The following is a 123,780-nucleotide window of genomic DNA, read 5'->3' on the forward strand; positions in this document are numbered from 1 at the left end:
TCCTTTCTGGAGGGTGGGCTATTGGTAAAACTCTATAGGACCCGGAGATATGGGACATAAACAGGCGAGTGGGATGGTGGATCATAGTGTAGACTTTTATTGTATGTTGGCAGTCTGGCTCCAGCAGGTTTATTGTTGTAACACATGCAATAAAATCTTTGCAGAATTTTTTAAATTTATTATGCATTTGTTTATTTTCTCAGTAATTCAAGTCCATCTAAACCCACATTTTATTTCCGTTCGGGAATTATCTTAGCAACAAAATTGGCCATAAGTGATTATCGTCTATTTTTCTTTCCCAATGTTAGTTTAACGCTGGCAGATTAGTGTAATGCACTTTTCTTGACCAATGTTGACTTATTTATAATCCTGAATATGGAGTCGGGTAATTGCAGTATTTAGGCAACCAAACACAAAAAAAGACAATTACCCCCTTCAAGAGTAAATCACAGAAGGGAGCATTGATAACAATAACAGGTTGAAGTTTAGTGGTGCGTTTTATAAATCGAGATCGTCCGTATTGTATTTCACGAGTGTGTACAGTATTCCATTTTAAGTGCAGCCCTGCACATTCATCACACCCACTTCACAGCCCAAACTTTACAGCCTGACATTACTCAAGCTGTAATTTACCGAGTTTCACTTGCACTAAATATAGTCCCGGTACTTTTGTAAGGCTTATCGCTCGGCAATAATTGCGTCCGCATTTTCCACGAAGTTCAAGGGTTATCATTTATTTTGCTCTCGCCGCAAATTACGGGCCTGTTACGTCAAACATAAGGGCAATATTTATTCTCCGAGTTATTGTTTTTTACGAAGCTTATGTTTTATTGCCGATCGGCATTCTTACACTGTGCAGAAATACACGATTAGTGTGTATAAAGAAAAGATCCCACTATAATAAATCAACAAATGATGTTCTTTGTATTCCCTTAATTATTTTATGTTTACAATTCCACAATGCATGAAATGAGTATTTCCTTGAGGTAAGGAGACGAGAGCCACTGATGAATACAGTCATAATAATAATTACATGCTTAATTCTATGCCAATTTAACTCTCTATCCACCCTGATGTTTCAGTGGATGGAAAAAGTGGCTCACAGTCTGAAAGTTTTCCGTTCAAATCCTGGTTGGAGTTGACTGAGCACATCATCCCTCCCAAAACAATATGGTTGACGTATTCACCGAACTCGCCCCCGCCATAGGAATGTGGAATTTCCACCACTGCCTCTCAGGGCTGTAAACTGTAAATGAGCAGCACCACCTCAGTGCTCATTCGAGCCATACATCACTTTGACACCTGACTTATAGAATGAGGTTTCCTATACGCTCCGATGAACAACGCAATTACATTATTTTTAACATATCAATACTTTGTCATAGGGAGCGACGTTTTGGCTGGTAAAGGGTTAACAGAGGGAGACCAGAATTAAAATCAGCAGCAGCAGCACCACCAGCATCACGGCGAGCTTCTGCTGCTGCTTCAGCTGCATGTGGATGGGCGAGGCGGTGCGTGTCGGCATTACATCACCGTGCTGCTGCTGCTGATGCTGCTGCTGCCTTCCTCTACCTGGGCGTATCGTGAATTTCCTGTTTCAGAGCTCGCTCCGTGTGGCCCCTCTGCGTTCAGAGCGAACGAGCTCGCGAGCTCGCTTGCTGCTTTTCCCCTCCACTCCCTCCCTCCCTCTCTCTCGTCCCACCGCCTCCGCTCCCGCGTTGCCTGCCAGCGTTAAAGCCCTCCTAATTGTCTCGCGATGAGCCCCGCTGCCCAGCCACCGTTGACAGCGTGACCATCCGCCGGGTGGATGATCCGGCCGTCTGGGATATACACGAGCAAGCGAGCGGGCCCACACGTACATTAAAACAGGCTGACCAAGGTAGGAAGGCGAGGGGAAGGGAGGGGAAGGGAGGGGGGATATGGATGCTCAAGGAGCTTGTGTTTGCCAATGCCTCCGTGTGGATTTTCGCCGGGCGTGCCGATTCTGCGGGTTGTGTCCTAAGCCGCTGGGTGGGCAGAGATTGGGATGATGGTTGTGTGTGTTGTGTGTGTCGTGCAAGCGTTTGTGGCGGTAGTGCATCGTGTTTTATACGGGCTGCATATCCCTGGGAGCTTGCCTCCATGCTTAGGAAAGCATGATTATCGATGCCAATATAATTTGTCCCACATATGCATTCATTCCCTGATGGTCTTTGCCTCGCGAGTTGTTGTGTGTCTTGCATGGTACCTAAATGGAGAGCAAAATGACAGGAATTGAAATATACAGATATGACAGCTATTTAGTGCGTATTTTTTTTATCATAGCTAATTAACTGTTTTTTCTTCATATTTTTGCTCAACGTCTTTTGTATGCATTGTTGTGTTCCACGCCTTTAATCCGATAAGTAATTATATTGAGTAGCATCTGTATCAAATTTGATATAATGTAAACCAACGAAAATGCACTAATCGTAAGAACATATCCCGCAGATAATGATGATGATTTAAAATGTCAAACCATGTATATAGAGTAACTGCTTCAAAAACTGTACCGTATTGAATTAAAACTATTTTGTTATCATCTTCATCTGTCATATTTTGGCACCTATGGTTTTCTTTTCAACGTAACGAGACCTGTTGATCAAACAATTGTAATCTTTGACACTCGTTTAACACGCAGCATGAAAATGGCCTGCTTTATGGTCGGATGTGACGATCATTTCCTATCGAATGGCCTAGTTCACAAATCCAATTGACCAAGAAAGCGACACTGTTGTGAAGGCCGTTATATAAGCAATTGCTGTGTACCGTACTGTACTTCAATGTCTAATATGTGTAGCGTGTACATTCATCTCTGAGCTTGCTTCTGTAAATAGCATCGCAATATGTGCAGCCATTGGACAAGGCATGGCACATCCATAATTGTTTGTTCCTCTGGCTTGATATCTAGCAGACAAGCTGTGCCTAAAATACAACAATATATATAACCACTACTTGTTTGCCTGCGTGTGTGTGTGTGTATGTTCTTGGAAGTCATATTTAAATTCATATCCCTTCCCTTATATACACGGGAGAAATGGCTATCCCCAATTATGCACACAGTTGTCGAAAAAATGACAATCAGCCCAAGTCATCGAATCTAATTTACATTTGTGGTAATTTATGCACCGTTTGTTTGGCTGAATCGAAAGCAGCGGTGCATGTTCAGAGCACTATTCCCTGATGCACACACACACACGTGCCAAGGCCATATACAACATATTGAATGTTACGTTTCTCTCCAGATGACAATCCCCTGGAGCCATCATCGTGGTAGATATTTTAAAGCTCGCATTACCCCACGCGTAGTACGCGTGTCAACACTCTACGACTGGGTGTTGTGTGTTTCAGGTTATTATTATTATCTAAATGTTTGAAGAATGCAATTGAATACAATAATTTTCTATAATACCCAAAAAGGCATGTTTTAAAAATATATATATGGTTTTAGAGTTAACCCAACACGTTCTTAGTAGCTGTCCATACAAAAAAGTTATTGTTCCAAAGAGTGTTTGTCTGAAATGAAATATATATATTTTGCACTGGACAGGGGCCTATTGTGAAAAGAGAGTAAGTATTGTTGCCAATAACATCTGGCAAGCAAAACAGTTGTTTTAATAAGTCTCGCTTTGTTGATGAGACCAAACAGGTCAAAACCTGCCCCAAGAGCTTGTATGCTTGAACAACTATTTCGAAATACCATGAGCCCAGAAAGACAATGGGCCAATGCATTAAAACAAAATACATAATTTTTTTTATATGGAGTAATGAATGGCAGTGCATATGTTCGTTTAACAATGCGTCTATTGATATAAATTTCTACTTAAAAAATTATGAAGTGGTGGTGGTGCGATTGTTAATGCACTGCACTCGGGCAATCTGAGTTGTATTCCCATCCATGGCCAACACCAGTGGGAAGTCACGTGATAATTGGTCCTGAGTCTCTTTCAACCACCAACCCACGCTGGCCAGCATGGTGAAGTATGCGAAAAAAAACACCCTTGAACATCTGTGACATGGTGTGTGTGGGTAGGTCTTCATCCAGCAGTCGTTTCTTGGAACCAAAGATAAAACACATTTCCTACCCTTAACATAAAAAGTCGTGTGTGGGTGAGTCACGTGTGAGTATCTAATGCATTCGAGTGGTACAACAAACCACGTGTTCGCGTGTCTTTTATTTACACTACAAAAGATGGAGCAAAATGTTTTTCCCATTCTGTTTTTTTTTCCAAGATTGAATTGAAAAAAAGTCAACTGCCGGGTTGCATCATGTGTTTTTTAATTCCATAAACAAAAATCAAAGTCGTTTGGTTCGCCTTACTTTAATAACTAAAACAAAACCATGTGGTATGCAGCATTGTGAAACCAGTAATGATAGAACAATGCACTCATGGGTTAACTATTCCCACTGGAATGTTGTGCAATGTGCATGGATAACAGTCTCATGACAAAAGGAAAGGAAATGCTGCCTGTATTTTTTGTATTATATGGAACAAGGAGCTCTTTCCTTTCAATGCTTAGGACAGGGCCAACAAGAATACTGTACGACAAGATGATGAAGCTGCTTTTCGAATGGAAACTTACGTGAACGGATTTAATTTCCAGTTAAATACTTTCACATTTACATGTTTTTTTCTCTCAATATGTTGGTAATGATTGCTTTAATAAAAAAAAACCACATCGATCTGGTGGACCTGTAGGCCAAAAGATGAAATGTTCATGTACATCCCTCTTGTCAGTCTACCACTGAATGACGGACTCATCACAGCGTGTGTTTGACCATACTTCACCATTCTGGTCAATGCGGAGTGTTAAAGGTGGAGTCGGGGGTGAGGGGGATAGAATTATCCACTGATATTAGCCTCGGCCGGTGATTAAAATCCAAAGGATTATAATGTATTTGGACAATCGAGGGATTTTTTTTGCAGCAATGGGGGGAAAAAAACCCAACAGCCTTTTATAGCAACTGGTGGTAAATGTCCAGGGAATGGTATGGAATGGGTTCACCTTTGAGCACCTTGTCTGGCACAGCGAGGGTAAAACATGCGGATTGTTAGATTGTTACCCTTCACAAAAGCTGTTCACTAGTGTGAATCAACCCATTGCTCCAGGGCTGTATGGATATTTTACAGTTAGTGCATGACCTACCGTTGTTGAGAAGACACTTGCTCCTCAGCAAAGTGGCTTTGTTTCAGTGTGTTAAACTAAACTATACACTTTTTATTTTACCATGTAAGGCCCACTGAGCAATATCTATTTTTTTCCGAAGTAAACAGGCTACAAATGACAGCTCAACGAAGTGGCATATCGCGTGGAAATTTATAGCAGCCAAATACTCTAAAACGCATGTTTCTAAATGTGGAGGGAAAAACTAGAGGACCCGGAGCATTGTGTAGGTGTCTTGCAGGCTTCGGAAGGATTATAACGGGTTACTTCCCAGTGTATTACAGAGCTACAGCAAAGTTATATTGGTGATTATTTGCTGGGCCCATGTATTACTAAAAGATTCAAATTCCAAGTGGGAATTAATCGAGAATTACAAATACCTATGCATTTGCAATTGTGCTGTATGGTGCTCAGGTTGTACCACAGTAACACCCCAAAACAAATCCAAAACTACTTGAAAACAGTTGTCTGTTAAAACAATGATAGCGTATTGTAAAAGGTTGTAAACCATAGTATGGAACATTAATTAAGGGAAAACAAACCACTGATACAATGAAAAGTAAATGAATTAAATGTAGCTGATGAAAAAAGGTTTTTCCTTAAAAGATTTAACTTGAGATGAATACATGTAGGTTATTTAGATTTTATTTATTATAGTTTAACTTGCAGTTATTCCAAGATATAATGTTTAGCACACTTCACTTTCAATCCAGAGGTCGCAGGTTCAATCTCCCAACACAGGACTTGAAACGGTGAGCAATTTCATCTTACTATGTATACTGTAAATGGGTGCACAAAAGTTGATTGACAGGTCGCGTCTGGTGGGGTAAAGTGTGGGTACTCCAACCTCCCCCAAGACGTCTGGCCAGCATGGAAGAGTAGGCCAAGTTCCCTCTAAAGAGGGCTCTCTTTAGCTCCCTCGAGTGGAGGCCCTTCCGCCAGCAGTGGCATGAACACACCGATATTAAAGAACCAATGCGTTCATGTTCCTTCTTATTGGTTCTTTCGGTAAAGTCACGTAGAAGGGAAGTAATAAAATAATAAAAATAAAACATAATAAAATAATTCTCACGACGTTTCGGCCACAACGCAAGCAGCCGTCCTCAGGTGAAGAACAGGTCTATTATGTTTTATTTTAATTATTTTATTACTTCCCTTCTACGTGACTTTACCGAAAGAACCAAGAAGATGAATCCCTGCAGTCACGAAAGCTTTAAATCGAAATTCATGTTCCTTGTTAATAACTTAATGGGGCCACTTTACAGGATGCAGCACAGTTCAGAGAAAGGTATTTTTAAATCCTTTATATTAAGTTCACTTGCTTGCTTGCTTGCGCGCTTACGACCGCGCAAATCTTTCGGTCGTTTTTTAACCCACTGACATTTTGCACACAGACTCGTTGTGCGTGACAATTTGTTTTCGTGAAATTTTTTTTCCATAACTTTACACTTTTTAGGAATTAAATTTTTATATTTAATTACCAATTGCTTAATGGTGGTAGGCAATCATCTGACCCATAGGTGGCAGCCATCTCAAGCCAGAGGACGAGAGGACTCTAGCCGCCACGCATATAAAAGATTTATAGTGAAAAACTTTGTTTTTACGGGTTAATTTTTAATGAATGCATATTTGACCTGGGTCACATTTCTGAAGACGTATATATTGACATTGCCTCTCTGCTACTGGCTGAAGCTAGTCTTGTTTGCATCTTCTTTAATAAATGCAGAGATCTAATTATTAATTTCACATGTGGAGCAAATATCAGCCAGCCAGCCAGGCATGCTTTTCCAGACTACCCGTATTATTCTGTGTGCTGAATGCAAGTTAATGTAATGATTGATAGTTTTCCATGAAACGCATAATAAATCTATTGGCCACACCTGAATCTGCTGCTCTGGAAAATTCTGAGCTGGCTCGTTTTTACTCCACATGTGGACTCATAATTGAACTCGACGATGTGAATAAAAAACACAACGTATAGACCAATGGGATGTCAGGATTCCAGGTTGCATGTGCTGTCTGTTACAACCTTTGCTGCGCAGAGCCACTGATCGGGCAGATTTCTGAGACGGTGCCAAGGCACGTTTGCATTTGTGCTTCTGAGAAGCAGAAAATTCTTTTTTTTTGTCCTCGGAGGACGTTAACCCGAGTTTAAAAATGCAACCATAATCATGGTGTCGGCCATGATACACGCTAGTAATGTTAAATAAATTACTAAATATAGATGCAGCCCTCCAAATGCTTTGCTCACGCAACTGTTGGTGGAATGGCCTCCACCAGAGGGAGCTTTATAAATCCCCTCTGGACAGAGTGTTGGCATACTCTTGCATGCCTGCTATACATCTTGGTAAGCCATCTTGGGGTGCCGTGGTGGTGAGATGCCAACTCATTTGCCTAGTATACAGGACGTCGTGGGTAAAATCTCAACTCTGACGCTTGCATATTTGGAGTTTGCATGTTCTGCCCGTAGTCGTGAGGATTTTTTCTCCGGGTCCTCCGTTGTTTTCCCTCCGCGTTTAGAAACATGCGATTAGAGTATTTGGCTGCTATCAATCTCCACGTGATGAGCCAATTCGTTGAGCTATCATTTCTGGCCAGGTCACTTCTGAAAAAGAGCTATAGAACTTATTTGCCCTTACCTGGTAAAAATTTTTTTTACATCTTCTTGGTTCCTTCCCGGTAAAGTCATGTAGAATGGAAATAATAAAATAATGAAAAGAAAACATAATAAAATAATTATCTTATTATATTATTTTAATTTATTATTATGTTTTATTTTTATTATTTTATTATTTCCATTCTACGTGACTTTACCGAAAGAACCAAGAAGATGAATCCCTGCAGTCACGAAAGCTTTTAATCGAATTTTTTTTTACAGTTTAAAAGAGGGAGTATTCATAATTGACCACACGTCACCTGACTATCGTCTAATTGTCGTGCACCAATTTATACTTCTGGATGAACGAAGGTGGGGGGGGCGGAATTTAAGACATTTGAACTTTTCAACTGCTCGGGATTGCAAGCCCAGTAACCGTGTCACTCGAGCAATATATTGCACTCAAATTAAACTCGTTAATATCCTCTACACAATCTTGATTTGAAGCTTTCGTGACTGCAGGAATCCATACTCATGCTTTCCCACCTGATGACGGACGCTTGTGTTGCGCCCGAAACGTCGTGATTTATTTTATTTTATACCTACGTGACTTTACCGAAAGAACCAAAGAGTATCCTCTACAAAGTCTAAATCTTAGATAATGATTAACAATCAGCAGCGGATGCATTTACGAATAATCATTGGTACGGTTAAGTGTATTGACATTTTTCTTTTATTTCATGACTTGCAATGTGAGCTGGCCTTGATAGACTTTTACAACCATTCTTTGTGAGCTCACACCGTTTTTCACTGGAGAGATATGTTTTATAATGAGAACTGTGAAATCTGTTTTTTTTTAAAGAGATGTTTATGCCTTGTCAGCGCACACATCTTCCTTTTATTCCACATTTCTTCCCCATCCCCAACTTGCATTCACCTTCCCACCACCTCTCATCCACCGTTAGTCCATTGTTATATCGCTAATGAATTCATTTTCGTGACTTTCACACAATCGTAGGGCACGCCTTATTAGTTTACATTGACATAAGCACGTTAATGTAGTTGTAATGATTGTTGCATTTTAACGTCATATTTTAAATGAACATTAAGGCATGGCTCTACACTATTGCCTGACATATACATTTTTTTGTTTTATAATTTAATTTTGCAAGTGATGTGTAAGGCTGATCTTATTGGCAGCTACCATGTCGTCCTCCCATTGCACTTAAGGAAACACTACCTCTCTTCTCACCTCTCCGTGTGACAGGCATTGATAGATCTTTGCGGCTCCTGTTCCCTAGACACGTTCTTTTACTTTCTGTAATCCTCACTGTCCTCTCACTCGCTTTTAAAATACAGGCTCAAACAAAGTGTATTCGTGATTTTATATTCTAGACAAATGTGGCCTCTCTTTCACTCTGCCTGCTTATTTTGTCGCATTTCATTTGCATCTTTTGAATTCTTACCTCGTTCTTATTGAGCATCATCCTTCCATGACTGTAACCGCGTGTGGAAGCTGGCTTTGAATTATGCATTATGTGTTTGTGCCTTTGTATTTGAACTGTATGGAGCTAATGTTATTGTATTCCGCTGGATCTGTATGACGAGTGAAGTTCATTTGAAGCCAACCACTCTCCCCTCATCAGCTCAACAGAAATATATAAATTTAAAGCTTTCGTGACTGCAGGGATTCATCTTCTTGGTTCTTTCGGTAAAGTCACGAAGAAGGGAAATAATAAAATAATAAAAATAAAACAATAAAATAATTCTCACGACGTTCGGCCACTCTTCAGGTGAAGAACATGTCTGTCGGAAAGACAGCATCTGAATGCTGTCTTTCCGACAGACCTGTTCTTCACCTGAAGACGGCTGCTTGCGTTGTGGCCGAAATGTCGTGAGAATTGTATTTTATTTTTATTATTTTATTATTTCCCTTCTATGTGACTTTACCGAAAGAACCAAGAAGAAGAAATATATCACTGAACCCAGCCACACATCCTCTGCTTGCCTTCATTGAGCTATGGTTAGTTCTCTTGTGGATGTCTTCACGACTTCTGTATTGTGCTGGTCACTTGGGTGGCACAAATAGTAATACTTGTGCATCACAGCAGGAAAGGGCCTGGGTTCTCTTCCCGACTTTCTGTGTGGAGCGTGAATGTTCCTCCCCCCTGTTCTTCTGTTCTGCATGGGTTTCCTCCAAGCTTTCTGGTTTCCTCCCAAATCGAACAAAACTCCGTCGTGTTGTTGGTGTTGGCCACACATCCCAATTAAAACATGTGCCTTCAAATGTCTCAATTGAGATTAACACGTAGCAATATTTCCCCTACACCAAAAACTTGACAGCACCCGCCTCAATACGATTATTGAGATTGAGTGAGTATTTCTGGAGAAAACACACTCAATAACACGTAATATTAATGAACGTGCAATTAAAGATGTGCACCTCAATTATTTGAGAACAAATTACTAGTTACTTTCCAGTTTAAGGCACTGCATGAATGTTGTCGTCTTGTTAATACCGATGCATTATTCATACGCAGTTAAAAAATGTCAAACTGTTATTCCTTTGTACAGAAGGTACTGCCTTACATCACTTATTTACGTGGTTACTTTGAGGGAGTTTATCTTGCGTTTATGGAGGTGAAGTATACAGTACAGTACTGCAGTGTGTTTTGTGGAAAGCATCTACATATACGGCAATTAAACATAAACATTTGGTGATGCTGCATTGGCAGTGGTGCAAGGCACAAATTCGAAACAAAATCAACACATTCATCAATACAATTGTGGCCTTAAAATGCTAAATATATAAGGCGATGTTTCAGGCAATTGCCCCTTCATAGCACATAAATAGATACCAAAGACATCGAGTTGGAGACTGCACTTTACACCAAGGGAGAATGAAATTTTAAACATGTTTTCTGATCACCAGTTTTTAAGGGATGCCACGGTGGCGAGATGTTATCTGCCTTGTCTGGTATACGGGAGGTCGTTGGATGGATCCTGACCCTGACGCCTGTATATTTGGAGTTTGCATGTTATCTCCGTGGTCGCGTGGATTTTTCTCCGGGTCCTCTGGTTTTTCCCTCCACATTTAGAAGCATGCGTTTAAAGTATTTGGCTGCTAGAAATGTCAACATGATAAGCCACTTCCTTGAACTATCATTTGTGGCCAGGTCGCTTCTGAAAAAGAGCTACTGTATATAGCTCAGTGATCAAATAAAAAAAATAGTGAAATTATGTTATATATTTGATTTAGTAAGTAGTAGTGTAAAGCTAATATTTAATTAATATATACAGAAAGGCATCACTGCATCTCAAGACTCTTTTCAACAGTCTTTGTTTGGATATTTATGATATTTATGAGTCATGTTGTTTTTGTATGGATCAGTGGTGCAGTGGTTAGCACACTGCGTTATGAACACGATGACCAATTCCCAGCCTGACGTAACATGAAGAGAAATATTATCCGATCTTGCACACACCCCCCCCTCCCTTACTAACTCGCACTGACCAGTGTGGTGAAGTATGGTAAAACGAACTCACAGGCACAACTTGCTTTTATTTTTGTGATGTTTTAAATAACTGTAGATAGTGCTTGTACATGTATATAAATGTTCGCTCATTGTTTAAAATTGTCTAATCTCATGTTGAGTTATTTGATGGCACCTTGAGTGGCAGAAATGTGCCATGCGCATGTAAACAAAAATAAAATCGACTTCACTATAACCAGCAATGGCTTCATCTTCTTGGTTCTTTCAGTAAAGTCACGTAGAATGGAAATAATAAAATAATAATCTTAATTTGGAGCTTTCGTGACTGCAGGAATTATTATTTGGTTCTTTCGGTTAAGTCAAGTCTAAAAATAAAATAATAAATTAAAATAATAGCGACGTTTCGATTGCAACACAAGCAATCATCATCAGGCATAAAAGAAATAGCAATAAAAATCTAACTAGAAAACTATAGACATGTAGGGGTGTCAGGGGAAGGATTCCCACCAATAGATGGGTTAGGGGGAGGGGTGATCGAGGTGATATAAGGAGAGAACGGGCGGGAAGGGGGGGCCTTTGGCGGGAACGGGATTGGGACGGCTGGCGACAGGTGTGGATGGAAGGAAAGGAATAAAGGACGAGACCCCTGCAATCTCGTGTCGGCTCCTCTCTACATTTGGTGGCAGCGGTGGGATCCTAATGGCTACAAAGAAGAATCCTCGCGGGAGGGAGCCGAGGGAGGAGGAAGCAGGGGCCGGGGATCCTTCACATCCTGGGCAACAAGGGGGCCTGCTGTCAGAAGCAGCAGAAGGGGGCCCGGATCGCCTGGAGGATCGCATGGAGGACCGCATGGCCCGCGTGGAGAGGGCGCTCCAGGAGCTCTTGCAGAGGCTCCCTATGGGGGGCCCGCCGGCACCGGGACCCCCACCCCCACGCGTACTACGGGAGGAGAGGCCACGGGAACCGGACGCCGACCAGCCGGCCGGGCAGGAGCCGCAACCAACCTCGTCACGCCAGCCGCCGCCGCTCCCGCCAAAACCCCCAGGGCTAAACACCCAACACGGAGAGCAGGTGGCCGGACGGCCGCGTCGGCTGGGGCCCGTCGACAAGTTTGTGGCTGAGGAAGAAGATTGGGAGGAGTTTGTCCGCCGATTCGAGGCTGCCTTCCACGCTCTCGAGTGGACAGACGAAGAGGCCCTACGAGCGCTGCCATCTGTTCTGGGCAAAGAAGCACTCTCCTCCGGCTCCTCTCTACAGACAGACATAAGCAGACAGACATCACAAGGACACACAGAGAGAGGACACATATCGGCACAGAGAGAGGGGTCGTTTCTGTGACGGTCCCTTAAATATAGAGAGGGGGGGCGGGGACGGAGAGAGGGAGGGGGCAGAGAAAATTAGCATATCAATGAGTGTACGGCAACGTGTTGCTGCTGCGCAAGTAAGATGACGACGTGGCACGGCACACAAGCTTGAAAATTAGGAGAAAGGCACACTAAAATTAAATAACCTCGCAAAATATCGAAATGTGATGTAATACAACACAGAGAGTCGGTCAACACACAATTAACGCATAGCCTGGTTGATTACGTATTTCAAAGATTGTTAAGTTAGAATTTAAGTGTGCCTGATGATGATTGCTTGTGTTGCAATCGAAACGTCGCTATTATTTTAATTTATTATTTTATTTTTAGACGTGACTTAACCGAAAGAACCAAAGAATAAAATAATAATAGAACATAATAAAAATAATTCTCACGACGTTTCGGCCACAACGCAAGCAGCCGTCCTCAGGTGGAGAACAGGTCTGTCGAGAAGAGAGTCTTCTCGACAGACCTGTTCTCTGCTTGCGTTGTGGCCGAAACGTCGTGAGAATTATTTTATTATGTTTTATTTTTATTATTTTATTATTTCCATTCTACGTGACTTTGCCGAAAGAACCAAGAAGATGAATCCCTGCAGTCACGAAAGCTTTAAATCGAAATTTAGCAATGGCTTCTTAATGGGATGTCCACACATTTTATTTTTTTACCATGAAGCACTGTACGTCAGTGCACACTTTTAATATCGAGTTATCAAAACATCTCGCTGCCCTTTGTGTGTACCGGGCACCGTTTGTATTTACGCTGTGCCCTATGCTCTGTCCCATTTCTTCACAGCATAAACAACAAAACTATGTTCATTGACTATTCATTGAATGTCAAGGTTATATTGAACAAAACAAGATGTATTATTCATTCCATTACGATTCATATGATAACTTCATATGCTAAAAAGAGGTTTGTTCAACCTTTTTGCAAAGTTGTTGTTTTGGAACTGTATAAAGTTGGGAGCTGGGGATTATTGTGGGTGCATTTTTGGGCATCAGTGCGACGCTGTCGATATATAGACCTTAGTTTTCATCATTTCTTATTGAACCATCCGCCATGCGTTTGTATTTGGTATGAGAGGTCTGAAAGTTACTGGTAGGAACCTCCTGGTTACACCAGCCCACAGGGGATTATTGTGTCCGTCCGTCGTGCATCCAAAAATGGGAGGGGTGGGGCTGGGTGGAGAGGGGAGGGTGGGGAGGGGCTGGGTGGGGAGGGGCTGGTCACGCCGTGGTGCCCTTATAAAACTCAACGTTTAACCTACTCACGCCGGCTTGTGCCCGCCCTCACAGTCGGCCATATTTGCGGAATACACCACGCCGCCGTTGACCCTGGCCATTGACCGAGCAACCCAACGTTTCTACCAGCTCCCTCCGCAGGAATGTGTTGAAAGGGCCACCTATTAGCATCAAATGAGCTGCACACAGCTCAAACTGCGCCCTCTGCTCCAGTTTTTTTTCTCACTTTTAACTGCAGGACAAATGCTCCTGGCGAGTATTGACGTAGCTGTGAAAAACATGAAAAACGTCACTCGCTTGAACCGACATTGGAAAATTGCCGTGATGTCAACCCACGTGTTTGGAATGCATTATTTGGTGACGCTACGTTCCCAGGGGTGCACGAAGTACAATTAATAGTAAAACAAATAATAGCAACAAATCTGCTATGAAGGGCTTTTGCCTGAGACATAACCTATTATGTATTTTTTTACTTTTAAGACCACGGTGTTATTGACGAATGTGTTGAACTTTCATATTTTTTATTTAAGTGCTCGTGGGGGGTGGGTGGGGTGGTACGGAGTTTCGCGCACCCTTTGAATCTGGAAACCTGCGTTAGATTCCTGGCCATGGCTCGCATCAGTGGCGAGTGGTTTATGAATTCACGCCCCCCAACCCCACCTCACCTCACCAACCTGCAATGACCAAAATGGTGAAGTATGATCACACCTTCACCCAGCAGAGAATTGACAAAGGGCTACAATATATTCTTGGTTCTTTCGGTAAAGTCATGTAGAAGGGAAACAATACATTTTAAAATATTTTTATTATTTTATTGTTTCCCTTCTACGTGACTTTACCGAAAGAACCAAGAATATGAATCCCTGCGGTCACGAAAGCTTTAAATCAAAATTTAAAGGTCTACAATGTTTATTTTTATCATCATTACTTTTGATGGTCGATAAGTACTGTGCGCTTGCAAACATTTTTTTTGCACACGTGAATAGAATGCAGTTTTTTTTTACGTATTAATTTGTTATTGTCTGAAAACTGAAGCTTCACAGTATTGTTGAGAGCATATACGTATGTTGAATCGTGCGTGGAAATGACAAGTACACGATGTGCTATTGCAGTTTACAAATTTCTGCACTGCGGGCTCAACCCCACTGAGCAAGTTTTACCTGTTGTGCAACCTGTCTCACGATGAATTTAATGATGCTTCATTCGGCACACTTTGTTGACACAGAGCATTTAAAAATGTCATGGAAGATGGCAATACATCTTCAAATATCATAAAATAAACGGGTGGTAGTGATATTGGCTTGTGTTTTAAGTCCAAGTATAATTTGTTTTAATTGCACTGGACAGCAAGGTGGGTCAGATGGCAGACCAATGAGTGGATTGGTTCACGTCTTTCTGAGAACTTATGAGTGGCATCCCCTCATAGTTTATGGATATTATTCACGTTCTCAGATTTCTTCACACAATACACTAATTATTAGGGAATTTGCCAAGCATCTATTTTGCAGGACCCGCCTTAAATTGTGTCCGAAGACTCACTGAGACGTTCATGGATAAATAAATTACAATATTACATGTTTGTCACGTGAAATTTGACAGTGGTTCGAGGTATAACGAGAGCATTGCAATTTCAACTCATATTTACGATGGTAAATATGGGGTATTTATATCACAAAACTTAAATGCGGTAGTTTTAAATAACAGAAATAGCCAAACATTCCAATATTGCAGGACCCTCGCAAAAAATAGTCTTGAGGCTCGGTAAATATTTCCAGGAAAAGTAAAATATCGTTGTTATTAATATATTAATTTAGTAAAATCAACGAGTTAATTGGAAACATTTAATAAAACGTTATTCGTGTGAAAGGCCATGCGTTAAACCTTTCATAGATTTTAACATAAAGATCAAATTTAATGGCAGGTTCATAGCCAAAGGCCCTCGTTGTTTGTAAACACGAAATGGCAGGTGGGTTTCATAAGCTACGCCCTTGCTCTTGACATTTTCATGACCTTGCCATGTCTCATGAAAGCGATCAATGTGCAATAATTGGCTGCTCCAGTCATTTTGACAGGTCGCTTGCATCTGATATCAAAGCTTTTACGACTGGGATAATGCCAGATATTATTAAAATTCACATTGATGTCAGGTTATGCGAAGAGTATACACGGGAAGTGTGCATATCACAAATGTGTGGGACCGTGGTGGATCATATTCTTTTGTATTTGGTATAGCTGAACACAGACCCAAAGGGACATCAGCGAAATAGCGCTTCTGTAATGATAGTCTTATAAAATTCCTTTAATTTTCATGAGATTATAGGAAACTGGGAAGAGATGATGAATGCTCATTCCAACGTTGAGCAGTGTGAGAAAATATTATAAAGAAATACATTTCCTGATATGTGGTGATTGAATACAGCATTGATCGGAGTGAACAGTCGAGTCGAATGGGTCCTTTACATGCAAGCACATATCAAGTGTGCGAAGATTTGTAATCTTGGAAAATGGCCGTGGTCGAATCGATGAAAGAATGAGAAGAAATTGACTGCGTGACAAATGAAATAATTACCTTCATGTGACTGGTGGTTTTTGTTGGGTTGAAAATACAATTAAATTCATTTTTAATCTAACCTCCATTTAGAGCAAGGCCGAACTAGAAACGAGATGGCTGAGATACAATAACATTTTGGTAAAGAAAACCTTGATAGACATGTTCAAAGCTTACTCTATAATAGACAGTGTTTACATAGCATTTTTTCCCATTGTATATGTTGTGTAAACATTCACGAAAATCATGCTTTGGACGCGATAACTTTGCATTTCAACAGGTGCACTTGATCGTACATGCGCGAGGTTAGCATAAAACATCGCCTTGAAAGGTAAAGAGAAATATCCACAATGAATAATACATGCACATTTTACAATCAATAAATAATGCAGGACACAATACATACCAAACTGGGTGTGAACAAACGTGGCATGTGTCGTCTCTTGAGGTCATCTGTACCTGCTGCATTGCACCCATGGGCTTTCAACCTTTCCATCTGCACCGTAGACTTAAAATAATAAAATATCATGGCAAAATACTTCAACTGCCTTCCATTAGAATTTTCAACAACAAAAAGATCACAAACGACACGTCCTAATCGCCTCATGAATTATTACTAAATTCTTTGGTTCTTTCGGTAAAGTCACGTAGGTTGAAAAAAAATAATAGATCACGACGTTTCGATCGCAACACAAGCAATCGTCATCAGAGATATATTATTTCTTATTTTATTTCATATTTCTACCTCCGTGACTTTACCGAAAGAACCAAAGAGTATGGATCCGTGCAGTCACGAAAGCTTCAAATCAAGATATTACTCTATTGCTCCACGTTTTAAATCATAAGGAACTTGGTACACTTTCCCTTACTGATGTCTCATTGGGCAGGTCTGTATAGCCACATTAACTTGATCATTTTACACATCGGCTTTCGTGACCAATATTATTCATATTAAAGGTTTTTTGGGTTAAATCACGTAAATATAAATGTGTCGTTAACCCACCACCACCCGACAGAGCCAATTAGTAATGTTTGTCACGTGAACAGAACGTGCCTCCAACACACCGGTGGGCTGAACTGGTAACTTATTGGAAGCACGTTTGTTTATGTGACAAACCTTCCTAATTGGCTGCGTCGGGCAGTGGTGGACTAACGACACATTTATACTTACGAGATCTAACCTAAAAAAAACTTAATCACGAATAACATGATAATGTTTACAGTTGCAGTACAGGTTTCTTGTGAAAGTGCACGACGATTATCTTGCCGGTTGGGTAAATGGGAAAGCGGATGATTGTATGTTTTTCAGTATTTTCTCTTTCGGTATAAATCATTTTCTGTTGTACAGCAAATCTTGTTTTTCAGCTGCAGATTTCTTTTCCATGCACGTGGCAGGAATTCTCTTTCAGTTTTTGCAATTAAAAAAAGTTCAATGTTATGGCGCAGTTATGTCAAAGGTCAGAAGTTAACATATCAGCCCAAAACTGCTGCTATTTGTATTCAGTTCTTACAGCTGACATAATCGTTTTTGCTCTAATAAACTTACATTCGTGGTGTCCCTTTACCCTCTCTGTTAAAACAAAAAAAATCCCGATTTTATTTAAACAGAAACGTGTAAGACTACGTGCAGAATATTAAACTGGGGATCTCTTGCAGACGATCTGCAATGTGCATTTTCATCTCATATTCTTGAGTAAATATTTCATGTGTCCACGCTGTCCACTTCAAAATGACCTTTAAGCTTGATTGCCCCTCTTGCATTCTCGGTAGAATTCAGCCTAGTCTAAAGTGGTGAACAATTTAATATGTCTGGCGGAGCCTTACATTTACTATTGTTGAATATATATAAAATGCATTTTGCTTTAGTGACCATTGCGGCTCCAGACATGTCTATATTATGCATTGTAAATTTTAAAATATATATAATCATGGAAGAAACTGTATGTACAGCATTTATTTCTATACACAAGCAAGCATATGCACCAAAGTTCACAATCAGTGCCTTAAAACCAACATGGATAATGGAAGCTGAGATTTTATGAACAGTCTTATATTGAAAATATGGAAATGAAGTTTAGATATTTACAAAAGGTAAATAATAAACAAATAAAACAATATTTTTAGACATTATCCTGTGCTTAAAATGTTTGAACAAATTTCAGTTCTAGTTCTGGCCTGTTAGGCCAATATTCATGGCTGAAAAAACACATTGCAAGCAGGTCATTGGATAAATGAACATCTGTGGATAATGAGCCCCAGGCATGCTGGCAAGACTACATATTTTTAAAGGAGACTTATTTATAGCTCTTTTTCAGAAATAATTCATGATTTTAATTGTAATTGGACGTTTACTACCAAAATTTGCATATATGATTATGCAAATTGTCACAATTTGGCCTCAAAAAGCTTTAATTTAGTTTAAATATAGGCCATTTAAGAGCACACAAATCCAAGATTCGTTGTCTCTCTCTGAATATCTGCTAATATGAATGTATGAAAGCACTCTTTATGTGGCGTTATATTTTAAAGGTACCTGTGAGATGAGGTGTACCTTTGGCGGCAGTGGTTCATGCGACCTAAGTTCGATTCCCAGACATGGTTAGCATCAGTGAGGAGTGATATATAAATCTGTCCTGGTCCTTCTCCCAACCAGCATGGCGAAGTTTGATCAAACAATTATTTTGACATGGGCAGGCTTTCATTCAGCGATGGATTAACAATGGCCTATATGTTTAATTAGATGTGTGACATGCGGCAAGAAAATTGTACTAAATTATTCCTAAAGATTGAACGTTTTGCAGCTAAAAAATAAAAATGCTAAATGTAATGCTTCACGACAACAATTGAAATATCTTTCTCCGTGATACACGTGACACTTTCTATATACTTCATGGTAGCTCTGTACAAACACCTTGGGATTGACAGGACAGTGTGTAGGGTGTTCAAGAATATAATTTGGCTCTCACCAGAATTGCATGGAATTTGACTGGCAGACTGAAATGCTTTCAGTGATGCTGTAATCGCATGCTGCTACGCCGCAAAAGACTCACCTACGTCAGAGTGAATTGTACCTCATGATACATGTATGCATGCTAAACTTCTTTAGCACCGTACATAGCCAATTGTGCCCAGCCCCGATGTGACTGCACTCCCTCTCTCTCTCCTTCTCAGTCGCGCGATTCAAAATGTAAACTTTAAATGGGAGAGACTGGGATCCCATGTTTTAAATATTGTATTTCATATTATTGGTTCTTTCGGTAAAGTAACGTAGAACGGAAATATAATTTTATTATAAAATAAATAAATGTAACGTAGAAGGGAAATATAATTTTATTATTTCCCTTCTACGTGACTTTACCGAAAGAACCAAGAATATGAATCCCTGCAGTCACGAAAGCTTTAAATCAAAATTGTATTTCATGTTAAATCATACCCTGTCGATAGCTATTTTTTGGAAAACGTTAACAATACATGCTGCCATGTCCCACTTATGAGTATTTAGATTATTAAAAGAAGGAAAAAAACCTGTCCCCTAATATATGCAATCCTTTAAATAACCACGTTGACTTAATCGGACCAGTGGGGAATGCAGCCGGTAATCGTGCTGAATTCGTGAATCCAGAGCGAAACCGTGGTTGTGTCAAGGCTGATTATGATTTGCAGCAATTGCAATTGAAAGCTTTTTTTGTACCATGCAGATTGCGGAAAATTTCTCTGTGCATCTCAATGCCCCCCGTGTATTTTTGTTCTGATTCATGAATGAAAGGTTTGGAGTTGGGCGGGGTCAGTGATGCGGAGGTTTGCACTCGACCCGACAGCCTTGAGTTTAATTCCAGGCAACGGCGAACATCCCCAATGAGTGACAGTTGAACTGGTCCTGCACGATGCGGGGAAGAGGCCCGTGTACAGCAGTGGATTGACGCAGGGTCTAAATCAGTAGGATGTGAATTATAAATAAATGTTCACCAGTGTGTGAACGGTACAGTTTCACCTAAATAATAAGGAAACCAATTAAATGTGTGCTAAATTAGCAGGATTGCCTTTGGCATGAGTAGAATTAAACAAACGTGTTTGTACAATCATCAAAATAAAACTAATCGTTGCTTTTGTGCTCAATCATTTGTTTCAGCTTATAACTTTAATATTCATATTCAGACTTTTCCTCTATAATTGTCATTTATCCAGGAAAACAAACAAGTGGTTCATTATCACCGAATAATCACGTCCACTGAAAGGCGAGCAGTTCAAGGTTTAAGCAATTATATAATGCACTGAATAAGACCACTACTTGTTTGGCAAAACAGTTAGGGAATGTTCACTGTTTACTGCCTAATTACCATATTTGTCCTCTGCACTAACATGGGCCGCATTGACATGTTTGTGTAGTTTAAAATCAAATCATCATGGACAAATACAAGGAGAAAATGCTAACATTTAATCTGTTTAGATTTTAACCTCTCAACGTTTTATAAACATTTTATATTTTTACAAGCCCAGTGGTTAGATAAATACTGCACGGTTGACTACATACGGTGTGAAAGAAGTTGAACATAATACATACTATACTGTATTTGTTGTTTCAAAGAGTGAATTCCAGCATTGCGTGTTAACATCAGCGGTGTGTTTCGGGTACCATTTATTTACTGTTTTGGAGAAGACAAAGTTGTATACAGTGTAAACATTCTCTATATAGTAAATACATGTAAACGATCATGGACACATACGCTATACAGTTCAGTCATATTATTTCCTACCCTAAAAGAGGAGCGAGAACTCGAGATTCATGCCCCATCAGGACCATACTTGCAGGCATTGCTGGCAAAGCCATGGTTTTGCAAGGCATGTATTTGTAGCCAGCGCAATAAATAAGTGCAGCCCTGCAATGTCCTGCTCATGCCACTGCTGGCAGAAGGGCCAACACGAGAGGGTACTCTGGAGACCCCCTCTAGATGTATTTGGCCTACTCTACCACGCTGAACAGACAGCTTGAAAGAGTTTCGATTTAAAGCTTTCGTGACTGCAGGGATTCATCTTCTTGGTTCTTTCGGTAAAGTCACGTAGAATGGAAGTAATAAAATTATAAAAACAAAAATAATAAAATAAAATAAAAATTATTCTTTTATTAAAGCATAATAAAATAGTTATTTTATTATGTTTTATTTTTATCATTTTATTATTTCCATTCTACGTGATTTTACCGAAAGAACCAAGAAGGAGCTTGAAAGAGGTGAGGTACTGACACTTTACCCCACCACACACGGATCTGCTGATTCTCTGCCTGGTCCATTTCTACTTCAGGGGGGATAGATGGCGATTGTTTTTTTTAAAGAAATGTGCCCATTGTTTAAACTTCCGCGCTGGGAGGTCAAATGGAACTGGCCACCTCTGGATTGCAAGTCAAGTGTGCTTACCATTGCATGAAAACAGCACCACAATAGCCGTATGAACATGTGGTACTTTCCCTAGCAACATAATTATTATTGTACCAGGTAACCCTTTGAGACATTGCCACCCTGAAGAAGGCTGATATCACATGGAAAGGGCACGAATTGCTGAGGTGCATTAGTTTCAAGTTGCTGAACGAATACTTGATAAGGTCACTCTCATTACACACAGAGTGCTTGCCACAATGCACCACAATGAACCACAATATCTTGCTGATCGCGTTAAGGAACATAAAACATCACGCGAGTTTCGGTCATCCTTGTAGCGGATTTTGGCTCGCCATCGAACAAAGACGCTCACTGCTTCGCGCGCTTTCTGATGCGCTTCTGCGGCCGTCTGGAACGCTCTTCCTTCCGATATTAGGAAGCCACTGGGCTATGCTCTTTTAAAATCATCTAGATGGAAAACTCATTTATTTAAAGCTGCTTTTTGTGTTTAGTTTGTGGTCCACGGTTGGCTACGTACGGTGCTAAAAAAGTTCAACATACATACCTATAACACACATACACACATTGATTGTAGAATTGTCTCCATTTTGCAATCAGAGCCCATCGTGACTCTTGGATATTTCAGACTGACGAAGGCCTCGATCCTCCGGCTGCAATCGAAACTTCTCAGTTTCTTCTCCCTCCTCTTCGTGCCCAATCACGATTCCCTTCTTTCTCGCTGCTGGCACCCCTTGCACTGGAACAAACTGTCCCCACATGTCAAACAATCGTCCCCACTGTCTTTGTTCCAGTCTTCACTTAAAGCACACTTATTTCCCCTCCCTTACTCCAAACTCCTCTCCCCTCTCTTCTTCCCCATCACGAACACCGACCCTCATCCCAACTTCCCCTGCCCATTCATCACACTCGATCATCATCAACCGCTCATTGTCACTTTCATTATCGTTTATTCTACCATCCATCGCATCAACTCATCTCATCACACTATTCTGCCGTACAAATCGTTAATTCTTTGTTCTTGGCCAATGGGCTATGTAAGTTAAAATAAGACAAACATTGGCTGGTGAGGCCCCACAACTTATGAGTGTACATTTATTTAATCATTTCCTCATAGGGTTTGCTTCTCGGAAACCCTTACATCATTCGCATTCAGTTGCATTCATAATCAGAGTCTGGGCCCTTATTAGGAATATGAAAATACACCATACGCAAGACCAACATTTATCACCCCCAAATGTTGACAGTGTTGCCTATGAGCCAGGGGAACTTGGTATGGGAGTCACAATCACGGCACGTGACTTGAGGTCGCATTTGCGTCGTGCGTATTTGAAAGCACTGCTTATTACCCTGTGGCTTGCCGACTTTTAGGCAAAGCGTGTTCGCGTTGAGTGCCAAGGCGCGAGGGACCGTGAAAAGTGTATTGATTGAGGTTAAATGAGGGTGTTAGGGCGTAAACAAAACAAACGACGAGAAGGGTATGGGCAGTCTCTCAGCCGTGGTTCTGGCAGCACGCATTGTCCGGCAGATAAGCTATGAATAACGAGAATAATGGTTTTCAATTTTAGTGTAATGTTATGCTTTGGATTGAATTTAAGCAATTTTTTGATAATATCTGGGAATAATTATGTGACCATTTAAGCGTAGCTTTCAGAAATCGCATATTGTTTCTCAATGATGGAAGTGCTGTACAGTGCATGCAATTGCATAACAACAACATTAATTTCACATTTTTTTTATTTTCCACTTCCGTGCATATAGTCTTACAATCTCACGGCTTTTTAGCCGATAATTGTTCTTGTAGTAAAAAAACGATATATAACAGAGAAAATGAGGTAATGTCCACTTATAAATGTATAATTATATGTTCGTCTTTTTTTAAGACTAATGCATCTCAATACTCATACAGGCATTTATGAAGAAATTACCACTAAGTTAACAATATCTGGGTTATTTATGCCCATATTTAAACATTTTCAGTTGAAGGCACGTCTTAAAAAAAACATTCTGGGAGTAAATACCACATTTGTAAATTGTTACTGTATTTTTTTACAATAATCTTTATGCATGAGAAATTATTGCATTCTATTAAATTAAAAATACATCCCCTTGTAAGTCATTGTTTATTTTTTATTATGACTTCGGTGATCATCTGGAGAGAAAAATACCCTAAAATTAATCCAAACATTAAGCAATGAGAATATTTGAATACATGAATGAAAGTGCTTTCAATGCGTTGAATAATCCACTGCATATCTGTAATTGTTTGACCATACTTCACCACACTGGTCAGTGTAGGTTAATCCAGGGGGATGGGCAAGCATGACAAATTCAGTTATCGCCACGGATGTTAGCCGTGGGCAGCTTGTTGGCTTCGTAGGGCAGTGTGTGAATCACTGTGCCCGCTGCTCACTCGTACTCTCATAGTAAAGTACAATATATTCAAGCGTGCAGCTCAAATAATTATAATTTTATTACTAATGTGTGATAAAGCAGTCGTGCAAAGAGACCAAACTGACAAGTGAATGTCATTGGATAATGTTCTTGACATTTGAGTGGATGTTATTTTTAAGGTGAAGTAGTGCTCCCAGCATCCAATTAATAACTGCTAAATAGACCACACATCATATACTATGCCAGAACTACAAGTCCTTGTCAAGCTACATTCATTCTTTCAGCGTGCCTTTCTTGGGGTAAAATGTCACCCTTTAACGTGAATTAACAATTTTAACCACGTGTGGCAAGGTTGCGAATTAACTATCTTTTTGGCACAGAAAATATTTTTTTTCTTGATTGTTTGTTAGTTTTATGAAAACATAAAATGCGTGTTTGTACTGGAATGTTATCTCGAGCCTTGGTTAATAAATGTCTAAACAAGACGTTGCATTTCGAGTCTCGACTCTGGAGCCTGGGAAATTTGTTTTAGGATGAATTAATTTACGAATGCATTATTTATCTTGTAATACAAACTGTACTGTATATACATATGAAAGTGAATGCTGTCATGTTGTAATGGCTGGACTTGCAATGCATACATCGACAGTTCGATCTAAACTGGTGCATTAATCCTTATCTAAGAATATGTGGAGTATTTCAGCAAGTTTTAATTTCAGTGCAATACATTTCGTTCGTGATACTACAGTTATCATGGTTAGCAGTACACTGGGCTTGCAATACAGAGGTCGCCAGGTTCAATTTCCTGGTGCAGCAGTTGAACATTTGGTCAAATTGATGAAATCTCCCCCATCTACCCCTTCCCGCCTCGGTCCGCCCAGCTGTACGAATGGGTTCACCTTCGTCGATTGGCAGATCACGTGTGGTGTAGTACTCCCACCACTTACAAGTCATCCGGCTAGGCCCTTCAGCCAGCAGCGGTGTCAGCAAGTTAATGCAGGAGCTCTACCTAAACCTTATCCTCTTGCTATGAAATCACAAATGGGGGGAATTTTTTTTGGGACTTTTACAAGCAAGGGACAAAATATATACTTTTTACCCATTTCAAACTATTTAAAACAGTCTGCCTCGGCAGCAGACCATGTTTTCCCACCTGATGATGGATGCTTGTGTTGCACCCGAAACGTCGTGATTTATTTTATTTTATACCTACGTGACTTTACCGAAAGAACCAAAGAGTATGTTTAAATATACTCTGTTTACAAATGCACGTGAACAGAAACATAAGAGCATGAATAAATACACAAAATAATTTTATTATACAGTACAAATAAAAAAAAACTTGAAATGGTTTAATTATTCATTTCATTAGCCATGCACGCAAATAAAAAACATGTTACACGGATATTTATTCTTTATTGCTTAACCAAAAACCTAATGCACGTATTTGTGATTAAACATCTCACACCTGTGTGTCTCGACTGAATTTTACCATTTGCATGCCTTATTCTATCTTCGCTGATATATCCGTGTGCGTTTTTGCTTTGCTTGTGAATGTTTTATCTCAACTTGTGTTCTGTTCAGACTCAAGAGATGGTTAAAGACCATCACTGTGCCTGGCTGGCTTTTTACTTTAAGGAATGCAAATGTTTGTCTTTCCAACATGCGCCCATTAAAAATATTGGGGGAATGCAGCCAGAGTTGAGCACAGGTCATGAGAGAAAATGAGCCTGTGACAAAAAAGGCACACACATTCCTCTGCATATCGTGGCTTTGATGGCTGCAACAGTTACCAAGTAAATAACGCATATTAGTGCAGTACAATGTGTATGTATAAACATGGTCCATCAGATGGGAATGTTTACGTTTTGAACATCTTCATTATGATTTGGGATCTTGGTAGGACAATTTCAATATTGGGTAGATACACTATACCCACGTGGCCAATGAGACTTTGTGTGTTATGTGTTTCCTATTTGCTGCATTGATCTAGGATTCTTAATCTGATTATACAGAGTAATATGTACTGTATATTGTGTGTGGGCATGTGGCCATGTGGCCATGTGGGGAACGGTGACAGGGTGGTTAGCACACGGTGCTACGAATCCAGCTTTGCAATTTAAATTCCTGGCAACGGCTAACATCTGTGGCAATTATCTGAGACGTCTTGGGTTTCCCCTACGTCGACTCGGCCATAAATGAAGACCTGGTGCAATGTGTAAAGATCAATACTGGGGAGACAAAGGCGGCCAAGCCTGGCATTGACCACACCAACCCCTCATGGGCCATTCCAACCTTCATAATGGGTGCTTGTTTCCAGCACTTATCCAAACAGTCTGAAATGGTTATAGTGGAGATGTGTTTGTCTTTGTGTTCATAATGTGTCAGTGTATCTTCATGCGCTGCGTGTCTTGGTCCAGGTAGGGTGGAGTGCTTAGGATTAAGGTCGGGTACGGGGTCACTTTGTCCAGGGATTTCCTGGCCTGGATGGGTTTCAGACTTCCAAGCGAAACACACTGCATGCTATCTGTCTGCTCGAGTCGGTGTCCAATGTTCCGAGCTCTGAGGGCAGGAAGGCCAGCTGTGCTGCAATAACATTTTCAGTTTCCCAGGCCCTGGCCGCTGACTGCCCGTTTCCTTTCCCAGATGTTCTTGTCAAATTTTCCTTTGCGCGAGTGCAAGGGGGTTGGACGTAGAAAAATCCAGACACAGCAGCGCTTGAAACGATTCAAAGTAGAGCTGACACTTTTTCATCATTATTAATTAGGGTTTCTTGCCTTGCCGCTTGATCAGAATGCAGTGTTGGTATTTGAATTCATAGCTCAATGAATCATATGGGTTACACAAATTATTTTTCATTTCTTCTGAAAGCCAATATGGAATACATTTAATTTGATTGAAATTTTTATTTGTATTTTAGCAGCATTCGCTTCACCACAATTCAACAAAAAATATCATTGAAACCTGAATTATTTGTGTTATTTTGCTCTGAATAATGGAGAAACATTAGCATTCTATAAATAGTCACCTGAATCTATTATTTGTCTTTTTTGTGACAATTCAGTTAACAGCCTCTGCTTAATGTTGGGCAACTTAACACCCCTTGACTTCTCCTATCTGGTGATAAATAGAGAATAATCATTGTCAGTAACTCGGTTTAAAGGCTGAAGCTTTGTTTTTCCTATTAGTCTTTAATTCATGTCTTATTCATAAACACAATTTACACCTAACTTCATGGGTGTGTGCACTTCTTATCCAGTATGCTTATATATGTACACACCAGTATAATTCAGTACTGTATTTATATATGTGGATTTGTACCTCAATACAATAATATTATAATTACCCATCAATGATTATATACATAAACAGGAAAAATCCATACATCTCCCTCACAGCTCTGAAATCACTTCACAATTTCAACATGAGCGTTGGCCAATAACAACAATATTTCTCCCAAGCTCCTTGCTTTAGATGAATTAGTTCATAAAAAAAACATCTCTGTGACCTCGCACTGAGCTACACAATAATATATTACTTCCGTGAACACAAAACCTATATCGTTCCCAAGCTGTTGTGAAAAGTGCTGTAAGCGAGCGCCTATGAAGGCCAGCACACAGCACACGAGAGGGGGTGGTATGGCCACCACCATGCGCATCTGCGTTTGTCTTCCAATGCTGATGTTTACACACCGCACCAGATACTCGTTTAAGGCCGAGTCAACCGAGCGGAGGTCCAGCCTCCGGTGCAGATATTCATCACTGGGGTGGGCACACACAAACTCCACGGAGCACGTCCTAGAACTCGGTGCTCTTCCTGTATTTAGAGGAGGGGAAACATTTGGCTCATTGTCCCCACCTGATGCGAGGGCCGCGAGCGTGAACATGGATTTCTATAAGGAACTCTCTTTACACCATTGGTACCTCATTTGCCAGTAAAAAAAAATATGATAATTGTTTTTTTACCCTTTAATCTGGCAACAAAACTGACACCTTTTTTGTCTCGGGTGTGGACCAATCAACTTCAAGGACAGTGCATACATTATTAGAGTTATGTTTTTGGTTTGCATTATGACTGCAGGTATTGTGGTCTATGCAAACATGACTCTTTGTAAAAAAGGTGTCAGTTTTGTTGCCAGATTAAAGGGTAAAAAAACAATTATCATATTTTTATTTACTGGCAAATGAGGTACCAATGGTGTAAATGCTTACCCCGAGCTCTCATACTCTGATGGTGCATTGTCTTTGAGTTGTGTGCCTTTTGTCGTCATCTGGTCCAACATCATGTGAGACTAGGCTCTAAGGAAAGCTGTCTCGGGTGTGGACCAATCAACTTCAAGGACAGTGCATACATTATCAGAGTTATGTATTTTGTTTGCATTATGACTGCAGGTATTGTGGTCTATGCAAACATGACTCCTCGTAAAAAAGGTGTCAGTTTTGTTGCCAGATTAAAGGGTAAAAAAACAATTATCACGAACTGTCTTGTCAATTTAATAGTGGTCCCTGCCTCTCTGTTTCAGATGGCCGAGGGCCGGCGTTGCCACGTTCACCTGTTGGATGGCCGGATGTTGGAGCTGCTGGTGCAGGTAAGCGTGGCCCACAACACTGTTTGTACAGAATCTGATTTTTTAAAATATATATACTGGAGGAATCTGATGAGCTATGAAGCTCTTTCTCACAGATGTCCAGAATGTTACCTGGGCACACAAACCGGGGCCATTTCTTGCCGTGGAGGCTGGCTACTATGGGAATCCGCACTCTCCCTATTTGCAAAATCGCTGTTGAGCTGAAATGTGTTATCGTCCGTGAAATGTGCATGCCAAAAATAACGGTAAACAGATAGAGGCGAATAAATTGTGTGGTATGCAGTGCATATGAAGACGGTTGTGAAGCGAGGTGGTTTAAATGTGTTGGCAACAATATTCGCACACAAACATTGACATTGATTAATTTCTCAGTTGGTACAGCGTTTTCTTAGACAAATATTTTTGTGATTATGGTTGCTTACATCGAGATGTGGATTAGTAATATATTTAGTACTTGGTTCATGTTACTTTTTCTAATATAAGACAATTATGTTCTTATGCAAACTACAGTAAATGTATTTTCGTTTGCATCGTGTTCGCATTTATTACATATTCAATAGTTTTTCAACATTGTCTAAAACCTCATGTGAGAACATGATTATTTTAACAAATATAGACTGCAAAAATAAACGGAAATATTTTTTTTCTCTAAAATTATCCAGATACATAATTGGAATAGAATGTTTAAAAAAACAGAGGACCTGCATCCTCCATAAAGAGGATCATGGGCGGTACATGTCCAGATGTGATTGTACACTGTCCTAAGACACGACAGCGGAGAGATGTTAACTCCCTCACCGGGTATACAGGAGGTCATTGGTTCGATCCCAACCCTGACGCCTGTATATTTGGAGTTTGCATGTTCTTCCCGTGGCCGCCTGGAATTTGCTCTAGCTACCCCAGTTTTTCCTTCCACATTTAGAAACATGTGTTTAGAGTATTTCACTGCTATAAAATGTTGTGGCGAGGTCCCATAGTTCAGTGGGCCTTACCTGGTGAAAAAAAGTATAGTTTTATCATTTAATTAGGTGTCTTATTTGGAAGAAAAAATACTTTCTCTGCCTTTTTCTTTCTTCTCTAATGCTCTAAATATAGAATTCCTTTTCTATACCCCCTGGTGAAATTAAAAAATTAATCCTGCTCATGTTTGGTTTGTCACCAGAATTTCAAAAGCTTTTGGGGTTTGAGTCAAAAAATGTAAGGGGGGGGGAGTGCTCACTCCGTGGGAAAGGACTGACTTCAGAAGAAGGGTCTAAGCGGGGCACGTGCATTTCCCTGTTTACCTTTCCTGCCAAATGAGACCCACCTGCCGAATGACACGTGTGGTTTTGAGGTTCGTTTGTAAAGCCCCCCCCCCACACACACGTGGTCGATGAAACAAGACGACCAGATAGGTAACCTTAATATGCACAAGTCCCGGAGGCAATGGCCGTTGTGAAACAGAGCGTTTTGTCAAGGTCGTGCACACTCGCCAGACAGTGATGTTTATTATATTTTATTTATGGATGCATAAGGAATGTTAGCTTTGTGAATTTGTTCATTAATACACACCATCTCATTCAGAACGTGTATGACCCATGGAAACGCGCCGTGTGGCATGCGATGGTTGAACCAGTGCCTTGACGAATGTACACGTACACAGCGTGTTATTTTGTGGAAAGGTTTTATTTCAGTTGTAATTTCCTTAGTCCACAAGCAGTAAATGATTACCTGCCTGGTGAACTTAAATTGGACAAAATACGCATTATAGCAGCTGGTTAAATATTATTTGATGGTCGTTTCCATTAGTTGTTTCGAGTGCCATGTTTGCAATCTCATACTTTAAGGCGATACACAAATAAATATTAACATATAATAGCTGATCTTAAAGTGACCCATGGGCCTTCGTTTTTTAACCCACTTCCCGTGATCCAATCGAGCTGACATTTTCCACACAGACTCGTTGTGCGTGACAATGAATTTTCGTGAATTTTTTTTTCAAAAATTGTACACTTTTTAGGAACAAAAAATTATATGTAATTACCAATTGCTTAATGGTGGCAACCAATCATCTGACCCATAGGTGGCAGCCATCTCAAGCCAGAGGACAAGATGACTCTAGCCGCCACGCATATAAAGGATTTACAGTGAAAAACTTTGTTTTTACGGGTAAATTTTTGGTTGACAAACTTGAAAGCCCTGTTTGGATTACACGGTACTCAGTGGGGTTATTATCATATCTACTAGCAGGGAAACACTTTTCAATGTTTCCCACGTGTCACACCTATTGCCTCAGGTAAACCAATATTCTCATGCAATACACAATACTGTATTATGTCATACAAATTGATTGTAATTTCGGTTCGTGATATTGTTGGCGTGGCTCATGCGATGTGTATTTGTCTCACGATTCCGCACGCAGGATCTACATGAGCACCACTTCTGCGCTCATTCATGGGGTGCTGTCACAATGAGAATGATTTGCCCGTATTTCTCTCTTGTTGACACTGGTGAGAAGTGTGCCGTCCACATGAGCCGGTGGTTATTTCCACCGGTTCTGTAGTCAAACACAGCCTCACCTGGGAGTGGGTGCAGCAGATCAGCACCGTTGGGCATCTGCTCGAGGATGCATGCCGACCTCGAAACTGCACAGAGAGCAGCATATGCTGGGTCTCTGCTACTCCACTCATTATGGCCATTATGCGTTGCAGCCCTTTTTAAACGATTCTTAATCCGCAAAGTGAATTTTAAACAAGGCAGCGGCTCTGCGTGCGTGTCTGTAAATGTCGGGAGGCGTAGAGCAGTGGTTAGCGCTGTGCTACGAACCAGGCGCACATGTGTTCGATTCCCACTCACGGCCAACAACGGCGCTCCTCTAGGTTGGCTCAGCCTTCAATGAGTACCTGGCGCAGTATGTAAAGATCAGCACTGGAGAGACGAAGGCGAACCACACCACCCTTTAGTGCGCAGTGGCGGTCTTCATAGGTGCTCGCTAACAGCACTTGCCCCAACAGCCTATGAAGGTTATACAGATGCATTTTGTGTTCGTGTAAATATGATGCAAAACAGTTCAATCAATAATTTGCTTTGCAAAAAAATCGATAAAAATGAAAAAAAATCTTCAGATTAGTTATTGACTAATTATCTTTTAAATTGAATTAACTTTACATTTTAATGAACATAATTGATTACCGTTGATTTGGCAACTCCACGCCTTGCGCGCCATGGCGTATACTTGACCGTGTTCCACCACGCTGTTTAGTCTGGGTTGTTGAAGGCAGGAAAGTGCTCAACAACTGTGGATTTTGCTGCACCACTCAATACCTTTATTCCTGCTGCAACAAAACTGTGCAAACCGGGTAGCAATGCCCAATCACTTTTGTAAACAAACAGGGAATTGTGTACACATCCGCAACTAAAAATATCGACTGAAATATTTATCTATTGGATTACACGGCTGCTAAATGCGGCAAGGCTTCGTATATAATATTTTTCCCCTGCCAAAGGAAGTATTTAATATTTATACGCCTCTTGCAAGTTTTAATTAGTGGAAACCTCTGCGGTTTACAGATAGTCAGTTTTTTTCAGATTACCGTGAGCAAATTTAGAAACACAATGGTAGGCCCACAGTAAGATACATTTGTATATTACATTCTGTATAAAAAAAAATCGTACAAATGCAAACCAATTTTTTAGTTTTCATTTTTGCCGAATCGGCACGGTGCAGTTGTTGGGGATAAACTTTATCTCGGCGCGGGCTGTCGCACACGATTGCCTATTCTCGCATGGCTGTCGCGTGTGGTAGACACGTCAGAAAGCTGTGCATAATCGGGCGTAATGAAGTGTGTGATTGTGTGCCTGGGGAGATTGGGCCAAGACTTGGATGAAAGCACTGTGCCACCACATGCGAGGAGTCCGGTTCCTGCGGGCGAAGTGCTCCTGAACCTTAATGAGTGGCTCAACTGCTGCGCTTGCCCATTGCGTGGCAATTTTGGCAGCCCTTGGCATCACAGATTTGCCCATCCTTTGGCAAGCACTGTACGGTACATGGTTGTCCTTGAGGATGGATCTTAGCAAATCCCTCGGATGTTATTAATATCTCACTTTAATTAATCGCTCTGTAACGATTGCACGTGTATTTGATCTTCAGGATTTTTTTTATACTCGAGAGCTACTGAACATTTCTAGATTTGAAGCTTTCGTGACTGCAAGGATTCATATTCTTAGGTTTTTTCGGTAAAGTCACGTAGGTAAAACAATTTAAATTAATAAAAGTAAAATAAAAATCACGACGTTTCGGAGTGTGTTGCCTCCGAAACGTCGTGATTTTTATTTTATTTTTATTTTACTTTTATTGAACATGCTTGAGGCCCAAATATCCTATGGAGCACACTGGCTGCAGTGCATGCAATAGACGGTGAGGCTGGGGATCTGTACCGGGTCATCATCTGAACATGTATGTGTAGCTGTACCATCTGAAGGTAAAGGTGCAGCCTTGCAATAGCTTGGTCGTACTTGCTGGAAGACAGACCTCGAGAGGGAGCTCTAGAGACTCCTTCTCGGTAATATTTTGCCGACTTTTTTTTTCATGCTGGCCTACACATCTTGGAAGTGGTCGGAGTACCCAGACTTGTCCCCTACCACACACGGATCTACCGAACGTCTGTGGTGGTTCTTTCGGTAAAGTCACGTAGGTGATATAAAAAAAAAGTGAAAACAACTCCATTAAATCACGACGTTTTGGGCACAACACAAGCGTCCGTCATCAGGTGGGGACAACCACAGCAAAAAAACAGTTGCTGAGTTTTGTCAAAGAGATGGCTTTGACAAGGGTTTATATATAGCTGAGTAGGGTGAGGGGGAAGATAACGAGGTGAGTGTTGGAGAGGCTAATCCTAAGGGTGTGCCCAAAAGCTCCTAAGCATAATGTTCCGTGGTGTGCCCAGTTTATATTCCGCTGGGTGGATAGAGGTGACGAGATTTAATACATTGCCCAATTGTTTCACCTGCCACAACGGCAGATGGAACCGTCAACATTTGGACTGCAGGTCCAGCGTGCTAACCGTTACACCACGACCGTGTCTAATTGAGTGTTGAAGGAACACATACAACAACAATAATAAGTATGCCCCTTTAATTTAACCAGGAAAGCCTCACTGAGTCTCAACAATATTTTTTCATTCAGGAAGGCACTGCTACATTGGGATGCTTGTGGTCAGTTCCATTTATGAGTGTTTGGTTTCGTGTGGGAGGAAACCAGTTACTGTTTGCATATTCCCTGAGGCATATGGGGACCGCCTGAATGCTTACATTGGGAGGGTCTACACAAGTGTGCATGTGTCCAAACTGCACTCTGCAGGATCTCGTAAACAACGGGAACATTACAATGAGGATGTGTTATGTAAGGAAAGGGCCACGGCTGTGTACAGTATACATTCGGAGTCGCTAAACTAGCTATGTTTGTATAAATGACTACCAAGTGGAATGTTCTTTAGTTAAGGTATCCGGCCAGCTTGTCATCGTCAAAGTAAACATCGCCAGTAACCAAGGTGGCATGGCCAAAGAGGGCATTTTGCAAGTGATGATGGCACATTGTGACATGCGGTCAAATGCCCTAACGTGGCTAAATAGTTATGTGATGGAATCACAATGGCGTTTTCAACGGTGGAGTGGAATGTTCAAAATAACAAAAAAAAAGTGAGATGATGGTTGGATGATGGATTGGTTTTCAGGAAGAAATTTCAACTGGGATGGAATTGAATACGTGTCGAAAGGAGGTATTAAAATAAGTGTAGTTTTATTGGATTTCAGATACGGTGTCTTATTCTTAACGTGTCTGTTGCTTGACAGTTGGCGAGAAAGGGCCAGGGTTGTTTCAAGTGCAGTTCTTTACTTTGACAGCCCTGAGGTAATGATAAAATAATTGCATAATCTACAATCCATCACGGTGGGACCCGCAACAATGACTTTTATGAGGTTATTCATGATATAGCTAAGCTATAGTTATTGGGAATGAGCCTGTGTCTTTAAATGTGCACTGTTGATTTGAAATTGTGGATGAGATCGTGACTGTAGATTGCCCTGCGTTTTGTTGACATTTCTATTCTCAGAATTATTATGTTGAGTCCATGAAATTACTTAACTCGCATAAATTACATGTCCGCAGCTGTCATTGGAGAGTATCAGGAGAACACTGTTCCTGAGTGAAGACGAATAAATATGTTTCGATTTAAAGCTTTCGTGACTGCAGGGATTCATCTTCTTGGTTCTTTCGGTAGAGTCACGTAGAAGGGAAGTAATAAAATAATAAAAATAAAACATAATTAAATTATTACTTCCCTTCTACGTGACTTTACCGAAAGAACCAAGAAGGTCGAATATGATAATAGTGAAATAATAATAACACGCATTGTTGTTTACGAATTCAAACAAAAAATGATGATCGGATTTTGGTACTCTTTGTAGATATGTCTTTTTTTGGTTTTATAACTAAGACAACTGGAGCTGGTCGATTCTCACGATTGCTACTCTGGAATTGTGATTCGCACCTCCGATTAGCACGGTTGGCTACGTACGGTGCGAGAGAAGTTCAACATTTACATTAATTCCAAAAATACAGTTCGATTTCCGTCCATGTTGTAGAATCAGATGTATTGTGGAATCCTGGGGTTGGGTGGCGGGAGTGGGGGGTGATGAGGGGGGTGAAGGGGGGGCGGGTACATGGAGTCTGGCCTCTGGTGGGCTTCGTAGGAATTGCCATTGAAATACAGATTTCCCTCGCTCCGTGCAGGTTCTGTTTGTGCTATTTCGCGTGTGTGCGGCGAATCTATTTCGACCCATGTGCGGTTATGCGGTCGGACACGGGACAACATTGTGTGTGTGTACTGTGTGTGTGTGTACTGTGTGTGTAGTGTATACTGTGTGTGTGTGTGTACTGTGTGTGTGTACTGTGTGTGTGTGTACTGTGTGCACTACTCTGTAGGCAGCTGTCTCGTGCGGTTTAGTTCTTACAGACCCCTACTGGACATCTGTGAAAAAGAGCTTAATAGCTAATCGGATTTCTCCAGTACAAATCAAGATTCTGATTCTGGTTTTGCTTTGTGCGCCATTTTATTTTTTTTGGAACGCATCTACTGCACAAAGCATTAGCAACCTGTCTATGGCCGATGCCTAGGGTACCACATTTCAATGGTAACTGATGATGCCAGTCGGCTGACATTCTAAAATTGATCTCAATATCAACCAGCTAATTATCTACCAAGATCACCATTGGAATGTATGACTGATGACCAGGGTGCAGACTTGTCCTGATTTCCACCACGATTCTGGCATGGTATTCAGGAAACAAGCAAACGCCCATGGGTTCTGGCCTGCATAGTGGTGGCTGGCCTGGGCACTGTCCTCTCCCGCACCATTGATGCATGGAGCAACTAAGCCTCGGCTATTTGTAGAGAATCTTCGTGTCTGGCACAGCATATACACGAGGCAGCTACGTGTGTGTCTGTGTGTGCATATCTGGTACAGATACAATGGGAGGCTGATCGATGCCCAGGTGCGGTCAAGGGATGGCTCCCTATTGCTCAACCATGTTATGTATGCAGATGATCTGGTAATTGATGCTCACTCAGAGGTGGAGCTTGCCACTAAGAGGTGGGGCCTTACCATCAGCCCCACCAAAACTAAGCACCTGCCTGGGTATTTTGTATCATCGGACACTCCACCCCCACAACTTCCAATTGGTGATAGGGCAGTTGTGGAGAGAGTGGAGAGTTTCCCATACCTGGGCAGTGTGCTCATGACCGGCTCCGGTTTGACAGCAGAGGTCTCACTCCGAATCAGTTGAGCGGCATTATCTTTTCATCGGTTGCGTGAGGCTGTGTGGAAGCTACCTGGTCTGTCACTCCATACAAAACTTCGGGTCTTCTCGGCCACAGTCATTCCCTCCCTTCTCTATGCTTGCGAAACGTGGACCCCCCTTATGGAACATCTTCGCCGGTTAGAAACATTTAGGCTGGCCTGCCTACGATCCATCTTCGGTTTAACCAGGCTAGATTATGTGAGCAGCTCACAAATCCTTGAAAGATGTGGACAAAGTCCTATCGGTGAGCTCCTCCGGCAGGCAAGGCTGCGTTGGCTGGGTCATGTAGACCGAATGCCCAGCCACCGCATACCTAAACAGCTTTTGTTCGACCGGATCGAGGGGGCTAAACGGGCATGGCACGGGCTAGAGAAGAGATGGAGTGATGTGGCACAGGAGGATGTGGAGCTGAGTGGACTTGCTGATGACTGGTACCAGCGGTGTCAAGATCGGCCTTTGTGGAGGAGGCTCGTGAAGGACGCTACTGGGCAGTTTGAAGCAGTCGCCCTCCAACAACACGGAGGGCGGAGGAGCGACGCTCACAACAACGAGCGGAGCACCGGGTGGTTAAAGCACAGCAAGTTGGCACAGTAGGGGGCACAGGTGGTGCATCAGCCAGTCGTCTCAACCAGTCGACCCGTGGCACCTGCTGGGTCTGCCCCGTGACCTCCTGCCAGCAGGCGTTCGACGCTTCACGTGGCCTCACCGTGCACATAGCCTGGCACAAGTGTCGTGGTGACGTCACTGCCACTTAGTGGCGAATGGCGCTTGTTGTTGTTGCATATGAAGTACCGGTAAGTACGCTGGACACCCAGGTTGAGGCACACGTATCTTTATTACAAGTTGTCGGTACAGGACAGCACTAGAGGGGGTAGCGGCCCCCTCACCCGGATAACTGGGGATACACCCTAGCTAATCCTGACCTACTCCCAAGTCCTCCACTAACGGGCTAGGGGAGGCTAACTGGCCCGACACTGGTGAGTCGGGCTACGGTCTCCGGAGTCCCAGGGTACTGACCCTGGTTCACGGAACCACGCCTCTGGCTCGAATCCTCCGCAGCCCTTACAAGGGCGGCGTCGAGGGGAGTCCAGGGCTTCTAACTAGAAGATCTTCCTTCTTCCTCCTTCGTTCCCAGACTGAGCCACGAGCTCTCTCTGTCCTCCCCCTTTATACCCCCTGTCAGGATCACAACCCCCCAGGCTGCCTGATGCGGACGTCGCTGCGGGCACCCCCCCCCCGTGTACTCCCGGAGCTCCGCCCACTGTGTTTATTCCCCGTTGGATCCCATGCACCTACAGCCCTCCCGTAACAACCCTACATCACTCCCCCCATTACAGCTCGCAGCCGTCCCGGCTGCAACAATTCCAATAAAGGAACATTTACCCCTCAACCCCGTGTGTGCCTCATTTTTTTTTTTTCAACAAAATGCAAATTGAACAACAACAACAAGAACAACAAGAAGAACAAGCACACCCCCGAAGGGAATGTCCGACGCACCCACCCCCCCCCGTATAAATACGAAATCCGTAAAAGCGCGTATATACAACTAGCCAGGAACTCCCCCAGCACACACAGCACACCCACGACACACAACGCACCCACAACACACACACCCCGCCCACACACCCAACACAACACACACAATGTGGCAGGAGCGCACCACCGACGCAGCATACAGTAACCATGACACGTGAAAGAAAAAAAAAATTCTTCTTTTTGTATATTATAAGAGTCTGCGCATCTTAGCGCGCGTCCTTGCCGCAGGCCCGTCACACGGGGCAACCCCGGACGGCGGACCATCCGGTGGCGGCTGTCCCTTTCGAGATGAGGTCGCGATTGAAGTGGCGCGACCGTCGGCATCACCCGTGTGGGTTGTAGGGCATGAGCCCGTCATTCCCGGTGCACCTGTGGGTGGGACAGCCGGCAACACATCAGGCGAGAGCAGCGACGGACCCTCCGAGTCGGTCGACCCCCCACATGCTTGGCCCTGCGCGTGTGGAGTGGGCCCTCGCACCGCAACAAACGGTTTTAGCCTAGAGGGGTGTACAAACCACCGGCGCCTGCCCCATTTGATTCGAACGCACTGAGGCCTCAAAACCTCGACAACCTCGACGGGGCCCCGCCACGGGCGCACGAGTTTAGAGGAGGTCGCGAGTGGTACCTGGGGGACAGTGCAGCCATGCCCTGTCCCCCGGCTTCCACTGCAGCACGTGCGCGCGAGCCAGCCTGAGGCGCTCGTTCGCCTTTTGACGCCTGTCAGAATTTAGCCTCGCAGCATCCCGCGCCTCAGTCAGTTTGTCAAGGTTAAATTTAACGTGTTCATCCAATTTAATTTTACCCAGCGGCGCGGGGATCTGCAGCTGTGCCGAAACAGGTGGGTCGGGTTCGCGGCCATACATAAGAAAGAATGGTGAAAATCCCGTCGCAGCATGGGGAGCCAATCTGTATGCCGCTAGAACCCCTTGAATTTGTAAGTCCCAATCAGTCTGTGAGTCCGAGACTTGCTGCGACAACATAGACGAGATGGTGCGATGCAGACGCTCGACCATCCCGTCTGTTTGCGGGTGATAAGGAGAGGTTCGAATTTTTTTCGTTCCTAGGAGATCACAGACTTGTTTTAGGAGTTTCCCGGAAAAATTTCTACCCTGGTCGGTCAGCAACCGCTCCGGAGCACCTTTGTCCATGACATAACCCTGGACAAAGGCGTCGACGATGGCTGCTGCCGACTGATTTGGCAGGGGCCAGGCCATAGGCCAGCGCGTAAAATATTCGACCCCAGTAAGCAAATATCTGTTACCCCTGGGGGTGGCGGGGAATGGCCCCAGAATGTCGAGTGCGACCAGTTCATTTACTCGGGAGACCTGGATGGACTGCAAGGGCGGGTTCGACTCCCGTGCCGGTGGTTTGCGCTGCGCACACCGAGGGCATGCTGCCAACAGATCAGTGACATCCCTTGTCATGCCTGGCCAAAAAAAATTCAGCTGGAGCAAGGCGAGAGTTTTCTGGGTCCCCAGGTGGAGGAGGCGCTCATGCGCAGCCCACACCACCTTACCCCGTAATCCCGAAGGGACCACCAGCCGGTGACGGTGGGATTTGCTGTCCCAATGCATGAGCAACCCTGCGTGCATGCCCCAAGCGTCGGCCTCACCCGTCCCCCGCCCCCTCTCCCCGGCGCGACGACGCAACGCGAGGAGGGAGGTATCCTCCATTTGGAGGCGCCCCCATTCATTACCGGGCAACCCAAGCAGGGAATCTTTCCCCTGTTCCGCGATATCATTGGTGACCAATGTTTCGTCATTGGCGGCGGCCGCCAGGACCGGAACCATCATGTCCCCTGCCGGCTTGCAACGCCCAGACCCCAGGAGGCATGCGCATTCGGAGGCGGTTGGCATCCGTGACAGAGCGTCAGCGTTGGTGTGGCGAACGCCCTTACGGTAGGTGGTTTCGAAATCGAAATCCTGGAGGACCTCCAACCATCGGGACAATTGTCCCGATGGCTGTTGAACCTTCAGGGCGTACTGCAGTGCCGCATGATCTGTGCGGACGGTGAAATGCCGACCGTACAGATATGGGCGATACTGTTGGATGAAATAGACAATTGCCAACAGTTCCCTACGGGTGACACAATATCTTTGCTCCGCTGGAGACAACACCCGACTGCCGTACGCAACCACCCGTTCCACGCCGTCAACCACCTGGGAAAGCACACCTCCAATACCCGTGTTGCTCGCGTCGGTGTCGAGCAAAAACGGCCTAGAAAAATCTGGGTAAATCAGGGGAGGAGCCTTTACCAGGGCGTCCCGAAGGGAGCAGAAAGCAGATTCCTCCTCCTGACCCCAGTGGAACCGAACCCCTTTAGATGTTAACGCGTGTAGGGGTTTGGCAATCGTTGCAAAATTAGCGACGAAGCGTCGGTAATATGATGCGAAGCCAATAAAACTCCTGACCTCTCCCACCGAGGTGGGAGTCGGCCAGGAGCTGACACACTGCGTTTTGGCGGGATCGGTAGCAATACCCGAGCGCCCTACGATGTGCCCCAAATAACGCACCGACTCGCGTAACAAATGGCATTTCTGGGGCTTAAATTTCAAATTAGCAGCCCGCATCTTTAGGAAAACCGCCCGCAACCTCTGGAGATGTTCATCAAAAGTTTTACCAAAGACAATAACGTCATCCAAATAAATCAGGCACGATTCCCATTGCAATCCAGCCAAAACCAATTCCATCAATCGCTGGAAAGTTGCCGGCGCTGAGTGTAAGCCCATCGGCAACCGGTTGAATTGGAACAGGCCGTGCGGTGTACGGAAAGCAGTTTTAGGCTTAGAATCATCGTCCAGAGGAAGCTGCCAGAATCCCGAAAGTAAATCTAGTGTGGAGAAGAATCGCGCTCCTGCCAAGGCGTCCAGCGATTCGTCCATCCGTGGGAGCGGGTATGCGTCGGCAACCGAAATTTTATTAAGGCGCCGAAAATCCACGCAAAACCGCAACGAGCCGTCCTGCTTTTTAACCAGGACGATCGGCGCTCCCCAAGGGCTGGTGGAGGGAGAAATGATGTCGGCGGCTAACATGTCATCAACAGCCGATTTGACATGGTCCTTTTCGGCGGGACTTAACCGAAACGGATTTTGGCGAATTGGCGCGCTGTCACCCGTGTCAATATGGTGACGCAGCAGGTGAGTGCAACCCAAATCATATTTATCCCGACTGAAAACGTCGGAAAATTCCCTCAGTAGCGTTCTAAGCTGTTGGCGCTCTGAATTTGTCAGGTCCGTCGATCCCGCACAAAGCGCGTCGAGCCACCCTTCATCGCTGTCCGAATGTGGGAGCATTCGTGAAGCAGTGCCAACATGGTTCGCGACAGGTTCCTCGCAGGGTACCGGCGTCGCGTGAGCGAGCACCGTCCCTTGAGGAACCACCACTGTCTGCGACCCCACATTGAGGACCGCGATGAAAGGGTCCTCGTCCCCTCTTACGACGGTCTGGGCCGGAATCAAATGAGGTGCATTAACCCCGGCCCTAGACGGTCCCAGCAAAACACCCTGATCCCCTACGCCCTTTGCGAAGGGCTTACGAAGTTTCAGAGGCACTAGCATTTGAGCTCCCGGCGGCACACTAACTGTTCTGACGACGAACGCCGGTACCGTCGCGAACGCCGTCCGAGCCGCCGCAGGGGAAGGCAGGAAGGCCATGCGTCGCCCTGACGGAAGCTCAATGCATCCTTGGTCGATCAAAATACGGATTGGCATTTTGCCTAAGAAATCCGTCCCCAGCAGGCACGGAACCGCCAGCGAGGAGGAAACGAAAATCGGCCCCGACAATTTGATGTCCCCGATACAAATTTGCGCGCGAATCTGTCCCATGATGCCCAGAGAGCCCCCGTTAGCGGCATAGAATGGGACGTTAACCGGCAGTAAGGGCCGGCTTTGTACAGGCAGAATATTGTAAATTAACTCCGAAATGATTGTCACCGATGCCCCCGTATCGACCAGGATGCGTACCTCTACTCCGTCAATGTGTCCGACCACGGCCGACGACCCTGACGACGCGGCTACCACGCGATGGGCCAACACGGACCACTGTTTGGGCTCGATTCGAGTCCCCGCAGTGATCCGCGTTGGGCCGTCGCAACGCAACATCGGCCCCCCGTTCGTTGTGGTGCGAGAGTGTGCAACGGGTGGGTGCTTTGGCCAAACATGTGTGGTGCCGCGACTCGCCGGATCATGTTGCTGGAGCTTGGGAGGAGGAGGCCCGGCGTCCCGTCGAGGCGTCGTCCCGCGCTGTCGAGGCGAGCGGCACCCCAAGGCGACGTGGCCCCGAACGCCGCAGTTGAAACACCGCGGACCCCCCGATGGAGACGATGGACGGTCGAACCGGCTTGAGCCGTCCCGGCCCGCCCGTGCTCCTTGCGCCTGTTGCCGTCGGTGGTCGACGGCGTAGAGCTCCTCCGTCTGAAGGGTGGCTGCAGCCACCGCACGCCCGGCCGATGCCCTGCTGGCTTTCCGCCGCAGGGACAGAAGGTTGGCGTGAAGGAGGCGCGCCGCCTGAAGAGAGGTCATCTCGGCGTCCTCCTGTGCGACGACAGCGATGTCCAGGTCGTCTGCTAGGAGGAGGATTTTCTCCGTGACCATCGCGTCCACGCCGTCGTCGTCCATACGGGGAAAAGCCGTTTTGGCCAGCGCCAGGAGGCTCGTCCTGTATGCCAGGGGCGACTCTTTTTCACCCCGCTTGCGGTCGTAGAACTGCTGTCTGCATTCTGCAGATGGTCCATAGACCCCAGCCAGCAGTTGTAGCGCCCTCGGCAGAGTAGAACGCTTCTCTCTTGGCGCCGATGTGAGGGCGGCGAGCGCGTCGGCGTCGAGGAGCGCCGGCAGCGCGCAGAGGGCTTCGTCGTCCGACCACCTAGCCATTTCTTGGTGGGCGATGAAGCGACGCTGGAAGCCGCCCCAGTCGCCCTCCGCGCCAACAAATTCCTTCAGCGGAGGTAGCCGTTGTTGCAGCGCAGCGTTCGCCTTGGAAGTCTGCAGGCTGCTATCCCCAGGACTCGGCTGTACGTCGGCGCGAATGGCAGATGGAATCGCCTGTCGCAGCCGTGATGACGTTCCCGCCGCTGGCGATGATGCGGCTGTCCCAGCGAGAGCGGTGTCGGACCCAAGGTTTAGCCCGGCCACGCCCTCTGCAGCTGCCGTGGCGATGGCGGGAAATTCAAAATTGGAGTGTTCCGAAATGGCGGGAAGGCGCTCCGGTCGTCGACTCCCCTCGCCCCGTGGTGGACCACCAGCCCCCAGCCGCGTGATGTTTTCCAGCGTGGCGGCAGCGGCATACAGCAGCTCCGCCAGCCTCTCGTGAGCCAGCCGTAGCGCGTCTGGCTGCGGCCCCTCTTCATGCCGATGCTCCGGCAAGAACGCGTCAGGCCCCGGCTGTACCATGTCTTGGTGAGCCGTCTCGGGCTCAACGATTTCAGCAGTGTCCTCGTCCGGCACTCTGGCTCGAGCTGTCTGACGTGTTTCCATGTTCGTAATACTTCTGACACCAGATGAAGTACCGGTAAGTACGCTGGACACCCAGGTTGAGGCACACGTATCTTTATTACAAGTTGTCGGTACAGGACAGCACTAGAGGGGGTAGCGGCCCCCTCACCCGGATAACTGGGGATACACCCTAGCTAATCCTGACCTACTCCCAAGTCCTCCACTAACGGGCTAGGGGAGGCTAACTGGCCCGACACTGGTGAGTCGGGCTACGGTCTCCGGAGTCCCAGGGTACTGACCCTGGTTCACGGAACCACGCCTCTGGCTCGAATCCTCCGCAGCCCTTACAAGGGCGGCGTCGAGGGGAGTCCAGGGCTTCTAACTAGAAGATCTTCCTTCTTCCTCCTTCGTTCCCAGACTGAGCCACGAGCTCTCTCTGTCCTCCCCCTTTATACCCCCCGTCAGGATCACAACCCCCCAGGCTGCCTGATGCGGACGTCGCTGCGGGCACCCCCCCCGTGTACTCCCGGAGCTCCGCCCACTGTGTTTATTCCCCGTTGGATCCCATGCACCTACAGCCCTCCCGTAACAACCCTACACATATACTGTATAGCCTGGCAGTGGTGTCACGGTTAGCGCGCTGCACTATGAACCCAGCGACCCGAGTTCGATTCCCGCTAGTGGCCAACGCCAGTGACGATTATCTGAACCAGTACTGGGCCTCCCCTAGGTGGACTCAGCATGAAATGAGTACTTGGTGCGGTGTGTAAACATCGCCGCTCAGGAGACAAAGGTGGCCGGGCGTGATGCTGGCCACCCACAACCCCCTCGTGTGCTGTTTGAGCCCTCATAGGTACTCGCTAACAGCACTTGCCCCAACAGTTCGTTAAGGCTAAATGGGAGACCTTTGTTTTTGTATAGCCTTGTGTAAATCATTATAATTGTGTTTCACTTGCACGGATTGATGCGTGTATCGTGAGCTAGCTACTAAATTTGTATTGACGTATTGTATTTATTTTTCGATTTAAAGCTTTCGTGACTGCAGGGATTCATCTTCTTGGTTCTTTCGGTAAGGTCACGTACAAGGGAAATAATAAAATAATAAAAATAAAACATAATAAAATAATTCTCACGACGTTTCGGCCACAACGCAAGCAGCCGTGTCCTCGACAGACCTGTTCTCCACCTGAAGACGGCTGCTTGCGTTGTGGCCGAAACGTCGTGAGAATTATTTTATTATGTTTTATTTTTATTATTTTATTATTTTCCTTCTACGTGACTTTACCGAAAGAACCAAGAAGATGTATTGTATTTAGTTTTATATTTAGGCTCAACCCTATGCATCATAATATGACTAAGCTATTGCAAATGAGCACGCACCGGTAATATATGTGGCATGTGCGCAGCTATTACGGACTGAGCAACAGCAGTACGATGTCTCTGAGAAAGACACATTTACATAACATCCAGTTTGCTATGTTCCCGTGGAAGATTAACGTAACCTTTAAACGGTACTTAAGTAAACCCTCCCTCGCATCATAAACAAACAGTTGCTAACTTCTTTGTCAGCATAAAAGAGATGTCAGCACTTTTCCTACTTCCTAAGCATTGTTCCCAACATCCCTACAATATATTTCACTGGACAGTCTACTCGTAATCCTGAGAGATTTGTTAAGACATGGAGCAAAAATGAACCCTTACAGTACAGTAGATCTTACAGTACAGTATTTAAAATTCATAATTAGCCGTGTTCTATCCACTGCTGGATGAAGACCTCTCCAAACTGTCTCCGTCGCTCATGATCTTGCAATGCAGCACGAGGTGATTTCATTGCTCCATCTCCGTGAGCCGACACCGACTTGGTCATCAGTCTCGACCACGGGTCGTGATCCCTTCCAGCGATGTGTCCTGTCCAACCCCACTAACTCTTCTTCGCCGTCAACACGATGTCTTTAATCTGTATACGTTCTCAGATTCTCGTGCTCATCTTGATTTCCCCCGATTGCGATTCCCACGATGCACCTGGTTATTGCTGCACTATAATAACCTTGAATTTTGGCACATTTTCCAAATAAGTCCGAAGCATGATATTTCTCTATTCACAACAAATGTCATGCACATTGAGCATTATACCATGTGTCCAAGATGGATATTGCCATAAATACAGGGATGTGCTATAATACATCTCCAGAGAGCTTTATCTGCAATTACCCCTCCCCCCTCTCCAATCACCGTCTCCCAGTATTCTACGACATGAAGTTGTAAATGTAAATCATCTCAAAAATATTTGTGATCTCCAGGCAGATCGTAAGAGGCTATTAAAATGCTAATTAAACGTGATAGCTTTGAACTGCCTCCAGTCTGCGTTATTTGGAAGAACATTTTAGATACGTTCAATATGAATTAACCCTCGTGACATGTTGCACAATGATTTTGTGTGTGTGTGTGCGCGCATATGCTTTGTTTCAGCCAAAACTTTTGGCCAAGGAATTATTGGATATGGTTGCGTCTCATTTCAACCTGAAGGAGAAGGAGTTCTTTGGACTTGCCTACGTGGACGAAATGTAAGTTAAGGAGGTCACCTAAATCATATCCCTTCCTATTCCATACGTACACACACGCATACAGGTACACGAACGTAAATATCCATAGGGTACATACGCATACATCTAATAGTTTTCTGTTACGTTCGTACCCTCTGCAGCACACTTTTGGTTTGTTACTATAATAGGAATGCCAGTACTGTATTTATGTTATTGTAAATCTATGCTTTGACAGTCTTGAGTAGAGTTAGCCGAAAATCAGTTTGCCTATATTTTCGACGTTTGTACATTATGGGACCTTGAGGGATGGTGACGGCTTGGGAAGGCCTTCATCCAGCCGTGAATTGATGATGATGGTGAAGAAATGTGTGCTTTGATTGAACTCAATGTACATTTAAGAAAATTGGTGAAATCCAAATTTGATCATTTTTATTTGTAATAGAACGTACGGTATTTTGAATGACTGCTGTACCAGATCGAATCTGCATGGCAATGAAAGACTCAATTTATTAAAACATAATTACAGAGGAAGGTTAATGTATAATAGTGCCACATAAAACGGTGCTGCATTAAGAGTTATGCATTTTTAATCAGTCCCAATCTTTCAAGGAAGACAGATCTTCTAAGCGAGTCGTAAAAAAAATACAGTTCAATTAAGCAATAAAAAAACAATGACAAGTGCTGTATTTAGTGTATAAAGATGGATTATTATAACTGCTCGGTGAACATTAATTATTAATGAGTACAAGAACAAGGGATGATGCCGTGGTGTCATGATTAGCACACTGGATTTGCAATCCAGAGGATGTCAATTCGATCCCATCTCCGAGCGCGGAGGTTGAAACGGCAGTGTGAGTTTCTGAAATCATCCCCAGTGCCTCTATCCACCCCGTCGCATGCTTGGGTCCATCACAGTCAGTTTATCGGCATATTGCTTGTGGTAGAGTCAAATGTGGGTACATGTAAAGCACGTACCACGTAAATCGACGCCCCCACCCCCAAACCCCAAGGGCAGATCTAGGCTGAGTTTTTTTGATAAACTGGGAAACATTTTGGCCCTATTTTCCATTTAATGTTTTTTTATCGTCTTTTTTTAAACAGAGGCATCATTATTCAGTTTGTCCGTCCGTCTGTCCAACCAATAAATTCTCAGAAATGGTGAGAAATGTTTTATAATTCATACCCATTATGTATGCGCATGTGAATTTAAATAATGGCATCTTCGTTATTTGGTGCCCCACTTAACTTGGCGCCCCAGGTGATCACCTGGTTTGCCTATATGAATGGGCCACCCCTGACCACGATTGTAACTAATATCTCTACTAAATAACATCTGAACCGTCGCAGGACGATATTAAACGAGAGCCTAACAGCTCATTGGCTCATTCCTGCTGAAATAAATAAAATATGAATATAAAAAAATCTGACTTTCCCACCCCTCCCGAGATGTCTGGCTAGAGTGGAGGAGTAGGCCAAGGTACCCTCTAGAGGGCCTCTCTAGAGCTCCCTCTAGTGGAGGCCCTTCCGCCAGCGATGCCTGAGCAAGAAATTGCAGGGTTTCACCAACACCAAAATACAATAGCCGCGTCAGGAGTCATCACAACAACAAAAAACCCACAGTGTATTGAAGCTCATGCAATCCACAACCATGCCACCATGGGGAGACGTTTGGACACCAGGGAGTTTATGGATGGTTCTCAAAGCAGGGCGAGGCAAGAATATTGGCCAAACACCACAGGAGCAGATCACATCAGGGTATTCCAAACTCGAATAGATATGAACAAGAAGCGATGTTTACACGTCTGGCAGCAATTGTGGTCTTCAAGCAGTTGTTATGCTCTTTGCGAGCAGACTGAAACGAATGCTGAACTTGTTAAAAAGAGAAGAGTTAACCTTGGACCTTTGGCAGCAAAGTCAACTGATGTGAAAGTTGTCATTCCTAGAATAATGTTGTGCTGTTTCCGTGACGTTGATGTGTATTGACAAACTGTGACATTTGAGGAGTGACAGCAGCAAGCTCTCTTGATACATCATAGAGTATACAAGGACAATGTTTGTCTACACACACACATGCTAATGCTGGTGATGTAATCCCAAGCATACAAATGATCACCTATAATTATTGCGTGCACTTATGTTTTTACGTATCTCTGAACGTAAGCAAGTGCTATTGATTAAATAATTTCTGTGTTTTAAGAACTTTTTTAAATATTGGAAGCAAGTCCGCAACGATTTCTGTGATACTCTTTGTTTTTTTCGGTAAAGTGACGTAGGTAAAAAATTAAAATAAATTCAATCACAACGAAGTGAGATACTTGATACAGTAATTTTGCTGTGACGGTTCCACGTGAAGACGGAAGCTTGTGTTGCCTCCGAAACGGCGTGATTTAATTAATTTAAATTTTTTACCCACGTGACTTTACCGAAAAAAACAAAGAGTATGAATCCTTGCAGTCACGAAAACTTCAAATCTATCGATGGATACAGCGAAGTGCTGATATTGATAAATGTCTGCACTGTGCTTTGTTGCTAGCATAACATGCTTACACTGTGTGTGTGTCTCTATGGGCGTGGATGTGTGTTTAGTTTTGCTGGCTCGTCCGACATTCCTACTGCGGTTTTGATCAATAATGATCTTGTTCCAGCCAGACAAACACACCGTGCCCACTCAGGCGTGAGACTCGTCGTATAGATATTGGCAGAGCAAGGTCATTGTTCAAAGGCAGATAGGCAGTGTTTGATATAATGCGATGTTAGCACTTGAGTGCGCGAGCATTGCGTTTGACAGCCATGTAATATAGCTTAGAAGCGCGGGTTTGGGATGAGGCGAGGGGAGTGTATAAGTCACGTGCAAGCGGTCGAGGAAATTCGCATGAAAACATCTCCACCAGGTTTCCATGCTTGCTTCTTATCGCAACTCGGAAAAAAAGGTCCGCGTCACTCCAGGCATAATCTCTCAAACATCATTGTAATTCAGGTATAGATTTGTGCTGGGTGACCGTGCAAATTTGAATTACACGTGGTATGTTTATCCTTTTCACCAACTCGCCAATGTAACATAGGCCCTAGAAAGAGACAGATGGATTTTTTTGCTTGTCTCATGCTGTCTGTGTTTTTTTTTTCTCCGAACGTTTATTTTTGCTACGTAATATCCATGGTGTGCACACTGTCAACAATAAAGATGATTCAACATATGAGTGGATTAGCTCATTTAAATGCTGATTTTGTAAGCAAGTGTTGAATTTAAATTCATCTGCATACACTTACAGGCTTTAAACGTGTCTCTGTTGATCCAGAGCAAAACCTTGGGGGCCAACCTTTCCAAAAGAGAAAAATGTACATATTTGGCTAAAGATAATATAGTTCTTGTGGAGATATGTTTTTATGTGATGGGGAGCGATGGCGTAGTGGTTAGTACACTGCTACGAACCCCGGCGCGCTGGGTTCAATTCCTGGCCATGACTAACATCGGTGGTGATTATCTAAACTGGTCATTGACCTCTCCTAAGTTGACTCGGCATTAAATTTCTACCTGGTGCAGTGTATCAACATCGGCGTTGGCCACGCCACCAATGTGCGCCACGCTGACCTTCATAGGTGCTCGCTAACAGCACTTGCCCTAACAGGCTGTGTAGGCTATACAGTGGATCTTTGTCTTTGTTTGCACACGTGGATGTGTGTGTGTGTAGACTACATCTCTTCATTTCTTGGCTTTATATAATGTACACTTTTGCACTTGGATGTTTGCCTATGGAGCACGGTGGGTAAAAAAAAAAACCTGTCAAATGTGTGTGGCTTGAAGATAGACACTCTTTGCACTGTCAATCTATACTTTAAATTTAGCCGATCCATATGACACCTACTCATTTTCCGAAGGCCACTGTGTCAGCTGTGCCAGTGTACATTGCACAGGTCTTACCAAAATCTATTTTCCCAGGAATTGGTTCTCTAAATTGAACCGCAAAATATCCAATACACTCTTCACATTTATTCTTCTTCTTAGCATCATCATTTTGTAATGCTTTTGGGGAATACTGTATATATGTTGGTATCAATAAAATAATAATACTAAAGAATCTAGTGCGAGCCAACCGGTGCACTGTCGAAAAACACGTTAAAACTATGGCCAAATTGAATTACTTGTGTTTAAATGCTTTAGTATTGTCCTTTGCACAATCAGTGGGGTGGAGTGGTGGCACAATGGATAGCGTGCCGCGTTGTGAACCCCGAGCGATCCAAGCTCGATTCCCTGCCACAGACCGCATCCAGTGGCGAGGGATGAGAACCGGTCCTGACCGGCATGGTGAAGTATGGTAGAAAAGCTCGCACGACTGACATGGCGGCGGTCATGGCAAATTGAGAATGACTGGAATTTATTTATTTTACGCTATCAGCATTTCCTGTGCCATGATGTGATATCACCAAAGGCTTTAAAGCCTCCGTTGCGTCAAATTGAAGCACACTATCACTACATTTATTGATTAATATACTAAGTTTAAACAATCTATATTTGGCTTGCACAAGGTTAAACCAGTAGAATTGCATGCAAACATCGAAGGACATTGCATTGTCAGAAAGAAAAACCGTAAATAGCATGCCGTTTTGTGAATAATTCATAGCAGTACAAAGAGAAGGCTCTCCGAAAAGCACTTGCTTAGAAACTCCCTTGTCTATTCTGCCTACCTTCACCAACCCGCTCTGATCAGTGTGGTGAAGTTTGGTCAAAAATCCCGATGACTCACACGGGCATGAGGACGCCTTCATCCAGCAGTGGATTGATAGAGTTGTAGGCCTACTTGTATTTGTACCATACATAGCACACGGTTTGAAACCATGTATGTATGTTGACATGGATGAGGTGTGGATGATAATATATACTTTAAAGCCTTTATATTGGTTTCTTTGGTTGTAAAATGTGGTAGATTTGAAGCTTTCGTGACTGCAAGGATTCATATTCTTAGGTTTTTTCGGTAAAGTCACGTAGGTAAAAAATTCAAATTAATAAAAGTAAAATAAAAATAAGATAAAAATCACGACGTTTCGGAGGCAACACCAGCTTATGTCTTCAGGTGGAACCGTCACAGCACGATAGCTGTATCAAGTGAAACGTGATTTTTATTTTATTTTACTTTTATTAATTTAAATTTTTTACCTACGTGACTTTACCGAAAAAACCTAAGAATTTGTAAAATGTGGTTCGCACACTGCACTGTGTACCCTGTAATCCTGAATTCAGTTCTCGGCCCCAGTTACAATACCAGTGGCAAGAGAGGCCCGAACCAGTCCTGGCCCACCTTCAACCAGCACTGAACATTTTGGTCAAGTATGGTCAATCAACCGGGAGACCTTTATCCAGTGCGTAAATGGTTATATTTCAATTATTGTTATTGTTCATCAACAAAAGGGCTAAATGAGTTTGGTCATAGGAGGGGGGGGACAGTGCTCTCAAGTAATTTATAAACAATAAACTCCAACCTTTGAGGCATGAACTTACAACCGTCGAAATTGGCCTCTGTGGAGGGTGAGTGTCGCTGCTGCTGTGGGCTGACTGAGCAAGTGTTCTTGTGCTAGCAGCTGCTGAAACGCATCTTTATTCAAAATCAGAATCTTTATTTATACTGGAGGAATCTGATGAGCTCTAAAGATATTTTTCTCAGATGTCCAGTAGGGGTGGGTCAGAAAGTTGCAACAACAGCAAATCTATGTTTATTTTACCAGACTGGGAAGACAGTGGTCTACTGGTCCTCTGCTCCTACAGCACGAGACCACTTTGCAAAGGTCACCTTAATCCTGTGATGAAAGTAGAGCGTGAACGATTAGTCTGTTACATCGAAAAAGTCGACAAACATAATCGACGACTCTTTTCGTGGTCAATCACTCGAGACCCAATAAGCCACTCTCAGTGGCTGCTGATGATGCCGATGACATCACCAAGCTGCACCCATCACCTCCCAACCAGCGACACGCGTGGGAACATGGGTGAGGTTTTTCTTTACCCCCCAAATATTTTTGTGTAATCCGATGAGTCGAGTAATCGAACTGACAATCGGTAGATTAATAGATTACTTAAACGATCGGATATCCCAACTCTATATTAAAGCCAGTGTAATAGAAACATTGCAACACTCAACTCTTCTGATTATGGTTCTGTAGGTTACATGATGTACATCTGTGTCCTCGTAGCATATTTCTTGCCTATAAACATTTAATGGTTGAACTTATGAACCTAATTTCATATTGAATACGAGCCCTAAGAATGAATTTGATAGCGTTAAATGTGAGAATTGTATTTTGCGTTGAATGGGGTACCACAGCATATATGGAGTGCTCTTATCAATGGCACCTGGCAATCCAGCAGTAATTAGCAAGCCTTAACGCCACTGATGAGATGGAGAAGGTCAAAACCAGTTCAGAGGTTGCTTTTGCTTAAGCAAATGCTGCTTGATAATGTTGGTCAGGAAAGGACAAAAGGCTGGTTTATGTGCAAATGAAACCCATCCCGGTCTCTTGAGATCTTACCTGGATAAACAAATCAACGTGAAGACATCAGACAGGCTTCTGCTTATACATGTTAGTCAGTGTACTGCACTATGACTATGGAGACCTGGGTTCGATTCCTAACATCGGTGTTGAGTAATATCTGAACCAGTCTTGGGTCACCTTCACCAATCCACACTGACCAGAATGGTGAAGTATGGTCAAAAATATCCATGGCCGACACTGCGTGGGGAGGTTTTCATCCAGCAGTTGATTTACAGAGAGCTGTAAATGATACATGTTGTTTTATAAATGTTAAATTCTAAGCTGCTATCATTGCAAAATATGTATGATTCGGTTTTTTTTTGCTCATTTTTAAAAGGCAGATGAAGGGTAAGGTAAAAAAAGGTTGAAATCAGGTTTAGTGTGGGTAAAAGAATGGGAAATATACCATGTATCGTGTTTGGAGGGGTAATACAATCACAGTCTCTGCATAATAGATCAACAATGCAGCTGAATTGCTGCAGGGTAGTGCATTACCTCAACGAAAACCGTTTTACTTGAGGTTAAATAGGGAATGCATAGTTTTAATTTTTCATCATACCCTGCGAGGCTTCCGATAACAGTTGTAAAGCCTCGTGCATTTCAGCGACTTGCCCCTGAGCCATGTAGCAGAGGGACCTGTATTTTTTTTACTTTATTATCTCCAACAACTGAATAAAAAAAACAGTTTTTATTGTTGCATGAAAAAGAAACTTACATAAAGTGTAATACAGGACACTGGGGTTCATCGTTTGTTGTTGCTGAAGGAAACGCCTCGGTATGTTGGTTGGTATTTTTTTAAATGAAACTCACCGATTACATCATATTTGAAGAAGTGAATTGGTGAAGCCAAAATGATAATCTTAAAGTGTATGATGATGATACTCCTGTGAAGAATTTGCCTTGTTAGCTCTTCCGGTGTGTTTTTGGGTTGTACCGCGTGTTTTTTTGGCATTATTTCGCCTCTTGAGCCGGGAGCTTCTTCAAGAAATGAAGATGGCACAGTTGGAAATACCTTCTTAGTAGTGTATTAATTGCGCTTCGCTGTTTTTCTTGCAGAGGTCTTTACAGTTGGCTTCAGTTGGATCGTAGAGTCCTAGAACATGATTTCCCCAAGAAATCCAGATGTGTTGTGCTGAATTTCACCGTCAAGTAAGTGGCACCCTTACATACGTCTCTCATTGTTTGTGCAATTTCATAAACGTTGAATGTGATTCAGGAATAACTACTGCATGTATTTTTGTTAACAATTCACTCATGCCTAAAGTTACCTTATTATGCTTACTTGGAAATAGAAAATGCAATTTTCAATTGAAACTTTTTATCATGTTTTTGTTATAATAATAAAGCGACTGTTTTGGCCTTTTACGACCGTTGATTTTTGCAGAAAAATTACATAATTAGAGTCAAGGAAAACCTAATATGTATACAAAAAAACATACGTTAATATATACACTATATTTGCTGCTATGACACACGGTTCAGAAACATGGAACAAAAGCTGAAAAGTGCACAGAGCAGCATGGAGAGAAGCATGCTTAAGATTAGTTTGGGAGGTAAAAAGAGGAGTAAATGGATTAGAGGACATCTACATGTTAACGACATAATCAAACCTATTAAGAAAAACAAGTGGGCTTGGGCAGGACACATTGCTAGAAGGAGTGATTGACAAATGGTGAAGAATAATAACAGAATAGGCAGGCACGGAATGGAACGCGCCCATCAAGGAGATGGAACGATTATATCAATTACTGGGCAGGATTGTGAGAGGTGGCTCTCGCTTGGGGAGGCTCGCATCCAACAGTGGATTGACCATGGCTGATGATGATTTATAGGCAGGCAGAGGGAAGGGAGGTTTAACAAAATCAATATCATGTGACAGAGAAGAGAAGAGCTCCTTAATCTGGATTTAAGCAGTCGGAGAAAATCGGAAGTATGGACAGTGCTTTCGATTTGTAATCTTTCTCTCAGAGATTGATGGGCGTTTGAGAGAGAGAAGGCGCAGTGCTCGCTGGCGCAGAGGTAGCAGAAGGAAGAGATGGGGGCAGACGAGATGAGAGAGGTGGGGAAAAGAGCGAGCGTGTAAAATACACAAAAAGGCAAAATAAATGCAGGCGTGCCGGTGAAAGGGTAGACAGTTGAGGAATGTGAAGATGTATTCAAGGATCTCTTTTTTTTCCATGGGTTCAAATGAAGAGCCAACCAGCGTCGTTGTCTGAAAATGGGAGGTTGTGGACTTGAGAAAATTGTCACTTTTGTGCCATCCTTAATTTGTGTGCATATTTTGTTTGCACATCTGCTGCCCTCTGGTGGCAGGGAGCCTGTAAATTCCTCCAGCTGGGCAACAAAGACTTGACAGTGAAACAAAAACTATAAACTACTTTTTTATTTTACCAGTTAAGGCACAGTGAGCTTTTAGCTCTTTTTCCGAAACGATCTGGCCACAAATGATAGCTCAACGAAGTGGCTCATCATGTGGAAATTTATAGCAGCCAAATACTCTAAACACGTTTATAAATGTGGAGGGAAAGACCGGAGGACCGTTAGAAAACTCCACGGGGAGAACTTGCAAACTACGAATATACAGGCGGCAGGGTCGGGATTGAACCCACGACCTATCAGGCGAGGTAGTTAACATCTCATAGCCACCGTGCAGCACGGAATTACGTTATTACCATACTCTTAGGTTTTTTCGGTAAAGTCACGTAGGTAAAAAATTAAATTAAAAGTTAATAAAAGTAATAATGGAAATAAAATTAAATAATAAATCACGACGTTTCGGAGGCAACACGAGTCTCCGTCATCAGGTGGGACCATCACAGCTAAAATTACTGCAGTAATTTTATTTTTTTACCTACGTGACTTTACCGAAAAAAACCTAAGAGTATGAATCCTTGCAGTCACGAAAGCTTCAAATCTAGAATTACGTTATTACCATTTCCCTAGGCATGTCTGGGCTTTTGAGGACCAATTCACACATTTTCACGAGCTCGAGGAAAGGATATCAACCATAAGGCATCGCTGTGCTTACAAATATAAACGTGCTTCAGATGAATCTTCTCAACATTGTGTATGTCATCGTCGCCTAAAAAAATATTCCCCGTTTAAGATGCCAAGAGCATGGTGGTTAATAAGGAAAACTGGACACCTAAAGTAATTGAGATTTAAATCTGCACATCGCACATGAGGGGGGATGAGCCTTGATGATTAGTAATAGTGTTCAAGTGTCTTTTTTAGACGGGCTCGTGTTAGCGAGCTAAATGAACTGATGAACATCTTCTTGGTTCTTTCGGAAAATTCACGTAGAAGGGAAATAATAAAATAAAAAAAATAAACATACATTTTATTTTTATTTTATTATTTCCCTTCTACGTGACTTTACCGAAAGAACCAAGAAGATGAATCCCTGCAGTCACGAAAGCTTTACATCGAAATTTAACTGATAAACAGTTAATGGATTTTTTAAGGATGGAATATGTTTGTTCGAAGGAAATGTTATCGCTAAGGGGGCTCTGCAATAGTGAGACGTTTTCTCCCTCGCCTCGTGCGTAAGAGTTAATGGGTTCGATCCTGACCCTGGCGACGTCTATTGTATATTTCGAGTTTGTGTGTTCTCTGTCCTCGTGTATATTTCTCCGGATCCACCGGGTTTGCCCTCCGCATTTATAAACATGCGTTTAGATTATTTAGCTGCACACTATAAATGTCCACATATGATGATAAACCACTTGAATGTGCTATCATGTGTGAGCAGGTGGCCTTTGAAAGAGAGTGCATAGCTCAGTAGGTTTCACCGGAAAATATTAAATAGTTACCTTCTTGTTTTTTTCGGGAAAGTCACGTAGAATGGAAATAATAAAATAATAAAAATTAAACATAATAAAATAATTCTCACGACGTTTCGGCCACAACGCAAGCAACGGTCCTCAAGTGGCTGCTTGCGTTGTGGCCGAAACGTCGTGAGAATTATTTTATTATGTTTTATTTTTATTATTTTATTATATCCATTCTACGTGACTTTACCGAAAGAACCAAGAAGATGAATCCCTGCAGTCACGAAAGCTTTAAATCGAAATTTAGTTACGTTGAGATAAATTACCAGGCAGCCAAAACGTAAGTTTTTTTCTAAACGTGTTTAAGGTCAATAGCGTGTTGCTTAATGTTTGCAGGTTTTACATCGAAAGCGTCGCGTACCTGCGGGAAAACACAGCTGTGGAGCTATTCTTCTTGAATGCGAAAACCTGCATATCCAAAGTGAGTATCACATTCCATGTGGAGACAGAGTTCCTTCTTTGCCACTGTGTAGGCTGCCGCAGTTGGACTCTCCCGCTCCCTAATGTGGTTCCGGCTTGCTCCGTGTGTTGTTCGGCATGGCGGTCCACGTGCCGAAGAAGCTCCCAGACCATGCAGCGAAACATCGGAAATCCTCCCGAAGAACGCGCGATTAAAACCGGACATGCATTGGAGTGCTATGAGTTCTTGTCTCATCGTCATTACCATCGGTAGCAGAAGCATCAGCATATTTATCATTTGACAATGCTCACCAGGTTTCCTGTTGACAATACAATAGATTGTACAACTCAGATGGTTCTCTGACTGAATGGGTTCTGGAGAATTCTAATAAGATTGAACATTTTAGTTTTAGGGATCCCAAGCACACAGTTTTTATGGTTCGTATATTTGTCTGTTCATCAACCAGTTTGTCTTGTGTTTGTGTGTTAATGAATGAATTTGTTTAGGGAGTCGTGAAACGTTTCTAGACATTCTTGGGAGAGAAAAAAAGATTGTAGTGAGTGCATATTTGACAACCGACTATTAAAGTGCATTTGCAAGACAGAGCACTGCGTGTGCAGTCACTAACACAGGCGCAGCGCCTTGGCAGTGAAAATACTAATAGCTTCCTAATGCAAATTACAGCAAATCGCTGCTCTATATTTCTAGATAATTGCACCAAAGTGGGCCCTTATACGGAAGAACTTGATGCACACGCGAGCAGCAGGCTGGCACGTGAGAAATGCCCGTTCCACCACCCCCCCTGGAGATGCCATCAATCCCTCGGGCAAACACGTTTGACATATTTATGATTGCCAGGTTCAAATAACGCGAGCAGATGGCAAGGAACATTACACTTCGGCGCCATTACCGGAATCAATAAAATAATTATGTCGTAACACTTTGAGACATGAAGTTATAATGATCCCCCTCTGCTGCAATAAGAAGCAAGTAATTCCCCTCCCCAACTCCGTATGCCTCTTCATCTTGACAATCGTTTTCACTTCTGTGGCGTGTGCGATATTTCTGATAGTGTGTCGTCCGTATTGGCTGTTCCTATGTTAATTTCTCAATCTTCTAATGTGTGCAAATCGATCTACCCACTTTGTTTTTGCACACCCGATTATTTATATATACATAAGCTCACGCAGTAAACAAACTGCATAGTGCTGTTTTTATCTTCACGTTGAAGACATCTGGGCAGATCTGTCTGTGTCGTTTGTTTTGTTTTGCAACTTTTACCAAGCGTGTCGAGTGAAATAGCTGAACTTGTTTTGCTGAATTGGCTTCATTGAGCCACGTAAGTTGTGGGTAAGAAAAATGACGAAAATAACCAATGAGCAACAAGACCACCTTGTTAACTCGAATCTCGGCAATGATTTGGCACTAAAAATCACATTCTATAGTTCACTGGTTTTAAAGCTGATGCATAATTCAAGCCACTGGTGCGTAACGTTTTGCACTGCTTTGATGTTTGCGGAGGATTGCATTTGCCGTGTGCGGTACACTCTAAATAGCTTTGACCTCTGCATGCATAACGAACCATTTGCAGCATTGGATTGTGTAGAAATTTGCTACATTTAAGCAAGAATAACAATAATACGGGCTTTTGCGCCTTTATCACCGGGGAAACCAGCATTGTGTTCTACAACTGCGAAGATTTTTTGCGGTTGTGCTGTCCAGCTCTTCGATGCATTTTCGGGCCTCTACTGCGTATCGTTCGGCAGTGATGTCCGACGTTTTGCTGCGTGTGTTGGGAGCTTCTTTGAGGAAACTTTAGTCAGTGAATATAAAAAAAACCTCCCAGAATGTGGACATCGTGTCCCTTTATGTGTTTGCTCCTCAGTGTCTGCAATGTTCGTGGTTTCTACGCCGTCGTAACTTCCGTTGTTTTCACCAAGGCCCTCTGCGCGGGTCATTCTGGTGAAACGGCTGAAGGCTGAATGTTTCTTGTCCGCGTCAACAAAATAAAATCAATTTGTCAACACGTGCCACTGCACGTGCTGGGAACTCCAGGAAATTCAGGCACCGGGATACAGTGCCGTATTGATTCCCCAAAACATTTGTCCCAGCACGAGGCGCAGACATCTTGCCGAACAACGCGGGCTACCATGGTCGACCCACTCTTGACAAACGCAGAACGATGTTTGTTTTTCATCACCGTCCGCTGCCCGTTGCACGGTTGGGAAAACAACACGAGCAGAGCGTGTCGGGGTGCGGGGAGGGGGCAAAGCCACCCGCCGAGTGGCACCTGAGAGCAGAGGTTGCAAACGGGTTTTGATTCCTTACCGGTACCCGGCCGCACCAGGGTCGCAAACGGGTACCCGTACCCTACCCGTACCCGGCCGGGTACGGGTATCGGGTACCTGATTGCGACGTCTGGGATGAAGCCATGTTGCAGGCGCGGGTGGGTTGATTCTAGGAACTTGAATTGTGAGAAGAGACAAGACGTTGGGAAATGAGTTACAAACAGTTACTCACCAGTGACTCACCTGTACCCGGCCGCACCAGGGTCACAAATGGTTACCCGTACCCGGCCGGGTATGGGTAGCCGGGTATCGGGTAGGGTACGGGTATCGGGTACCCGGTTGCGACCTCTGCCTGAGAGACACGGGATGCCTGGGAGCAGCTGCCCGCCCCTGGTAGGGTGGGAGGGGGGGGGGGCTGCCACGGTGGCGAAATGTTAACTACCTCGCCTGGTATGCAGGAGGTCGTGGGTTCGATTCCGACCCTTGACGCCTGTAGATGTGGAGTTTGCGTGTCTCTCTTCATTGTGGACGCGTGGAATGTTATCCGGGTCCTCAGGGTTTTCCCGCCTCATTTAGAAACGTGCGTTTGGAGTATTTGGTTTGCTATACATTTCCACGTGATAAGCCACTTTTGTTGTTGAGCTATCAATTGTGGCCAGGTCGCTTCTGACGAAGAGCTATGTAGCTCAGTGGGCCATAACTTGTGAAATAAAAAATAGTTTATTTTTATCTCTGGGCATTAGCGTTGATGGGACTTGGGTGATGATTTAATGTTCTTTATTTATTTCAGTACGTAATTGATTATTCATCTTTGTGTTTTTCTTTTTTTACTTCTATTTGGTGAATTTGATGGGTATTTTAATGGGTCGTATAATTAGATGTTAGCTTGCAACACTTTCAAGTCATTTTATGGCTTAAACGTGCGGACTTTTACACTTATTTAGCAGAGGAAGTGTTAACACACCGGTTTTTTTACCCACCACATATCTTTACCGTGGTGAAGGATCAACTGTGTCGTTGTTTTCAATGAAGTGCCATTTGAAAACATTACATAGTGCAGTCAATTATATTGTGCTCAATAGGGAGATAGGGTCAAATATGTAAATTAAGAGAAAAGTGCATAAAAACTAAAATATATTGTGGGCTGGAAAAATATGAGATTCAAACAGGACGCAAAAATGTGTAAAAAGCACACAGCCAATTGTGCATTATGCAACAACCCAGTGCTAATTGGGATGGAACCAGTCCACAGTTGTCTATCATTGCATCACTGCTTCTATCAGTCGGTCACATTTACTCAAATGTATATATTTTTTATCTAAGACGAGGAGCACAATGTACTTTTTCAGGAGATGTTGATGTTTTTTTTTGCATGTGCACAAATAGCCGCGTGCTTTTTTACATTTGTGCGCCTTGTTTGGAACTTAGGGAAAGAGGGTATAAATCTGTTGATATCGTTCATCTCCATAGTAACGATCTTCAGGCAAGAGGCAGAAGCAGCAATGACTTTGCTTGCCTAGTTTTGCATACTTGTAAACTGTATTACTTATGGTGGGTTGCACAAAGTACAGCAGCATGGATTTGTGTTTAAAATCGTGGCATTATTGTGGAACTCACAACGTGGTCATGCCGATAAAAGTGCATGCAAAAATATCACATATTCATGAATTAAAAAAATGTTAGTTGATACAAAAAAAATTACTGCAAGGGAAATACGTTGAAATAAGTGGCTTATTGCAAGAATATCTGTAAATTGCATTTTCTCTTCCAGTTTGGGGAATTGCGCATTTGTTAACTGGACATCTGTAAAAAGAGCTCCATAGGTTATCGGATTCCTCTGGTATAAATTAAGATTCTGATACTTTTTAATAACAACAGCGAACATAATAATAACCCATATCGTGGCTTTTTCTCTTCAGAATCTCACAAATGTGAAGCTATTCTTGTTACAGCATATGCATCACTTTTGAACAGTATTTTAAGAATGCTGCAATGCCATACGTAATAATCACAATGCATCGTATTTTACGTGTGCATGTATTGGTGAATGAAGAGTTTATCTCTATGCTGTGGAGCATGCAACTATTTCTGTGTTATCAGCCATCAATAATAGACAATGTAATGAATTACTCCAATGTCTCATTCATACAATCTCTGTTGTAAACATTATTAATAAATAATACACAATTACATTTGCCATAAATATATTGTGTGTATATATATAAAAGATGTTTCGATCAATGGGGTAGCGGTTAGTGTACTGTACTATGAACCAACCGACCTGAGATGAATTCCCAGCCACTGCCAACAATCGGTCGCGAGTGAGAATACTATTATCATATCCAGTACAATGTGAGTATCCAGTCGGGTATCTGGGAGGATGTCTACCGATGAGATGGACCAATGAGCTCAGTTCGAGTGAAGGTTCTGGATGCGTTGTTGCAATGCATGATCGCTCAAAGAGGTGGTAAAGGCATGGGGAGGCATTGCCCAAGGATGGTGATGATATAAATAACAAAGATAACTAGGTAAAAGTTCACTTTCATGCAGGTGATAAAGCACCTGCCATTAAATAGCCAATTGTGATGGTTCAACCCAACTTGTAGCTGTAGATCGTAGCAGTTGTTTCTGCTGCCCTTAGACGCATTAGGAATAATGCACGCGTTGTTCTGCTTCAACTGCCAGCCTCTTTTCCCCAGGGGTAACCGGCCGTTTTGAGACTATTAGATTTGAGCCAATAAAACTTCATTGGGAAAGTACTTTGTGAGCCTTTGCTTGGGTTGATTTGTTTTAATAATCCTGATTTAACAATCCTTAAGCTGAACCCCCACTGTGTGGTAAATTGGGAGAGGTCCATTCCACACATCCATTACGACCGCTCACTCTCTGTTGCATAACCTCATCCATGAATCCTAAATACGACATTATCAATACAACGTTTTATTTTATTTGTGATTGATTTTGTTCTTGTAACTTTTCATGAGTAGGTCACGGCCTGTCTCCAGGGCTCCTTCCGCCAGCAGTGCCGTGAGCAAATATATCTCAGAGCTGCACCTTTACTTTTTAAATCCTTTATATTAAGTTCACTTGCTTGCTTGCTTAGGACAGTGCAAATCTTTCGGTCGTTTTTTAACCCACTTCCCGTGATCCAATCGAGCTGACATTTTGCACACAGACTCGTTGTGCGTGACAATGCATTTTCGTGAAATTTTTTTTCCAAAATTTTACACTGTTTAGGGAAAAATGTTTAAATACTTCATTACCAATTGCTTAATGCTGCCAGACAATCATCTGACCCATAGGTGGCAGCCATCTCAAGCCAGAGGACGAGAGGACTCTAGCCGCCACGCATATAAAGGATTTATAGTGAAAAACTTTGTTTTTACGGGTTATACTTGTTAAGTTTTACTTTTTCATATTGCTTCACCAAACACGTAAAGATCATATAGTAGTAGGTTTTTACCCCTTAAACTGGTACAAAACTGACACCTTTACCAGTTTAAAGGGTAAAAACATGCTACTATATTTTGCCACTGGTAAAGGAGGTTTCATAACGTAAAGATGACTTTTAAACATTTCGGAATTTTCCGTTAAATACTTCCTGAATTGCCACGTTGTGCATTGGAGTGAGTATTCCCATCAAACTTTCAGTGACGCCGAATTCTTTTGCAAACCTACACTATGTAATCGCTGAATGGAACATGCCCGAGAGGACCTCCAACAGAGGAGAGGGAGCGTTGAAATCGATTTGTGTGCGGGCACTCCGTGCCGTATTACATCGTAGGTTTGTGAGACGTCACGGTGGCTTGGGGAGGCTTCAATCCAGCAACGCATTTACCAAGGCTGGTGATGCCAATAATGATGACAATAATTATGGGTTTGATTGATGACCCTCGCTCTATGTTCCAACCATGCTACATGATTATATAGATAGCTACTTATCTTTATAAATATTCTTTTTCCTCGGAGTTATAATTATATAATTTCCTATATATGTAATCACTTTCTGAAAATATGCTCGTTAATACATTGATAAACTGCAGGAATTTGAAAAGAAAAATCGGTTGTTACTTTCCTCCATTTTTCACTGTTTCTATCAGCTTGTTATTGCAGAGTATCTTTAGATAATATTACATATATAGGACCACCTCAGCAACATTATAATAAAATATTTGCACCATGTTATATTAGGTAATCTATTTAATCCAAATGCATTATAATATGGTTTCTCCATGAAATGACAGAATTCCCAAATAGCAATGCTTCTTGTAAGAATGTACCATTTCTACCTTTCCTGAACATAAGATATGTATTGTGTCTGTTCCCGCTTACAAATAGTACGTGTTCATCTGTTGTCATGTTTCCGAGTCTCTGTCCTGTACCCTTCTCTGTCAGAAAATGTGTTTTGCATTTGGTATCCTTCTTGCGAAACGTTTAACAACATTCTGGCCTTGTACGTTTATTGCACATTCCTGTTGTTATTCTGACTGATTTATAGTAATTGTGATGCATTCACGTTCGTAAATATTGCTAGAAAACACATTTGCATTAGTCTCATTGCACCGGAGCACTGCATTTCAGCTAAACAAACACAATAGGCATCATGTGAGGCTTTAACTAATTTGCTACAAAGCTCTGTCATCATATGGCTGATATTGCAGGTGGTACCGATTAGGACTATAATCATTACGCTGTTTATGTGATGGGAATTCCTGGGTGTGGATGTGTTTAGGAGTGGAATGGGGTCTGTGGAGAGAAGTTGTTATTCTGGGTGGGCTGGCACTTGAGGAGGAGGCTGGTGTCTGTTCACCAGATGGAGATCATTAATACCGGCTAAGCATCTACACTGCTCCATAATTAAGTTAAATAGACAAGCTCCCTCCTACTAAGCTTCTGATAAACTGTAAACTATGTTATCTTTATATAGACTGTCGAAATTTTCCTCTATCAGTAAATTATTTTTGGCGACCCATCGAACAGAGACGGTCACTGCATCGCACGCTTTCAGATGCGCTTCTGCGGCCGTCTGGAACGCTCTTGCTTTCAATTTTAGGCAGCCCCTGGAGCTATGCACGTTTAAATCTAGATTGAAAACTCATTTGTTTAGAACTGCCTTCTGTGTTTAGTTTACTGTCCTTCCTCCGCACCTCCGATGTGCACGGTTGGCTACACACGGTACAAAAGAAGTTCAACACACATACAATGATCTATATTTTCACTTATCTTTTTCCCTAAGTTATATGACTTTGGTGCCCATCGCCATAAGCGACTTTGCTCATAACAGGGCATTACGAACTGCAAAGACTCTGCTGTATAGCTCTTGGGTGTGTTTTTGGGTTGTGCTGCGTTTTTGTTCTGGGAGGTTCTTGCGGGTCTGACCAATTCATTTCCTGAAGAGGCTTCAAACACGTGGAGTGAAACGTCAGACATCGTGCCTTACAAAACGTGGTAGGTACAACTCTAGAATACATCAGAAATGTCATTACTGAGAAATTAAACTTTAATGGGAAATTGCCTTGTACGAGGGTGAAGACAATGTAGTTTTGACTAAATTCAGTCATTCCACCCATTTGTAAATGTTTGCATGATTCGTATGTGTGTTGAACTTCCTTCACACTGTACGCAGCCAGCCTTGATCATCACAGGGGCGGGGAAAGGACAACAAACTAAACATGAAGCAGTTCTAATGAAATGCGTTTTCAATCAAATAAAAAATATACATTTTAATTCATACAGTTGTCACCATATTGCAGCCTCATTCTTTCATATATCGTGTGTCATTACTCCCTCATAAGACGAATACATATCTCACAGCACAATGTTCTTCTCATATACAATTTCCATACATCTGCATACATCTAGAGAGAGAGAAAAATATTGCAAATAAGTTACCAGGATTATGCCCCATTTCCTACATACTATTTAGTGTTGAAGTCACGCACATAACGTTGCAGAAATATTAAAAGTCTTTACTTATTAGCACGCCCTGGTAAAAGGGTGACGAGTGGTGAGTGCCTTGCAATCGTAAGGCTGCAAGTTCAAATCCCGATTGGGGGGGGGGGGGGATGACTCAGCCGATTATCCCTCCAGCATTGATAACTCGATGACCGCTTTGCAGGGAAGTCAACAAGTGGCTTTTCATTGGAGGGCCTCGCCTCCACCATAATAGGAACGTGGAATTTCCACCACAGGCTAAGGGGGGTGGGGGGGGCAAGCCCCCACCTCAAGTCTCGTCTGAGCAGGATGGCACTTCAGACTTGAGAACCGCGCTGTATTTGATCAGCGACAGACTTTGGGGCCGTCCATAAATGACGTCACGCACCTAGGGAGGGGGGGTTCACACATTTGTGACGATGTGTGACGAGGGTGGGGGGGGGGGGTGAGAAATGTGACGTCACATCAAAATGCGCAACTTTAAATAAATATAGACAACACGTTCTACGTAATTAAATAGACTTTTAAATACATGTTTTCTCCTACAACATCAGAGTGCAGCGCCACATTAAATACGCACTACAATGACAATAGTTGAAAGCGATTTGAAGCACGTTTTATTTTCAAAATGGAAATATGGTTTTGGGGGGGGGGGGGGGGCAGAGCTTTGTGACGTCATTTGAGGGGGGGCTGACTTTTTGTGACGCCGTGTGACGAAGGGGGGGGGGGGGTAAAAAAATCGTCCAAAATCGCGTGACGTCATTTATGGACGGCCCCTTAACATAAATGTGGTGACAGCGTGTGACACAAGTCCACGTCGTGCTGAACGTTTGCTATGATGTTACGAGGTCAGTTCGGCTGTCGCGTTGTTAGTTCTCGACGTCGCTAACGTCGTCGGGAAAAAAATGCGGCGCAACGAGTTTGGAATCTGTGCAAGAGCGTTCATTGTTTATTTGCACGCTTCATCCATACAATATTTGGCTCCAGTGCAATATGTACCGTTCAGCGTGTTTAAATGCCAGGTTTACTGAATGATACACCCCCCTCCCCATCGCTCTACGATTTGTCCTGACGCATGCTGCAAGATGTTGTAGCCACTGTCATCACAGCTGCTTCCAGCCAATGGAACTCCCCAAAACTCGTGCCTGACATCCCCCCCCCCATGATGACCTCCCTGTACACCCACACTTGGGCTAACACGAGTGAACATATTTTTTTAGCGTTCCCCCCTCCCCCGTCCTTCCTGTCGAGAGCGATGGGCCGTGCCGCCGGGTATCAGTGTTTGACTTGGCAGAGCAGTCGTCCTGATGATGATCGGTGTGAGATGCACACACACACACTGACTGACTGACTGCCTCGCGACTCTGCCTGTGTTTTCCTACAGGGGATAATTGAAGTGGACAGTGAAACGGCTTTCGAACTCTCTGCGTACATACTCCAGGTAAGCTTTGTTTGTGTATTACGCGTTTGTTGTCATGTGTGGTCGTGCTGTGGTTAGTGTGCTGTAGTTAGCGCGCTGCGCTTCGAACCTGGCGAACAGAGTTCAAATGCCCGCTCAAATGAGTGTGTAAACATACTCTTAGGTTAAATTTTGATTTAAAGCTTTCGTGACTGCAGGGATTCATCTTCTTGGTTCTTTCGGTAAAGTCACGTAGAAGGGAAATAATAAAATAATAAAAATAAAACATAATAAAATAATTCTCACGACGTTTCGGGTGAAGAACAGGTCTGTCGGGAAGACAGCGTCTGACGCTGTCTTCCCGACAGACCTGTTCTTCACCTGAGGACGGCTGCTTGCGTTGTGGCCGAAACGTCGTGAGAATTATTTGATTATGTTTTATTTTTATTATTTTATTATTTCCCTTCTACGTGACTTTACCGAAAGAACCAAGAAGATACTCTTAGGTTTTTTCGGTAAAGTCACGCATGTAAAAATAAATAATAAAATAATAGAAATTATTATAAAAATAAAATATGAAAAAAAAGGATATTTATATTATTATCTCAATTATTTTATTATTTATTTTTACATGCGTGACTTTACCGAAAAAACCTAAGAGTATGAATCCTTGCAGTCACGAAAGCTTCAAATCTAGAGTGTAAACATCGCCAGGAGGGAGACAAAGGCGGCCGGGTCCTGTGCCAGCCTTCATAGGTGCTCACTAACAGTGCTTGCCCCAAGCGTCTGTTATGGCTACACGGTGGAGCTTTGCCTTGTCTTTGTGTGAATGTATGTTCATGGGAAGAGATAATATACCCATGCGAATAAATGCATTGTTTTTAAAGCTTTGCAACTAACGTTTGAAGCGTTAATACATCTGCTTTGTGTGCCAGTCTTTTCTGCGGCTGTAACAACACGATAACCCTTGTAGTAAAGAAGATGCAATGTAAATCAAAGTTCCGTGTCATTGTAATTATTGTTCTGCGAATCATTGAGCCTCCTTTTAATCTGTCAAAGAAGCGCATGTTCGGCCCAACGCTGTTGGGAGTCGGATCTGAAAAGAAATCATCCTCGCACTGATGATGCCTGTAGTAGTGGCACGTTACACGTGTTCCTGCTGTACGTACCGAACGTGGGGTCAGTGAAGCAAGCTGGCAGCTGCGGTGTAAGAGATGTGCTGAAGCAGCTGGGAGCATTGCGCTAATCTGCATGTAACAGCTGAGAGCCCCGCGAACGGAGATGCTGCAGTGTGCGTGTGTTTCAATGGGAGTTGGGATATCTGTGGAAGGAATAAGGAATTTTCAAAAAGTACAAAACTTTAGCAAGCTGTGTCAATCGCCAGCTGTGACACCGGCACGCGAGGACAGACTGAATAACGCGTTAGTCGGAAGTATTGACTCAACATTTCCACCGACAGTAACGCAAAGACAAATATCACGTAGGTGGGAGAAAGGGGGGGGGGGTGAAGGTGATGCTTGCTTTTCACGCTGTTAATACATCACATGTGCTGTGTTACTTTTCTCGTCTGTGGTGTTCTAACATTACTGGGTGAGAATATTGACCTGTGCAGAGGGCATGTGGCCCCCATTTCTCCGTGTGGCTGCAATGTTATCGGGCAGAACAGAAATTGTTTTTGGCTTCTCATGGTTGAATTGCCACTTCCAGATTCTCCCTCCTGCTCCTCACGTCCCGCTATTTCCTTGCACCACCCTCCCACCTCCCCCTCCCCTCTCTCTTGGCTTTCTCTGCCTGCCAATCCGTTTATACGACAGTAATTTGCCCTTCCTAGCAGTTGCTATCGACCTTGGCTGGTCACCAAAGTGTCTTGTTTTCCGAAGCACATTTCTGAACTTACAGCAATATTGAACTACTGTAAAGTATGTAAGGTCCCATGGTGTACAGGACAGTCTCCAACTCATTATCCACCCTCTCTCTCTGACCTCTCTATTTACGTGCAATGGAGAAGAGCCATTGCCCAAACCGTCGCCTATTATATATTTTTCCTTTTGAGGCAGTGTTATTTACGAATGTTATGAGGTTTCTATTTGTATATACAGTATACGTATAAACTAATGCATTTTGGGGATAAAGGGGGCGGTGATTGTGTTTGAAAGCAATTGTGAAATGGGGTGCCATGGTGGCGAAATTTTAACTGCCTCGCCTGGTATACAGGTCGTGGGTTTGATCCAGACCCTAACGCCTGTACATTTGGAGCTTTCGTGCTCTCCCTGTGGTCGCGTGGATTGTTTTCCGGGTCGTACGGGTTATCTCTTCACATTTAGAATCAACGTGCGTTTCGAGTTTTGCTGCTACGAATTTCCACATGATGAGCCACTTCGTTTAGTTATCTTTTGTGTCCAGGTCACTTCTGAAAAATAGCTACATGTGGGCCTTACCTGGTAAAATAAATAGTTTAGTTTAATGAGAAGTACACTCACCCAGCTTAATAACCATTGCTACAGTCTACCTACATTATAGACTGCCAGTACACTCACCAAACTTAATAACCAGGCTACAGTCTACATTATAGACTGCCAGTACACTCACCAAACTTAATAACCAGGCTACAGTCTACATTATAGACTGCCAGTACACTCACTCTGATTAAGAACCAGGCTACAGTCTACATTAGTTGTTTTTAAAATAAATGTTATTTTAATTCACTTTATTCTTATTTTTCTATCTATGTGACTTTACCGAAAGAACCAAAGAATATGAATTCCTGCAGTCACGAAAGTTTTAAGTCCAAATGTAAGGGCTTTAAGTGTTGTTATTGTCTGTTTGAGAGGCAAACCAGGTCTGAATCTGTGATGTTTTTGAATTCCTCTTGCAGGAGGCTGCGGGAGACTACACCTGGTGAGTCAGCATTGTTATCATCAGTGGCATCATCAACTGACTGGACACTCTTGCATGTTCAGACACATGTTGATGTAGTATCTGGTATACACTAGAATATACCTACCAAGTCCAGCATCGTTATCATCTCTGGCATCATGAGCTACTTCCACACTTGTAAACATACAAGAAGTACACTGATACAGTATCTAGTATACAATAGACTACCGTGTGAGTCAACATTGTTATCATCGATGTCATCATAAGCTACCTGCGCACTCGTAAACATACAACGAAACACCTTTATCGTATCTAGTATGCAATAGACTATAACGTGTGAGTCAGCATTGTTATCTTCTATGGCATCATCAGCCGACTGAACACTTGCAATGTACAAAGATAGACTGATATAGTCCAGGAGGACGTCTGCCAAGGAGATGGGGTGATACAAATACGTCACGTGCACGTGCAGATGCTTGGGAAGCCCATCATCCAGCAGGGGATTAATCCGTGGCTGATGCTGATACTGATGTAGTATCTAGTGTACAATTGAGTGGTCCGTTTAACACGTAGGCTTTCGCGACCAATATTATTCATAATCAACGTTTTTGGGGTTAGATCGTGTTATTTATAAATGTGTCGTAACCCTCCACCACCCGACACGGCCAATCAGTAAAAAAGTGTCACGTTGACTAAAGACAAATAGTATACTGATTTAGCCCACCGGTGTGTTGAAGCGTGAAACCACAACATTTACAATTTTTGAGTACGACGTTTCGCTGGTAATTGCATCCAGCATCATCGGGCAATTCGCCTCAAATCGTTCCACCTGATGAGTTGATGATGACGTCATCCTGATGCTGCTCTATATAAGAAGGGGAGACAGAGCAGAGCCTCACCATTCTGGCGAATTGCCCGATGATGCTGGATGCAATTACCAGCAAAACGTCGTATTCAAAAATTGTAAATGTTGTGGTTTCACGCTTCAACACACCGGTGGGCTAAAGCAGTGAACTATTTGTATTTTGTCAACGTGACACTTTTTTACTGATTGGCCGTGTCGGGTGGTGGAGGGTTACGACACATTTATAAATAACGCGATCTAAACCCAAAAACGTTGATTATGAATCGAGTGGTCCATTCACCGAGCTATGACCCAACGACTCGAGTTGGATTTCCAGCCATGACTAACATCAGTGGCGAGTGATGTCTGAAACAGTGCTGGGCTTTGCCCCCCTTCGTCGTGCTAGTCAGTGTGGGTTTGGTGCCGTCAAACAAACTCCCACGACTGAAACTACACGGGGAGGCGTTCACTCGGCAGTGGACATAACTATCTGTAAAAAAATTAACCCGTAAAAACAAAGTTTTTCGCTATAAATACTTTATATGCGTGGCGGCTAGAGTCCTCTCGTCCTCTGGCTTGAGATGGCTGCCACCTATGGGTCAGATGATTGCCTGCCACCATTAAGCAATTGGTAATTAAATATAAAAAAAAAATTCCTAAAAAGTGTAAAATTTTGGAAAAATGTTTTCACGAAAATAAATTGTCAAGCACAATTGTGCAAAATGTCAGCTCGATTGGATCACGGGAAGTGGGTTAAAAAACGACCGAAAGATTTGCACGGTCGTAAGCGCGCAAGCAAGCAAGTGAACTTAATATAAAGGATTTAATAAAAAGAAAAAAAAGTATTTTACAAAGCAAGATGTTTTATTTGACCTGATTAAAAACACATCTTAACACGCGTTATTAAATACATTTCCAAAGTCATAAATTGATGTAAATCTCTCCATGCATGCACATATTTAGTACATTTTCCACACACGCATACAGCGCACTATCTCTCTATATATACCGCCCGTGGGTATGTTTATTCATTTTTTAATATCAATAATGTAGAACCCCCACAGGGAAATATTCCATCCTTGTGCCACCTTGACGGCCCCTGGTACTTGATTGATGTGGATGTTCCAGCGAAGGGGACAGGTGTGAGATGAGTGATTTTCATCGGCGTCAAAGTTGAAGCCATGAAACTCGCTGCACTTGCTTTACTTGCTCTGCGTGCTCGGCAGGAATTTAATGGATGACCACAGAGGCGTCGGATTCAATGCAGTTTGAGCGTACCGGCCTATGCGACCATTCAGCTGCACATGTTAATGATACTTTTCTTGCGTACGTCATTCTTGAATGTATGTTGAACCTCTTCTTGGTTCTTTCGGTAAAGTCACGTAGAAGGGAAGTAATAAAATAATAAAAATAAAACATAATAAAATAATTCTCGCGACGTTTCGGCTACAACGCAAGCAGCCGTCTTCAGGTGAAGACAGCTGCTTGCGTTGAAGACGGCTGCTTGCTTTGAAGACGGCTGCTTGCGTTGTAGCCGAAACGTCGTGATAATTATTTTATAATGTTTTATTTTTATTATTTTATTACTTCCCTTCTACGTGACTTTACCGAAAGAACCAAGAAGATGAATCCCTGCAGTCACGAAAGCTTTAAATCGAAATATGTTGAACCTCTTTCGCACCATACATAGCCAACCATGCTAATCAGAGGTGCGGGGGGAAGTGCAAAAAACTAAACACAAATCGGTTCTTAAGAAATAAGATTTCAAGCTCGGTTTAAAAGTGCAGATATATGGTGGCTTCCTTATTCTTATTGTTTTCATCTGCCATGGTCACTCCACTGCTGGATGAAGGCTTCCTCCTTCTACTACCACCTCACGATCTAGCAATGTAATAATCCATCTAGCACTTGCCCACGAACTAATTTAATCCTTCCATCTCCCCAGTGGCCGACTTCTTGCTCATGAATGTATGTACTTAAGCTTTATTGGGTAACAGCAGAGAATGGAAGTGTTCAATCTCAAGCATTTAATGTGATTCATTAGCCACTGCAATTAGGACTCCTAGATTATTTACATTTCTAATTCATCTAAAATTTATTCTGTGAAGCACGGTGACTTGTTCGTTTTATCTATACGTTAAACAAAGCTAAGGTACCGGACAAATGTGCTCATTAAACTATCATTATTAAAGATAAACATGGTGATGAATGCATGCAAAGGGTATGAAATAAAATGTATTTAAATATTTTAAGAGACCTTTTTTAGTAGGGTTATTTTTACAATGCTGCAAGCAATGGCATTTTCAATCATTAAAAAATAATGTCCAATGTTGGAATTAATTTTCAATTTATGTGTGGCACAGGCATAAAAACCAGTGATTTATATGTACTTTTTGTCATGAAAATCATGTCAGATGGTTTAAAGTTACATCAAGTGACCGTGAAATCAGCTCTCTCCATCCTGTGCACAGGCATTTGTCTACAGCTGTCGGAAGTGCAGTAGACTGGAATGATGAATGATTTCAAATTAGTTTAATCCAAGTGTGTGATTGCAGTTGAAGTTTTAATCTCTGGTTGTGCCTGAAATAAATTACATGGCCTCCACTTAGCAGATTTGTGGGTTTTTTCCCACCCATGTGCATACACGCTAGGGTATTAAGTTGTGAAATTGAAGAGCTTGGTAAAAATTTGTTCCAATTTGTCACTCTATACTCTTTGTTTTTTTTGGTAAAGTCACGTAGGTAAAAATATATATATAAAATAAATGAAAATGAAAACACAAGCAACCGTCATTTTATTTGTTTTCATTAATTTTTTTATATTTTTTTACCTACGTGACTTTACCGAAAAAAACAAAGTGTATGGATCTTTGCAGTCACGAAAACTTCAAATCTAGAATGGTCACTCTATCCCTGCGTGCGTGCATGTGTTGGTAGTGATGACGCGGTGAGGTCGGAATTGAAGACCCTTCCTCCTCTTCCCACACTACTACTGAAGGAACACCCCTCGATCAGCTACTGGTGAGTGTTGTCATCCGTCCCTTCACTTCCTTTCCAAATCTTTTCACTCCATCATGCGGAAACCAACGTCAAAGTGATTTCCTGCCAAATCAAATGAGCATGGAGGTGGTGCTCATCTCCTGTTCACAACCCTGAGCCAGTGATAGGAAATCCCACATCCCTATGGGAGTGATGAATTTCTCCACGAGACAAGAAATGTTGAATTCCTCACAAAGTGGTGCTCACTTTATCGAACCCGGAAGGATGATGGGCTGAGTCATCCTCCAACCAGAATTTGAACTGGTGACCTTCCAATTGGGAACACCTCACTCTGCTGCTAAGCCGCAGGGAAATCACCTTTGGGTAAATGAAGAAATATATACTATTTGTGTTATATATATGTATATATTTAAACCCATATGCATGTATGTATGAAATAGTAATATGTATGCTAAATATTGCCTTCAGTTTTATGGAATCCCTCTTGGCTTGAAAAGGGGTGTCGTGCTCAGCATACATTTTATACACTCGCCGAGATTTATCGTCGTCATAAAAGTAGAATGAAATCCAGAGTCCCTCCAAATGCTCCGTCAAATTTACCGCACCTCTTTCGAGCAATGTGATCATTCTCAAATAAGTCTCCACATTTGCAGACCACATGCACGGAGCACTTTACATAATTTGGTATAGAATAAAACGGTATAAGTGGGCACTGCCTGTCGTGCAATGGTTTTAGGACACTGGACGATCAATCCATAGGTCACCAGTTCAGTTCTGTCTCCCGGTTTGGCAGTGAAAACAACGGTGCAATGTTTCTCAAATCCCCATGCCTCTATCAACCCAGCAGTTCACATGGGTCCACCACAGTTCGTCCATCGGCAGGTCACGTGTGATGACGTAAAGGGTGGGTACTTCCACTTCTTCCAACACGTCTGGTCAACATGGAAGAGTAGACCAAATGCACCGTCGACTTTTCCGTCGTGGAAGCCCTTCTGAACAAGCAATTTCAGAGTGGCAACTTCATGTTATATATTTTTTTTAAAACTAAAATTATTATCTCCATGATGAGTGAACGTGGACGTCGTAAATAATGCGAGAGACATTTTTAAGACCCACATGTAGCATCACAGATTATGCACGTGAGACCGGGGATATTGGTTGTTTTGAGACTGTTCAAATATTGATGCAGGATAGTATTTGGATCGTCAACCAACACCGGTTACAACAACAAGTGCACATATTGTTCTTTTTTTAGCCCCGCCCACCCCCCCCAACACGTTCCATTCATTGGCTACCACATTCAGATAAGCCCCTCCCCCCTCCCCCTTAACTTGTATTTAAGAGCTTGTCTCTTGGAATTTTGCCTCACTTGATACAGTAAATTTAGCTGTGACAGTCCCACCTGATGACGGAGACTTGTGTTGCCTCCGAAACGTCGTGATTTATAATTTTATTTCTATTCTTATTTCTATTATTTTTATTATTTATTTCCACCTACGTGACTTTACTGAAAAAACCTAAGAGTATGAATCCTTGCAGTCACGAAAGCTTCAAATCTAGAATTAGTAGCAGAACATTGTTGCAGGTGAAGAGTTGAATCTCCAGATTTAAATGATCAAATTGTATTTCTCGGCTTCCCTCCACTCTGACAGAAGAGTGGGCGGGCTGTTATCACTGCTGGATAAAGGGTGCTTGCTTTGCTGGTGGATATTGAGCAAACCTTTACTGACCCGCCCCCGAGTGTACATATTGACAGTCGATGTATAGGATTGCCTAAGTGAGAAATGTGTCAGGAATGTGTTGCTTTACCTCGGGTTAAATAACCTAAGTGTGTACAAACAGCGCCAAAAATCAAGGCATTGACTTTTTTTGCAAACAATGTGTGTTTTGTGTCATTGAATGGCAGGCAAAGTGAGGCTGTTTTTTATAGTTGGGTTTAGCCTTCCAATATCTTGATACCAGTGTTACAAGAAGTGGTATTAAATGTATTACTTTCTCTGCTCTACCTATAGAAAATTTGAGTTCTATACATCAGTCTCTATTCTCATAAATATAACCAATTTAAATATAAAGACATTATAGGAAGTTCGTGGGATGCTGAATGTATTTTTCATAGTATGTCATTGCCTTGTTCTCTGGGAAAAATAGAGTTTAAATGGAAAACACTACGTGTAGTTTAAATAACAATATACAAGAACAATTAATATTAATGTTACATGAAAAATAAATTGGAGAATATAATTGTTCAAATCGCTCACCTGCGGTTTATTCCTGAGGCTAACATTTAAGCGTTGAATACAGTGGTGGGGTTAGCTCATTGAAGGGCTTTAAGCAGAAACTTGCCATGCTAGTGCAATGACAGAAGAGATATACAAAAGACATAGAAAGATGAGCGAAAATCAATGCAGAGCAGAGAGATAAAATATATTCTATGGTTAATTGTCTTGTTATGTTCATGATGGATTTGAATTTGTGGTGATTTTTGACGCATTCATGTTTTTTCATGATTTCATAAACCCGACGACCTGAGTTAAACTCCCCGCTATGGCTAACATCAGTGGTGCGTGATATGCGTTACCACTCTCATGCGTCCGCCTTCACCAACCCTAGCGTGGTGAAATTTTGCATCTTTCTGGGGCCCCACACTTTTGCTTGGTTAGTTTGCTCTGCCCGTGCACCACCGCTGATTGAAGACAGTTATATTGAGCCGTATTGCAGGTTATATAATATATTAATGTTTTTTTCTTTTCATATTTCACAGCGAGGAGCGGATTATCGAGCACTACAAGAAGCTCAAGGGACAAACACGAGGGCAGGCTATTGTCAAGTAAGGACTTTACTTGAATCTGTAATGCCCCTGTGATATTGGCCCTGCAAGACTATAAACCATAATATTTCAAGAGCACTGAAAAATCGCTCGCAATAACATTAGCAGGAGTCAATGTTACGTCATTACATCTTCTGGGGACCCAGGTGGTGGTGAGCGGACATTGCTGGATCGCCTGCCTACTGGGGCTATTATTGTCCTTTTAAAGTGATTGTCCCACAGGCCAGTCAATGCGTACGTTCTGGTAATGCCATTGCCGCAATGTTTTATTCTCTCTTGCAGTTACATGAGTGTGGTGGAAACTCTACCTAGCTATGGGGTTCACTATTACCCAGTGAAGGTAATGTTTTGTGCATTTTAGCAGCATTGAACACAGACATACATTCTACAAATCTCACCCATATCCAGCATAGTCACAACACTGATAAGTGCCGGACCGTGAAGTTGATGGCAAAGTAGTATTGCATGGGCAAACACTGGTAACAATTAGTCCTCATAGAATATCACCACATTCATTATCAATCACGCTGCCTTATAACGTTGGAGGGGAAATGCAGATTGTGTTATTAGTGGGGTTATCCGCGAATGTACATATATGCAGGAAAATAAAATGCTTATAATTGCAGATTGTGACAGGAGTGTTCAGTGAGCCTACAACTCACGTAGAAATGTAGTCGGGACATGGGTAACAAGAGTTCTGTAATAGGCTGACATTTCAGGCAATAGGCCTTCTTTAGAGCAGTGATACACAATGCAGGGAGATGGACTGACTTTATAATTGGAGAATCAGACCCTTACACTCTGGGTGCACTGAAAAAACAGTTTTTTGTTTGTTTAAAGAATATTAAGAAGTGAAAAGTTTTAATTTCCAAAGCATCATATGTAACCGTTGAAAGTAAACAAAAATATACGTGTAAATAGATTTTAAATTAAAAATAAGAGAATCAAATTTGAATGTAGCACTGCACCATAGGAAGAACGAGTTACCATTGCTATGCCCATTGTTGTTTTGAAAGAGCTGTTTGTGGGGTGAAGTCATGCCTAGCTGCATATCACACCTGTTTGAATCGGGTTGAATCCGAAATCAGGCTGAGCTCGTAATACTATTTACTTCATCTGATAATAATGTTCTCTCTTGTACGCGTGTCAAACGTCTTTCGCAAACAACCCTCATGACTGACATGGCTCGGGGAAGCCCTCATCCATCCAGCAGCGGCTTGACATACATCATCAACACCATTTAACTCAGCACGGGCCCAAGGGCCCAACATGTCAAGTAGCGCAGCATATTACATAATGACATTACATATTATACGCACATTAGTTCTGCATTCTCATTCTTTTTCATCCTATGATTCTTTATTCATCATGGCATAGGTCCCAGCTCTCTCGGGAGGCCTCGGCAGCACAAGCTGCCCATTGTGATGAGACCAGGGCCAGAGCAACACTCGAGTGCATAATGTCCACGAGGACCCAATTATTTGGTAGACGCTGTCTTTCCGACAGACCTGTTCTTCACCTGAGGACGGCTGCTTGCGTTGTGGCCGAAACGTCGTGAGAATTGTATTTTATAATGTTTTATTTGTTATTATTTTATTATTTCCCTTCTACGTGACTTTACCGAAAGAACCAGGAAGATGAATCCCTGCAGTCACGAAAGCTTTAAATCGAAAGAACCAAGAAGAAGAAGCTATGGCTGCTGTGGCTTTGTCTCGAAAGGATTTAGAAGACAATGGTTGAGAGCATAACCCATTGACATGATCGTCCTGCATTCAAATGAGGATGATGTCAAATTTTACTCATTCTCATCACCATCTTGAGCCATGGTCAATCCACTGTTGGATGAAGGCTTCCCCAAACTCCACCACCCCACACGATCCTGCGATGCAAGAATCCATCTGGCATCTTCACACAAGCTGATTTAATCGCTTCATCCTCCCCAGGGTGCGTCCTGTTCCTTACCCAATAACATTTAATCAGCCTTGGTAAAATGGTAGAAAAGGGTCTTTCACCAGGCTTAGATAGCTACAGCATTATTGTAATGTAGGAAAGTTAAATGATCCTTTCCATCATAAAAATCCTTTCAGTTTAATTTGAGCACATTATTCGAATTTAATATGCGTTGCTAAAATGATCTCTTATTTTTGTTGGCATAAAGCACAATCCAAACTTTTATTGCGCTGAAATGAAAACGTTTACTTTTGTTTATCTTTGGTAGTGTTTTAAACATTTTACAAGAGCCTGAACATTACACAAGACAAAGGCAAGCCTTGTATTTGACACAAAAATAAGTGGGGCGGATTAGTGGTGAAGACAGTCTCTCTCAGACTTTCCAACAAATAATGCCGGCCCACTGCTCCTGTCCCTAAACAGGTGGCCTGACCACATTAGAAGTTACCGAAACTGTTGAATACCAAGTTAATGGATGGCTGTTACTAAAGTGTGTTGGGCATGGCTGTGGCGAAGCAACAGCTGTGAGTAATGGCAACCATTAGACACCAGTCAGACATGGTGCAAACGGAGAGGACCTGCCAGACACTCCCATTCCTTTTCTCTTTTGGCAGTTTATCCTCTTTTGGGCAGACTGGTAGGGCCTGCTCAAAATTAGCTCGAGGTCATAACGTTTTTTTTGTGCTGCCTGGTCAGTTAGTTTGACCCACACAACCCACGTGGCTGATACGAGCCGTGTCCCAAAACCGTTCTCGCTCACCGTGTGTCTCCCCGCCACTTGTCTCCGCTTGTTCGCTATCTGCCCCATCTCCTCTCGCTCTGTTATCCTCACGTCCCTTTCGGCGACCCGTGCATCTCTCTCTCTCTCAAACTTGCCTGCTCGCCGCGACACAGCCTATCCCCCGACCAATTCCAACACAGTTTCTCTTTCGCACTTCACTATGTCCACTTGCAACAGGTTATGTATTGCACTATATATTGACATATAATAGGCGAGGATTTCACATTTAGTTAAATCCTCCTCTTCGGATATTGCACAGTTTTTAATGATATATAACCAGTTATTTTGGTTTATTAATATTTACCTATGCCTTCAGAATTATTTTTATTATTCCCATTCATTAATTTGTTCCATATATGCTGTTAGACCACTGCTGATTGCCTTCAGATACGCAGTGGTGGTCTTGTGTCTACTGGCAGATGGCCATTATAGGGAATAGATAACGTCGAAGCAAGTGATATTTTGAGTGTAGCAGTTATATTAATATTATTGGTTCTTTCGGTAAAGTCACGTAGAAGGGAAATAATGAAACAATAAAAATAAAACCATAACATTCTCACGACGTTTCGATTGCAACGATTGCAACGAAACGTCGTGAGAATTTAATTGTTTTATTTTTATCATTTTATTATTTCCCTTCTACGTGACTTTACCGAAAGAACCAAGAATATGAATCCCTGCAGTCAAGAAAGCTTTAAATCGAGGTTATATTAATATACTATACTCTCTTTAAAACTAGTCTTAGTACTTTGCATTCCTCCCATTCACTGAATGGCCAGATGCCACACCACATATTCTTGCAAGAAAGGTAACAATCTGCAAGATTTATAACGACGTTGCAAAGTCATTAAAAAACACCCGGGGGATAAAAAAAATTCCCGGACTAGTTTGCGCATAAGGGGAGCGAGAGTGGGTGATCTTCCTAAGACTGCAGCCACAGTTATGTCTGGCCAAACGCACCACCACCACCACGCCTCCCACCTACCTCCCCTGATTTACTGGCACAGTGTGGGGGACACATGGTGTCCACGCTGTTTGTTGTCTTTGTTGTGGGAACCCCCAGCAGGTGTGGGTGTTTTTACAGCTGTGGTTTGATCTGAAAAAAAATGCGCGGCACGGAAATTTACAATCAATGTTAAGCCTTTTGCTTCCACGTAATAAAAAATGTGTCGTGGGATTTTAATATATTTTTGTAAATAAAAGCGCACGTTATGAGATACCTTATCCTGTGTCTGTTTGTAAAATTGTATCTCAGTTTTTTTTAAATTATCTGTCACCAGACGTAAAATTTTCACGTCATAATCCTTTCGGTGGCAGAGTGGTTAACGTGATGCATTATGAACTGATTGTCAGACGCGGCTGACTTCAGTGGCCAGGTATATCTAAACAAGTCCCGGGCCACCGATTTCACAAACCCACATTGACTTGCGTGGTAAAGTTATTGTCAAAAACCTGCAGGACTGACACTGCATGGGTCAAGGCATTAATCCAGATTTGGATTGACAAAGCGCTGCAAATAAATCCACACTATCCACTGATTAGATGAAGAAAATCAGTCAATTATGCCATCTTCCTTCATGACACTTTGTACAGGGGTGTAGTTAATATTAATTATTGTAATATTAGTGTAGTAAAGATTAGTTATTGATTTATTACGTACATTGTGTAGAAGCAGCCTGCATGTAACCTGCAGCTGATTTCTTATTTGCATATTTAACCCCACCAGATGATTATTTCGACTCCAATATCTTTCAAAGCAATGGTCAGTAAAATATGTATCATTAACCGAGCTGTGTATGTGTTAACATTGTTATAATTGTCTTGTCTGGCAGGATAAAAAAGGGCTGCCCTGGTGGCTTGGACTGAGCAACAAAGGAATTTCGCAATACGACTTCCAGGACAAGCTAAAGCCCAGGCAGGTGTGTCCTTTTATGATTTCCCAAAGACACGGTGAAAGCACATTTTGTTTCTCTTTAAAAGTCCAAAGAAAACTGACGAAGAGGGATACGGAGATGAGAGAAATGTTTCAGGAGATTTAGACTTGTTCTAAAAATGTCTACATGTGTCTACGCACGGGATGCTGCAGTGGTGCAATGGTTAGCACACCTAGCGTGGCAGATGAGTTTCTGAAAATCCGCAGCCCCTGTCCACTCAGGAGTTAATCAACCAGGTGTGGGGGGTAAAGCGTGGGTACTCCAACCTCTTTCAAGACGTCTGGCTAGTGTGGAAGAGTAGGCCAAAGTATACTTAGAGCAGCAGTCCCCAACCTTCTTGGCACCAGGGACCAGTTTCGTGGAAGACAATTTTTTCACGGACCGGTGGGGTGGGGGGGGGGTCATCATTGGGTCTTTCCCCCCTTTTCAAAGAAGCTCTCCAGCGACGATTGTTTTTGTACTCATTTTGGCTACTAGGGGTTAGAGCTTGTGGGCTTACCAACACTGTGACTGAGACAAGTGCGCAGTGCGGGAAAGAGGCGCGGACGATAGTGGTAAAATAATGGGTGGGCCACGCGTGGACTCACCACTCACCTCCTGCTGCTGTGCGACCCAGTTCCTAACAGGCCACTGACCGGTACCGGTCCGCGACCCAGGGGTTGGGGACGCCTGCTCTAAAGGACCATTGTAGAGCTTCCTCTATTGGAGACCTTTCCACTAGCAGTGGCATGAGCAAGCACTTGCAGGGCTGCACCTTTATTTTATACAGACGTTAAATTGAATTATTTGTTGCTACAGACAGCCGTGACTCGTACGTTGTAGTACACCTACTGTACATATTATTCCTTACATGCTACATGAAAGCAGTCGGGAATGCTTCTCAATACCATCGCCCATTTATTTGTGTCCTGGTTTTAATAATCAAACGAATCTGAGCTCCATTTTTCTGATTGTGTTTGTGAGTTTGACTTTTCAACAGAAAGAACTGCCATTATTTATACGTTCCATTATTTGCCGAGACGTTAAATAATGAAATATGATTCGTATAAAGGTATTGCTTTTGAGCATCATGACGTTGCTGAAAATGTACAATATCCTGATTTGGCATCTGCAATGTGCCACTCACAGCACCATATCTTAGACGTCTCTCTTTGTCAGTTCATCAGCAAGTCAGCTGGAATTACAGGTCATGGGGATTTGACCTTGAGCTGTAATTACTGGATTCCTAGGGCTAGGATTGTTTTAATGGTCTCTGCAGCAAAGCCATTATGACAAAAGTATTACATCAATAAATTGCTACAGTGGAATGTACCTTAGATAGGTTTTAATGAAATCCGATGCCAAATAACAAAGGATTACGTACATTTTTCTCCAATTTGTTGCTGACAATTATGCTACAGTTTTTCAAGTCTATAGCTGTATTTATTGCTACTGTGCTTTATAATAAATAAACTTCATATTCCCATTATACTGCATTTTATAAGACATTCAACCTATGATGTTTCCATTGCAGTTTATAATATAGTATATTACAGTGCATTATTGAAAACGTCTCGCTATGGTTACACATCAATGTTTTATACAAGTCTCATGGTGGAGAACAAAACTCCGCACATAAAAGAGGGGCACCATGGTGGCGAGATGTTACCACCTCACCTGGTATGCAGGTCGTGGCTTTCATCCCAATCCTGACGCCTGTATATTATTTGCATGTTCTCAATGTGGTCGTGTGGATTTTTCTCCAGGTCCTCCAGTTTTTTCCTCCACGTTTATAAACATGCATGTAGAGTATGTATGCTATAAACTTCCAAATGACAAGCTACGTCGTTGAGCTATCATTTATGGCCAGGTTGCTTCTGAAAAATAGTTATATAGCTCATTCGGTCTTACCTTGTAAAATTAAAAGTTTAGTTTCATCAAAGTTTATTAGAGTAAAATAGGTCTTCAGGTCGATATGCTGCTGCCCGTGTACAGTCAGATTTTGTGATGTTTATTGCAAATTTTTTTGAAAGGTGTAAGCTTATGAAACTAAACTGCACCTCCACAAATTTTAATGGAACTGGGAGTCATGCATCTGAATTCACCAATGCCACATATTCCCATGAGATTGTCTCATAGGGTGAATTCCATTTGTGTGATATATACATTTTTTACTCTTAATTTTGGAGCTTTCATGACTGCAGGAATTATTCTTTGTTTTTTTCGGTAAAGTCACGTATAAAGATAAAATAATAGATTAAATAATAGCATACGACGTTTCGATTGCAACACAAGCAATCGTCATCAGGTATAAATGAAATAGCAACAAAAAATCTAACCAGAAAACTATAGACAGACATATAAGCAGACAGATATCACCAAGATACATAGAGAGAGTAACACAGGTACAGAGAGGGGGATCGTCTCTGTGGGGTGATATCTGTCTGCTTATATGTCTGTCTATAGTTTTCTGGTTAGATTTTTTGTTGCTATTTCATTTATACCTGATGAGGATTGCTTGTGTTGCAATTGAAACGTCGTATGCTATTATTTAATTTATTATTTTATCTTTATACGTGACTTTACCGAAAAAAACAAAAATAAATTTTTTTACTGTTAGTTCTTTCGGTAAAGTCACGTAGGTAAAAAATGAAATTAAAATTAATAAGAATAAAACAATAAAATCACGACGTTTTGGAGGCAACACAAGTTTCCGTCATCATTCATTGGCTACCACATTCTGATAAGCCCCCCCCCCTCTCCTCCCCCCCCCAACTTGTATTTAAGGGCTTGCATCTTGAATCCTTGCCTCACTTGATGCAGCAAATCTGGCTGTGACGGTCCCACCTGATGACGTAGACTTGTGTTGCCTCCGAAACGTCGTGATTTTATTGTTTTTTTTTAATTAATTTTAATTTCATTTTTTAGCTACGTGACTTTACCGAAAGAACTAAGAGTATGAATCCTTGCAGTTACGAAAGCTTCAAATCTAGAATTATAAATGTTTTAGTTGTGAAGATGGTCTCGTCAACATTTCAGTAACCTCGAGATATTTTAGTCTGTGTAATCGCAGTCTTTCGTTTCTTCAAATACGTGTCGAGGATCTTACTGCGTGTTATGTTAAAACATTTTTTTTTTAAACCAGACGGTGTGGCCTCTTGCACCTGAAAAGACAGCTGCCGCATTCAGTACAATGCGCTGGTCTGGTCCTCCTCTCATTATCTCTGCTCAGTCAGTCGTTAAAGCACATGCCTTCAATTCTCACTGAGGTCATTCATCTTGACACCGCATTTATCTTTGGCATAGAATTATAATTGCGTGGTATGCCATGCATAAATCAATGCTGCTATTATACCAACACATTTTTGATGTTGGCTCCAGTCAACAAATAAGGGACACATTTTAGCAAAAGGTACGTTGTGGATTTTAAATTGGTCGCACCAATCAAGGATGTAGGGCCAATACAAGTGAAGGAAATATTTTTTTAAATGCAAAAAACTTAAAAATAAATGCATGTTTTAGGCAATAGTGACAGAATGTAGTATTACTCCTGAGATGCTGCTTGATGTGGTGCTCCAGCAGTCTCGGGGAGAAGTGCAAATGTGTTTTTTTGTATTGCTTGTGACTTCTGTGGTGAGTACCCAAATCGCACAACAGTAGATTTAACTTTATGGAAATTCCCATTTTAAAGTCGTCTTCTTTGACTTTTTAAGTATTCCCTCTACCTTACGTTACCAACACCGACGGTCGTGTACAAACCAAGCGGCGATGTTTTACATCGGCTTATATTGTTGCTCGCAATTGATTCCACGTAAAACCATAGACACATGCGTGTGTATTTCTTGCGCATATAAACATCAACGCAAACACTCGGCGGAATAATTGCGCTGCTTATTATTATTTCATCCAGAGAAAGACGCGGTCCGAATTCCGACGCTATGAAACAGCAATTCTGTGACAAAAGAATGATGTCTAAGCATTCGGTAATAAAAAGGTCACGGTGATGTTTATTTGAAGGACACACCTCAGGCTGCTGTGGAGGACGTTCCTTTGAAGGAATGACAACAATTTATATTGCACGATCAGCTGTTTTCTACATTGGCGGAGATGAGAAATGCTCCGTGTTCTTGGGAGATCTGAGAGTACAGACACGAGTATTACATCGGCTGAACGTTAGAAATGCTCACAAGGTGGAGTAAGTTCAGTGCACGAGGCAGATTTAATGACAAATTGGATGTGCAAACCGTCAAAGGTGACTGGCACTCCTAAAAGTACATTGACATTCCGGGTGTGTAATTATTACACTAATGGGCAGCATTAGAGAGGCTCTTTTTTCCTATAGTGAAGGCCACCACATGGCAGGATTCCATTTGTTCTGTACGGATAAGTGGTCTTTCCCTCTGCTTTAAAAATTGTTTGGAAAATCGTTTGTGTAGATCGTTTTTTTTTTGTTACGTCCCTTCTACAATATATGTCCTCTTTTTAACAGGAGTAAACTAATGAACACATGCTTCGTTTTTTGTAAAATCAATGCATTTAGGATGTAGTGAAGAAGTAGTGATTTGAATGTACACTCCACCTTACACATTCCATGTAAATACAGACGATTTTAATCGGTAAAAGAGACTGTAAATTATGAAGCGTCATTCAGACGCTTCATTCAGACGTTGTCGCCTCGACAGACCTGGTTTTCACCTGAGGACGGTTGCTTGCATTGTGGCCGAAACGTCGTGAGAATGATTTTATTATGTTTTATTTTTATTATTTTATTACTTCCCTTCTACGTGACTTTACCGAAAGAACCAAGAAGATGAATCCCTGCAGTCACGAAAGCTTTAAATCGAAATACAGCAAATCAATTACATGACACCAGTAAGAACAAACAAAACATGTTTTGAAAACCTGTAGATTAATCCGCTTTACAAATAACAATGGGGCAAATGTCATTTAAAGCCAATGGAATATGTTATGAAAGCTGAAGAAGGATGCTTGTGTTGCGCCCAAAACGTCGTGATTTAATTTAATTTTTGTTGTTTTAATTCTATTTTATTTCATTTTCTTTTTTTTACCTACATGACTTTACCGAAAAAACCAAAGAGTATGAATCCTTGCAGTCACGAAAACTTCAAATCTAGAATTATATCTTAACAATTTATCATGATTTATGAAACCACTAGTCCATACCCTTGATAGAGATTTTGCGCTGTGCTCATTTGTATGCCACACTTATTTGACCCATTTATCCACACTAACAACAGCAGATGTGAGCGCATTGGTGAATAGCCGGGTGACACAAAAAGGGCATGCCTCTGTGTGTGTGTGAAAATTGGAGTGATTCAGCGCAGGCTATTGGCGCTGCAGCGGGACATCACCAACTGCGGTGTCCAACTGGGAGGCAGTTTGCTTGAACACCGTGCGCGTGCACGCGCTCGTCTCACGCGTGTGCGTCTGTGTGGAACGCGTGTGCACCCACGATTATGTGGAACGCGTGTGCACCCACGATTGTGGAACGCGAGTGCACCCACGATTATGTGGAACGCGTGTGCACCCACGATTGTGGAACGCGAGTGCACCCACGATTATGTGGAACGCGTGTGCACCCACTATTATGTGGAACACGTGTGCACCCACGATTATGTGGAACGCGTGTGCACCCACTATTATGTGGAACGCGTGTGCACCCACGATTATGTGGAACGCGTGTGCACCCACTATTATGTGGAACGCGTGTGCACCCACGATTATGTGGAACGCGTGTGCACCCACTATTATGTGGAACGCGAGTGCACCCACGATTATGTGGAACGCGTGTGCACCCACTATTATGTGGAACGCGTGTGCACCCACGATTATGTTGAACGCGTGTGCACCAACGATTATGTTGAACGCGTGTGCACCAACGATTGTGTGGAACGCGTGTGCACCCACGATTATGTTGAACGCGTGTGCACCAACGATTGTGTTGAACGCGTGTGCACCAACGATTGTGTTGAACGCGTGTGCACCCACGATTATGTGGAACGCGTGTGCACCCACAATTATGTTGAACGCGTGTGCACCAACGATTATGTGGCACGCGTGTGCACCAACGATTGTGTGGAACGCGTGTGCACCAACGATTGTGTTGAACGCGTGTGCACCAACGGTTGTGTGAAACGCGTGTGCACCCACGATTGTGTTGAACGCGTGTGCACCCACGATTGTGTTGAACGCGTGTGCACCCACGATTGTGTTGAACGCGTGTGCACCCACGATTATGTGGAACGCGTGTGCACCCACAATTATGTTGAACGCGTGTGCACCAACGATTATGTGGCACGCGTGTGCACCAACGATTATGTGGAACGCGTGTGCACCAACGATTGTGTTGAACGCGTGTGCACCAACGGTTGTGTGAAACGCGTGTGCACCAACGATTGTGTTGAACGCGTGTGCACCCACGATTGTGTTGAACGCGTGTGCACCCACGATTGTGTGGCACGTGTGTGCACCCACGATTGTGTTGAACGCGTGTGCACCAACGATTATGTGGAACGCGTGTGCACCAACGATTGTGTTGAACGCGTGTGCACCAACGGTTGTGTGAAACGCGTGTGCACCCACGATTGTGTGGAACGCGTGTGCACCAACGATTGTGTTGAACGCGTGTGCACCCACGATTGTGTTGAACGCGTGTGCACCCACGATTGTGTGGCACGCGTGTGCACCCACGATTGTGTTGAACGCGTGTGCACCAACGATTGTGTTGAACGCGTGTGCACCAACGATTGTGTGGAACGCGTGTGCACCCACTTATGTGGAACGCGTGTGCACCCACGATTATGTGGAACGCGTGTGCACCAACGATTATGTTGAACGCGTGTGCACCCACGATTATGTGGAACGCATGTGCACCAACGATTGTGTTGAACGCGTGTGCACCAACGATTGTGTTGAACGCGTGTGCACCCACGATTATGTTGAACGCGTGTGCACCAACGATTGTGTTGAACGCGTGTGCACCCACGATTATGTGGCACGTGTGTGCACCAACGATTATGTGGAACGCGTGTGCACCAACGATTATGTGGAACGCGTGTGCACCCACGATTGTGTTGAACGCGTGTGCACCAACGATTGTGTTGAACGCGTGTGCACCAACGATTGTGTTGAACGCGTGTGCAACGGTTGGCGAGTTGCTCTCCGAAGCCCGGCGACCCGAGTTCCATTATTTTCGCTCACAGCCATCACCAGCGACGGTTGTCTGAATCGGTCGTGGGCCTCTCCTAGGTGGGCTCAGGCTCAAATGAATAAATGGTGCGATGTGTCACCGTCGCTACTGGGGAGACAAATGCGGCCGGGCGTGGTGCTGGCCACCCACCCCCTTGTGTGCCGTATCGGCCTTCATAGGTGCTCGGGAACAGCACTTGCCCCAACAGTCTGTGAAGGCTATAGGGTGTGGGTGGGGTATCTTTGGCTTTGCACTCGCAATGGACAGTGGGTGCTGGCAGATGGTATGAAGATTTTTCTTTTGAGTGCAGCATTTTTTGTCGTGAGTGGGTGTGCTTGAAAACACAAATTCCTCCTTCCACCCCCCACTGCCTCCCCCCCCTCCTCCTGTCAGTGGAGTGGTTGTGTCAGTAGAGTGGCTGTCTCATTCATGACATAGCCGGCTCGAGTTTTAACAAGCAGCATGAGCGACTCATTGGAGCAGAACTGTTGTCTGAGAATGAACAGGGGTGGTGTCGCTCGCAGTGTCTCGAGTCTGTCAGACGGTTTGTAAACAGAGTGCCAGGTGTGGGTAGCGGTGGTCAGCATTACTCGGTGAGGATGACTCCCCTATCGAAGCCGCGGATTTACAGAAACCTCGCTTGCTGAGTGTGTCGTTCAGTTGCCGTACGTGTTTTAAAGAAGCATTTCTTTCAATTTGCAAGTATTTTTTCATGATCGCTTTTCTTTCAAGGTGGTATGCAAGCAACGTCGGTGGAAGTATACATTGGACGTCAAGCTGATGTCAACTACCCCGTGGATTGTTTTTGTTGTTGCAGATTTATCAATGGAGACAGCTGGAGAATCTATATTTTCGTGAAAAGAAGTTTTCTATAGAAGTCCACGACCCTCGAAGGTAAATTACATTTATATTCGTTGATTAAATTTATACATGAGATGAATACGTTAATATAAAAGCACGGCCACATTCGTGTGTATATATGTTTTAACAATTTAACACATTTATGTCGTTAATGTAGAGTGAGCAAAAATGTCCCTAGCTACGTACACCCAGCAGGGATCAATGTGTGCGCCACAGTCCATTGGCAGGGTGTGTGCGTGTGTGTGTGGTGGGGTAAAGTGTGGGAACTCCCACCTCGTCCAAGACCTCTGGCGAGCGTGGAAGAGTAGGCCAATTTCCTTCTCTAAGTGGCTGTCTAGAGCTATCTATAGTGGAGGCCTTTCCACCAGCAGTGATGTGAGTAAGCAATTGCAGGGCTGCACCTTTAACTTTTTTAACGAGCAAATAATATTGCTCAAATTTGGCATGAAAAGACACTTTCCAAAATAATGTTTGTGTGCGTTGTTATGCTTTTCTCAAGGTCGTTTTCATTGCTTACCGTATGCATGTTGTTGTGAATATGTGTAATATACTTTATTGTAAGTAAAAAAAAGGTGGCTAATGTTTACTTGGAATGTCTTTTCTTAGAGAACATGGACAAAGTTCAATTCTCTGTGTTTACAATGTCGGGTTCCGAATGAGATGCAGCGTCTTAGAGATGCCATCGTATTTAGCCGCTGTGTACGTCCAACTTCTGTTGTGATTGTATTTCACATCTACTGTTCATGGCACTTCAGTTTAAGGCATATTTTGGTAATTTGTCAAAAGAATGATGGAGTTGCTTTGGGAGGCTTCCTCTAACGCTGCGCTGAGGTCGCCGTCCTGCTTCAGTTGCCGAGCGTGGCTACTCAACTTTTGAACACCCGAGTCGCACTGATTATTTACCCGCAGTGCCCTGTTTGAACGCTCACGTTTTGTAAGCTATAGGCTTTCAACCCGTGTAGTTTGGCACAGGCTTGACTAACAGAGGCAATTGACGATGGCAAGTTTGTGATTGGCAGACGTTTATTCTCCTGTATTATGATATATGCAGCTTTATAGGTGGTTGAGTGGTGAACCCTTTGGTTAGCACACAGCACTCTGGACTCAACATCCTGAGTTTGACTCCTGGCCATGGCTAATGTCAAGAGCGAATTCAATTTGAATGAGTCCTGCCCACCCACCCCACAACACTCCTCCTTTCACCAACCCACACTGACCAGCATGTTGAAGTATGACCAAACGACCTCCATGATTGCCACAGCATGGGGAGGGGGGGAGGCCTTAATTTTAGCAGTGGATTGACGTTGTCTTTTTTTCGTACGTAGCTCTAAATGGTACACTGTACAAAAGGTGTGAAACGTAGGCCGAACCACTGGAAGAGCTTATCTTGTCGCCCTGAGGTCTTCCGCTGAGTTGTTTTGGCAACTCGGTTTTAAAGAGCCGAATCCAAAAGTAAATAAAAAGCTTCGGAAATATTTCGGTGGAAACTACGGTGCCAGGGTACATCTGCGTGAAGTGGACCAGCCCAGCGTATTGGCTTCGCATGGGTCCTCCGGTGTTTTATTTAAACCAGATGTATGTTTTTTGTCTCCCTACACTTCCTAATGGCCAGTTGGAGTAGACAGAGAATACAATGAACACTTAATGCTGAACGGGTTCTGCTTTCTGTCTCAAAAGTGGGGGGACGGAGTACTATTGCAGAAGGGCATAAGTGTAATGCTTGGTTCTTTTGGTAAAGTCACGTAGAAGGGAAATAATAAAAGAATAAAAATATTAAACAATTACAATTCTCACGACGTTTCGACTGCAACACAAGCAATCATTATCATGTGTGAAATCCACAGCAAGAAAATAATTTGTATTGTTTTATAGTTTTATTATTTCCCTTCTACATGACTTTACCGAAAGAACCAAGAATATGAATCCCTGCAGTCATGAAAGCTTTAAATCAAAATTTAAGTGTAATGCTGTTCCCCGAATGTTAGTGTTGTAGGTTGCAAGAACGTTGCACTTATCTCCTATAAGCATCGATTATTGGTGGAACAGCCCAATGCTGGGTGTAGTATTTGTGTGTGCGTGTCTATGTATGTATGTATGAACTTACTGTATGCACATGTGAAGTGGGGTATGAACCGACTGTATGTACATCTCAAGTGGGGAGCGGTGGCGCAATGGTTAGCACACAGCGCTGCGAACCCGGCAACCCGAGTTCGGGTTCTCGCTCACAGCCAACACCGGTGACGATTATCTGAACCCGTCATGGGCATCCCCTAGGTCGACTCGGCCTCAAATGAGTACCTGGTGCGGTGTGTAAACCGGCTGGGTGTGGTGCTGGCCACCCACCCCCTCGTGTGCCGTGCCGGCTTTCATAAATGCTCGCTAACAGCACTTGTCCCCCAGCAGTCTGCTGAAGGCTACCTGGGGGATCTTTGTACATATCGGCCACCTCGTGCTTATAAACACCAAAATAACTCAAGCCCCCCCCCCCCCCCATTACGCAATACAGTTTATTTCATAAGAATAGACCATTGTGTGCCAGCATTTGTCTAGCTTTTATATCTGAAAAAAATGCAACACAAATAACTGTGTTTTCCACATACCTCCAGAGTTAGCTTTCTACAAGTTCTCACAATAGGATCTTGAATGGAAATTCGATGCGTGGTATGTCATGGGAAATATGAGATTTTTTTTAAGCGAACACCAAAAACATTTAATTTAGATAAACAGTCTCTTATGTGACTTTCATGGAAGATGATCAATCGTTGTTTTCATTGGCGCCTTTCCCACGTCCAGTGGAAGGGAAAGAGTACCAATCAGCCCTGCTGCAATGTGAATTCCGATGCTCAACATAACAACAAAAAATGGGTTGGAAAGTCTCGGAGACAAAATGAGTCGTTCATTTTACACGAGACCCATTTTGTCCCGTGACATTTACATCGAACGCACATGTTAACTTACAAGAGAAAATTACATTTTAAAAAAACTAGCCTTCTGAAAAAAATGCACGTGTACCGTATTAAAAAAAACATTGGTAACAGTATATTTTATTTGTATAGTATATTCTAGTTGGCAGTCCTGCATTCAAAACTAACCAGGTATATCAGACTTTGGCTTATGTTTGCTTTATGGATTTATTTTTAAATGTTGCACATGTATAACCGTTTGCCAATCCACTGCTGCCCACCACATGACCCTCCAGTCTATAATGGCCTGGTGTTTTGTTGCATGGTTGTCCTCCATTTAAGCAATGTCAAAGTTTCAAACCTGCTTGGCTTCCCAGATCTGATGAGAGCAGGTGCGTGCCGGGTGATGTGATCGTAAGCTGAAACATTGTACTTGACCATAATTAACGAGTTCAACACGAGTACAGATTTATTGACCACATATGCTGTGAAGGCTAGCGCAGCATCATCCTTGTCAAAATATCTATTGGTAACTTGGAACGTTTAGTTTCCACCACTGACTCAGGGCCACTAATGAGAGTATGTGACACACTCGTGCTGACAGACTTTTGATTTGACTTTTGGATTTGAATAGGACTGACTGGAGCACAGCATTACCTCCTGCTGACTTGGCCTGACTGTTGCATTTTTAAAGAAATGCCAAATAAGTTCAACGACAAAAAAAATACTTCAAGGGGTTTTCAAGTATGGTTACGTCCACAGAAGTGTTGAGTGGCGTTTGCAACCGGTTAGCGCACTATGCGCTGAACCGAGCCGTGGTCAACATCAATTGTGAGTGATGTATGAACAGTTCCTGGGCCGGTTCATGTATCACCCCTGCACTGACCAGCATGGTGAAATATGCTCAAACGACCCCCATGATTGACACGGCAAGGGGGGGCCTGCTTCCAGCGGTCGATTGACAAAGAAGTGTAAATTATTGTCATAATTGTTTGCATTTATTTTTATTGAACAAGAGCCCATTTCAAGGCACGAGCAATAGGGGAAAGGGGTACAATTATTCCGCGGGCGACAAGCCCGAGGCCAGGTGCCCACGGGATAAGCGGAGGGAAGGGCAATTAGGCGAGTGTAGATGACCCTTATTATTGTTATTATTTATAATAGTGTACACACAGAATCTGAATGCTGCTGTGGTATAATGGTTCGCGAAATGGACTTGTTATCCAGAGGACTCCCGGTCGGTCTCATCCTATTTTAATGTTTGATAGAGCGCAATCAACTCAAGGTGCTCGGCATAGTTTGTAAACCGGTGGCAGAATAAGAGTATTTAGATGGCAGGGGCGTGCAAGGGTTCAGGAATGAGTGAGTGCGATAGAGGGTACTTTGGAATCACGAAAGGGTAAGGGAGGGACTCGAACGGATGGAAGAGGAAAGAGGATGAGCAACAGAGAAGTGGTAAGCAGTTGAAACAATGGTGCAAATTTCTCAAATCACCCTGTCCACCCAGCAACGTAAATGGGTCCACCACGTATGCATGCATGTTGAACTTATTTTGCACCATATATAGCCAACCGTGCTACAGTAAGTTGATCGGCATATAGGGTGTGGTGGGATGAAGCGTGAGTACTTTCACCTTGTCTTACACGTCTGGCCAGCGTGGAAGAGTAGGCCAAATACCCTCTGGAGGGGATCTCCAGAGTTCAATCTCGCCGAGGCTCTTCTGCCAGCAGTGCCATGAGCAAGCAATTGCAGGGCTGTACCTTTATATTACCTTACCTGGAGTAGTATATGTGAATTGTGACCCTTTTTGTGATGCTCAACTCGAGGCAGGGCATGTCATTGTGCATTTCATGCTTTTAGACATCCCCAGCAGTCTGCAGGGATCTGAAAACTCGTAGCCATGCAACTGGGTATTTAAATCTGTCTGGGTGTCACTTTGCAAGGCAGGGTTCCATCCAATCACAAGCATAAGGCTGTCTCCTCCATACCAATAGCACTGCAATTATTTCCAGATGCTTTATTCCGAGCAACTTGTAATGGGAAGGAATGTGGATACGTGCAGAGCCCAGCTGCCGGGCTTTAGCAACTGCATTAAAACAGCAATCTTTAGCACATATGCTTGTGTTTAGATGTATCATTATGGTTTGCTGTGCAGATCATTGCTGATGCCCACTGGAGGGCCTGCTCGGAATAAAGAAAGATCTGCTCAGGATGCAAGGGTGTGGGCACAGAGTCACTAAGAACTAGAGCCAAAACTGTCTGCTGAGCAGAGGTCGCAAACGGGTTTTGATTCCTTACCCGTACCCATACCCGGTCGCACCAGGGTCGCAAATGGGTACCCGTACCCGTACCCTACCCGAAATGAGTGACAAACGGCTACTCACCAGTGACTCACGGCCTACCCGTACCCGTACCCGGCCGCACCAGGGTCGAAAACGGCTACCCGTACCCGGCCGGGTACGGGTAGCCGGGTATCGGGTAGGGTACGGGTATCGGGTACCCGGTTGCGACCTCTGCTGCTGAGTTCCCCGTGTGTGTTATACGAGTATGTGGGGAGCAGAGCCCAGCAACCTGAATTCGAGTCCTACTCATGCCAAATACCAGTGGCGAATATCTGACACTGGTCCTGGGCCTCCCGTCGGTCGATTTGGCCTTAGAATAAGTAGCTGGTGCGGTGTGTAAACATCTGCACCAGGGAGACAAAGGTGTCTGGGCATGGTTCTAGCAACACCACCCCCTCGTGTAACGCAGTGGCCTTAATAGGTGCTCACTGACAGCACTTGCTGTCATGGCCTGAAAAGGTATACCGTGGAACTGTAGATGACTCTCCTCGCATGTCAATATATGTATGCTCACATGCAATGACAGATGTAATGTGAACAATTTTTTTTGTTAGGTAATATAATCAATCAAAATGTTTTGGTACAAACATATCAGGCAATAGTTTTTACCTTGGAAGAGTGACGGCTACCTTGAAACAGTGGTACGTTATTAATCACCGTAGTCCCTTTGCCTGTCGAACAAGCGCACGACATTGTTGTGGTGCAATTTAATGAGGCCAAAATATAATTGAGTCTTAAATTGGAAACCGACTCTCGTGGCAATTCATCGAATCACTGGTGGGCGGTGAATTGTGACATGAATCCTGTTCACCAACTACATTGCCCTTCTACCCTGGGAAAAGATTTGGGCTTAATATTTGAGCACCCTTCTAAAGAGGGCAGTTAATGAAGGTGCTTCATTTTAATACATTCAAATTGACCCAATGAGCCACATCTGGCTCTCGCATAGACCATGTGTGAGCTCTGCATTAAAAGACAAATGTGTTTCCATGCTTGAGTCCAGCCGTACTGCAGGTGCTGAGCAGCCAATTATTCATAGCGTTCTCCCTCCGGCCTCGGAGTAGTTAAAGACGCACGCAAGAGATCTTTTAATATCCTGACATGATTCCACGAAAAGTGATTGAATTAAATTTCTTGAACACGGTAATACAAACTCCCCGCACCATGCTTCATTTCTCTCTCTCTCTTTTGGATCACGCGAACATGATTTATTATCGTGCAACACGCTGCACGTGACGGTGGGCAAAATGTAAAATACATCACAGTGTATACTCGGATTTATCCCGTTGTTTCATTTGCATGCAACCTGCTTCTTGGGGAACTGCTTGTGTTCATGTGCCCATCTCTCAACACCACGCCACCCCCTTCCCCGTAGGTTAACTGTGAGCAGACGCACTTTCGCACAGAGCGGCATCACAGTGCACACGTGGTACGCCAGCCCTGCGCTCATCAAGTCCATCTGGGTGATGGCCATTGGCCAGCATCAGTTTTATCTGGACCGAAAGCAGAGCAAGGTACGGCTGCGTGCATTGCTTCACTCCCTTGAGGATTTTTTGTCGGAGGTTAATCTCTCTTCAGAGTCTCGTGGTACGCGACTCCTTACCAAGTTAACGAGGTAAAGTAACAATGTCAGCTGTATGGTGTAGGCAGTGCTGCGTATCACTTCGGCTTGGTGGTGTTTATTTGTCCTGCCCGCTTTTTCTTTACCACGTTAGCAGAGTGCGTGCCCGAAGGCCCGGATGCCAAGACGGTTAGAATAAAAATAGCACTCTTGAAAAGTTTAATAGATGAGAAAGAATGGTTCTTGAGCGGAGCAAGGATATAAGGACTTGTTTAAAGACCCGATGGGAGGGAGTGCCAAAGGTGGGCAGCGCGAGAAGAGAAGCACAGAAAGAATTGTTAAATTTCCTGTTGTACGTTGGTTGGCTACCTCGCCTGGTGTACAGGAGGTCATAGGTTCGATCCCGACCATGATGTCTGTTTGCACATGATGATAAGCCACTTAATTGAGCTATCATTTGTAATAGCCAGGTCACTTCTGAAAAATAGCTGCATAGCTCATTGGGCCTTACCTGGTAAAATAGACAAAGTTTAGGATCTAGTTTTTGTTTAGTTTGTCTCCTGGGGCCCCCCTCGCATGAGTGGAGGATATTCTTAGGTTTTTTCTGTAAAGTCACGTAGGTAAAAAATTAAAATTAATAAAAGTAAAATAAAATAAAAATTCACGACGTTTTGTAGGCAACACACGCTTCCGTCTTCAGGTGGAATTTTTATTTTATTTTACTTTTATTAATTTTATTTTTTTTACCTACGTGACTTTACCGAAAAAACATATGAATATGAATCCTTGCAGTCACAAAAGCTTCAAATCTAGAATGAATGGAGGAACCAATGAGTGACTTTATCTTCAACGTCTGTCTCAAGGCAAAGATCCCAGTGGCCAGGAGCCTCAGCGAGATCGCCATCGACCTCACCGAGCTGGGATCACTGAGCACGTCGGGCCTTGCCAGCATGGGCAGCGAGAGCAAGATTATCAGCGGCAGCGACGGCAGCCTCTTCTCGTCCGGTACGCGGCGTGCTGCTTCCATTGCTTTGTGTTTACTTCAGTGGGGGCATTCATATCTAATCGTTGCCCACCTACAGAAAATGTCCATATGCATGAGTGCACTTGTGTGTGGAATGGTGAATCGCGGCTTTTTCGCCTGCGCTGCGTTTGAACTAATCCTTCCCTTCGTGCGTGCGTTTCCTCACTTGGCTGCCACTTCGCCATTGTGGCTTTGGCAAAGGATGAATAAAATTCTGGCCAATGCCTAAGTGCCAATTGTTAAGAAGGGGCATAACAGATGGTACGAATCAGATAAGGACGACCTTGGAGACTGATCCACTTCGTCAAGGGTGGGATGTAGTTGCACTTGAAAAAGAATTTGCAATAATCTCGCCTATTGCTTCCTGGAGCAAAGTATCAGGCGAATGCTGAGTTGTGTTCATCTTGTGAAATTCTGTCCACAGGATCACAAGAGTCTGAGATTAGCCAGGAGGCACGGAAGGACCTCATGACGGCACTCAAGTCACGACGAGATGCCCTGGAGGACACCCTGAAACTCCGGGTGGAGGAACTTCGCCTCGTCTGCCTGCGAGAGGCCGTGAGTGCAGCGCCAACAGCCCTTCCAGCCAGTGGTGACACTCGTATTTGGGATGTGCATGATCCTGCTTTACTCGAATTTGAAACAGTGGCATTATGGTTGCTGCAATGTGATATGAACTTTGCTGGCTATGTCTAACACTTGTGGCAAGCAATATCGAAACCGGTGCTGTCCTGGGCCCCCCATTTCACCAACCGGCACTCACCAGGCTGGTGAAGTATGGCCATGAAGTATTGGATTGGCAAAGGGATGTTACGTGTTTTACATTATGTATGTACGTTGAACTTCTTTCGCACCGTACATAGCCAAACCTTTGACTTAAAACTTTCGTGACTGCAGGAATTCATATTCGTTGGTTCCTTCGGTAAAGTCACGTAGATAGAAAATTATAAAATAAGAAATAATAATAAAAATAGAAACGTCTTGAGTTTTTGGTTTTTATTCATTTGTACTTTTATTATTTTTATTTTATCATTTGTATTATTTTCATTTTATTATTTTCTATCTGCGCGACTTTACCGAAAGAACCAAAGAATATAGCCAACCCTGCTAATCGGAGGTGCAGAGGAAGCCCAAATTCGTATTTAACACAAAAAACATTTTGATGAAGGTCTCCCTTGCATGAAATAAATTGTTCGCTGTATGTTTTCTAGAATTATTCGTTGCATGATATATTAACTTACATTTATTTGTTTTAGGATTAAATTATACATATTGTCAGGTAACTTACAAAATGACTTGTTAAACAATGTGATGCAATGTTACGTGGACTATTTTCATAATAGCAAAAACCCGATTTCCTTACTAAAGCTTTGCAGGAACACATTGTGAGGTGGTCTGGTGGCTTTGGGGGTCAGAGGATTGAGCGGGCACCGCCGAGGTCGTGTTCCAATCCAGGAATCTGAATGGATTCCAACCCGGAATCTCGCGTGGAGTGCGATGATCGTTTTAACGTGACTTTTCGCTACTTTTTTTGCTAAATTTCCGCTGTGAGAATTCTAAAATATTTGATGAAAAATTTGAAAGCCGCACGATGAACCTTTTTGTTCCTGCAGCAGGGCATGTAGGGAAATTTCATCCCTGGCTGTGTGGATATCACAAGCTCTCTGGAAGAGATCTCACAAATAGTTTAGTGATATCTTCCTCCGGGACCTGTCTAACATACGGTGTTATGCAGTGGTCAGCGAGGGTTGTCTATGGAGACGTCCTGTGACTTACTTGATCTCGTGACATCACTCCAGCAGCGAAAAGATTACAAATTAACGCGTTCAAATCTTAAATTCAGGATTTCTTGTGACCCCCTCCCACCCCGCCCCCCCCCCCCCCCCCCGGATCATTGTTGACTTTCAGGACCTGACGGGAAAGCTTCCCGAGGAGTTCCCCCTGGCTCTGGGTGAGAAAGCTCCGTCCGTCCGGAGGAGAGTGGGAACCTCCTTCAAGCTGGACGAGCACAAGATCATCATGCGTGGCGAGGTGAGCAGAAGGCTCGTGAATGAAATGACGACTCGGGTGTAATTTGCTCGATTAACAGCAGCTTCCTTTGTTCATATTGCGTGCATCGAATTGTGTACGAGAGAGTCTGTTACCCACAATGTTGTGCAAATTATATGTGCAACCCTCGCTGACCGGCATCGTCAAGTATGGTCAATCAAGCTCCACAACGACACAGCCTTCATTCGATAGCGGATTAATAAAAGGTCTGTAAATTCCAAGAGCAATATGGAGATGATATACCAACATTACATTTAGACTAATGGAGTACACACAACGGTGCAAAGTTGGCAACGATTTACGAGAAAAAAATGCAAATTAGTTGGTTAAAATGAGACGAAGATAGGATTCTTGAACCAAAAACTCGCGAGATTCGGGAATCAGGGTTGAGAAGGAATTGTTTCTATTATCCATCAAAAGTGAATGTCCCAGGAAAAATAACAATAGCTTTTACCTTTTCTGTCAATAAAACAGGTGTTGAGATGTTCAAACGCAAAATAAAAACCTTTTGCAAGGAATCAAGTCCGCATTAACCGCACATATATTGTCGTGAACGTGAAAACAAACATGCTCTGATTATATATGCATTACTTATTAGGTGTTTGAACATGTTAACAGCTGTTTTATTGTCATAAATGGTAAGACCTACTCTTACATTTTATACTTTTATACTGGAAAAAAGGTCCCATCAATATCGGCACTTGAACTTTAACTGCATAAGTGACACTGGGGTGATATTGAAATGATTGATAACATTGGTCAACACACTTTTTCTGGCATAAGGTATTCCAATGGTTTTAAGGTAATTTTGGGGTGCTGATTCCAAATCTGGCATCAGTTTTTGTCTATCACATCAGCTTTTTGAGTTATCAAATATTGCATTTTCAATAAAAACTGCAGAAGAAAAATATTAAATAAATGTGGATATCTACATAAAATGATATTATAAACACACTATCCTAAAAATACAGCACCATATTTTAACACTAAAGCAGTCACTGACTCGCAACAACTTGCAATGATAAGTGACAGTTAATTTCGGGTAAAATCAATGAAAATGGGGTATGCCGATAGCATAAAATGAGATGTGATAGAGCAAATCTGAGATCAGATTTGGAATCGGCACCCTGAAATTAGTCTAAAACAGCTGCAAAAGTCCAGGCCAAAAAAAATGTTTTTTTTGTTGACCAGTGTAATGGGTTGTTGAGTCATGGACAGAGTTAGATGAGCAATGGCGATTGACAGTTGAAGGTAATTTTCACGGAGAAGAGGTGGAACATATTAAACTTCTTCCATTCGGTGGGCATGGCTCAAAATGTGAACCAGAGATCATCTCTTGATATTTTTTTTATATCATGTGGAAGCCATTAAATTCCAATGAAGTGGTGGTATTTGAGTTTCTGTGCATGTGTGTGCTTCGATGTTGATAGTGGTTAGCACGCTGCGATTCGAACCCAGCTACCAGAGTTCGATTCCCGCTCACCAGTTACGATTATTTGAACCGGTCCTGGGCCTCCCCTAGATCGACTCAGCCTAAAATAGATACCTGGTGTGGTATGTAAACATTGCCACTTGGGAGACAAAGGCGGCCGGGCGTGGTGCTGGCCACCCCCACCCCCTCATGTACCGTTCCGGCCTTCATAAGTGCTCGCGGACAGCACTTGCCCCAAAAGTTTGTTAAAGCTATACGGGGGATCTTTGCATTTGTTTTGTACTTGGCAGGAGGCTGGCCTGGAGAAGCTGGTATTTTGGCCCTTTGTGCATGTCTGTGTGGGTGTGCGGAGCAGAAGTGTAGTGGTTACCACACTGTGCTACAAACTGCGTAACCTGACTTTGATTCCTGGTCATGGCGAGCATATGTGTGGATTAGCTGAACCGGTCCTGGGCATCATCTACGTTGACTCAGCATTAAATGAATACCTCCTGCAGTGTGTACACATCAGCACTGGGGAGATATATGGCTGGGCATGTCCTCGTGCATGATGATGTCCTTAATAGGTGCTCGCCAACAACACGGACAACACTTGCCCCAAGAGTCAATTTAATTGGTTCAAGAATACTTTTTTTTTATCTCAATACAACCGTTTCATTTGACAATAGATATTTGCCATGGTCTGTGTGTGTGTGTTGGCAGGAGGCTGATCTTGAGACACTGGTATTTGAGTTCATGTGCATGTGTCTTTGTGTGTCACGCTTTACGTAGCTCGACATTGCCATGAGGCTGACCTGGTCATAATCCTCCCCTATTATAATTATTTGGGGTAGAACTTAATGAGTTTTAATTTTTTTTAGGTATGAAAATATGCAATGATGTGAATTATTAACACGTTAAAGTCAGCTGAACCACGATACAGTCCCTTTGACTCGGTGAGAATGCATCTCATTGTGCAATTGATTTATTTAATAATTTTTCAGGAGTAAAGATTACAACAGTGTTATGAAGTTAGCTTAACAGAAAATATACTCTATTTGTCAATAATATATTTTTTATGAATGGCATTTGCAATGTGTGGTCGTGTGTGCTTTTGATGTTGGTAGGAGGCTGAGCTTGGAAGGGCCAGTACTTGGTCTCGCGCGTCAGTGCCTGTGTGTGTACGTGTCTGCGTCTGTCCGTGTGTACGCCTGGACGTTGGCAGGAGGCTGAGCTGGAGAGGCTGGAACGAGACTTTGCCATCCAGTCCCAGATCACAGAGGCAGCCAAGCGCTTGGCCAGTGACCCTGGTGTGAGCAAGAAGGCTCGCAAGCAGCGCAAGTCCTCCTACCAGAACTCGGTGCGCAAACTCCAGGACATCGAGGCAGCCATCAACCAGTACCGGCTCCGTGCGGGGCAGGAACCCACGAAGCGGACTTCCCACATCGGAGATGGTGATGACTACATTTCACCATTACCATATTATTGTAAGACACACTGGCTTCCCTGGTAGATTAAAGCAAAAGCTGCGTCTTATAATCCAGTTGCTGTGCGCGTGTGTGTACAAGACAATATTTGCATAATTTTAATGACGCCGGGCACGAAATGTGGAGTGCGTCATAATTTCCGGAGCATCATATACAACAGAGAATAGACGTTTATTTGAAATCGAGGGTTGTGTCCTTAAAGCTACCCTTCTCCCATTTTACGTCAATACTAAAGACATTAAATTGTATTTTAAAATCTTCCTTTGACAAAAATTACTTGTAGTCTGAACGCCCTTTCGGCTGTATTTGAAGATTTATATCCATTTGCTTGTCATCCATAAGAATAGTGTATTTCCAAACATACAAGAAACATATAGTAGCCATCATGTGCATATACAATAGTTACTCTATTTAATAAGATTGTCGACAAATTAAATAAAGAACGGTTATGTGGAGTACAATTTTATCATTTGTGGTGCAATTTATGATTTGGAGTGCATCTTGATAATCTTTTAGTAGTTGTTTAATTGCAACGGTGTGAAGTATTAACGTGCTGAATTAAATTGGCCCAATTACTTACATTCCCTTTAGCTCTACGATTAAATGAGATTGTACATGTTGCTATGCGACCAAAACAGGGTTCACGATACATATAAAACATGGGTTCGGAGTAAAGGTGATGGCAGTGTTAAGTTAGCTTACGAGAGGATAAACTGCATTTGTCAATACCACATTTGGTAAATGGCAGTCTACCAAAACTGTGTTAATGTACACTTTGGGTATTCATTACAGGCTGAGAGCCATAGAGGGCAGTTAATGTTGGCATTATTCAATCAAGGGGCAAGCAGCATCAATATTAAGTGTCGCCATCAATCATTATACTTTTAATTGCATCGGGTGCGGTGCAGCAGTGATTGGCTTAGAGATGTCTTGAATCTCTTTTCTCATTGCAGAGGAAAACATTCACTCTGACGTGCAGTCAGATGGCAGCTCGCTTGCCGAAGCCTCGGCTCTGGAAGACGGTAAATAAATTTACGCTCGCTAGAACTGCACACGGCAAAGATTGGCAGCAGCAGATTCCAATAATAGAGAGAACAAGCAAGTCATGTAGAACAAATATACGCTCTACGTATGCATTCTTTTCACGTAAAATTACATGAATGTTTATATACATATACTTGATAATTTTGCAAGGACTTGAAATTCAAATATTTGTCAATATAGTAATGTATATACACTCATTAATTTGCTGAAACTGTCTTAATATACAGAGGACTGCAGTGCTTGGGCAATTGTTGGCAGCCTGGCTGCCTTCACGCTTGTCTGTGGTTCCTCATTGCCTCTGGGCCATTCTCTCTGTTTGAAAATGAGCGAGTTTTGTGCGGCGCATGGCAAATTCAATGCAGCGTTAAATTATTATTAATACGTACTGACCCCACTCCGCCTTCACCCAGCCGCACTGACCAGCATGGTGAAGTATGGTCAAACAACCAGCGAATATTCTGCGGTGTGGTGAGCCGTCACCCAGCAGTAGACTGATGTGGCTTATAAATTATTATAATTAAGTATGCCTTCGTTGCAGTGTAATTGATCGATGGACATCGGGCTTACATATAAATATTATTATGCTATCAAATTGCTGCTGCTTCATTGAATTTGTGCATAACATGACAATTAAACTTCATACTCAGTTTTTTTTTTACTGTCACTGAGAGGAAAAGAACATGTCAGCTGACTGGCCAAGGAGTTCCTAAAGAAGGCCAGCCAGCCGAAACGTCGAGATCTCCCTATGAGTTTTAATAACAGAATTAGATGCTGCCCCGGTGTAATGGGCAGCACACTGAACTTCCAGAGCAATCCAGAGCAGAGGTCGCAACCGGGTACCCGATACCCGTACCCTGCCCGATACCTGGCTACCCGTACCCGGCCGGGTACGGGTACGGGTAGCCGTTTGCGACCCTGGTGCGGCTGGGTACAGGTACGGGTAGGCCGTGAGTCACTGGTGAGTAACCGTTTGTCACTCATTTCGGGTAGGGTACAGGTACGGGTAGGGAACGGGTACCCGTACCCGGCCGGGTACGGGTACCCATTTGCGACCCTGGTGCGGCCGGGTACGGAATCAAAACCCGTTTGCGACCTCTGATCCAGAGCTTGCCGGTTCGATCTCCCGGTGTGGCAGTTTAAACCGTGAGCAAGTGTCCTTAAATTCCCCCGCCTTTGTTCACCCAGCAGTACAAATGGGTTCATCACAGTGGGGGAAAAGTGTGCATACTCCCACCTCTTCCAAGTCATCTGGCCAGTGTGGAAGAGTAGGCCAAAAATATCCTCTTGAGTTCCTTCTGACAGAGGCCTTTCCGTCAGCAGTAGCGTGTGAGCATGAACTTGTGTGGCTGCGTTTTTGTGCCTGCTGTTTATCTAATTTCAAAAATGTTCTGTCTGCTTCTTACATGTGATTTATTTTCTGTGCACATGAGTCATTATGATTCATACTTTTGATGTCCAAAATTCATGCAGTGAGGCTCTTTTTTTTACAGTATTTTTCCTAACCTGAACCATACAGTTTCAAAATCTTGTGGTCATAATGCCTATTTTTGCATCTGTAATATATTAACGATAGCTGCTATAAATCGCAGCTACAAAGGTGGTTGAGCATTATTTATTACATATATACACATATGCCAAATTGCCTAGAATCTACCGAATCTCATCAGATCTCAGACGTCATTCAGGCTTGGGCATGGATCGTCTGCATATGGGTGGCCACCGTGTACAAATGGGTTGTCATATGGAGTGCAGGTGCAAACAAATCCATTGTTGTACTGCACTTCCATTATCTATGTCCCTACGTGTATGCTCCCCACCTTGATTAACCTGTGTTGATCGGCGTGATGAAGTATGGTCAAATAACCCTCACGAACCACACCGTGTGGAGGCCCTTATCCAGTTGTGAATTCGCTTAAGGTTGTTCGTGTGCAGCCTCGCAACTTATCGTTCACGCCACTGCTTACAAAATACCTCCTCTCGAGGGGAGCTCTAGAGAGCCCCACCAGAGTGTATTTTGGCCTACTCCTCCACCACGCTGGCTGAGTCACCTTGGAAGAGTTGGGCGTATGTCTATTTTACCCCACTTTAACGCGACCTGCTGATCGCTTAACTGTGGTGCACAGGTAAAGTCACGTAGAATGTAAATAATAAAATAATAAAAATAAAACATAATAAAATAAATCTCACGACGTTTCGGCCACAACGCAAGCAGCCGTCCTCAGGTGGATAACAGATCAGACTCTGTCTCCTATTTCCATTCTACGTGACTTTACCGAAAGAACCAAGAAGATGAATCCCTGCAGTCACGAAAGCTTTAAATCGAAATGTGGTGCCCAGATTTGTGAAAAGAGCTCCATAGATCATCGGATTCCTCCAGCCTAAATAAAGATTCTGATTCTACTTCTGGGTGGACAGAGCGTAGACATTTAAAACACGTGCCCGTCTTTTTTAACTTCCGTGCAGGGAGGTCAAACCTGCGACCTCTGGATTACAAGTTTAGTGTGCCAACCGTTACACTGCAGTCTGTACGTGGTTATAATGCCTGTTTCTGCGTCTGTAGTCGATTAACAATGGCTGCTTGCACCGTGTTGCTGCAAAGGTGGCCGTGAGCAACTCATCAGTCCGCATGCACGATTTCTCTCCTCCCCGACACGTCGTTCCTCCCCGCAGAGGACTCCCCGCGGAGCAGCCTGCTCTCCTCGCTGCTGTCCCCGCAGCGTCTCGTGCCGCCGCTGCTGGGCGGCTACGCCCGGCCCTCTCCGCCCACGTCGCTCGAGGGCCTGCGCCGGCAGCAGTCCTTTCGCGGAGACCCCTCCTCCCCGTCCAAGTCCGGAAGCTGGGCCGAGTCCTCGCTGGACGAGCCCTACGATCGCCCTCGCAAACCCCTGCTCCGACACACCATGTCCAGGTGACGGCATCGCTCCTTGAGGCCACGTGAAATATCAAAAGCTCCTTTATATATATACATACATACGCATATGCAGGTATTGCCTAGACCAGTGGTCGACAACCTGCGGCTCTGGAGTGCGGCTCTTTAAGGACTGCTTTGCGGCCCTGGAAATATTGAGTCTATTCATACTATCTGAGTCTTTTACCGAATTCTAAAAAGATGGCTCTTGTTATTTTAGTTGCTGACCCCTGACCAGTATACCATGGAAGTCCAGTTTACCGTGGGAGTCCAGTTTACCATGGGCAGGGGTCAAGCAATGCGTGGCTCAGGAGGTGCATGCGGTGCTTTGTGGCTCTTGAAATATTGAGGGTTTCCCCTACCCCCCAAAAAAATGGCTCTTATTATTTTGGTTGCCGACCCCCTGGCCTAGACCATAGTGGCATTGCCTAGAGCTGCAGTGTTGCTCTGTGAATGGCGTATAGAAGGGAGGCAGCTTTGAAAAGAGCGCTTGATTGCTGGCTTGTATCTCACAGCCCCTTGGGAAGTCCGTCGCACCAGCCGGGCTGCCAGCGAGCTAAGGGAACGGGCTCCCTGCAGAGCAGCCCGGTGAAGGCCGGTCCTCGCTGGGACTCGTCCAGCGTGCCGTCCACTCCAGACGCGCGTACTCGTGCCATCCCCTTCAGCCAGCACCAACGGTCAGTGTCTAAACAGCCCCGGTTATCGTGCTATTGAGGTGACAACGCTGAGCTGCCAACGCTGTGATCATGCACTCAAATCTGTGCTCGAACGAGGTTCTCAATTGTAGAGAGTTGATGGTCCCTGCCCAGCCAACAACGACTGCGCGCACAAAAACATGACGTTAAATTTGGTTACGGTCATAGATTGGTTAAATACCAGCTCTGAGAATTCGGAATATAACTTCTCTTAGAAGCAGAGTAGTTGATAAAGTACTGCACCATACTGTGTAGAACGAAAGTGAAATGATGGGATTTTAATTGGTAGCTCTTTGCTAGCTTGTTTCTTCTCCAATGGAGTATGGTGCAGCGTGATATGACGACGACAACAGAATCGCGATAACATTTTGGGAAAAGATTCAAAAGATTTTAGAAATTGCCAATTACTACGAGCAGTCATGAGTAGGATTTTTACGACGCATCGATTCATGGACAAAAAAGCTAATTTTATGCTCACATTGCGTGGATCATATTCTGCATGCGCGGGCATATTTGATGGGTTCACGTGGGCCCTGCAGCAACTCTGGGTTCTATATGAATAAAGTGGAAATAAAAAAAAAAATCAGTTCTTGCGTCGAATCATGACAATCAAACGAAATGCAAGGTGGGTAAATCTTCACATGTCTCTTCTTGACGTACATAGTTTGATCACAAGGTCTTAACTATAACCGTGCCTAAAATGTCGAATGTCTGTACCTTGTAAACAGTCCTCAGATGTTGGCTATTAAGTTCAACATTAAATGATGTTCATTTCAAATGTTTTGTCTCGTGTAATAAAGGACCATCAAATACATTTTTAATGAAACATGAAGTTATTTGGCAGTTTAAATTTACTTTGGAAAAATAAACATTTCTATGATTGTGGAAAGACAAATCCACACACCGCTTAGCTGACACTCTCTATTCTATCGATCCAATCACAGCTCCCTTAAGAGATGTCTCAGGGGTAGAGTGAACAGCTTGCAATCCAAAGGTCGTGAGTTCAAATGCTGGTTCAGGGTCGACTCAGCCCATCATATCTCCTTGTGGAATTAATAATCAGTGATTTGTTATGGATAAACTCGCCCCTACCATAGCAATGTGTAATTACCACCACTTGAGCTGGGTGGTAAACAGGAGATGAGCACTACCTGAGTAGGAAGTCAGTTTTACTGTTGACAGCTTCAATTTTAGGCGCCGTGATGGTTTGACGTTAACTACCTAGCCGAGTATACAGGAACACATGGGTTCGATCCAAACCCTGACGCCTGCATATTGGAGTTTGCATGTTCTCCCCGTGGTCACGTGGATTTTTCTCTGGTTCCTCCAGTTTTTACTTTCACATTTAGAAAAATGCGTTTAAAGTATTTGACTGCCATACATTTCCACGTGATAATAAGCAACTTCGTTGAACTATCATTTATGGCCAGGTCGCTTCTGACACCTTACCTTCTTGCACATTACAGATGGTTCGAGTCCACTCTTGGCGGGCAGCAGCAGCAGCATCAGCAGCAGCCTCTCCCGGCCGCCCACCTGCGCCAGCGCAGCTGCAGCCTGGAGTCTCAGAGCCAGCTGCTGGTGTCCGAGGGCACGACGGTGGCCGGCGGCGACCTGAGCTGCGGCACGGGCACCGTGTCGCGCAGCAGCAACAGCTCGGAGCTGCCGCTGGACGACCGCTCGTCCTACACCAGCCAGTCGAGCTCCGAGTGCGGCTACTACGGCGGGCCGGGCCGGACGCCGTACGACGTGTCGCGGCTGGGCCGCCGCGCGTCGGCGGGCGGCGCTGACCCGCGGGCGCTGCAGAGGCACCGCTCGGCGGAGAGCCTCGTGTCGGAGGCGCGGGGCGAGATGCAGGGCGCCGACGGCGGGGGGTGCGGCGGCCCCGGCGGCGGGGGGGGCGGCCCCGGCGGCGTCGGCGGAGCGCGACGCGCCGGCCTCTACCGCTTCCCGCACAACCTGCCGACGTCGCAGTACCGCGTGAAGGAGTACCCGCTATACGCGGACCGGGCGGACGGCTTGCGCTGCGTGGTGCGCAGCCTGGAGAGCGAACGCGAGGGACACTACTGCGTGAAGGCGCAGGTGCGCACGTCGCACTCGTACACCGCCGGAGGGATGTACCGCGAGAGGGTCGCGCGCCAGGAGGGCGGCGCCATCGTGCACTCCATCACCCAGTCGCGCTCGCAGGTGAGGCGGGGGACACACACCTCTCTGCGTGCCGTCATGCAGACGTTGATGATTCGAATGAAAGCGTTTTGAAGAGTAGACCATTGTGTTTCCGAGGCAATTTTTTGTTGTTGAAAAATGCCGGCACATTTTGGGCTCAGTATGTTGGGGAAATTTGACACGAGATTTTTTTACGGGCAATGTCTTTGTAAAAAAGATGTTGTTGTTAAATTTCCGAATATTTTTCATACCTGCATATGAGTTGTCACCTCGGAGGTACAAAACAAACTGGGACATTGAGGGATAAAGAATATCTCACACGAGCAGAAGAAGGGAGAACTGCATTTCATGTATTATCTTGAGCGGTGTATTATTTATCATTAAATTGTCAAAGAAACTGGACTCGTAATGGCAAAACCAGGACTGCCGGCAACTCTCAGTGCAGTGCCAGATATTTTGTGAGCCGTCCATCGTCCCTGTTTCGTTATCAGTAATATACACCAAGGTGGCTAGGTTGCTGCCAGACCTCATGCCATTATGGAGTGCTGAGCCGGTGTAAACGAATGCTGTTGCCCTATGCCCCCAAGGGAAAGAATAAGGGTTAGGGTCCGGCTCTACATTGCTTAGCACAGAGTTCGGACCAAACAGATGGTTTGAGAAAGTAAAACTATCATGACAGAAAACTGAGCACTGACCAAAAATTAATTCCTGGGCGAACAAATATTCAGGGAGAACATATAGTCCCTGCACTGGCCCCCCGATAAGCTTCCGGTGTTGAATCTGGGCAGCCATCTGAAATGAAATCGTGTTCTCAAGTTGCAGTGAAAGGATAGCCAAGCCCAGGCATGAATGACCATACAAATAAACCGGTAATATTAGATTTGGTTTTTCATTTCACTTGGCTTACTCCAGTTGTGCCAATTTTAAAGTTTAGTATAATTGACGCTCAACATTTAAAAGGGGCCAAATCAAGTGAGCTCAGAAACTTCATGACGGCATCTTCCAGGGCTGTCCTTGTACATGTTGGTATATTGTTAGCGGCGACGGTTCTGAATTGGGTACGTTTTTGCCTTATGACATGGTGCCAGTAAGGACAATTGGAATATAACTTGGAGGAAAATTGTTTAAAGATGTGCGGTGGTATTGTGGTAGATGCTATTAAGTGTGGCGATGCCATTCCACTGTGGAGGGATTGCACTCAAATGACTCCGTGCTGGAGCTAGAGTTGGTGCTGATGATCTATTCCTTTCTTTGTGTCACACCTGAGAAATGAGAAGAAGATGCCCTCTCATATGCTCCCAGTTGAACAATCAACAACATTTCCTGACAGACCAGTAGGTTTAAACTTTTATGGCACACGAATGCCAGATGGTGTTGAGCCTCCCCAGAGGGGACAGAACAAGTGATGCATACAGAGAGACTTCTGAAATGGTAAAAAAAAAGCTATGAGTTATGTCTTAGAATGTAAAAAATGCTGTCGTCAGTCGCTCACACGGACCAGTGCAATAGATTGCACAACATATCAGCCACGCTTATAAGTCATGAAAATTGACAGACAGCTCTATATAAGAAGGCATGTTATAATGATGATGCGTCGATTTATCCATTACAATGTATTATTACTATAATAGGGTTTTTCCCCTTTTTTCTGGCAACAAAACTGAAACCTTTTTACAAGGAATCATGTGTGCATTAACCACAATACTTGTGCATTTTGACCACAAGTATTGTGGTTAATGCACACACGATTCCTCGTAAAAAGGTTTCAGTTTTGTTGACAGAAAAAAGGGGAAAAACCCTATTATTCTATTTTGGTACTGGCAAAGGAGGTCTAATGATGTCGATGCTTACCCCGAGCCCTCATTACTCTGATAGTGCATCGTCTTTCAGCTGTACGCCTTTTGGCGTCCTCTGGTCTAGCACCAATTGAGACGAGGCTCAAAAGAAAGCTGTCTCTGGTGTGGACCAATCAGTTTCAATGACAATGCATATATTATCAGTGTGTTTTTTGTTTGCATTTTGACCACAAGTTTTGTGGTTAATGCAGACATGATTCCTCGTAAAAAGGTTTCCGTTTTGTTGCCAGAAAAAAGGGGGAAAACCTTGTTATTATATTTTGGTTCTGGCAAAGGAGGTCTAATGATGTATTATTACTGTCACAAGACCAGAATCACATTTTTGGTGTAATGTATTATGTATGATTTCTTGAAGTTTATTGCAAATGATATGGCTTAGGGGTATATATAGACTAATGTAGTGAATATACTTTACAACTGTAACAGAATGAAATAAGAAAATACAAATGAGATGGTAAAACAGGAGATAAATAATTAACTCTTGAATGCAATCGCCACCCTGAATCGTAACAATTCATTTGAGAATGGCATGGGCAGGGAAAGAGGGGTGGGTGCTAAATCATTAAATGCCATTTTAAAAGTGACCTTACCACTGCATGAGTTTTTTTTCCGGCTGTGCCGTATAGCTCTCTGAAGTGTTTTATTTTTCGTGTTGTTACCGCACGCTGTTCGGCACGGCGTCTGCCGAGTTTATTCAGCTCCTAAAGCAGCTTCAAACGAAGCGTTGGGCGTCACGGCCGAACCGCGCGCGGATACAACCCCGAGGACACATCGGAGAGCCTCAGCGGTGACCTTGTGTGTTTTTTTGCACGTGCGCCGACGACAGGTGGTTCGTAGCTGCTGCCAGGAAGGCGTTCGGACGAGCACTCTTGAGCACCTGCGCTCCTGGTACGAGCGCAACGCATATCGGGACCCGCGGAGGCTTTCACACGTCTGGTCAGATGCTGACCGGCTGGCGCTTTACCCCCAGGGCGCGGCCTCGCCTCCTCCTAGCAAGCCCACGCAAACAGGTGCCGCTGTCTCTCCTCTCAACTTCATCTTCTTTTGTTTGGCCGAGGTTCACAAAATAAACGAAAAAAACCTCGTGGTGTGATTTGCGTATTTTTTCCGCTGGTTTTAATCTTAAAAACACCACAGCTGGCATGCCATGATATTACACACATACAACAGCCACGCTCCACGCGGTTGGCTTCGTACGATGCGAAAGAAGTTCAACATACATACAGGCTGGTAAGCCAGGGGACGGCGACCAGCAAATGATCAAAGAGGGGCAGCCGCATTCTTGCTGTGTGGGTCGTGGTTTGAGATTGTTGCCCGCAGACGGAACTGTCGAGCTGACCATTGGCGTAGGAGTCGGCCACATCTGTCGTGTGATGTTACGATGTGGTTCGATACAGACCGTTGCTTGCACTGCTGTGATATGCACTCGCTTGACAAGAGCCCATTTGTTAAATGGTTAACCTGTTGGCACAGCGGTGCAACAGCGTTTCAGGCTGCAGCTAAGGAGTTGTCATTGCGCCTGTAACCTATTTTCCCCAGCTAAACGCTCGCTGTTCCTCCTGTCGATGTGGGCAGGCGGGTGTGGAGGCGGCAGTCGGAGAAACACGCTGTCCCCTGCTCACCAGGCGGATGAAGCTGCCTCGTACACACACCAGCCTGTGCAGCACACGAGGTGAGCCTGAGCACAGGTTTCAAGTTCCGTTTTTGTTCAACCGGGGTGAGAACTCAATCGAGGCAGGGGGTAGTCTTATGAGCAAGAGTGACCTGGGTAGTAGTCTCATGAGCAAGCATGACACGTGTGTGTGTGTGCGCTCAGCCTGGCATAAGTGGTGGTGGGTGACGTGACCGTCACTTAGAGGCTAACGGTGGCTTCTTGTTGTGCGTGGAGAGTAGTGGGGGTAGTGGCCGGCATACTGTAATACAAATCCAGCCACGGTGAATGTTAGTAGCAAATATACAATGAGAATTTTGCCTCGATTGCTCGCGTTAAGGTATGTACCCCAACAGTCTGAATGCCTATAGATCTTTCCTATCGTTGTTTGCCTATTAAGTCTAAATCCCAACTGTTGTAATGAATGTTTTAATCAGATGCAAATTGGATACGTGTGTATTATTTCTCACGAACATTATTTTCCCCTACAGTCTGTCCAGAGTAAAAGGATGATCTTTGTATTTTTGTCTGTGAATACTATTATTTAAACTTGATTTGAAGCTTTCGTGACTGCAGGAATCCATACTCTTGGTTCTTTCAGTAAAGTCACGTAACAAGATTGCTTGTGTTGCGATCGAAACGACGTGATTTGTTTTATTTAATTTTTACCTACGTGACTTTACCGATAAACCAAAGAGTAATAATATAATTCGTTACAGTTACTGTGTGATACTTACAACTTGTACCAATGTTCCAGTCACTTGAACGCCAATCTCAGATTTTCCTCCCACTGGCAATTTGTTTAATGGTGTGGGCTTCTTATGAGTCGGCTCATCCCAACACGACTCATTATGGAGCGCTATTGGTCATTAAATACAGCTGACTCAGCCCGATGAGCCTCAGAAAGTAAAAATCGCTGCTCTACAGTTCGTTAGTATACACAACTACTGCTGGATAATGATATTAGTGTGTTAAACCAATAGGCTGAAAAAACTATGAACTTTCCAAACCAATATTAGCATGAGTATCATAAGTTCGATGTGGCTGTTGAATTATAAATCAATGTGTCTATGTTCCCGCTACTTTCCTCTATGCATTAATACACCCCTAGTACAACGGATTCTATAATACTATGCCTCATGTATTACATTGTTGAGCTTAACCTGCAATGCATGTTACTTATTTAACAGAATAAGTGAGAATGTAATGTTAACCGAACAACAGTAAATGTCGAAATGCAAAAACTAGACCGAGCTATAACATCAAAATCAACTGGTATTCGTAGTGATTAGTTAGAACGCTGTGTGTATATCTATATCCAGTGAGATGGTGTGTGTGACAAAAGTAATATAGCTACGGCTCTGTTTGCATTGATCAAAATTGAAATTCCACTTTTATGAAATTACAATTTCCTGTTTCTCTTCCTTGCCGAGACTTCAATCTGTTGTTTTTTGTTCATTCACTTAAGTGGGTGACTTGCTGTTGCTGCACTGTGCCTTTCTCCTGGGCTCTACCTCTGGATTAGTCTCAGTAACTTCTGACCTTCCATTCCCTCTGCATCTCGTTTTCCCGGCTGTCTTCCTCGTCCTCAGTGATACCACCCCTCCCTCTCAGGACCCCCCAGAGGCTCCTCAGCAGCCCTAGGGAAGCTGCAGGTAACATCGAATGTGTTCTTATGAACTAGGAAACAATTTGACTCGTTTGCAGTAACATTCATATACATGGGGCAGCTTTACAAAAAAAACGGTTTGAGATTGAAATATACTGAAAGAGTGCATAGACTCGAATGTTGTTTCAGTTTTCAATTGGCAAATTGTGTTGCACATTGTATTTTGTACAAGAGAATAGACTTTAAAATAAACTTTCTTTCTCACATGCCCCTTGGGCATATGCACGTAATGCATATTTTTGCCAAACAAAATGTAACTTGGAAGGGATGCGATGAGCTCACGTTCAGGTATATTTGGAGGGCCAAAGGCCTTTAGTTGTCATGCTTCCTGCCTTTGGAACTTTGTCCCAAGTCATATTAATAATGCAGGAATCAAGACAAATGTTAAGTTGTTTGCATTTGCGTGTCCTTGGGACTGAATAAAGTGCTCTCTATATAAGCTAAATATCTAAATATATTGGATTGTAAGTTTTGTTGATAAGCCTTTCTTCACAAATATTTGCTGGATGTGTGAATGTAACATTTGCGTCCAATGTTTTGCATTAATGCTCGATTAAGTCCTGTGGTTTTTTTGTTGTTGTTGTTTTTTTTTCTCCCAACAGGTCGTACAGCAGGATAACGTACTACTCGAGTATCATGAACGGGCAGCGAAGCCACCGTGCCCAGCACATTACCAGCCCACTCACTACGTGGCACAAGGAAGACCACATTCAAAATACAGCCAGGCTCACTTGACCAGTGTTAATAGGCATAGTGTATATTTACGTAAGAAAACGATTTTTAAAAATATAAAAAAATATTTTGGTCAAATGTAAAAAGAACAAGTCAGCATTTTCACAAACTGGCCCTCCGGTTGCAAGAAATATCGTTTTATTGACCAGCATATAATGTATGTTTATCTCTTTGAAACTATTTTCTCTTAAAATTTGAATGCAAAACAAATATATAATAGAATTTATTTAAAGAGTGTTGTTTTCAAACATAAACACATCATCATTACTAAGCTACAAAAGCATGCAACTACAATCTCTCTCCAAAAGCTATGATACTTCTTATAACAGCAAGATAACAATAACGCCACATCAAAATTGGATGGTAATTCTGTTTCATATCGCAGAAGTGGCTTTCATTCAGCTGGGCTGGATTTAATTAGGGTACTACAAGATTTGTTTTATATCCATAATTACATTTTTTATATTTCATTGGAACCTCACTAAGTTACCTTATAATACGTATTTCCTGCTATATCTGTGAAACGCATTTGCAGTCCACTCAGGTCAATTGGTTCTGTGAATTATGGGACTTCGCATGATCTAGACAAAGCAGGTTGAATAATTGTAGATTACTGTGTTAAGATAATGCACAGTGGCTTGCTCCTGCAAATTATGTGATGGAATATTTCTTTCACATCCACACACTGGCATATGCAGTATTGATGACTCCCTACATCACTGAAAAATATTATTTTTGTGTGCCCCCCACCCCCACCCCACTTACTCTCTGAACAAGACAATCCTTGAACATCCGTACCCATAATGCTTTTTAAATTTGAAGTGAAGGATTTTCAACGTGAGCACATGAAAATCCTTCAGAAGCCGCACACAAGGATCCAAAGTCCAGAGGGCAGTTCCCGTTACTCATTTTGACATTTGGACAAAACAATGCAACCATCCTTTGGTGAGGACCAACGCCAACATTAAAACACACTGGGCAATAGTCTGAGCAGAAAGGAATCTACACAAGCACAGCCTTTGAAGAACATTTAACAATGCCCCATTGTAGGTAGATAGCTAGTAATATGGCATAAATTGCGAGTTAAACCCAACAATGGATAAATACATTGGAGCAATGTATGTAGCCATTGAGAATACGTCGCTTTTACAAGTATGGTATATAAAAGTAGCCTGGAATATAGGACTACCTTTTGCCATGGCAAGAATGTGGATAATAAACAAAAAGAGTAAGACAAATGTTGTCATAGATATATTGCGTTATTATATTCCTAAGGGTCTAGGTTGTGTAAAAGTTACCTTTTGTCAAAAAAGAATAGTGCATTGGAAGTACGTGATTTAGTTTTTGTGTGCAAAGGTAGATTAAAATGTGCGAAACATTGTAGAAAGTTGTATAGATAAAAAAACTCGTCTTTTCCAAAGGTCATTTATATGTCATATATATAAGAATTGGTATGAGTTCTGCCTGATTTATTTATTTTCTTTCTTAAATAAATGTGCGGCGTTTTTTTTAATATGCCAACTTCTGAAGAGTTTGCACCGTCCCTGTGGAGACAGCACTCGAGACAGAATTTGTTCAGAAGCAGCGAGGTGAAATTGATACGAGAGAAGCAGACATCTGGATTATATTATGTGCATGCACAAAAGAGGCTTTTATTTTTAGAAAGTAGTGTTTCAAGGGAAAAAAAAATCCCCGTTCCCCCTCAAAATGTTTCCTGACTGAAATTTAATTCAGGGAAATGTATAGCTTCTGGGAAAGCTACATATTTTCCTACAATTAAAAAGAACGTTTCCTGGAGGATGTGCGAGCTGTTAGTTTATATAATTTTATTTATTTTATTTTTGTAAAAAGAAAACTTTTTTTTCTAAATGTGTATTTGTTGTAGTGTAACTGCAAAAACTCATGGTGCTGTCATGCCATATTTTACGAAACGCTGATAATAGGTAACCACGTTTTTAAATTTCATTTTTCTTAAAGATTACGTGAATTTTGGTACACTTTTGTAGCTGATTTTCCATCAATTTATATGACCTGAAACTTATGGATAAATGTCAATATTGTTACGTGTAAACAAAAATATTCGTGTTATTAAAATCATAAACCAAAACATAAATAGAATTGATTATTGGAGAGCAGGTCAACTTTTATTTCAGTAAAAGTATCATTCTATTCAAATATAATTCACTGTCGTACAAAGTTCAACAAACATCACACATTTTCAGCATGTTTCTAGCATGTTCGTCAATGGCATTGAATATCGTTTCACTTATGATTTAGAAATGATCATACACAGAGCTCTATAATGTACATCTGAAAGTGACTCATGCTGGTAATATTTTCATGTCAGCATGAGGGTAAAAATAAGGGTGAGTCAGGCACAATGACACCCGCGCATTCCAGAACAACCTCAAGAGGCTTCTATGGTATCTCCGGTGACTTACAATATTAGTCAAGAGCCCAAAACAATCACTTTTTCTGTTGTCGAGTGAGCCCATGTAACATTATTTCCCCTAAAAGGCCACCAGAACTATTTCAATGGGCTCCATCATTTGTTGGTCCCCAATGTTTTAGACCTAGTGCACATAACATCAAATGTTAAGCAACTTTTTTGTGTACATTTTAGCACAAGCTATTTAGATATTGGCTTGCATTACAATATCGTAACTATTCATGTTCCACCATTACATTGACAAGCAAATTACAACATTGCATTTTTGTACAATAGCTCGTCATTGAAAATAGATTTTTCCTCTGCAGATTAAAAACCCTTCATACACTCATGGGCTCCACATAATAGAAGTTGGCTAGGGATTGATTTACATGTACAAATTTAAGAGCTTGTATGAAAAATAATGTTTTGCCTTTGTTCTCCATTCAGTAAAATGAGTGCAAGATATACATATTTTAAACAAATAAAGTATAATTTCTTTAAACAAATAAAGTATAATTTCCTTAAAATAAACATGTTTTTATTAAATATTAAATTAACAATACATTCTGAATACATATTAAACCACTTAGTAATGTACTCCTAAACAATATATGATGTGCTTGTATCGAAGACAGCGGGATTTATAATTTGCTTATTTTACCTGCTTCAGCAAAACACACTTAGGTTATGACCTTTGATTATAAGTAATGTATCTGACTCAATGCAGAAAATAGGAGGTATTTGTGGTATTGGTGGAATGTTTGACACGTTTGAAAAATGTGTCACCTGCTAAATATAACCAGAGTATATTACTTTAAGGGTGCTTGCCACCAACATTGAACCAGTGGTAATATACTCTTATGGTAGAAGTTCTAAAGTAGCACAAGTCATCACTTCAAAAAGCCTTCGAATCTATGTCTTCAAGGCTAGATGTTGATGACTAGCAGCCACACCAAGTTTAACACACTTGTTTCTTTACATAAAATAATTTATCTTGTCACATTTATCGATATCCTTACTAGCTTCAGAATATGGTAAATACAGTTCTTGCTTTTCAATAGTCATCAATCTAAAGTCATGAAACTAGTTTTGTACCATTTTTTTACAATATTGAATTTCATTGAAGACCATACAAAACACCTTGCATGGGTTGTTTTTCTAATATATGAAGATGAAATGCAATTCATTGCATGATTTGTCCTCGAGTAAAAAAGTTACATTGCCTTTTTACTTTTGCCATAACTTATTACGTGATGGGCAAAATGTTGAACACTGAACCGTATTGGTAATCCACATCATGCAGTTTTGCTAAAATCAAGTTTGTAGGAATACCACTAACTGTGCCTGTGCACTGCGGGCAGTGCCATCACCTATTAGAATTCTGAGCTGAATGCTTCTCATTAGCTGATAACTTGGCTCAATTTCTCATATGGCAATGTTCTATGATTGTTTAAGGAAGTGACTACCTGAAGGACGGACGTTATCCACGACTTCAAAAACAGCCATTGATGCATCTGGCTCAGCATTGTGACCAACATTATGCGACTCAAAATATCCAATTACAGGACATATGAGTTAATATAATTACAAACCATAACTGATATAACAATACATTATTCTAATACAACTTAGATGGCATGTGTTTTGTTCAAATATAATGTTTGAGTAAACAGCATTCATGGTTAGAATATATAAAAGGTATATATTTACAAATAGTGTATTAACTTCATGACCCTTAACTATGCTGTGTTTATTATAGCAAATCCTATAATCAGTGGTAAACTGGATTTTTCATAGATATAATACTTTCTCAGGTTTTTATGCCAATGCCAGGAAAATTGCCAAATCCATTTGCATTGTGTTTTTTTAAACAAATTTCTTAATAACACTTGGAAAATCCAGCCAATAACTCTGGTGATCCCATGTAATGTAATGAAGCTTTGAGACATTCACTTTTTAAATCCGAGCATAATTAAATGAATCATGGTAAAAAAATAGCAATTTAGCCCACAAAATGATTGAAAATACCATATTTTTTTTCGTTTGCCATTTCTTTCATGCTACAGTTAAAAGGCTTGCTTTTTATTTGGCATTCACAATACAATTGAAATACCGAGGTATGTTGCACAGGTCTTTTTACTGCGTCTATAACGTATTGATAGTAAAAAAAGTAAATCTAAACAAGTACTATATGTTTTTGATAAAAGAAAAAAAATTCCAGAGTGTGGGAATGAAGAAAAATCTGAAAAATTCCATCTAGGATTATTTGAAACGATGTGAACAAATGTAAATAGGTGGAATTTTCTGCATTTAATTACAAAAAATCTCATACTTCACACACATGTACATATAGGAGATATGACATTACCTTTGCAGAGGACCATTTAGCCTATAAGCTGAAGACCAATATGTTTTATAAACAGTATTAGCAGTCATAAATATTTCATTTTGAATTCTGACTGCCGTATATGTTTAAAATTGGACACGCGAGTCCATTTTTAAATGTACATAAATAGATGAATTGTACAAAGATAATTTTACGTCATTTTGTCATCTCTGTATAATATGACTTAAGTATTTCTTTCATTGTTGTATTGTTAAGCTGGTTCTTAATATCTTCGATAGTTATTAGTATTGTTTTGTTTTAAATATTGATGTTACTTCTGTGCTTGTTGTACCTAAAAGTATAAGTTATATTTGAGAGGCGTTTAATTAAAGTTGCTAAACTTGGTCCATCGATAAATTGCTATACATTGTAGATAACATGTATACTGATAAGCAAGTTCATGCTGTTGATAGTGTGCTTTTTCCACCTGCGGCATTAATAAAGCATGGAACAATGTGAGCGTTTATAATTATGAGTTTTAATGGTGTCTTCTTCAATAAAGTATCTTAGTCCAGCTTTATTGCTGGTGTGTTGACAAGCAGTTTTTTTTTAAACGACGTTTCACCTTTTTTTTACAGAATAATGTGGGGAGTGGGTCAACCGTTTCCACCTGTCCTGGTTTTCCCAGGATAATCCTCATACTGAGTTCGTGTCTCCGCTCATCCGTCGCACTGCGCTTTCAGGACAACCCAGATGTTTTGAAATATTCAAGGGCTTCCACGCCGATGTACAACACCTGTGGAAGCAAATTTTTTTTTATCATAAAACACAAACATTCATTCGTCATTTGTGTGCCTGTGCTAACTACCTCGCCCTATTAATCCCTTTTCTGTCCTCACCCTCAGCCAAGCTAGCATTTTAAACAAACATTTTAGCAAAATTGTAACAAACATGCAACGACTTATGCAGATTAAAGACAATGATTCCAGACCTCGGAAAACAAATCTATCCAAGTCACTGCACCAATGTAACCAGGCTCCCCCGACGTCTCATTCTTCGGTCGTGATCTTTGGAACTTGAGCTGTGGTCATTTGTGTTCTGCTTTTGTGAGCTCCTGCCTGATGCAGAGAAGGCATGGAGAGTCGTCGATGAACCACGGTGAAACTTTGATTCATCCGCTCAACAGAAGCCTGCTCGCAGCAGCACGCAAGTGTCCTCCCGCGCAAAGCCGATTAGCATGTATTAATTCTAGATTTGAAACTTTCGTGACTGCAAGGATTCATACTCTTAGGTTTTTTCGGGAAAGTCACGTAGGTAAAAAAATAAAATTAAAATTAATAAAAGTGAAATAAAAATTCCGAAACGTCGTGAATTTTTATTTTACTTTCATTAATTTTTATTTTATTTTTTACCTACGTGATTTTACCGATTATCACGGTTGGCTGCGTAGGGTACAAAAGAAGTTCATCGTAAATGCAAAGCAGCACGAATAACAGGGCCAGTGGGTCACATCCTCATCCCTAATCACTCACGGAGGAGCAAGCCCAGCGCACGGAACACACCACTGAAACTACTCGATTCAACACAGACACGTTACAGGAGATGTGCGTCTTCCCATGATATGGGCCGATTTATGTACCTCACGTGGCGACCTGAAAAATTGTTATTACACTTATATAACTATATTTTATTTTAAGTTTGTCTTTTAACAAAGACTATGCCAAAAATTGAGCAGGAAATGTTCAGACATTTCCAATATGGCCTTTGAAAACAATTTAACCTTGCATACCTTGATGAAAGAAGGTAGGCAGGGTTAGACTTCATTACTCTTCTGATTATGTGCATGCAGATGCCACTGCAATGTCATTGTCATTTGAGGTGGCCTGATATGATACAATTTGGGTTTACGGTACAGGTATATAGCATATAAATGTGACTGAATCTCAATACGCTCGACAAACAGTGGGTATGTATATGCAATTGAAAGGCGGTCAATCGTAACCAGACGAGAGGAGGAAGGTCTTTGGCCTCGACTTCAATCGTGCAGGGAGTTCATCGCACGATTTGCAGAGTTCCAAACGATGTGGGCAGCACAGAATGAGCGACCTCTTGCCTGAGCATTGCTGAACTTACGAATGAATACTTGAGTTAATTCCACAGCAAAACGGCAGTCAATATGACAAATATCCCTTAATTTTGGTAAATAAATGATGTGGTGATGCTGCGTTGGCAGTGGTGCACAAGCACAATTATCACAAACTAAACACATTCGTTGAATACTTCCTTGAAAATAAATAAATTGTATACAGGGATTCCTTTACTTACGAACGAGTTAGATTCCAGAAGTCTGTTCGTAAGTCGATTTGTTCGTAAGTCCAACTTTACTCCTGTCGATTATAAACATGTTGTACGGCATGTACACTAAACACGGGGAATGCCTTTAGAAGTTGTATAATCTCCTGTAGATGTAGATTCCACTGGTTCTTCATGTTCTGCAGATGTAGATGCCACCACCGCCATCCATTGCGTGGCAGTTGAACTTACGAATATCGATCCGAACAGACAACTGGATATACGGACAGGTTTGTTCATATCTCTGAACGTTCGTAAGTCGAATGTTTGTAAGTAGAGGAGTCCCTGTATATAATCTGAGACGTTTCGGGCAATGACCCTTGTTCAAAGCACACATTTGGTTCGGCTGATGTGTTCGAGCAGACGGTTCGTAGGCGCCCTCCGGTGGCTCAACCCTTAACTGCAGCAAAAAACAATTCAATGTCTACACATGCAGTACGTTTTAAAAAAATAATTAAGCTGTTCTGTATTTATAACATCAAAAGACATCAACCTCACTCAGCTTACCTAATATAATTGGCCACTGTAATAATTAGGTGTATAGTGTACTGCAGTTTTTAACTGGTGTGTATTACCTTGGTAAAATAAGCATAAGAGATTATTTGTTAGATGCTGCTGCGTTTGCAGTGGCACACAATAAACAACAAAAACGCAACACATTCGTTCATAAATGTGGCCTTAATATCAAAATGTATAAATATACAAAAATATCACTTTGAATCTAGAATGGTTCAGTAACGTTATTCCGCTTGCCAATACGCATTCATTACAAAATAAAATTGCAGTCGTATTATAATCAAGGCGTTTGCATGTTTTTTCTTCATTCAAACCATCGCCTTCAACACTACCGGGTCCTCCGATTTTTCCCTCCACGTTCTGAAACGTGCGTTTCAGAATGTGTATCTTTATAAAGACCTTCATCTGTATGTCTCAAAAACCTCTATGGTAATTCCCGACATTGTAAAAAGGTGAAATTTGGTACACAGGAAGCTTTAGGACCCACACAACATAAAACATCTGACAATTCGATAACTTTTATTTTAAGGCCCCCAAATCTAGATTTTAAGTGACCCACAAACATGTTTGTGCGTGTCATTCAGAAATTGTTAAAAATATAAGATTGCGGGTTATTTTTCGTTTGACAGAGCGTGAAACGGCGCCATCCTTCCTCCATCCTTCCTCCCTGGCCCCATCCTTCCTGAATCCTTCCTCCCTAGCCCCATCCTTCCTGAATCCTTCCTCCCTAGCCCCATCCTTCCTGAATCCTTCCTCCCTAGCCCCATCCTTCCTCCTTCCTTCTTTCCTGGCCCCATCCTTCCTGAATCATTCCTCCCTGGCCCTATCCTTCCTGAATCATTCCTCCCTGGTCCCATCCTTCCTGAATCCTTCCTCCCTGGCCCCATCCTTCCTAAATCCTTCCTCCCTGGCCCCATCCTTCCTAAATCCTTCCTCCCTGGCCCCATCCTTCCTGAATCATTCCTCCCTGGCCCCATCCTTCCTGAATCCTTCCTCCCTGGCCTCATCCTTCCTGAATCCTTCCTCCCTGGCCCCATCCTTCCTGAATCATTCCTCCCTGCCGCCATCCTTCCTGAATCATTCCTCCCTGGCCCCATCCTTCCTGAATCCTTCCTCCCTGGCCTCATCCTTCCTGAATCCTTCCTCCCTGGCCCCATCCTTCCTGAATCATTCCTCCCTGCCGCCATCCTTCCTGAATCATTCCTCCCTGGCCTTATCCTTCCTGAATCCTTCCTCCCTGGCCCCATCCTTCCTGAATCATTCCTCCCTGCCGCCATCCTTCCTGAATCATTCCTCCCTGGCCCCATCCTTCCTGAATCCTTCCTCCCTGGCCTCATCCTTCCTGAATCCTTCCTCCCTGGCCCCATCCTTCCTGAATCATTCCTCCCTGCCGCCATCCTTCCTGAATGATTCCTCCCTGGCCTCATCCTTCCTGAATCCTTCCTCCCTGGCCCCATCCTTCCTGAATCATTCCTCCCTGCCGCCATCCTTCCTGAATCATTCCTCCCTGGCCCCATCCTTCCTGAATCCTTTCTCCCTTGCCTCATCCTTCCTGAATCCTTCCTCCCTGGCCCCATCCTTCCTGAATCATTCCTCCCTGCCGCCATCCTTCCTGAATCCTTCCTCCCTGGCCTCATCCTTCCTGAATCCTTCCTCCCTGGCCCCATCCTTCCTGAATCATTCCTCCCTGGCCCCATCCTTCCTGAATCATTCCTCCCTGGCCCCATCCTTCCTGAATCCTTCCTCCCTGGCCTCATCCTTCCTGAATCCTTCCTCCCTGGCCCCATCTTTCCTGAATCATTCCTCCCTGCCGCCATCCTTCCTGAATCATTCCTCCCTGGCCCCATCCTTCCCCTCACTCGCTACGTAATCGCC

General features: G+C 43.1%; 1 protein-coding gene across 2 annotated transcripts; it reads left to right on the forward strand.

Annotated features, from left to right (window-relative positions):
- Positions 1 to 1,597: 1,597 nt before the first annotated feature.
- Positions 1,598 to 119,617, forward strand: LOC144721274 (FERM domain-containing protein 4A-like). Of its 2 annotated transcripts, XM_078598770.1 has the most exons (24): positions 1,598 to 1,879; positions 28,737 to 28,802; positions 46,077 to 46,171; positions 53,729 to 53,821; positions 56,839 to 56,923; positions 66,509 to 66,565; positions 69,399 to 69,421; positions 73,181 to 73,264; positions 76,005 to 76,070; positions 76,353 to 76,410; positions 80,634 to 80,720; positions 88,742 to 88,818; positions 95,406 to 95,544; positions 96,455 to 96,596; positions 97,040 to 97,173; positions 98,524 to 98,646; positions 101,301 to 101,529; positions 102,516 to 102,584; positions 105,277 to 105,514; positions 106,030 to 106,191; positions 107,676 to 108,393; positions 111,055 to 111,238; positions 111,804 to 111,900; positions 114,151 to 119,617. In XM_078598770.1, the coding sequence occupies exons 2-24, from the start codon at positions 28,737 to 28,739 to the stop codon at positions 114,281 to 114,283; spliced, it is 3,159 nt and encodes a 1,052-aa protein (XP_078454896.1). In that variant the 5' UTR covers positions 1,598 to 1,879; the 3' UTR covers positions 114,284 to 119,617. The 2 variants fall into 2 exon arrangements, with proteins under 2 accessions (XP_078454896.1, XP_078454897.1); XM_078598771.1 differs by lacking the exon at positions 102,516 to 102,584.
- The last annotated feature ends 4,163 nt before the right edge of the window (positions 119,618 to 123,780 follow it).

This window comes from Lampetra planeri, chromosome 11 (assembly GCF_965212315.1).
Source record: "Lampetra planeri chromosome 11, kcLamPlan1.2.h2, whole genome shotgun sequence".
Taxonomy (NCBI): domain Eukaryota; kingdom Metazoa; phylum Chordata; class Hyperoartia; order Petromyzontiformes; family Petromyzontidae; genus Lampetra; species Lampetra planeri.

Coding starts and splice junctions, on each gene's coding strand:
- LOC144721274 (XM_078598770.1), top strand. CDS start 28,737: ATGGCCGAGGGCCGGCGTTGCCACGTTCACCTGTTGGATGGCCGGATG. Junction 66,566..69,398: donor TCTCTGCGTACATACTCCAG/GTAAGCTTTGTT, acceptor TTCCTCTTGCAG/GAGGCTGCGGGAGACTACAC. Junction 73,265..76,004: donor CACCCCTCGATCAGCTACTG/GTGAGTGTTGTC, acceptor CATATTTCACAG/CGAGGAGCGGATTATCGAGC.